This window comes from Drosophila sechellia, chromosome 4, assembly GCF_004382195.2.
Source record: "Drosophila sechellia strain sech25 chromosome 4, ASM438219v1, whole genome shotgun sequence".
Taxonomy (NCBI): Eukaryota; Metazoa; Arthropoda; class Insecta; order Diptera; family Drosophilidae; genus Drosophila; species Drosophila sechellia.
Window position 1 is genome coordinate 304,958 of NC_045953.1, and position 117,324 is coordinate 422,281.

A 117,324-nucleotide genomic window follows, 5' to 3' on the forward strand; every position below is an offset into this window, starting at 1 on the left:
ATATCAATACATTTTTCAAAAGTTTGGGAGTGGCAATTTTGTGCGGTTTGTTAACGCCCACAAACCGCAGTGGGCGTGGCAACGTGGATCAACAAGCTTGAGCTTCGTCGATGTCTCTAGAATCTATATCATCATACAGATCAACCTTCTATATTTTTTAGTTTCTGATATCTCGACTAGTTACCACTAGTTACGCTTATAACAATAACACCAAAATCAAATGCAGTTATTATGTAATTTAGAATCAGATAGCGGCTGGAGCGTGCCGCAGTGAAAAATATTTAATTCTTACACTACACAAAAATAAGTTAAGGCAGTCATACCTTGGAATAATTTCCTGCATAAAAACATAAGGATAGCCCTGCCCTGAATATTAATTAAAATTTAACACGAATCATCACAAACTAATTATTATTTTTCTTCCTTTATTTTTTTATCTTATCTATTATATTTTGATAAGCCAACGCTCTGCCTAAATAATTCTCTCTTCTTAAACATGCTGAAATAAGTATTCTAACGCTTGTAGGGAGAACAAATCTCAATATGCTGTTAGACTTAATTTATACTAAAAAATTTATGATTACGAGAACAGGTAATTCTTTCGCAAAAGGGATCAACCAATTTGGTTACGTCTCTCCACCCTGTTTCCGATATCTTTAATCACGTTTCCTTACAAGAAGAGAATGATTAACAGAGTTAGTTGATTTATTAGGTGCCCCTGCTGATCTCGTAAATTGGATATTAGGTTATCTGAATGGCAGGACGCAACATGGGGAGCCACATTGGTCCGCTAGTTTTTACACAATTTATCAACAACCTTCCATTAGCAATAAATCTCAGACGAAGTTAAATTATGCCTCCAGTATAAGTACAGTTCTTGCCATTGGCGTACAGTCCGATCTAGATAGCTTTTAAATATGGTGCCGAACTAAACTTAAACGGCTCCAAGTATATAGTTATGATGACCTCTCTTCTGGACCCTAATTTTCAGACCATACTTTTGTTGGTGGTGATTATTCTTGGTGGTGGTAAAAGGGTGGTCAAAGTAATTTGATGATAATTGAACATGACCAAAATCATATTCATTTCGCTAGTCCGACCGAATTTTGAGTATGGACCACCTTTTTGGAGACCACAATACGTAGTTCACTCGGACTAAATCAGATTAAATCACTTAAAAAAACTATTTACTGTTTGCCTAGCTGCGCCTAAACTGGAATGCAAACCTTATATTACCTCCATTTTGTAGTAGACTACTTTTAATTCATTTACCTTCCCTAGCTAACCGTGGTGAAGCTTATTCGTGGTGAAGTTGATAGCCCCGACTTGGTAGGTCACCTGAACTTCTCTGTCCCAAGCATATTCACTAGAAACTACATACCCCTAACCCTAAATCATTGTAGATCTAACTATGAGTTGCATGACCCCTACAGAGTATTATGTTCTGACTATAATAGACTTCATCCTAATATCTGTAATCTTGACTCTCTATCGCTCTTAAAGCAATAAATTCTTACTTTTTTAAGTTATCAAACGTATCAATTATATTTATATTTATTATAGTTTACAATTTTACTCTACGAGTAACGGGAATTCCAAGATACCGAATCGCTTGGAAACAAACCATCATTTTATAGCTGAACTAAGTGGCCTCTATGTGAACATCTGTGTTGTTCCAGATAAGTTTTCATCGTAATCGTTTAGTATGGTTCCGTCATTACTTCATCTATTTTGGAACATGGCATTGTCAGGAGTTGCATTGCTCTTCTAATATGGCCCTAACCAATTGAAGGGCATAGTTTTTCGTGTTTTGGGAAAGGTTGCAATTGTTTGGAATGATGTTGTGGTTATCACATGGTAAATGTTATCGCATAATGGACTGCGTCAATTTATAGTACGCTCATGTAAAATATCTAAAACAGTTTGGATTTGGTCGAGGCCAATAAAGTGAACTGTGAGGGACTTGGTATGCCTAATTGGGTTGTTCACGTTAGCCATAAATACTAAGTGGATCCGAATTAAATAATGGTTCGAGTATGATAAAAATCAATTGAGGGAATGATTGAGCTTTCTTTATTAGTATATTGTGTTCGAAAGATTGTTTAGTTTCCGGCGAGCTAGTAAGATGGTCTTTTGTTTTTTCTGTTGGTTAAAAAGTTTTGGGTATTTATATCTTTTTTAATAACCAGGAGCTAGTTTTTTCTTTAGTCTATAGAAATCGTAAAGTTCGAATAAATTATACCAATTAATAAATTATATGTTAAATGTTTCTCAACCAACAGTTACAAGAATTTTAGAATTGAAACCTGCATGTGACTATCGAACTAAAAAGCTCTAGTGTTATGAATTACAAAAAACGATAGTTCAGCTGGAAAACAGCTTATTTGAATGACGAAATAGACTCGTCCAGTGAAACCGGTCAAGGATACATCGATCGGATCGCACAATCTTGACGCAATCCTAAAAAAAAATTTAAAATTATTATCGTAAATTGTTATTTTAATCAATATTATATTTACTTATCCTTCTACTTCCTATGCTTTCATGCTCAACAACAATTTGTTAAGATTGGCTCAAAAAAGGAAAAACAAAAATCAAAAATGTAATCCCAATACTTTTTGAATATTATTCGCGTTGTTCAATAAAATATTTATTTATTATTGCCAAGTCTCCGTTTGTTTACAGTCTATTTAAGTTGGGTGTATATATTGATATTTTATTACAATATTATCTTTTTCATAATAAGCACTTTCGTTTAACCCTAACTTACAAATAGCGGTAGCATAATAATTATATTCACAGCCAAATCTTATAAATAATTGTATATATTTTATGTGTTTGCACATGCTCTTTGCCATCCACCTAATATTATTATTGTACTAACATTTTATATTTGTATTTGCTTTGTTCTGGAACTCACAATTACAATGCAGCGCACATTCGTAAATTTACATTTTTCTTATGGAGTTAAAATCGTTTGAGGGAAAACAAGTTAGCCGTGCTGAAACTTTTAGTTAAGAGGCTTAACTTTTTTGAAATAGTTGTCCACTTATTTTGACCAATTGAGTGGAACCTTGCAAAAATCTATTTCAAAATAAAAATTATGTTGTCTTATAATTATTACTACGGCTTTTAATTTGAATATTTCAATAACATTTTAGGCACTTATTAGAACTGCGTTCTTACGTTCTCAATAATTTTAACTTGCATAACAAAATCAAATTAAATAAATTTTGATGATTTGCGACCAGACCCAAAATGTTATTATCTAAAATTTGTCTTTTTCACTTAAGATTAATAAGCAAGATTAATAAGCAACGACTGGTATCCAGTTTAATTATAGTCATAATATTAGATTCCTTATATATTCTACTTTTTTCAAAAGTTAATTTAATTTAACCTCATCCAAAGCATTAGGTTACAATTAATTTTTTTTATAATAAAATTCCACAGTAACATATTGCTTAATATTTATTATTCCATTCATATTTGAAAATTTATAACTATTCTTTGTTAAATATGTAGCTTACATGCCTTAAACATGATTACAACTTTGGTTGCTTTACGTTTAATTTATTTTTATTTGTATGGCAACACTGGTACTATTCTCATAAAGTGGTTGACAAGGATCCCTAAAAAAAATTCTAGACAAATCGAAAAAGCCACAGAGCATTATATTTAATACTGTTTCATAGTCTGACTGTGGTAGCCTGGGAATTTCAATACGTGTCTATTATTTTTTGTACTTGAATTGAATCATTATCTATTGTTCTAAAAGTACAAATAGGGAGGTAACTAAAAGAATCTTTGATACAAATTGTAAAATGAGTTTAAATTAAAAGCGATTTCGCGCCTGGTTTCATAAGTACAAAATTATTAGTAGCTTTCAGTAGCCCTGTATGTTTCAAATAGCTCCATTCGGCCTCTGGCTTCTAAAAGATTCCTTGTAAACTAACCACCCACTATCTGGAGATTATATGTTATAGCTACGTTATATTAGAGATTATATGTTATAACGTCTTAAAAATTAAATTAAGATCCAAGTCAAATATGACTTCTTGCCTTTAACTTATTTGTTGGTAAAAGGATATGAAATCCTAAATCATTTTGCCGTAAGTATTTATGTTTGGATCTGTATTAAAGATTAGAAAAAAAATGGTGTAATCTTATCAAATCTAAAAAAAGTCTTTAGTATGCTGAGATATCAAAATACGTGGTAGGACACCACATTAGTAATGTTTACCCATATTCTCGATTAAGAAATAGTTTAATACTAATTTAAAGAAAACAATAAAGGACGCTATATTCGAGTTTATCAAGTTCCATGCACAAACAAAATATTTAAAATTTTTGGCAAGTCAATAGAAATTGGGGGAAAAAAAAATTAAAGATATCCCAAGTGAGTGGACGTTGAACTGGGATAGACCAATAATAGTTTTGGGCGGTATATCTGGTTTAAAATTTCTAGCCCCTATAGTTTTTCAGATCTCGATGTTCGGACGGACGGACATGGCCTATACGACTCGGCTATTGGTTCTATTGGTTAAGAATATATATACGTTATAGGGGATATAAAGCAACCGTCTCCTTGTTAAATATTTTCAAACGAATCTAGTATACCCTTTTAATAAAGGATAAACTGGTATAAAAAAGAGATCCCGAAAATTTTTTTGACTTCTTATTTCGACATCTCTGACGCCTGAATAGTTATTTATGGGCTTTAACATATTCTTTTTACCGAGCTTATTATACAGACATACCTAGAGTCCCTTAAATACAATTAAATACATCGATTATTGTCAAACTTAAATTTATGTGCAAAAGGATTTTATATATTTGTTTAAGGTACTCTTATTAGTTACTGAGTCTCTAATCCATATTTTGGCATGCCCAAGCCGAAGAGTTTAATGACTTTTATCTTATTTAGTTTACATCATGACACATAGTCACGATTAGAATACTCATCTATATAACGACCAGTCGCTGAAATAAGTTCCTAAATCAATTAAACAGTAAACACTCCAAACGTAATAAAAAACTTACAGTCTTCCATTAATATAACTTGGGTATTATCCATGTTTGTACTAGATGCAGAATGTGGAATTATATTATGCTCCTCTTCGTTCCATCTAGTCCTGGTACTTGAACGCGATACAGCCATTGGAGCTGAATATAGTGTTAGGTCTGTTGGACTTATAACTCCAGACATTGTAGAAATAGAGCCGGCATATCCCAAAAGCTTAAAATTCATGAAACATATTTGTCAATAGCATTAAATTATTGCCTACAATTGAACTAGTAGCTAGCCGTACTCAGTTGATGGAACTGCGAAAGCAATATGAATGTATATTAATTGCTCAAAACTGTCTGTATAGGCCTTCAAATATTCATTCCTTAAAAACTTTCAAACAGGTAGTGTGGTTTAAAAAATCTTAACGTTTTACAAAAGTGTGGGACTGTGTTTTATCAAATCTAAAATACCCTATCGCTTGCGTGGACATATGAAAAGACATCTTGTCTACCAATAGTACTTACCGATGTGGGCTGCGAATGAAAGTGATTAAAATATTCTCTATTATTTGATGAGGGATACATTTGTGTTGTAATTCTGCCTATGCTTGAGCCAGCTGATAAAAGCTTACATCGCCCAGGATCCAGATAAGATTGGGGACTCGCTAAGGTAGGCGTTTGGGGTTGAGGAGATGCAGTTCCTCTCATTTCGTGTTGTGAAACGACATCTGTGTTATTGGGGCTATTACTGTTGTCTAGGTTACTTGCAAGTCTATTATCCGTTTGCAAGCTCTGTTTCGCTATACAACTATTGTCGTTCAAACTTGTAGATTGGGCTGTCAGTGCCAAAGAAGGAGGTGGGGATTGAACTAAGGTTAGATCACTGCTACTGCGAATTATAGCTACAGGCCGAGCCATTGGTGGCAGCATCGGCGGAAGCATTGTACTGTGATAATGAGTTGATGGTGAAGTCGTCAATTTTGCAGATCGCAGCTGTTGATGAATTTGAAAATGCGGTGAATGACCTTGTGGGAGTGTATGGGAGTGTTGAAATGAATGGTTTTCAGCTGATCCTGTTATAGTTGTCGTATGGCTGGTGTCTTGACAAACATAAGTGACAAAGTCCGAAATATCTTGAGGCTCCGTTGAATATTTATCGGAGCCAGCACGACTTTGTTCCTCAACGGAAGTTGTTTGAGATGGTCTTGTACCATTATGCTGGGGGTAGTATAAGGTATTAGTCGGACTAGTGGAAGACGAATGTAGCAAGGAGCAACTATGTTGTGGTAGAGCTATAATTAAATTAAATATTTTAAAATCTTATTTTACTTTCTTTACTTTTAAAATGCTTTTACGATACCTTGGGTCAGCATCCGACTATTTAAAGATGTATAGCGATGCAAAGAAATGGATGAGTCCGTGGAAGTTTTTGGATCTTCAATAGAGCTATCCGTAGCTCTCACGATCAAAGAAAAACTATTTGTGACATTATCTGATGCAGTGCTCGTAATTGGCGGTGGACTGCTTTGATCGATTTTGTTGGCATCATGGGATTCGCCGTTTGGGCCTTCTGTACGTGGCAATGGACTTTGCGATAATTGTGTAATCCTCTGATCTATAAAATCAACTATACGGAAATCTCGTGAAAATTTTACAAAAAACCAATCTGATAAGCATATCTACGTACTGCTATATCCAAGTGGAATCGGATTAGAGGCCATTGACCCAGATTGAACAAGACTCTGGGCAGCAGGAATTGAAGATTCAGAGTTTATTTGATATGTATTACACTCATAGGTAGCTCCAACGTTCTCCCTCTTTATAAGGCTAGAGTTTAGGTTTAAATCAATTGATTCATCTAAAATTAAATCTAATAATATCGAGAAAAAATTATTTCTGCCTTCCACTTTTTGTGCAGACTAAAATAAATAATTATAATAATGTAGAATGTAAAATAATTATTCCAACTACGTTCATTTTATTCCCAAATCAAGTTTTCATATGACATTTAAAACCAAGACGCACTTTATACCAAAACTGTGTATTCCCATTAAAAAACTTGATAATTTTATTTTACCCGAGTTTTCCAGACCAGAAATATGGCCAACGGTTTCAAAAATACCCAAAATAACAATCGAAATATTTCCAAATTGTTTCACAAATTGTTCACGTTTTCCCTTTCTATCGATGCTCGCTTTTAAGGAAACTTTCATTTATCCGATAAAAACGACTTAAAAAATATTTAAAATATACATATGATATGACATGCTTCTGCAAAAAAACAAACCATTTGGAACTTACATTTAATTAAAAATTATTATTATCATGCTTCTATATAGACTGACAGACGGTCGGAAACCCTTCCTTCTACCTGTGACATACTTTTCACCGAACCTAGTATACTCTTAGGCTCTACGAGTTAAAGGGTTTTTGTAATACACGTACATAAACACAAAAAATAATCAATACTACCATACCAAGTCATTTAAAAGTTTTACTGACAAAATTGGGCTACTACAGAGTGCGTTCTTGATTCTAAGTCACAGCGTTAAATTCTTCTCTCTTGGTAAATATCGTAGTCGAAAGTGTTTCAATTCACTTCGCACTTTCGATTATAACATATAAGTATCTAGTAATTTACACAGTCTGTTGAAAATATTAATATGCAAATTAGGAAAATAGTACCTTTAGATAATGTCCACAGTTCCTGAGAAGAAAACACGCCAGTTGCTAAAATAATATCATTACAAACAACACCATTATAAGGGTTTTGTCTAACGACATCATTTTTCATGTCAGCGACCTCATCTTTCCTGTTTGGATCATTACTTCGATTATACATTGTTAAATGTGGCGATCTTGCGCCCGGAGTAGTTGAGAAAGTCGTATTTGTATTATTTACTGAATTATGAGTATTTATAAAGTTGGCCAAGTACAAGTCCAATTCCCGCACAGAAACGTTAATGTGGTACGGATTTACACATAATCCTGGATGTAAGCACTCTGGATTTTTTTCTAACCGCTCACCATCTGTGCTTTCTAATGGAATCGCCTTGAAGAGTATAACCATGACCAAATCAAGCCGCCATACTTTGTCAGCCTGTCTTAAGCAGTCAATTCGTCTCATTTTTCCCTTTTGATCGGGGTTTGAGAGAACACAAATTGATTTTCTTTTCCCGATTATAGATTGCACAAAATCCTCTCGACTTTCTTGTGTAATGTCTTTTCTGAGTTTTCCAAGAAGACGGGAAGCCCACTTTTGCTTCACCTCAGTCTTTTCATTCTAAAAAAATATAATTTTATACTTTGTAAAAATTGCTTGTATTAATACCTGGAGTTCATCTTTACAATGTCTTTCTTCTTCCAGCGACATACGTTTTTCATGTTTCTTATAATATTTTCGTTTGGCGGCTTGCAAATTAAACCAAGAGTAGGAAAATGATTTGACGTACGGTAAGAGTGCCTCAATAAAAGGGTGAAATTCATCCTATATGTAAAGAAGGCATTAAATTAGTTACTGATCTTAATTAATTTTACATGTCTAAGTGCATATAACTTAATGTACTTTGTGTTTTAACAATAAGCCTAATCCGGATTTATGAACCATAGAACAGAGACTTAAAAATCCCTAATTGCCTCTAACGGTAATAAGTTTTAAATACTTGACAAGACCAGAGAAATGTGAGGTATGGTATGTTTGTAGTTGTAGTTAGAATTCTAAAGTGCAAAACAAGGAATTGTTGAAAAAATCGACAAAAATTTACTATATAAAAAATAACTATAAAACAGCAAATAAAAGTAATTTACACCATCTTATGTACATATACATACATAAAAACAACGTATTCCATCATTCCTGATGGTACAAAAATTTTTTTTTAATATTCTCAACGAAAATTTATAAAAGTATATTTTTGTTAATAAATATATTTCGATTAAAAGAGGGAAATGTGAGCGAAAAGAAGACCTAAGACCTAGTCAAGAATTTATAAATCTAATAAGCTCCAAAACCATTTTTTAACTATTATAGACTCTAGTATAACCTTTTACTCTAATCTGAATTAGTTTACTCTTTAAATAAATCATTTATAGGGAATAAAAACTTAATTCTAACATTTCCACAAAACATTAGTGTGCATGTTTCGTAAAATGAGTCCGTAATTATAGAATAATATTCGTGTTTTACACAAATTAACGTATCTAAATACACCTACATATACTCTACAAGTAACGGGTATAAATATGGGCAGTGATCTTAGTGTGATACTTGTTGCTTGAAGTTGTTTGCCTAAGTTGTTTAAATTTACACCCATAAAAATTGTGAGAGCAAATCGAAGTCTTCCGTTCTATCCGCTTTCAAGCGGCATAGCCCACAAGAAACGTTGCTGACAAACATTTATTAAAATTTTGGAGGTACAAGTGATAGGAAGCTCAGTTGTCACAGGAATGGATCTGTGTATTTTAGCTTTAATTCCGTTAAAGCGATATTTACATTGTTATCAAGAAAAACTTAGAATGACTTAATAAGAGGTATGGAGTCTTGTCAGCTGTTTTTTGCAACGTAGATGCTGATGACAAACAATTCATATATTATACATAAGATTATAGAAAAAAAAAAATATATATATATACTGCGTATTCAATGAGGTACATTTTGAATCGTCAAGACAGTGTTTTCTGGTGCCTTAGAAATTAAAAAATTAAATTAAATTTGCTGATTTAGGTTTGTATTTTTAAAGTGCGTATGACCTTAGTAGAATATTCAAATATTTGTAATTTTAATTTAATTGCATTTTTCTTTTCCATTATATTTTATTTTTTAATTTAATTTTAGTTTAACATCAGGGAACTGCAACTTCGTATTTTATTAATTATGTGCGACTTACTTGTCAAATACAACACTTTAATCCGTCCTTATATTTCTAAAAAAAACTGACGATCTTGGCGTTTCAAAATTGAAAGAGCAACTGAATAGAATAGCAATAAAACAACAAAAATGCTGTGACCTTCTTTGTAAACTTCTATCCCTTGTCATTTACTTTGTCGAAAGTAAAGTTTCTTTAAAATGTGCGATGATATGGCGATCGAAAATATAACGTCAGGAAATGTATGCTAACACAAACGTACACATTCTTTTGAGAAAAAAGTTCATATATACAATAAATGTATATATATGGTTTTGATCATTTTAAAAAATTTCTTGGATGTACGTGCGTACACATACATATGTACATATGTATGTTGGAAAATGTATATTATTATTCATCGTTTTAAAAAGTGTACATTCTAATATTAAAATATAACTGAAAGGGTGAAAAGGTTCTACAGAGTTTGTGTATAAAAAAAGCCCTCCATTCAATGCTTCAAGCAAGATTCATATCTGTGGGAAAAAATGTTTCGTTGTTTTTGGAAAATAAGGCACTCTAAACCACAATACTGCCTTTCCTGGACATGTTAACGAACTTCCGACTGCGTGTGATGTCACACGAATTAGAAAACAAGTATAATGTGTAGATATATATATACGTACATATATGTACAAATAAATGTAAATACTATTCTGTGAATAATTTCCTTATATTTTCACATTTGTATATTTCGTTCTTATGTTGATAAAATCAATGTTTCGAATTTAACCAAAATGTGATGGGATTATTTTTTAATGTACATACACTGCACTCTGTCCGGCTTCAACCCTTTTAGGTCCCGTTTTTGTTATTTATATGTGAGATTTCCATTACTATTTAAAAGACAAACTAAGTATTATATTTTAACTCCAGAAGAAGGTCTAAAGAAGGTCTGATATTGAATAGCATGAGTCTTCTTCCGATTAAGAGAAATCTATATTGATACCCATCGTGATAAATTTGGTCTTGTAAAATTTAAAATATACGTACATATTTGAAAGCATAAGTTAGTCTCTTAAAATTATCTCACTGTTAATCGCATCTATCTTACTAAATAACTTACAGACTTTTTGGTTTAAGCATCACTATTTTTCGTAAAAACTTAAAAAAGGTAATGGCTGCGCTTTACCTGTCCCGATGATGATGTTTGCAAATAAGAAGAAACGTCCGTCTCGATCATACAGCCTCTTAAAGTTTCTGGTATAAACATACCTCAGGTATTGTTATTTTCATTGAATCGTTTTTCTACATTGAACGCAGTCTAAAGTGAATCAAAAAATGTATTAAGTTTCGGTTGTAATACTGTGTATGTAGTTATATAAATATAATTAATATTCCTAGCAACATTTTTAACGCCCGTCCCGCCCACAAATTCGAAAAACCTTGAAAAGATCCGGCGAGTAACGACCAAGCAATTAATTGAATCGCTGGTGCGGATCCCACCCAACTTACATGTCTTGATCTCCGTTAGAGGCCCTTCAGCTGAGTAACGGATATCTGATGGTCGAGGTACTCTATTATTACTGTCGGGCAATCACCAAAAAGTTACCGAGAATCACATAAAAGTACACTTTCTCATGTTTACGCACAATAATGTATATACAAGAAAGTCGTTCGCTCGTCTTTAAAGTTATTTAACTACAACCTGTAATACTTTCTAAAAATGCAACGTTATTTTTTTCTTTAAGTAAACTTGTAATTAATGGTATTCTACCATAATATTTTAATAAAGTCTTTGAGTTCACTAGTATAGCTAAAGCAGTTGTAAGTTCATATTTTTTTGTTAACACTTACATGTATATAAAGGCAATTTCTAGCACACGGAACAATAACTGAGTAGCAGCTGTGTTATGCAAAACTTGTGCTTATAGACTAAATTTAAAATGGGCAAATCACAGATGACTTCTTTGATTTTTGTTCTCGTCAACTGTTATTCTCTTTGAGAGACATACATATGTGCATGAATCCAAATTAATCAACAAATACATAAGCGACCCAAAGGGCCCGAGCGAACCAAACGTTCTAAAAATGGATACTAGTGCTCTGAGAAACTGAACTAAATGAGAGAGCTCATTGAAATTCGAAATGCGCATGTGACACGCAACTACAGTAAAAATCCAGCGTGTCAGAATTATCTACCAAGCCCAATAACTTGATGACAATATTAATTCGCCTAACTTAACACACATTTTATGACAAAAACTATAGATAGATCCAGGTGTGAATGCACCAAATACTAGATTAGTTTAAAATTAAGTAACAGGTAGAATGAACAGGTCCTGACTTAATATTCTTGATCAGGATAAAAAGCTGAATAACTGGCCGTATCCGTATATGATCTAGAAGTTTGATTTTAAGTACTCTTAAGTCCACAAAACCCCAAAAAGGTTTTTAGTTTGTTGAATTTATTCAATAAGCCAAAAAGAATTTGGTCACCGAGGAATATCAATAGAAATTGGGGAATGAAATGAAAACAATCTTTTAAAAGTGTGGGCATGACAGTGTTGGGCGGTTTGTGGGTCTTAGAGTGCCCGTTGAAATCGATGGACGATGTTGCGTAGCAACATTTCGAATCTTCCTTTCTAAGCCCAACTCTACGGACAGACAGACTTCGCCAGATCAACTCGACTATTGATCCTGAACAGAAATATATGTATATAGTATTATGGTAGAAACGCTTTCTTCAACATGTTACATACATTTCAAAGAACTTATTATAAGTCGTGACAATAAAGGGCTTGGTTATTGGATGAAATGAATGTCAACTTCTTGTGAAAAAACCGATTTAACCCTATAAAATACACCCAGTTGTGTAGCCATTTCACTCAGATCGCGATCAAAGCGTTCTTGGTTTGCGAATGACAACAGATAGGCTTTTATTGATTTGGAAAAAAGTTTTTCTCGATTTTGAGATGAAGATATTTTGCTTCGAAATAATTGGATTTCGGAAACCCCAAATACATTTGGGATAGGATAGTTGAGAGACGGCACGATTGAGGACAGGGCAGCAGGAAAACGAAGAACGTGTTCGTGCCCAATTCAAGAAAGCAATGCACTATGGGGCATTTGGCCTGTTTTATTTGCAAAAATGTGTTTTTCACAAGTATGCAAAATTGAAGTATTTTAGTATTAATACATTGGAAATATGTTAAACTATTATGTTTTAGCCGGCAAAAGTAATTTATACAGTGTACTGTTATAATAACAGCTGTTAAAGTCGGCTGTTACGAGCATATACCAGGTGGCTGCAATACGCGCAAAATTTAGCTTAACTTTCAAAGTGTTAAAATTTTAAAAGAAGATCGTAAAAGAGTAAAATTTGAAATGGATAATCAATATTCAGGTTTGTATTATGTATATATATTAATATATTGTTTATTGTATGCGTCTATTTCTAACAATTTGTACATTTAGCATGTGGTGTCAACATGTAGCTGTTAGAAAAAAATTTCAACTTTGAATAGAGCTATAACAATTTGTTCAAATTTGTTCAGTATGTGTTTATATCCATGTTGTAGTGTGTTCAATTCCTAACTCATATCAGGTAGTCTCTATGTGCGTTTTTTGCGGGTTTTTGAGAAATTTCATTTTTTAGGGAACAACATCTCGATTGCCAATGCTGCCCTGCTGGAAGGGTGGCGCAAGCAAAAGGGTGTTCGTCAAAAGGAAAATTCTTTTTGCACTTTTATTAGTGGCCATTTTTCTGATAGCAAGCTAGACTTTAATGAATGATTAACGAATAGTAATAATAACGAATGTTTTCAGTCAATCTTTTGCGAAATTGGAGAAAATGCAATCGAAAAATATATGAACTTTCGAAAGTTTTTTCAAAGTGGTTAGAAGAACACCTAGTCCTGAAGGTAAAAGAGAAAAATAAAAAGGAAAGGAAATTAGCTGGATGCCCGAAAACGTCATATTATTTTAAAAGTTTGAGTGGCCGAAGACAGCAAGTAGAAGAACTCGTATGGGCGCAGAACCACAACGAACGTCTTTTGGGTCAAGCTGCTGCAATGCTAGCTGCACGGAAGCGCGGCCTGCTGGATCTTGCAGACATACTTAAAATTCTTTTTTTGAAACCAGCCAAGGCAAATATAAATAATATCCCATAATATCATCAATAAATATAAAAAGGCGCGTTCGAAAACATAAGCGACTATCTCTTCCACCAGAAGTCATTCAAAATTTGAATTTCAAATGTTAGCTTGCGAATTTGAACCTGACACCGATTCTTCAGACTCTATTGATTGTAAAGACGAAGACGATTATGAATTTGTATACAATATTGAAATTAAAAATTAACTTTAAAAATATAATATTAAAAAAAAAATAAAAATAAAAAATTGGGGCGGAGTTGGGGGCACGCCCACTTTTCCAAAATATTCCTGGGGGCATATGTAACACATAAAAAAAAATTCATCTAAATATCTCCCATAGTTTAGGAGTTATTAATTTTTGTAAAAATAACAGGCCAAATGCCCCATAGTGCAATGGTACAAAGATAGACATTAACCTGCGCAAACGGTAAAACCGGTAAATCTGGAGATTGGAGACGTCGAGGATTAACTGATAAAGGGGATATGTAAGCATTTCGAGGCAGCCATCATTCCGCTCACTTGAAATGCAGAACGCGGATGGGTACAATCGAGACCAAACCGTGGCATTGACCCAGCGAGTCCAATCCTAATATAAACGAGTCCGCGTGCCAGGATTGTGCAGAATGGGCAGATTTTGTACTTACACCGTTTCAAGAAAGAGAATTTCGAATTTGTCGTACAGAGACAGCGCATATCGCAGCCGGCTAAATTAGAAACCATGCAAATGACATTATCTGAATACTATACTGAGGCGGTAAATAATAAAAAGCTCGCAGATATCTGGGCAGATATCGGAAAACCGATCACGCAGAAATATTACCCTAAGAATCCAAAAATTAAAGGGAAACTTGTCTGATTCAATTTTCTGTTCAAGACGGAGTTACCATATAAAGTGCATACCATAGCTGCATCTGACCTTTTCAGTCCGAGTTCATAATCAACCTTCCCATTTTAGATGATTCAGCAACAGCTGTCCCGAATTGGGTATTTTCTTGAAACAAACAAATTCAAGAGACATGATGCAGCGCAAGTTTGTTGACCCATGTTGCCACGCCCACTCTAACGTCCACAAACCACACAAAGCTGCCACGCCCACACTTTAAAAACATTTGTTGATATTTTCTCATATTTTTATTAGTCTTGTTAATTTCTATTGATTTGGGTATCTTTTCATAACGGGTATCTAATAGTCCCAGCTCCAGTTCTTACCCAGCTCACTAGTTCAAGTGCCAACGCGAAATGTCACAATTTTTGTAGCTAATCGATAAGTATTGGGAAAAAAAATTAAAAAAAATTAAAAAGAAAATTTTTAACGTGGGCGTGGGAGTTTTGAGTGGCTTGTGGGCGTAGACAAAATTTTAAAAAAACTTCAAAAGTTGGGGTGCAGGAGTGTTTGACGGGTTGTGGGCGTAGCAAACATTTTAAAATGCTTCATGATTATAGATAGAATTTGACAAGATGAATAATAAAGTGAAACAATATCAAAAGTGTAGGCATAACAGCTTGGGGCGGCTTGTCTGAGTTAGAGTGGGGGTAACCAAAATATTTTTAACAGAAATTTCAAGAAAACCAATAAAATTAACAAAAAGTCTTAGCAATTTTCATAAGTGCGGGTATGATATTTTTGTCAGTAAATGGGTGTTACAGAAGCCGCTTTACAAAAATCTGCATGCTTACTCACAAATTATTTTTTTGTTGTCAAATTCACAGAGTTCATACAGACAGACAGAACCTCTGAAAGGAGTTTTTAAATGGTATTCTTCCACGACTTACCTTATTTAATAAAGAACCATTTAGAATAATGATGAACGCATCTTAACTATTCGATTATTTATAATAGCACCGCTTTGGATATAGAAGGCTAAGTTCAAGATTTTAGACTCAGTAAATAGTAGTATATAATAATTATAATTTCTATAATAGTTTTGAGAAAATTGGAGAAACTACGTCCACTTCAAATGCAATTTAAAGTAAATATGCTATTAACTGTTTTTAATGCTTTATTTGCTGCTATGATTAAATTATTTTAATAATATTTTAACAGGTATATAACAAATATGTAATTTCAAGGTGGGTTGTATTTTCGATTTTTCGTTTTTTAAACTCAGTTTAAGTTATCAATTATGTGTATACTTTTTTAATTCTTTCTTCTCTCTTACTTTCTCATTATTTGTGTTCTCGCAGTTGACGCTTATTCCGGCAATGGTTGGCTAATTTTTTATAGTTACTTTTAAAAATGGTTTATTTTCTGGTTTATTGTGCTAATGCAATCTTTCTCTATTCAAATAACCTACATGTCTATTATACGGCACCGTATGCGAGTAAAGAATATTAATTATTATATTGAACTTTTTTCTGCATTTTTTAAATTTAAAAACAGCGTAACAATCATTTTTCTTGATTTTTGTTTAACTATTTAATGTTACCATTTAACAATTCGATCGTATTATATACATTTTCATAAATTAAATGATTTTCTTTATATTTCTTTATATATTCTTGCGAATATATATCGATAGCCATATACAACTTTCTTATCGCATAAAATGTATAACTCAACACCGGTACCGTTTCCGATTTCCTTTTAGGATACCAAGATCTCATTCAAAAACAAAACTTTTTACGATTTATTAAATACTTTTTTATTAAAAAATAAAACTTTTGCCGAAATCGAATATCAAAATCAATAATTTCAATAAGGCATTACAACTTATAATAGTTAATTAAACATTTGATAAAAATAATCTACCACGTAACTCTTTTTAAACTCATTTATAAAATTTTAAGCAAATGATACTCCGGAAAATACATTTAAAATCATTCCAAAGAAAGTACTTGAAAATTACACTTGGTCATGTTTTTTAATGGTTTGTTCTTATCACCCTTTATGCTTCAATAAAATAAAGTGATGGAAAAGAAAACATGTACTTTTTAACTTTAAGGACTTTTCCATCAAGAAGAGGTACTCCTTTGTGCAACAATGTTTTTAACAGGATTTTTTGAACAAATGTACAATCGTTTATATTATTTTGTATAATAATAATGTCTTTACAAAAAATATATATATTATATATATGTTATAAGTATTATATATATATAATATATATGTATTAAGCACGTACAAAACTATTGCTCTTATCAGAACAAATACTTCATTATAGTTTTATGGCTGTTTCGAAAGTTAAAATTTTTGTAAACAATATAACATTAATTTGTGCAGATTTAAATTATTTTCGTTTTTACATTATTCTGGCATGACATTGCTATAAAAGCATCTATAAATAAACTAATGTACGTATGTATCTACATCCATCAATGTACGGTGTTCTCCGGTATATCTACTGGTGTTAATTAAACGTTATTAAGGAATTCCTATTGAAGTTACTCAGGTTTTAAGCGATGCCATTGTACTACAGTTTGTCTGGGCTTTGAGATCATATCCTGCCAATGTTTTGTTTCCGATGCTCCAGAACCGTTTTTTCCTTTGATTGCATTAAAACAAAAAAATCATTTTATTAAAGGTAAGATTATATTGAACTGTAGAGATGTTATATTTATTTTTACCAGCTAATAATATTCGTCCTATTAACTCGTTCCTTCCAATGTTATCAAAATCCATCACCATAACATCCAAAGAACATTCTCTTATTTTTTCCCATGGTACGTTAAAACTAAACGATTCATTAAATACTGGATTTAATGTACACGTAAATATAGGCGTTTTTCTTTTTTCTACCCTTTTATCGCCAAACTGTAGCCAAACCTTTACGTAGGGATCTACAAGAGAGAAGATATTAAATTTTAATTTCCTGGTGGAAAGTCTTTTAGGTCAAAAACACATTGAAATTGTTTTTAAAACCGTAAGTCTTGTATTGACGGAACAATTGCGACTATAATATAATCAAAACAAAGGGAATGAAAAATATAATGTGATTTTCCTATCATAACCAATCAAACTGTAATACAAAAAAAAAATTGAAGTTGTAAAAATGAACATTTAAGAGAACCACAAAGTGGTGACGCTTTTCCGTCCTTTTGAATTAAATGACACCTTATCTTATGATCTAAAGTCTTTGAATTCGGTATATAAGATTCGGCAAATCGCCCAATACTTATGTATGTAAATCTTGACAAAAATGTATAAAAATAAAATAAAAATATAATGCGACGGAAATAAGTTTGTGAAAAACCACCAAAAAGTATATATTTTTTTTAAAACTGAGCCAAGTCAAGTATTGTGAACAAGTGCTGGACTACAGCTTCCCAATCCTTATATAATTCAGAATGTTTATTATAGTCAGCATTTTGTGTTCTTATCAACGTTTTTATGATTCTGTGTAAACGGCCTTGACAAAACTGATTTCCATCTATATACCCTTGCAGGACATTCAGACGATAATTTTAAGTAAGAAGGAAACATTTTAAAACATAGGGCCGATGACAACAAAACCAAAAAAAAGGCCTTAAAAAATGTATGTCAAGATTTTGGAAAATTTATCAAAATGAAAAATTTTGTTTTTTGCAACAAAACGTTACTATAAAATCATAAATGTTTTTGTTAAGTTTGCATTAACTTTTATGATAATAAATGATATTGAACCATATAAATACAAAATATAAAAGGTTTTGATAGAAAATAGCCCGGCTATTATATGAATAGGAAATATTTTTTAAGCCGTGTCGAATGATTTTATAGAACAAGTGAAGCCACTTTGTGTTTATTATATGTGTATCTTGCTGTAGCTTGCTGATTTATATCGATTAACATGCTGATTTTTGATTCAGAGAAATAGCCGAGATTGGAAGATTTTTTTAAGATGGGAGTAAAAATAACTCAATGAATGAATGAAATGAAAAAATTCAAAACATTTTTCAACCGCTAGGCAGTTTTAGACGCTTTGTTGCGTCTCTGGAATAATATGGTTAAGCTCAACTTTCTAGTTCCAGAGTTCTTGACGTCCATGAGCAATGAGAGGCAGACTGACATAGCCAAATCGACTTAATTGCGATCCTGATCCTCCAACCTGCTACATACATTTCAACGAATCTAGTTACTATTTCTATAGGAGCTACAGGGTTAAATTAAATCCTGATTGGAATATTAAAAAAAAATTTTTCTGATATACACTTGTGTTCCTGCTTACCAGATTTTCCGTTGATATCTTTGGCTTTTAAATTTCTCGCTTTAATTAGTGTTAAAGTCAAAATTGAGTTCGACGGGTGATAGCAAAGGGAAGAGAGAAGTTCTCCGCATTTATCCTTTGCAGGGGGCTTTAAAGCCTTCCAAAAAGATTGTTTTCCAGCAAAGTCAACCTTATTAAATAAACAATTAAATAAACAATATAAATTTTAAGAAATACGTCTTAAATTAATTATTTACCTGACATAAAGGAAGAAATACTTCCCCTATGGAGTCATCTCTTGAAAACCGATCGTAATCAAAAACATGTAAGTGTAAAACCTTCAATTGTCCATATAAAAATACAATAAAATTTAAATTGTAATTTAAATTTAATTTAAAATCTTATAAATATAACTGTATCTTTGTTTATAACTGTCAAGTACACAAAAAGAATCACAATGACGTTACCGAACGAAACTAGATAATCATCGTCGGTCGCTAGACGAAACAAAATAGGTCCGTGCTTAAAATCACCAAGTACTCGATTGAAAAAAGATATCGATAATTCATAAAGAATGTGTCACGAAGGGTATTCTTATACCCCTTAACAACTACATATAGCTTTTCGACCCAAATTGTCCCCTTTCAAACACTGCTTACAATAGAAAGATTTTTAAGCTAAAATACTATTTTATTTCGAATCGGAGCGACAGACACTAATACATACGTATATAGGAAAAGATTCTGACTCTTATTAACACTCTTTAATTATTTAATATCTCACTAAATTAAATTGTGTATTATAATATTATAAATAATTATTTTGCAGTATTTTTAACATTATTATAGTTGTTATGATTATTCGTAAAAAATCACTATATTTTTCAAAGTTTTAAAAACACGCACTTGCAAATATAAGTATTGGTGAAAGAAAATTTGTAATTTAGCTTTAATAAACTTTTGCAGTCTAAGACTCCACGAAATTTTTTTACCACACTTTACTCCAAGATGTGTTTGTAAAAGTAATTCTAACTCATTACTTACACGTGATTGAAGTTTTTGAATTGGAAAACCTTCAAAATAAAATGTTTCATTCCATCGTGGATTTAGGGTTCGCCGTTTTATTTTGGTTTCCAATCTATGCTTTTTATCTGGTAACAGCGTTACACGAACATATGGATCGGAAGTACCACTCAAATCTTTTGCTGGAAGCTCTTTTCCTTGCAGAACTTTTAAAATTAATGTTGTGTTTTGAAAATCATACTCCAAGGAGAAATGTATTTGCCCAACATTTTCACTTGGATCGGTGCTATCCAAATACATGTCTGTCATTGAGATACTTTTGTTCTAGAAAATTAAAAGAAATTAGGAAACAATTAATACATGGAAATAAACTAAATTATTATAAAAGTTAACCACTACCACTCCAAAATGCTTACGGATTCACTATATTACAATGCTCTCGAAGACATATATATATTGATTGAGTCAGAAGTTTGATCAGTGTTAACAGACGAGTAATTTAGCCATGTCCGTCCGTCAGCCCATCTCTCTATGTGTCCCTTCCGTATGAACGAGATCTCAGGAACTATAAAAGCTTAAAGATTCCAGAGACGCAGCTCAAGCGTGTTGCTACGCCTCCTCTAACACCTACAAGCCGCACAAACTTTTAAAATTTTGTTTGGTTTTTCTTCATTGTCTTGTACATTTCTATCGGTATGCCAAAAACACTTTGTCCACCGTTTGTGAGCGTTAGAGTGGGCAACATCAGGAAACAAATTTTAGCAGCGTTTTTGCACATTAAAATTAATTAATTTTAATTCATTGTGCAATTTGCTCGGCAAAACTTTGAATGTTTAGTTTCTAAAAAATAGACAGAAATAGACAGACCTCGTCAAAAACTATCATGCCGATCGCAAACACTGCAAATCGACAGGAATAAAGTAGTAGAATAGTTAACGGGAGTGAACAAGGAAAGTCCAGCCGAGGATAAAAGTCAATAATGCAAGTTACGAGGAAATCTACAAGACGATGAAAAGAACAGCTGGGCACCTAACGAGTGTTCAGCGAATATGTGGTTTTTTGGGAAATTTCATGTCGACCCCGATCGCAAACCTCTGCATAATAAAGTTTTCATAGAAAAGCTCTAAGGCCAGACTCTGTGCTCTGCTAATAAATAAGGTACTGAAATTAAAAACTACAGAGGAAACCATATAACAAAGCCAGCAACTGGGACTTACTGCAGCGAAAACTAACAAACCATATACCATTTACAAAACCAAACACCGGAAGTTTATTTTGCAAAACCATCCAGATCATCATTCGGGCTTAAATTTTACACAAGAAAAACTATAATCGTATGACAGATTAGTTCTGCAGTCAATTTGACATCCACAGTCATGTTAAAACTATGATAATCACTTTGCAAAAACAAATTTTGGGTAAACTCAAGCTCAAGCTATTACAAATCAAATTTTATGGTTGAAATCTTGGTGGCAGAAACGCACGTCAACACCAAATATAGCTTTAAAATACGGCCATCCAGATTGTTGAGCCCCTAATACCCAATCCGCTTGACAATCTCAGTAGACCAATCCATGGACTTCTACATTTAACAGTGCAGCGGGCGACTACAACGCTAAGTACGGGCACTGTGGAGCGATTAGAAGGCAACTTCAAATACGCAATTACCAAAACCAACTTGTAACAAACTGGTTGAAACTATTTGATTGATTTTGCTGTGACAAACAATGTCTCTCGCAATCTTGTGCATGTAAAATCCTTTTGGACCAATCACTCACTTCTCCTGGTACTGTTCTTCAAACATTGAGGAGACCATCAATTGTTATGCCAACTGCACTGAAGAATTTCGTTCCAAGAGAAGACCGAAGTTGACGTCAAGGCCAGTGACGACCGTTACTGGATGTTTTTCTGTTACCGGCTTGCTGGGAGTAGAGGTCCGTAAAGGATTACTTTTATAAAAGAATAAATTAACAACCTTCAAGTCAGAGCTGTTTATGGATGAATAGACGCTTGCTGAATACATCAAATTGGTCACAAGAAGGCGACAACCCAATAATATGCCTTTTGTGATTGGTATCCCGCCGACGTGTCACGGATGATTATCAAACGTGTGGTTTGTTGATGCAACTGCGTTAGAGTTTTTTGTTCACTTTTTCTATTCGTTAACTGAAGCTGTACCCGGCTCAGGGAAGGCTATTTTAAACAATTGTAAAAAAAAATAATAATTGGCAGTTGCTCTACAAATTATTATACCACACTCACACACTAATAACCAGGATATTACCGCAAATTTAAAACGAGTATGCGGTGGTGGTAATTTTTAACGCCAAAGAGCCTACGGAATATTGTCTAACCTCCTCACCCTTCTGAGAAGCTAATGTCTGTTTTAGTATAATAATTATGATTTAATTATTCATTTTTAAAAATGTCAGAGCAATTGAAATTGAATTCGCGTTTAAACCTGCGTTTATGTAGTGTGTTCATATGCTTTAACTTAATTTAACATAAAATTTTATTTTATTTTAAAACATATATGCTAATGCATTGAAGCTGATAAAACAAAATTGTATATTACTACGCACAAATTGCGAATCTGGTAACAACAAAATACCTAGAAATATGACATCGAAATTGCAGAAATACTGCTTGTTAGTCGTTCTTGAATAAACAAATTCTTGGTAAAATTTAACGGGTAAAATTGTTCATGGAAATACAACATCGAAACTCGCTGGGATCTCCTAGAGGAGAACTCCCATCCAAAAGTGAACGCCATGGTGGGTACTCAATCAATGGGCGGAATGTTGTAGATAAATAAAATACCTCAGTTTAACACCCAACACAAGATCACCCACCTGCCGATTTTAATTATGATCAATACAGTTTGAAATTTAAGTAAAATGGAAATTTTATTGTTTTCTCTTTATAGGTTAAAGAAAAAACGCTAATATACTTACTGCAGAATCTTTCGTAGTCCCATCTCCAGGATTTCCAAGCGAAGAAATGATTTGCGGTTTCGTTTGAGAGGCCCCCGACCCGCTTTTAACGTTATAACAGTATATACATATTCATTTGCCTCACTTTCTTAAATACTTACCCAATCAAAGGAGTTCTAAGGCTTAAAAATCCATTTAATTTCCTGTTAATATTATTTTGAAGAGGAGTCGTGATAGCATTTGTCACTGGCACTTGCGGTTTTGTAGGTGGATTACCAGAGTCAACAATATCCTGAGCAGCCCTAAAAAATTTATAATAATTAATTAATAATAACAAATTCGATTATAACAAAAAACAGCTGTGTATATGTATGTATTAGTTCCTTTTGCACATTCTCCTAGTAAATGAATGCGATAACGTACAATCATTTTTGATACCAACTTTTGTGACAAAAAAAATACGGTAGCTTGCGTTTCGATTAGTCGATAACTCTTTAAAAATCGATATTTTACTTTCGTCGTTATCACTACTATATATCTATAGTAGCTGCTGTCTCCCTTTTGGAGCTCTTCCTCCCTACCGACCGCAGTGATTCATGATCAGGTGCACCAGCCGAGCCAAACTGACCTTTTCCCTCTGTCCGTCTGCTCGCCCGTCCTCTTGTATACATTCTAGTCCGTCGGTTTTAAAGTCTTCTGTCGACATTCTTTTTGGCGTACCGATAAAAACTGGAATTAAAAAAAAAATATAACACTCTCCATCGTAGGAACTAAAAATGATAGACAGTTGAGATTAAGCATGTAAATTTCAGAGACACAGGCGCAGCTCAATATTGTTTCCTGATGTTGCCACTCCCACCAACTGGCTAAAACTGTCACGAGTTTCAACGAAGAAAAATAAAAACATTTTTAAAAATTTACGAGACTAATTAAAATATGAACAAGTATTAAAACATTTTTAAGCATGTGGGCGTGGTAGTCTTGTGGGCTTTAGAGTGGACGTGTCATAAAGTTTTTTGGCAAATCGATAGAAATTTACAAAACTCATAAAAGTTTTAAAATACGACACATTTTTCAAAAGTGTCGGCGTGGCAGTTTCGGACAGCTTCTGGGCGGTAGAGTGGGCGTGGAAACATTCCGAAAACTTGGCTGCGTCTATGTCTCTTAATCTTATCTTAACATTCTAGCTTTTATAGTTCCTGAGATTGAGATCGGACAAATGGAATATATATACTTTATATGGTCGGAAACGCTTCCTTCTACCTGTTACTTAATTCTTAAGGGAGCTTTCCAGTGTGGCAGCCCGAAAAATCGCTGTTTTTCGCGATTTTTTTTTAAGAAAAAATAATCTAATCAGTCTGGTTTTTTTTTTTTTGTATATTAATTGGGTATTGAAGAATACAAAACAATTTTTTAAAGATCGATTTATTTATTAATTAATATTTATAAAAATGATGAAACAATTGTTGCAGAAAATGCACTAGGATGTGGTGTCCACGTTGGGGGTCACAATTTTGATGTGAAACAAAAAACACAAAAAGATTATTGATCGGTATATAATTGGCTTTCGTGCAATGGAGACTTTTTTTTTTAATTTTTTTGCTAAAATGGTGCCGGTTTGAAGAAAAAGTATCGATTTTAGCATTTTTTTTTTAGCAGTTTTTTTACAAAAAAAATAGGAAGATGTCAAAAAAAAAAAAAAAGCTTCCATAGCACGATAAACAATGACGTTAAGAATATTGTGTAAAAAACTCGATAGCTTTAAAACTCTGCCCTCCAAGTCCGACACCGTTTTGAAAAATGCTGTTTCGAGAAAAACGCGTTCAAAGTTTCAAGTGAGGAAATTTTAGGTAAATCGTTTACTTACGGTCAATCAGCGATGCCGAAATAATTACCGAAATAATCTACATTTCGGCATGAAAATTTCAGGAAATATTCGGAAGAGTGTATACTATTCGATAAAACAAAAAAAAAAACGATTTTTTTTAAATTTCACACTGGAAAGCTCCCTTAACGAATCTAGTATACCCTTTTAATCTACAAATAACGGGTATAATTACCAATTTCTATCGATTGGCCAATCAAATAATAGTGTAAGTTCATCCGGTAATAAGCTATAAATTATGAAGTTTCATGAAACTGCATAAAACTCAAAAATCATTGTTCATTGTTGTAAAGCACGTTGAATTTTTTTAGCTGAATTATAATTTTTTTTTTATTATATATTACAGAGCACCCATGATATATAAATATTCTAAATGTACTGAAGGTAATACTAATGTATTTATTAAAATGTTTAATAAATAGGACAATTTAAAAATACTGCATACTCAAAATCGTTGAAAATATACAATCTATCGCTTGTTAAGAGTCGGATCTTCATATGTATGTCCCCATGAACATATATAAAGTCACATATTAAACAGGAAATGCAAATACTTACCGAAGACTATAACTACTAGATTCCTCATCTTCATTGGGTTCAATAAACTGTAACTGTGATCTTTTATGCCTCCACCACAAGTATCCTCCAGCCAGAAAAAGAGCGATTGCAATAATTAATCCCAATATAGCCAGGCAAGCTATAAGTACTATGCTTGCCATGTCTGTCATAGTAAGAAGTAAGGGTAATTTTTTACGACAATTCGAATGTTAATTCAAGTAAAAAACAAAGAAATCGATTATGTAAGATATAATATATTCAGGCATACATATTTATTCCATGCAGATAACAAGTTAACTTTCTGTAACTAAGGCGTATAATAAGAGATAATAACAACACCCAACTTTTATATTTAATATTTTTTTTTTACCACAGTCTAAGTCGTACTCTAAAATGTAAAGCATATAATATTGTTATTTAATGGTTTTCTATTTAAAGGAGTAGTACACATTGTTTTATGTTTAACATATGTAAATCTCATAATACTTGGTCCATAACGTTATTTTTTGTTAAGTTTGATGTCACAAAAGATTGCAGGTGCCGGAGATCCCAATTAAGGAATAGGCAGACAAAACTAATACAACATTCAGTATAATAGTTAAAGTACTCTCTGTTTATACACTGTCTTGTTAGGTTGCGTGTTGTTATTACAAATTAGAGTCTTTGAATTTAATAAAAGGCAAAAACTTTATTTTACTTCAAAACTATTTTATTCTTAAAACAATATGTCGCTTAAGTTAATATCGAGCTACTTATGCCAATGAAAACACGTCGAATACATTTTTTTATAAGAGCTCGTCTGCATGAAAAGCTCGACTCTGTGCGCATGTCATTGAAAATACTAGTATATGTATGCATATACATAGGTACGATGTATAATGCGGAGTACTTTGAAACATTAATCGTTTACCAAAATATAATTGTGGCTAAGTACAGTTAATGGAGTTGTGCCAGTCATTAGGAATTTCCAAAAACGGCACATAGGGGGATAATAACTGACGAAATGTTCTGAATGCAGCCATATTATCTCTACCTTGACATGTGCATCGTTTTCTTGGCAATTCACGATATGTCACGTGAAAAAGAAAGCTATGACCAGGATAGGCCAGGAAAACACGAAAATCTGATGCTAACACAAGAATAGAAAATTAATTCACACTAACAGACTTATTATACTAAGTGGATTGCTTAGTGGAAAAAGAATGAGTTCGTGTATTCTTTTATTATTCGTTACAAAATTATTTAGAATTAATATATTTGTCATGTTTGACAAAAAATTCTCGATACTTACTTCTTTTAAAAACCTCGTTGATGATGCAGCAATAGCTATCTTAATTTTTTAAAAACCCCGTTGATGATGCAGCAATAGCTATCTTAATTTCGAATTATTTGTGAATCTCATATTAACTCAAACGGAAAGGATTATAATAATCTCATTGCTGTATATCTTTTGAATTACGATGTTAGTCATTCAACGCCTATGTTGGACTAAAATATTTATAAGGAAATACCGAAAATATTAAAAATTACTACAATAGGACAAAAGTTTATTTGTAACGTTCATTATGACTCTTATTACAAATCTTTACATCTTTATCTTACGTGTAAACGTGTTATAAGGCTTATGCTGCGATTTGGTGTCTTTTAAGCGAGAAGGTATTATTTGCCAGTCGATGTGCGGTCACCCTGATGACAAATCGTTTTTATCAAGCGATTTTTGGAACTAACTTTGAGTTTGCATATGCGTATGCATAGTATATTTAATTAAGTTTGGTTTTGTCTAATACACAAGATGATTATTACAATTAAAAATCTTCAACAGCAAACTTTTACTATAGAGTTTGCCCCGGAAAAAACGGTATGTGTATAAATTGGCATATACAAGTATAATCACATATATGTGTATACAATTATTGCAAATGCATATGTGTGCTTATACAGGTATTTCTTACAATTAATTTCTGATACCACAATAAGCAGTGATTCTTATTACAAAAGGTTTTGGAACTGAAGAAGAAAATATTTGACGAACGCGGTTCAGAGTACGTCGCCGAAAAACAAAAACTGATTTACGCTGGAGTCATATTGACGGATGACCGCACTGTTGGTTCATACAACGTTGATGAAAAAAAGTTCATTGTGGTAATGTTGACACGCGATTCGTCTTATTCAAATCGTAATCAACTAAGTGTAAAAGAAAGTGATAAATTGACTAGCACCGACGATTCCAGGCATTCTATGCCTTGCGAAGAAGCCAACCATAGCAATTCGCCTAGTTGCAGAAATACAGATGATTCAGTTTTATCACGTGAAACCAGACCTTTACCTAGTGACGAATTGATCGGAGAGTTGGCCCAGGCCTCCTTACAATCGCGCGCTGAATCTAATTTGCTTATGGGTGACGAATACAACCAAACAGTCCTATCAATGGTGGAAATGGGTTACCCAAGAGAGCAGGTTGAACGTGCGATGGCTGCTAGCTATAACAACCCGGAAAGAGCCGTTGAATATCTCATTAATGGCATACCTGCAGAGGAAGGTACTTTTTACAATGGGCTGAATGAATCAACGAATCCTAGTCTAATCCCCTCCGGACCGCAAACTGCATCCGCAACCTCTACCGAGCGGCCAGCAGATTCAAATTCAGGTAACTTGAGGGGTTTTCAATTAGCAGTCAATTTATGTATTGTTGTATGAAACGAAAAATACCTTTCCCAGGCAAAAGTACTAAATTTGCACGCATCAAAACACAGTGAAATAAATGACACTATCTTGATCTCGCTCTTTATTAAAATATTCGGCCCTAACATGATTGTGTTAGTTTTCCTGGTTAAGAAATATTCTTGATCAAAACTTATGTTGCACCTTCGTTAGAAAGTTAGAAAGCTGTTAAGGATTCACTAAAATGTTGGAGAGCTCGCTGCCCCGCAATATCATTTGCATATATATAGATATATATATCAACAGCCACTAAAGGAATGATAATCCACGAATGTTGTCTTCAAGGCTTTATGTTTTTAGTTAATTAATTATATATATAATACTTTAAATTATTTATATTTACGTTTCAGACCCCTTTGAATTTTTACGTAGCCAGCCACAGTTTCTTCAAATGCGTTCTTTAATATATCAAAACCCTCACCTTTTACATGCGGTATTGCAGCAGGTTAAGTACACTAATAATAATAATTACATGACACGTATAGAATAACTTTTTTTTACGTATAGATTGGTCAAACAAATCCAGCCCTTTTACAACTTATTTCGGAGAACCAAGATGCGTTTCTGAATATGCTTAATCAACCGATTGAACGCGAATCGGAGTCAGTCGCCACTGTTCCTCACGTTTCGAATGCGCGGACTCCTTCAACTCTGGACAATGTTAGCCTCTTTTCTCCAGATTTAGAAGGAGCTACTTCAGCCCAAAGATCAACCGCTGGTACAAGTGCAGCACAGCAAATCGGTAGCGCAGCGGATAACGAAGATTTGGAACAACCTTTAGGAGTATCAACCATTCGTTTAAATCGCCAAGATAAGGACGCAATAGAACGGGTATATAGGACTGAATAATTATATATTGAATGTCGAGTTACTTAATATATTGTTCTATAGCTAAAAGCTCTTGGATTCCCAGAAGCCCTTGTACTGCAAGCGTACTTCGCTTGTGAAAAGAACGAGGAACAAGCAGCTAATTTTTTGCTATCTTCTAGCTTCGATGATTAGAATGACCAAATGTAAGAAGTTATGCATACAACACCGGAAGCGTTACAACTAAAGTTAGATGTTCTTAAATTAAATGTAAAATGTCGATCATAAAAATGGTTTTATATTCTTTAAATATCGTTGGCGTATATGTATACTTCTTATTTGTTAAAGATTGCAGCCATGGGTAAAATAGAGGCACGATAGCGTTTCTACTAAATATTACACCACGACATTGTCTTCAGCATAAGACTGCAAATGTCTACAAATTCATCTGTGCCAATCCAAGGTTGGAAGGGCTAGGTGTGCTCCAAATTACATGTTGGGGAACTTCACCTAATGGATAGCAAACTATATTTCTAAGACATAGATGTCTCGGATATGCGATACTCACAATTATTTTTCGGAAGGTCGTATTAAACGAAGGAATTCTTATGATTTATCCTTTCCTTATCTTGGTTGATTTTTAACATATATTTTTGATTAGTGGGAGTCCACAATTAAGTCACTTAATACTTAAAGTACTTTTTGTCGTCCCGGATGTTGGCTTTATGACTAAAAAAGTATAAATTAATGTAATACAATTGTAGTACATAAATTTTGTGTTCTTTTTTTGTAAATAATGTCCACAATGATGCCCTAAATCAATTGTGGCGTCTTGTGTGATTCCTTTAAGGATGGGTCTGAGAAATAAGACAATTTCATTATCCGAACCACTAATACAACAGAGAGAATGTTATAGTCGATTATCAGATACCCGTTACTCACGAAAAAACGAATTAAAATTTTTATAAATATTTTTTTATGTTAATTTTGACTGACTGTTCTGCAGTTTTACAGTACTTAGATAATATTGTCAATAATTTACAAATATACAAAACTTTTTTTAAGGGAACTAATTCTATTTATTAAGGTTTCAATAGGAATCGTTCAGTAATTCCTCTGAACATAACCTAATGTGTGATAAAGATAAATGAGACCAAGTGGTAGTCTAGTTATCAATTATTTAAAATGTAATATTTTATATTATCCTCCGGGTAAGGAGATCGCTGGGGTGTACGCTCTTCAGTCTTCGGAGGGAGATGGGATCAGCTAGGATAGTTGCTAGTCGGTTCGGGTGGGCCATAAGCCTGTCGGCATAACGGCTGCTGTGGAAATTAATCTGATCCCCAAGAAGGGTAACTTTCAGATCTCTTTCGATGACCATGTTCGCCACGTACCAGGGGAGCCCAGATGACATTACATATCTACTTCTCGATTCCCGAAAAAAATAACTCAAAATTTCTGTAATTGTAAAAATATGAGCAATCGGCAAGCTTCGGGATTGTATTTTTCTTAACATATTCAAGAGAGTACATCTTAATGCATTGTAGTTGAGAACTTCTTCCATTGAATGCTTCTTAATTGTGGAAATTGTTACGTTGCTCTGTGGAAAGAGAAACACTCTGTAATACTTCTTTCCTCGACACGGCCCCGAACTTCAGACTGGGTACGGTCGAATTACCTTTACAAACACTGTTGTATACCCACAGGACCACAATGACGTTTTTCCAAAGACACTAGAATAACAAGATGCGTAACGCCATACAATTTTTTGGCACACGATTTTTTTGCCGTGGCTTTAGAGGTGGCTCCAGGCTCTCTCGAATTTTTGTTCGAGAGCGAGAGAACGAAGGGCGCAACAGCGAACAGCTCTTTTCTACGCATACAGTGACAGCAGACAACTGTAGGTGTGCACATGTATGGTCATGCATTGTAAATTTGACAAAATATGCCCTTCACCGTAGAAGTTCGTTGACTGTAAATCTATATTATTTTTTATCAATTGGCACCATGCGAAAAAAGTCTTGTTTTGCATTGCCTTAACGTTATTATTATCTAAATAAAGCTTAGAAATAGTAATAGCCAAATCATAATATCACGAAAAAAATTTCAAAAATTACTTTATATTAGAATATTTGTCATTAGAGTATTCAGCTTGCGATGTGAGAAAAATTAATAAGGCAATGATTGTTGAGTGCTTGTGTCCGCAGTTCGTGCCTCAAGATATGACTTTTGCAATAAACAGTTTTCATATTTTAATTTATTTTATAAATTTTTATTTTCTACTATTCTAGTGTCTTTGGTTTGACTGTGTTTATGACAAATCTTTAAGCTCAAATGGTAGCATAAACTCTCGTTGGTCTCCATTGAAACGAATAGGACTGCCGACCACTGACATTTATGTGGAAACGGACAAATCCAAAAGGTAGAACGCGAAAAGCAGAGTTATCTGTCGACCATTAATCAATACTCTAGTCAAAATATTAAGCTATAAGCACTGAAAAAACACGATATTACAAGGCTGGACTTTAAATAACTTTATCAAAATTCAGTCTTTTATAAAAAAAAAAATAAAGAGAAACTGGCGAAAAAAACAATTAAAATTCTTATTAAATACTTGTTAATGCAGAGCCTATTACCAAGATAACAATTTCAGCCGGATAGAGTGGTATTTACACACAAGCTCGCGATTCATGTACACTTTCGGATATTGATACGATGCAGCCTAGTGACTTTTTAAGTATTAGTAAGATGCTACGGGGTTAAAAGATACAAAAATATATATGTAAAAGGCAAGACAATTTATCCTAATTTGAAACAAGCCCATGCTATAAGTAATTGAACATTTTACCATATTCTGTCGATTGTGCCCAAGGAGAAAATGATACTATTTAAACTCTTTCTATACTCTATGGTTGAAAGCGAAGCGAATCGAGATCATGGTTTCGGAATGGTCGTCAAAAAAAAATGGATTAACTTAACGCCTTGGTTTTAAAAAACTGCTTAACCGTACCGCTGATATATCGGTATATGATATTATCGAAAAACTGCAGGCAGCAAAGCTATTTATCGTGGATTTCACGTTCTGGTAGAAGAGAAGTGCCGATAATACACAGCATTTATAGCGAAGGAAGTCCTGTTGGAGTTCACAAACTCGCCAGCTACGTTTATATGATTTACAAACGCCGTTTTCCAAGATCTTGTTGGCTGAGATATGATACATATTTATATCGATGACATTATCATATACGAGATAACGAGATCTTGGAAAAGCTTTAAATAGTCCTGGAGGTAGCCGCTTGTCTTTGATTGATTATAAATTGAAAAAAATCCGTATTCTGAAAAAAAAAAAATTTCCTCGGTAATGCAGTTTAAAACGGTAGGATTTGACCTGCATCTAAATAAACTCGAGCGGTAAAACATTTTCCTATCCCGAAGAATATTAAAGCATTAAAGTCGTTTTAGGGTTGACTGGCTTTTATTGCAGGTTTATAAGAGGATACACACGCATAGCTCGGCCATTACAAACTTGCTAAACTTTGTATTAGTAACTGATTGAGCAGTGTTTACACACACTGTAAGGAAGAAGGATGTTTCACGCAAAGTTGCTCCATGGATTTTGTTTCTGCAGGATTATTTGTTTGCAGGCATAATAACTCTAAGCAATCAACTCAAATGTTCATTCGACCACACAAAAAGAACCATTCGAGTTTGGTACCAAGGTGTTGACTAGAAAAGCTAACTACGAACAAGAATTGAGATGGATTTTGAGACAGAGAGACAAGCAGTTTGAAGTCGGTCGAGAGACAGCGGAAAAAAAGAGCGCGAGAAAAAGATTCCGCAAAGAAGTTGAGCAGAATTAAAGTATAAAAGCCGCCGAAATGTATGGAGAAATGTAGAAAGTCATGTCATAAATAGTTATAGAAATCCGAAATCTAAGCCCGTATTCTAAGGCCGTAAAAGAAGTCATTATCCAGTGAACCAATTGTGACGTTGCCTAGTTGCCTATAAGCCGTCTCTTACTTTATATAACTATTCTGAGAACGTAAACTAATGGAAATAAATACACATTTTTCTAAATTTGCTTGGTTTACTTACATTCTCGTATAAGGCCTCTTAAGTAACTAAACTTTACAGAAAACTGGCAAAAGTTGACGTCGGTGCCAAATTTGACTTTCATGCGACAATTCATTAAAAAATCATTTTGCAAAGCACTTAATGTGAATATATATCCGAGAAATAAAACCCAACATATGTATGTATATTGCATAATATCCCTTAACTTTTAATTCATCTTATTTAAGAAAAATGTGTGTGTGCATTACTGGTGATTATGTCCAAATGTTATAATTAGGGGAAGCAGTGCGCCGCAAATCAGAATTACCAATTCACTATATTTTAATGCTTGTATACTATTACTTCCATTCAAATCATTCGTAGCAACACCTCGAGATTCCTCTAGCAAACAATAATCATGCTGATCGCTCTTCGTTAATCCCCCTTGGGTAAGCTCTGGTAAAACATGAACAGTTGCTACGTACAAAAATGTTCCAGCGGAGAATAGCATAGCTATACCAGTGGCATTTACGGAATTTAACGTGTCCTTCTGCTCCTGTCCGATTCCAAAATACGTTAAAATAGTCATAAGGGGAGCCGACAGGGAAAATAAGACTAGGTGTCTGCGAATTTGATGTCTGTCTACTTTTTCGTGCAGTAGGAATGTGACTAATCCGAATGCTGCTGGTGCCTTATGAAGCATTATAGCTAAAAATACAATTATCTCAACATCTTGATGGCTAGTGGTGGCAGCTGCTCCCAATGCAACTCCATCAGCTGCAAAAGTACGCCAATTTTAAGATATGGTGGGTACACCAATATAATCTTATTTACCTGCAGCATGCACAACCAATCCAAGAGTTAGTGTGGCATTGTTTTTTTTATTACTTCCAACATTAGTCTTCCGCTGAGAGATATCCACCAACATCATGAAAACAAATCCAAGCACAAGAGAAAGTCCAATGGTCTGTGAGTAATCTGGTTGCTCCGGAACCGATGTCCGTTTTTGGGATTGGCCAAACCCCACATACAATGATCGAATGCCCTCCGGAATAATAACAACGAGAGCAGTTCCCACTAACAATCCAGCTCCCAGCACAGTGACACATTTTAGCTTTTCCTTTAATGACATTTATTAAGTAGATCAAATTAATGCACTAGTGGTGCTCCAAATACCTCACATTTATTTTTTTTTGTATTTAAAAATGCCATTGTTTAGTACCGACCTCGCTTAATTTCATCAACATCGGTATGCTCCCTGCCAAATAAGACCCCACAAGCATAACCAACACTAATAAAATGAGAATTATTGTCTCTTCAGCCATGATTGCCCAACTTAATTTTAATGAGCATAATATCATCAAAGTTACATGTTTTTGCCAACTCAATCGCTAGAGATGAGCGTTATTAAGATTTTAAAAACGCATATAGCAGCAACCAACTGTGGAACTTATACCATATTCTACCAAAACACTTCAACCAAATAAACATCTCAACCTATAAAATTTTTACAGACGTACGAAATGTTCCAAGACTATGAACAGTGCCTTTAAGTTATTATATTTCATGTTTTACCCCCTAGTTTTTTATTCAAACTCATTGAAAACGGTTTAGATGGTCCGATATAAATTGATACCTTTAATAATTTTTATATATATTCTATGTACTTTAGATATGGTACAAAGTATTTTCAACCGACTTGGTACAGACGAAATCAGTAATGCACTCTCCGATGTTGAGTAATAGTTTTTAAACATTTTTTTTCCTTGTCTGTGGATAGAACTTTTGTAACTTATTTTTTATTTGCTATCATGTGAAATTTAAAAAATAGAAAAATACCCTAAAATGTTTTTAAGAATAATTGTTCGAATGGAGAGCAAGTGACGCGAATTTTCTTTAAGCTACTGTTCTTCTGAAAATTTAATATGATCGGACACCAGTTAATTTTAATATGGTAAAGTCTGTAAATATAACATGGCGTTCTGTATATAGTATTTTCCTGGTGTCACCGTGTGTTATCCTACTATAATTCTTCTTTTGGCATATATATAGATATCGCTAGAAATCATATGACATAAGCAATTCAAGTTCGTTATATAATATTTATTATATAACTACTTTTAAAAAGTTATTTAGGAATACATCACTGGCGCGTACTGCAAATTCAATGGAGGGCTGTATTCCGTATTATGATTGTATGGCGCACCGTGAGAATGTAATTTATCTCAGTGCACAACGTGTATTAGACCATTTACATAAACAGTTTGGTAACCTAAGGTCATACTATTAATAGCACTGCTGATTTTGGTTTATTTATTGTCAAATAGGTAAATAATCTACGAATATGCAATGAATCAGGCTTTATTAAGTCGAACGCAGTCTAATTTCAAAGAAAGTCACATTTTATAAGTTTTTTAAATCAACTAACTAAGTTCCTTGTTCGAATATTAAGTCTGTTTATTATGAATGTGGTGTATACATCTGTGCATTTTATACACATACATACGTACCGACTTATTCATTTCCGAATTTTTAGGGAATGAATCGTTTTCTTCTTCTAGTTTTCTTCTTTAAGAAACAACAATTTTTTTAAGTAAAGGTGTTTAAATATTAAACCATAACAGTTCTTAGATTTTTTATCATTATACGTGGTACTTGTAGAGTAAAAGGGCTTACTACGTATTACGAAAAGTAACAGGTAAGTTTAAGCCATTAAAGTTTCTGATCCCGTAAACTTTATAGTACGAAGATTTACAACTTATGTCCAGTAACCGCGGAAAACAGTCGTGCCCACAATAAAGAGTATTTTCTATTGTATATTTTTATGCCTTGGCCATTTCTATCGATAAACCGCACATCGCGATTTTGCATATGTGTGTTACCCATCAAACTACAGTGCAAAATATTTACTACTCTTTTACTATACCATTGAAATAGTGATTCGCTAATAGTTTCTATCGGCTCTGATTAGAGCGCGACTGGTATTCTAGATACCCGCTTCCTTGACTTCATTTTGCTCCTTCCGTTCACCGTCTTCTGCCTCTGTATAGTAATTAGCCAGAGCGATTCCCATACGCAAACTTATTTATATATCTTTGGTGAAGGGACGACAACCCGGCTGCGTTGTTTATCGGGGGTAATTCCTTATCTGTCCTTTGCCATCTCGCTTCCTACCCATATCAGCACATTCTTTCTATTTAGCACGTTTTCTTAAAAATTCTCTTTTTCAACGCACTGCCGTCTACGATCTATTTCATCGCGTAAGTGGCAAAGGGGAATACATTCTTCCTAAGTTGATTTCTGCATTTCAGCCAATCTATTAATTTTATCTTTCTTTTTACTTTGTGTTTGTTATGTACAACTTTTAAAACAAGATTACATTGCATTAAAATCTAAAGTTTTACAACTGAACTACAGATAAAACCAGTCTTTATAAATTTTCTTAACGTGTGCATATATTTCAGATAAATCTTCGTAAAACGCATGAAATGGGTAATTGCTTAAAAATTAGCACTTCAGATGACATTTCACTTTTACGCGGCAATGATAGTCAAATAAGCGGGACACAGCCAATGTATCATGTAAGTACCAATCTACTGGTGCGAGTTTTAACGATAATAGTCGACTTAAGCTCTTAAAAGAATATTTACTAATTATTATTTTACTAAATTAAAAATGAATTACTCAATCTTCAACACTTACATTAAAAATGGTTTTAATTAGTTGGCGAAAGATTCTCAGTCAGTAATTATTTTTAAAACAAAGGGTTTGTATAAAACAGCCTTCAAAATCAATATTTTAGATTATTTTTTTTGTATTATTCTTAACGAAGATATTTGCAAAATGATGTAGCTTTTATACTCAAAAAACATACACCCAGGAGTATCCCGCGTGACAATTTCCAAAAACGAAAACGTTTCCAGCAAATAAGAGTGTTTAGAAGAGAATATTTTTAAACTTGTAAGATACTATTAAATGAAGTAAAGTAAATTGATGGATTACGGATTACTTGGCAATCAAAAACAATTGCTAGGATATTATTGGGAATTTTAAAGATTTCTTAAGGATTGGTACTGATCGGTATTGTATTGTTTTAAAGGTTTCATTATTTTGCTTAATTCCGATAAATTTATAAAAAAAAAAGGTTTTTAAAAAAATATTGACCACGAATACTTATACCTTCTACTGACGTTCAGAATTGACAAAAACAGGATTCTTCCAACGTTGAGTTCCGAATCGTAATCAACCAAATACATCCATATAATTTAATGAATGTCTCGTTTAGTAACAATACGTTATTTATTAGTTACTACAATTTGTTGAGTAAAGGTAATAAATAAATGACCAAACGTTGTGTCCTGTATCAGTGTTTATCGCAAAGTTTGAAACGAGCCAAATCGCGTAAGAAATAGTATAATACATCTTTTAACGATAGTATACTTGCAGTATGACGCTTAGCTATGTATTGGTACAAGCGTGTATATAAATATCCTTAGAAGTAAAGTCCAATGTCAATGTACTGCAAAACATACACGGGAAGGATATTCAACAGACTGCAAGTATCTGGACGTCCATCTATAGAAATTTAGAAGACTAATAAAAATATAACATAAGATCACACATTGTTTTTAAAAGAGTGCGCGTGTCAGTTTTGGTAGGTATGTTGTGATCGAAGCAAAATGTTTTTGCCAAATCAATAAAAATTGTAGACGTTTTGCTTGCTTTGAGGCAAGCCAACATTTGAAAACAATCTGGCTATAATCTTCATGCTTTATCTCAACTTTCTAGTTACTGAGATCAGGACGTTCAAATGCACAGATCGGTATGGCCAGATCCACACGGCTATTAATTCTGATAAAGAATTAATATACATTATTGGGTCGAAAACGCTTTCTTCTGCCTGTTACAACTATTAGCTTTCTGTTAAAAAAGCTCCTCCTCCTTAAGCTCTCCTCCTTAACTGCAATAGAAATGAAAAAGGCGAATCCAATAATTTATATAATGGCTTACGAAACCACTCAGAAATGTTCTTTAACTATGCGCGGATGTCTATTTCATAAACCTTAATGAAGGCACAGAATACAACATAAAAATCGTACGCTCTGAGCGAGTTGAAGCAATAAAGCAGGTTGCAAACTGCTCTTTCGCTTTGCTCTCGCTATATCGCTTGAGCTCGCAACTCGCTTCGCTCACTCTGATATTTTTCGAGCGATTGCACTTAAAAATGCATAGAGTTCTTTATCGCTCGTTCTTGGCCAATATTATCATTTTGCTTCTCGCGCGCTTTCTGCCGTCAGCCTAAATGCGTACTTTGTGATTGGCTGAATTAGGTAAGGGTTCCCCCAAATATTCGCTGTTTTCTGCTAGTTTGGTATTCAATGGCGGACTACTGATCTTTACTAATTACTGGAGGAATCACAGACAAGCCAGCAGAAGGTGTGGTCCTCGTCGTTCCTCATTACGTCAACAAAGATCGCCACAAAATCCATTTTGTGAACACAATTTCACTTAAAAATAGAATTTATAATTTGGTATTAACTTAAATATCTAAAAGTTATTTTTAGTGTCTCAACGTTATATTCACAATAATTATAATATAAAAATAATCTAAATTCTGCTATTCACGAATTAGAAATAAAGTACATATCCCTCGGATTTAATGAAACTTTAATTTCAGCAGGGAGAGCATTATCAACGAGAATTGTACTCTTCCACGTCGGCTTCGACAACGCGAACACCATCTTCTAATAATCGTCAACTTTCCGATGAAAATCAAGTGAAAATTGCAAAGCGTATTGGATTAATGCAGTACTTGCCAATAGGAACATACGACGGGAGCTCGAAGAAAGCACGAGAATGTGTTATCTGCATGGCTGAATTTTGTGTTAATGAAGCCGTACGTTATCTACCTTGCATGCATATTTATCATGTTAATTGTATAGATGATTGGTTGTTGAGAAGTCTAACTTGTCCCAGTTGTTTAGAGCCTGTTGATGCTGCTTTACTGACGAGTTATGATTCGACATAGCGTTATAAAAACATTAGCTTATAGTTTTTCTGCTGTAATGTGTTTTGGGATAAAAAAATACTTTTGCTTACCAAGTATAACTTATTATTTTATATATTTCAATTAATTCTTTATTATACAAATTTGTTATTGTTTTATTATCGAAACATGTTATAATATTTAATTCATTTTAGCGATAACCAAAATCATAATTGCAATACTAAGGAGCTCAAGAATTTGAAATCCAAATTAGTTTGTGTATATATATAAATTGTTTTACCAACATTAATAAAATGTGAGATCTATTTAATTCCGGCATTCATTTCATTTCTGTTTAAGTATGGGTCTTGTATGATTCTGGGTAGCCCTTTTGGCTCTCTTCTATGTGATCATTCCATATATGGTGAATTTTCAGAATAATTCTAATAATTTTAAGGTTTACAAAGACAAATACTTAAGTTTTTGACTATATCATGTATTTAAATTTAAAAAAATGAAATAAAATAAGTTAAGTAAAACAGGATAAAGTGTTTTTATCTAGTTCTTATGATCGATTTTTACTAACATACGAAATGTTTGCAGCTTAGCTCATAACTCAATTCGTACGGGCTTAAAATTAACTTCAACGGAGTCGGATTGTTCCTTTATAATCTCAATTACGAAACAATACTCATACTTGATGTCAACGACTATACAAATAGCTATTAACTCTAAGCACGCGTAGATTTTGAGGAATGAACTCGGGCTTTCGATTCACGACAGAGTACCTAAGGATTTTTGCCGAAGTAGCACGAACATTTAAATTAAAAAAATCTTTTGGTCCTCGGCTTTTGCTGTATCTTTTGCACTGTTTGGTCGATTTATTATGCTAATGCCTAAAACCTCTTCCACGTGTAAGTAAATAAAAACATGTTTATTCATTTAATCATTTATTACATTAAATACGATAAAATATTAATTAATGGCTTCAGTGTGCGTGACAAAACCGATCCGCTTACATTTCGAGTTAAAGGTGGTTATAATCAATGTATGTATGCCCTTGCATTACAGTTATATTTCTATTAAGTACTTTTTGTATTTTGTTAGCACACATACTAACAAAAGAAATCGGAAATTTACGTTTTCGTTACGGATTTTTTTTGCTGAATTACAAAATGCTCTTTAACCAATTCACAGCTACATTTGCTGTTATCTTGAACAAAACTTTTTTTATAAAAATTCTAAAGCACTTAAGCTGTGCTAGGGATTTCTTAGAATTGTTATTTCTTAGAATGTGTGCGGTTTGTTTTCATATGGATATGGATTCCACTGAACTTTAAACTGCAGTTTCAGTATGACTGTGGGATGATAGACGTTCGACATCAATTTCGGGTATGGTCAGCTCATCAGGTATATTATCGGCATACTCAATGGAAGACGTTTCCGAAAGGCGTTTGCTCAACGAAGTCTGCTTACGCAATACCTCTGCCAGGGATGTGTTGGTGTGATCACCGTAACGGGCGTCCAGACCCTGGCGGAATGCGTTTACCACTCGTATCTAAGCGTATATTTAGCAAAAAGAAAAGAACAAAACCGAGAACAGTGACAAAAGGGACATAAACATAGTATAAGAAGAACATCTTTAATCAGTCAAGCTAAAGATCCAATTATGCACATTTGAACACACTTTCATTTATGTTTATGTGTAGTTCAAACTAAATACAAATATTATTTTGACAATTCTTACTACGAGCAGATGCGACACATGAATGATAAGTTAGATATTAAGCTAATAATGGGATATCCAAATACCAATTAATTCAGACGGACAAATTTTTTTCTTTTTAATATTTCGCTTATGTTGTTGATAATTCGGACGGCAGTAACTCGGCAATTTACCAACTATTCATGCATTATGCGACAACCTTTTTTTGATTTTATTTAAGTGGTGACGAACAAACACATTAAACAACTAAGTAGATCGTTGTTCTACATGATAGAAGTTTAAAGGAAAAACCAGTGGGCAAGAAAAACCAACTAAATCATAATTAAAAACGAAATACAACCATATATATGTTGGATATATATTGGGATTCTGAACTTTTTTCTTTTATTATCATTAATATGGTATCAGTTCCATTAGGTGGGTTAAAAATTCGGCATATTTAATTAAGCCTGTGCCTTGCCTTTCATTATCTTATTATTACGGACAAACAGACGATTTAAAAAAAATTAAAATTGTGTTCGTAGTGAAAAGACAAACGTACTACAAGTATATTATGGTTAGTTCTTATAGTTACGCTTTAGTCGAGATTGAACTTAATAATGCGTCTTATTTTAAAACTGTAAAAATAACATAAAACAAAATTGTTAAGGCTTACAGCTTGATCAGTGTTGCTCTTGCTATATGGGACCGGAATCAAGCGTTCTTGCAATTCGCCGCCTATTACCTTTAAGAATGAAGAGAAAGAGAGGGAGATAGAAAGTAATACAGAAAAAATAAGTGGGAAAGAGTAAAATAGTCATAAAAAGGTTGAAATTTATATTAATCTTGTCGCTATAAAATGGATCACTACAAACACTTTGGCTTTACTGTACTATTTTTCAATTCTTTAAAAGCAAATAAATATATGTTAAACTAATTAGGATCTTGGTGTTTAAAAGAAAACAAAAATATGTAATTATCATAACAATGTACGTTTTCGTAAAATTTTCAAAATACAATTTTTTATGTAATAGTGGTAGTAAAAGTGGAGGATGTGATTCAGATTTTTACCTAATAATAATTCTGGAAAGGACACACCAGGTCGGTTACGGGAAATTATGACAATTGTTTTATATATGCTGAAGAAAGTAATTATTATATAAAACATTTTCTGATGCACTAACATCCCGTTACCCATTTATTACGTATGCTCACGTACGTAAACGAGCGATTAGAATATCAATAGAAATACAGCATTTTTATTAATTTGTATGTTCTCATTTGTGAAAACAAGATTTTCCCTAGTAGATGGACCAACATATTTGAATATTTAATTATATAAATTTGATTACATCGTACGATAAATCGCGTTTACAGACATTTTCAGTATAAATGTACAAATGTGTAAATATATATATTAGATATAGAAAAAAACGGCATTGGAATTTTGAGAAGAGTAAAATACACATAAGATCTGAAATTGTGTTAGTAATAATACAAATGAGGTAATACATTTTTTTTGCAAAACAAGTTAGTTTTGTAAAATGCATGCTTGCTCACGTTTTTTATATTGAATAGTTAGGCATTATAGTTAGAGAACTATTGGTTAACTTTCTATAGGGTGTTCTTATAAGGTTTTGGAAAAAAAACTAATTTATATAAATAATGTTACATTTTCGAAATCGCTTACTACTATACATGCACATTTGAGTTTATGAGCTTAATAAGTTTAAGTTTGCCTCTTTAGAGTTAAAAGTTTAATCAAAAAAATATGGCGCATTCACCTTTGTTTTAACATACTGTTTCGATAAAAGCAAATATTTTAATAGCCATGTTGAGCTGGGCCATTCATTTGGGATTCCGCTTTAAGAAGCATAACCAGTCTAATTTGGAATTGTTATAGGCTTAACCATATTTGGTGCAAAAACCCACTAAAACCATTTAAATTCGAGTCTCATTCTGTCCATTGGAATGTTTAGTTTCGTTGTTATCACGTATTTTTTGTTGTAAGGTTTGTGCGATTTTAGAAAAGCTTTGACTGGAGGAAGGGGCGTTTGAGTTTGAGGGCATTGATGAGCGCTGGGAAGTTAGTCCGTTGTGTAAAGTACGCTGTTGCTGTTGCGGGTCTTCGTCAATATAAGATATGTCCGGCGACAGCATGCCACTTGACACGTTGTGTTGGGTATGCGGGGGTAGTTTTGGTTCCTGTTGTTGCTGGTGCTTGATGTAATTGGGGTTCAGTAGATTAAAATTGTACAACGGGTGACCACCGCTCACTGCAACTGGGATACCCGTACGGGGACTGCGTAAGCTATGTAAGCTGTGCATCGATCGGCGCTCACTTAGGTCTTCCAATGTCGAGCGGAAAGCACGAATCACACGCAACTGAAACAAACAAAATTAGACAAAAAACGAACAAAAACGGAAACATAAGCATAAAGAAAACAACGAACGAAACAACATTACAGTTACAACATATACATATATATTTTTGCATATATTGTATGTAAATTCCTATAAAAAAAAGCAATTTTAAATGATAAATAAAAAATAAAGCACAAAACATATTATTTTTATCGGGTGTCAGAAAGCGCTTTGTATACAACTATATAGTCTTAAACTAAGCAATATAAATTCTTTGCATTGCCGGTTAGGTAGTTTTTTTATACATACGTGTACTGTAGATATTAAAATACCAAATTCTTAGCATGCATATATAATATTTTATTACATGAGACAGATTCGAATTTAAACAAGGGAGGATGCTATAGTCGAGTTCCCCGACTATCAGATACCCGTTACTCAGCTAGTGTGAATGCGAACGCGAAATTTGAATAAAATGGTGAAAATGATAAAAAATTTAAAAATTGTTCCAAAGTGTGGGCGTCACCGGTTCGGCGGCTTTAGGACGTTAGAGTGAACGTGGCAAAAAGTATTTGGAAAATTGATAATAATTAACAAGACTAATAAAATTATGAAAAATGGTGGTTTGTGGGCGTGGCAACATGGGTCAAAAAACTTGCGCTGCGTCTTTGTCTCTAGAATCTGTTTGCGAATCTCAACCTTCAAGTTTGTATAGTTCCTGAGGACAGACGGACATGGCTATATCGACTCTGTTGTTATTGATCCTGATCAATATATAGTCGGAAACGCTTCCTCTTACATACTTCTCGACGAATCTAGTACACCCACATACTTCTCGACGAATCTAGTACACCCTTTTACTCTACAAGTAACGGGTATAAAACCTATCCAACTAACCGAAGAATAATTTTTCTAGAATTTTTTTTTGTTTGTATTTATAACTTTTTAGGCACATATTATATTGCATGCTGTTATATGTTAGGAGTATTTGTAAATAGTACAGAAACTGGCAAATAGTATCCGGCAATATACATAGTAAAAAAACAAATATGAATACATATATACAATTAACCTTGTAAATAGAAATAGTAAATACAATTAGTGTCTGCTGACTATTACAAAATATGATAATTAAAATAAACAAAAAAAAATTTAAAGCTAAGTACCAAAAGACGGATGTTATAACAAAGATTTATGTAGAAACCAAAGGGTAACACATACCAATTTTTAGTAACAATAAAAGAGAATTTTAAATGATCTGCTCCGATTAAATATTTTTAAAGAAATATAACCCGTTTCAATATCTTGAAATATAAATATCACACTATTTCGATTTTCATGTAAAATCGTCACGTAGGCAAGTCTATTGTCTTACTTAAGAAAAATTGTGATTATTACACAAATATTTTAAAAATCCCACAAAAATATTGTCCACTTTTTTTAACATGCCCTTTAAAAGGGTATTCAATCTTTTTCTTGTAATTCCAACATTACTTTATACATTTACATTTACTTTATAATAATAACGTAAAGAACAAATTAAAACATTCTGGGCTTAAGGGCGAAGTTCGAACAGCATTTGTTATTAGTTCTGTGCTGGTATAGTTGGGCGTAAGGTTCCGCAAACATCAAAGGAAAGCTTAGGTATATATTAGGCGAGCTTCACACTTAGCGGCATATGCACTCATTCATTATTTAACGATTTTTATTGCTAAAGTTTTTATTTTTATCGACGTGCATGGTGAACTTTTTAACAATGTTTTAATTAAAGTAAATTAAATATGAATATTTTAATTACGTACGTTTGAATGCCCATTTAGAAGTTTCGAGTTGGATTAGCTTTTGTTTTGAATATATTGTAGTTGTAGAAAAAAGTTAATAGAAATCAGAGAAAAGGTAGTAAGCATACAGAACATGATGCAGAGCAGAAGACACTTTTAGCCCGATGTTGCTGTTGTAGTTGAATTTTGTAGTTTAAATTAGTAACTGAAGCATCTATTGGAGGTGATCGATTGATTAATTTTTGTTGCAATTATAGTTGTTTTAGCATTTGATTCGTTTCAGTAATATTAAGTATTTATGTTTTTTTTATTAATTGAAGTTGCCGTAAATTATTTGATTTTTTGTTTGAATACAATTATTTTATTCCAATCATTGATTATACTTACACGCAGTTTCAGAGAACAAACATTTAAGAAATTTATATGTAACTAAATATAAAGTTACACATTCTGTCTGCGAGACTATTTTATCGGTGCAAGAGTTTAAGGTCCTATACAATTTTACTATTGCGTTATTTATCATTACGTTCTACTTTGTTGTTGTCTAAATTTAAACATAAAATGAACATAAGAAAATGTAATCAATTTGCTTTTTAAAAAGGTAAAGTAAAACACATATTTCATAGCACTTAGATCAGTGTTCGACCTTGCGAGGATAATTGCTGGTTAGTTTTAATGTTACATTTATGCAGAGCTTGTTGATATTTTATTGCAACTGTCAATTACACCTCAGTCTCTCGTATTGGTTCCGCCAGCTTTAAATTACAAAAATTAATAACAAATATCTCATAATTACTTTTGAAACAAACGATAATCAAAATTTAAAACGGATCAATCAATAATTGTACAATAATAAAAAATGATCAAGTAAAATGTATAGACTGGTATATATGTATATACATAAATATGAATGTATGATGCGAAGAAAAAGAAGATTTGTGTAAAAGATCATAGATTTATTATCTCTATGCCTATTCATAAAACATTTTACTGTTTATTTGTCATTTGGCTAAGAGATAAACTAATTTATAAGACCATTTATATACTCATACACATAGAACTCTTAACAGCGGTAGAATATAACAACGCCTTGTGAAAAATATATGGCAACTGGATACTTTGATTTTCATGTACTTTTTAGGTTAACGCATTTTTTCAAATATAATGCCTATCCTTTAACTATATTTTAAGGATTTTAGTCAATTTTAATATAACTATACATTTTGGTGCTACCTGTAAACCGTTGTTATTGTTCATTAATATAACTTTATTAGCTTATTTCAGAGTTATTTTTATTAAGTTTATAGTAACAATACCGTTATATAAAAAAAATACTGTACATTTGTACTTTGTGAATAAGTAGAGAAGTAGAAACTTGAGTAAGTGTAAGTTGGGATACTCCGTTTGCATGCAAAACTGCATAGTGCACTTAATACAAAAATGATATCAGGAACGCAATGGCAGAAATAAAACTTGTAATCGATATAATTCGATTAGCCACATCTTTTAATGACTAATAAAACCTTACAGCCCGTATATAATATGCAAATAGTCGTGTATTTGTCGATCTGTTGGGATGAATAAATTATTTTTTTTGGTATAACCAAAAATTTTGAAACTGCTAAACTAGCCAAAATTTATATAACTGTTCCAAAAATAACGAATAATCAAACAAATTTTACACGATTTAAGAAATTACTTTTAATATGTGTATTTTTTCAATATGTGCACGAGGACAGTTAAAAAATATCTTAGAGGCATTTTTATTATCGTATTTCATAGTATTACAATGAATAATAGTAAAATCAAGATACAAGATACAAATAAAAAGCTTTAACTTTTTCTTTGTATTCCTTCATACATCCTATAACATAAACCCAGTCAGAAATAAAATTTTCATTTTACATAGTTGATATGTTCATAAATTCCCTTGGATTCACTATAGACTATACTAACTAATCGATTACAAAAGAAAAAAATTGAGAATTCTAACACTGTTAAAAGGGGACATTCACAAAACCAAGGACTAGATTTTTAAGTCTTCTGAAATAAGTGGGTGTATTAAAAAAATGAGTACCATATCGGACAACATTTTTTGTTGGGTTGGCTTGACGTCAGAAAAAGCAACCTTACTAACACTTTGATCTTTAATAATTTAAGATGTAAAAAATATATTATATATATTGGTATTAGCATATTTTAAAAAGGAAAGATTGTTAGACATGAGACCAAAATCACACGCTCGACTTCTTCGGTTTGGAGTGGTTCTAATTTTTTATAAAACAAACCAGACCATTAAACAGAGCACCGACTGATTTTGTAAACGAATCGGGTCCCTTTTTTTAATCGGGTTTGGTTGCAGAAAAAATTAAATACTTTTTTACGGTGACAATGGTTTAATACTTGGGGTGTACGAGTTTGTAAAAACAATAAGCCCATTTCTACATTAAAACGGTCTATGGAATGGCTAATTGAATTTAAACGTCTTATTATAAGAATGAACAAGAAGACGACGGCGAAAATATAAACAAATGTAAAAGAATAATTATAAAAGAAGCTAAATTTAATTTTCTAAATTAATTCGGCCTGACTCGGACGGAAACATCGTTTCGGCTTTGCAAACCCACCGTAAGCCTATCATAAATCGTTAACATTCGAGCAACAAACCGAACTAAAGCCAAACTAATATGGGTTTACAGCCTTGGCAATACCAATATACCAAATACCAATTTGCGATAATACAAACTATTTTAGATAGCACCTCGGTATATCTCATTATTTGTTAGTAACTTTTGCTTTAAGGGGTCAAAAATATTTCGAATTTCATTAAATAGGCAAACGAAATATATGAGAATAACAATTAAAAAAAAAAAAGCAAGTCAATCTGGTCATTATGATCTTTTAGCTCTTATGATCTGATAGCCTCGAAACTATACAGTAAGCTTTGCCCACTTTGAAACTGTGTCCTTTCCAGAATGGTAGATACATGTATACACATCTTTCTTTTCATACTGAGAAAAACAAATTGTGAAAATCCGTTAAAATAAAATTATATAGCACATAAATATGTATTTACAGTAAGAAAAAAATTTAAGAGCCCACAGTTTTCTGAAAGTATATATAAAATCCATGTTTTCAGTGACATGGATGACAATAAATACATATTAACATAATAAGCTCTCATTGATGTCAGGGTGCAATCAAAATAAAAAACAATTTTTAACAAAACTATAATATTTAGAGATGATTTTTGTTTTTGATATAACAAAACACTGTCTAGCTGCCAATACATAAAATCATAGACAATTCTTACCGGTACTGAAATCTGGTCGTTAGTTGAGTTTGCACGTGAGTTTTCAATTGCAATTAATGATGGGAGTGACGATAGTCATACGTACAAAGAAAATAAGTTAATTTTTGCAGGTTTATTAATTTTTTGTTTTTATGTTTAATATAGTTTTCCAATTATTTTTTTTATAATAATTTATGTTGTAGGTTGAATCAATCGGGAATGGATAAGCAATAATTATATTAAAGGGACGAAAAATATTGAAATAATATTAGATGGTTTAGTAACATTTTTTGCATGATGTTTATGGTGATTGTGGTTCTTGTTTTGCAAATATATATGCGCTCATAAACTCTTACATTCGGTATTACAAATACTAACGTTGTGAGGTTGAGTATTCCGATAAACATCAATCATTATATGATTAATAGCGATTAGCGATGAATAATTATTTCCAAGTATTTAGCCACAGTTAAAAAAATTTATCAACACATGAAACCAACAACATACGCCCCGGACGATTAAGTAATATTTAAGCAATTAGCATTAAAGAAATTGTTTTCCACCGTGAGTGAATAAAATAGAAAAGAGGACTATGGAATAAGATTTTTCCACCATGTTCCAATTTCCCCTTCCAAAAGGTTTTCACGAAATTGAATTGGCCTTTGTTTTTTATTATTTTTTCACTTTTTATAATGTTTAATTTGCCTTTAATAAAAAATATTTTTTTAATAAAATATAGCATTTAATATATAGGTATGTTCGCACGTGACCGGAGTCATGGACATTCTTTTTCGACATCGACTGCGATTTAAAACTGTGAAACAAGTATTATATTATATTATAGCAAAAATTAAAAATAAATTCGCAAATAGTTATCTCCAAGTGAATATTGGAACAGGCACCAGTATTTTGCATTTAATTTAAAGTAAAAATCATTGATTTAACGTTTTATTGAACACGCGAAATATCAATAACACGTAGCAGTTAAAGTGATAAACATGGTAAACCAGTTTCCTTAGGGAAACTGTCGGTCTGCTTCACGCCTTGATATTATTTTAAATCATATTTTTAAAATGACGATTTAAAAATTTTTAAACGAAAGAACTGTTGCTAAGTGCTATCATGTCAGCTTTTTATGAAACAAGCAAGAGAGAACGCTTGCGTTTCAACTTTCACGACTATCAGGTACCAATTAATCATTTGTGGGAGTGCGAATTAGAAATTTCAAAATCTGTTGGGTATATTAATAGAATTGGTCATCTTGTCTACTATTAAACATCATAACATAATAACATAATAATCTAATCAAACAAAATCAAAACAGTTTTCAAAAGTGTGGGGATGACAGTTGAGGTGTGTGCCACCTTTCTGAAGCAAGCTTGGACACTGTAGGCGTCACTAGAATCTCCATGCGTAATATTAACTTTTGTAGTTCCTAAGATCACAGCGTTCATACGGAAGAACGGACAGACCAGATCGACTTGGGTTGTGTTTCAGATCAAGATAATAAAAACCTTATATGGTTGGGAACCCATTCTTCTAAAGGGACCCAGTGAGATGTGCAAATTTATCTGCCGCGGGTGCATAAATAAGCAACTTAGCTTCCTACCCATATCACTTTTGGCTTAGCGTTCTGCTGTTTAATAATATGTTCTTAAAATACTTTACATTATAAAACCGTTACATATTTAATAGGCGTTTTACTTAAAAAGCAGCTAAGAAAAAAGGACACTGATAAGGATCTGGAATTTGGTAATAATGTCATAGTCATAGTCCACAGATAGTATACACCCATTACCTAACAAAAGAGAGTGCGAGTGAGATCTAGATATGCAAGCAGAAAAGCGACTGTTTTCCACCCTTATGGCTTTTCACTCTCTTTTACTTTATAGACTGTGACACGCAATAAAATTTAAATTTGTCAAAAACTTAAAGTGGACGAGGACAAAATAGTTTTAAATAAGGAGGGAAGATAATATTTTGGAAAGACAGTTTTGAATAGTCTGTGGGGGTGGCAATCGTTTGAATAAAACCAAAAAAATAAGGCGTTACTGATATGATATATATTTGGTATAAAACCGATATATCGACGTTCACCCGTACGGCTAGTTACCTTTATTACAAATATATGTTCTGACCAAGAATCTGTTCAATAGCCGTTGCCGATATATTTATATAAATTTATTTAATTTTAATTTAAATTTAACTATGCCAAATTAAAAATAATTTTCCACCGACCTATAGAACGAAGTCGTTCATAATAATGTGGACGCGTAAAAACATCTTTATACGCATATATACTTTTATGCAACTATTTTGATTTCCTTATCAATATCCATATCCATCTGCATGTGAAAATATTCGAGTCGGACAATTTATTATATCCATCCCCTTCACACCTCATTTAGCTGAGTAATGGTGTAGAGCAAAATGTTATTCTGGATTCGTTTAAAAGTATTTAACAGGTAGCAAGAAGCGTTATAAAGTATATACATTCCAAGATCACTCCAAGTTGATCCGGCCATGCCCGTCTATTCACTGTGAACTTGGAAACTAAAAACGATTCATCAAGAGAAACCCTGCAGATTTTAGAGGCCAGACGCAGGACAATTAAGTTTCAGAAGACACTCTAAGGCTTGCAAAAACGCTAGTGCAGCACATTTGAAAAAATATTTATATTATTATTTTTTTGTCAATTTCTATCGATATGCCACGCTGAGTAACTGACATGGAAACTGTAGCGTTATTTTACGTCATATACTTTTAAATACAAAATTTACTAAAAAACAAGAAGACAGCTTCGGCAAGCCGAAAGTTATACTTATAGTTATATATACTTATTCCTATCGTTAATTAAACAAAGAAAAAAAACTGGGTTATACCGAATAAGTGAAATGTATAATTATTAACAACAAAACCATGGGTTCTTTTCTAATTATCTGATTTAATTCCTATGGCAGCTACATATGATATAGTTTAGATAAAATTTAAACCGAAAATATAAGCTTGTGTAAAACGAATGCATTAGAATCGAAAACGAAGATAGGATTTCTTCTAAAAATTGAATTTTTTCTGACTATGTCTACGCCATTTTTATAGGGCGCCGATCCAGGCTGATCCTACTAATATACTGCCCGCAATATATAGAAGAATATATAAAGCTAAGACTATTTTGCGATTTAAGAAACGCATTAAAAAAACGGACATGGCATTGACTCGGCTGTTGATATTGATCAAGAATATATATACTTTATATGTCTCCAACGTCTCCATCACTGCCTTCCAAACTTCAAATTAAAATCAATATATTCTCTAAAAGGTTATAAAAATATATAATCATTCCATTGAACCTAATATTAAATTGTATAATCCGAATTATATAATGTCGTAGTTCTCTAATTGGAAGCGATCAGCAGAACCTTTAAATAAGTATTCAAGAGACTTATAGATTAGGGAATATAGTCCCATGAAAGAGAATAGTATTATAAGGAAAGAAAAGAAAGAAACCCATGGCAAAAATATTCCAAATACGGAAAACTAAAGTTAATTTAGAATTCAGTTAATGAGATACTACTTTTTTTTCTAAAATGACATGATTGGTTTTAAGAAACTCAAGAAAATCCAGAACTAAAAATGAAAGGAAATACCAAGTGTTAATAATAAGTATATTTACACAAACATTTAATAGGTCATAGGATATAAAAAGAATTGAAAAGTATTTCATTATGTGGGGGAGCACATCTGGACACATATAATAAGTTACTTTAAATTTAAATTAAGGTATATATGTAGAATATATATATATATATATGCAAGAATATATATATATATATATTTATATTACTATTTCTGGTTTTATACACTTATCAGTTTAAAATGTTCTGAGCATTAATATGGCAGTAAAAAAGCTAATTTACGTAAAAAATATTAAAAGTCGGTAGACGAAAACCAGAAATAGTTTGCTGAAGTAAATATAGTAATTATCAATAAGAAAACATTACAAAAGACTAAAACAGGAGAAAAAATCGACTGATTACAGGGACGCTGTATTCTGGGCTTTTGTGTTTCTTATCCATTTAAAAATCGGAATCAGTTTAAAATGTTCTGAGCATTAATATGGCAGTAAAAAAGCTAATTTACGTAAAAAATATTAAAAGTCGGTAGACGAAAACTAGAAGGACAGATAGAGAGCTAGAAAAATGTGAGGAGCCAAGATAGAGGCATCATTGTAGTCTGTATCTTACACCAACGTTGTTATTATTTTTTAAAATCAGTACGCAACAGTTATCAATCTACAAAAGTTATGTAGGCAGAAGTTTTAAAGAGCCTTTTACTTTGCCTACCTACCTACCTAAAACGATAAATGGGAGCTCGGCTTGCCGAGTATTTTAATTTGTTTAAGGTGTGTGAATCTATACTCCAACGCATTAAATTTCCTAGTTTTCGTGAATGTATGTCAAGTTCGAAAAATATATACATATTGACACGAATACAATGTTACAAGAAAATTATACTATCAAATGACTCATTTAAAGATGACTCATTTATAAAATATATAATTGTTTAGGCCGAAAAATGAATTTTAAGCCCCCATACATGCGATCGAGTTCACGAAATTGGAAAATGTCCGAAATTATTATAAGTCGCACGTATTTTTAATATAAAATAAAATGATTGGTATGAAATCGTTTTATAAGCACATATATTATTATATACGTGAATATATCTTATGTTCTATGTCATACTGAGCTATTTTTTTCATCGTCTAAATAAAACTGTATTATGTATATTTAAAAAAAAAATCTTTATAAATATATATATATAAATATATATAAAAACTATATATAATACATATACCTATTTACATATACATATATAAAATTAATAATATAAAATATATAAAATATAAAATATAATATATATATACTATATAAAAAATAATAAAATATAAAAAATATAAAATATAATATAATATATATAATATATAATATAATATATATAATATAATATAATATAATATAATAAATATAATATAATATAATATAATATAATATATATAATATATAATAAAAAATAAAAAAATATAAAATATAATATATACAATATAAATGTATATATGTACATATATGTATTATATATAGTATAATATAACGTAATATCTATATATATATATATATATTATATATATATATATATATATATATATATAATATATATATATATATATATATTATATATATATATATATATATATATATATATATATATATATATATAATATATATATATATATATATATATATCCTATATATATATACCTACCTGCATATATATTATATATATTATAGGATATATATATATATATATATATATATATATATAATATATATGCAGGTAGGTATATATTTTATTATATTTATATATATTTAATTGTATATTATATATATATATATATAAATAGATATATTTTAATTATCGATTTTATTATAAATATATATGTATTAGGTAGGTATATATATATAATATATTATATATTGAATATATATATTTATTATAATTAAATATTTAAATATATATCTAAGATATCATCATATATCAAAGAAATAAATGTGATTAATGAATAGAAATATGAATTTATGAAAAGATATCACAACATAAAAATGTCATTACTTAAACAAATATGATACATAATTTTTGATCCTTTTAGGTAATTATTGTTTAGTTCTAGTTTTTTAAGACAAGTTAATGTTGTTATTGAATTGACACTTACTTGTGTTTGCAAGCGAGTTAGACCACGAATCCATAGAATTTGACCAGCCCTAGGCTTTTTATCAGAATCAATTGAATCAAAGCGTTCCTCACCCAGATTCATACCATCTGTGTACTCCTCTGGATGTCCGCGACCCCACCTATAATATAAGGATATAAATAAATAAAGAGATTATTTTGAGAAGAGAACGAAGAGAGACTGCTATAGTCGAGTTCATTGACTATCAAATTCCTTATGGCCAGAAAATAATATATTCAAGCGTGTTGGCATGACAGTTTTGAGCGGCTTGTGGGCTTAGGAAGTAGCGCGGCTAAAATGTTTTGGTATACCGATAGATAGGCAAGACAAATAATAAAACGAAAACTATCAAAACATTTTAAGAAGTGTGGGCGTGGCGGCGGTATAGGTGGCAACATGGTAACGTTCTGATACATTCAAAATTAAACCGTTTGTTTTTGAAAAGCTAACGGTACTTTCTAAAAATATAACTAAAGTTGCAAGCTTGTGTTCACAGCAGACAAATTCAAACTTTAAAGGAGTGAATCTCCGGTTATTATTGTTCAAATTGTAAAATTTAAAGTGGTTTGAAAAAGTTGTAGGTATTTACTTTAATCAATTATTTTTGTATTATATTTTCTATTAATGAAACATTTATGATAATACATATATATTGTACATTATGTGAATGTCTTTTTTATGTTTTGTTAAGGTTTTTGTATTTTGTATTATTTGTGTTCCCATATAAGTAACCGAAATACTAGAAATTTTTCATACAAACACTTTATGGCAGACCGATCGCTTTATGGCAGCTATATGATATAGTAGTCCGATCTGACAAATTATACACGTTACGTTACTTTACTCGATTTGTTGAAAAGTATTTAAAAGGCAGAAAAAAGCGTTTCCGACCATATAAAGTATGTATATTTTTGATCAGTAGCAATAGCCGAGTCGATCTGGCCATGTCTGTCTGTCCGTATGAACGAATGATCAGGACCATCATTTTAGAACAGAAACCACTCTTCAGAAACGAGAACTGCACGCATTCAGCAGTCAATTGGACAGCCACAGAGCCATATTAAAATAAAGAAGTGTTTTTAATGTTTAAGTGTTTTTTTTTACAGATAGATATTGGCAAGACAAGTGGGGCTGTGGCAGTTTTGTTCAGAAATCTATATGCTTTATAGTGTCGGAAACGCTTACTTCTACAAGTTACATACTTTTCAACGAATCTAGTCCTTTTACTCTACGTGTAAAAGGTATAATTATCCTATCTGATAAACCTACAGGTTAGAAAACCTTTTACTATTCATAGAAGTACGAATACTTAAAATAAACATACATAACCTTTTACTATTCATAGAAGTACGAATACTTAAAATAAACATACTTCTGGGAATAGAAGGACACATATCCAACCATATATAGTAAATTATATCTTATTGATACCGATCACTAGCCATGTCGATATTTCCATCGCCAAGATGGAAGTGTGTCCGTCCGTTTACTGGTCCCTCAGTTAATAATAATAACTCGGATCTTCGCACCTCAAAAAAATATATATATATAGCTGGCTTAGTTATCATTTTGTTATCATACATTTTTCTAATTCCAAACAAATCAGTTGTTTTTCATATATATATATATATATAATTTTGGGAGATCGTGCACGTCATTTTCTAAAAAAAAACACATGAGGTTAGTAAGACCGAAGGATTGTCAAAATGGATTGTTTTTTGTTTTTTTTTTACTTTCAGGTCAAGTCTGCATCCAAATATTTATTTTGCGGTGATCAAAGATACTCCTATAGAATTAAATATCTGCTATAGTGCAATAGTACATACATAGTATACATAGTACAGGTACCGTGGGACCCGTGCGAAAAAATAAATAAATATCTTTCTTTAAGGGTACTTTGATGACCTTTAATCTCTGCCGCACGGTAATTATCGACCACAGTAGTAAATTCAAAAGAACTGCAACGCATTTTTCAATATGGTGACCGCCACATAGTGGCAGATAGACATTTTATTGCATATAGATAGAAAATTTGGCAAAAAAAAAGATTGTTAAAACTCGCTTATACGTTATCCACACTACACTTGTGGACCGCATATCCTGCTACATGATTCAGCACCTTTAATCTCAAAATCCTGGGACACTTCAAAAAATCTTAAATTCCCACACCCACAAGCCGACAAGTACAGCCGAAAGCCATGTCAAGCGACAATGCAACTTTCTCAAAGCATTTTCATAATACTATTTGCTTTTCCAAAGATTATTATAAAATAGCCTTACACTTCCTTATTCACCAGCTTAAAAATTGAAACTGGAAATAATAGACATATGTAATAAACTTAATATTAGCGCTTACTAGTAAAATCTAGCGTAATAAAAAACCCGCAATTAGAAAATTATTCATTAAGCGCCAACACCAACGATCAAAATACAATATATTCTATATTCTCTCTATCTCTACTGTCAAAATAAACGTCAAATAAATCCGCATAAACTAATATTTATAAAAATAAACATTTTTTAAATTACGTACTTAAAGAACTTTTTTAAAATACGTAACATCACTTTCACTTGTAGATTAACTTAAAGGTAACTTATTGTATCTTACCCTTTAACAATTTCAAATTGTTTTTTTTTATATATTTAAGGGATAATATGCATATATTTGTAAATTCAAAAAAGGAAAACTTATAAACGTTGATTTATTTAACTGAAAGGTATATTTTTAAAAAATACATGCATTTTTTATAAAAGTTGATAATAAGTGTTAAGTCTATAGCAATCCAAAGTAATTAAAGAATACAATAAACATATTTAAATTTAACTTAGCCAGGCACTAGCTTTTAATGTGGAAAATCATTAATTAGTTATTAATTAACCTTAAGCCAATGAACATATATAAGATGGTATATATACATAATCGTAATAACGTTAAACATTTACTCACGATAATATCTTAGGTAATTTTCTTGTAGGTACTGAGGTTATCAGTTGTCCCCAGACAAGTGTACCAATTCCAAAAAATACACACCATAGCCACTGATCTAATGTTAAAGCCTTTGTCGAGAAAGCCATTTTACCATATTGGATGATTAGCACCTTAAATGTTGATAAAATAATTTAAATGTATATATATATTTATATATATATATGTATATGAATAACATTATATAGCATACCTGTGATATCATAGTGAATATCCATATGGTGTAAAATATGGGATTTGTAAGTAGGCCTTCAATGACATTGCGCTGCCCATGGATTTTTCTAGCGTTTATTTCATTAAACAAAGTCATCATGACAAAGGTATTAAAGATAATAGTAAAGTGCTGTGTTGGTCCCGCGTTTAGTTCTTGTCCACGTCCAGATTCAATATCGAGTATAACATCGCCTTTAAGAATAACCATTTTTTATTACAAAGAAAGCATTGATTATGAATATAACTTACCAACAAATAACAGTCCGAATATTATTATTAACTGATACAGCGCCTGACCCAATATGTTCTTCATCATTGTGCGGGAGATTAATGGTTTTGTACGGCCATAGGGTTTACGGAGCAATAGATCTGGTGTAGGAAACTCAGTTGCTAATGCAAGTGATGCCAATGTATCCATTATTAAGTTCACCCACAACATTTGCACTGCCTGAAATTTTGCTGTTTTTAGATTTCTCCTTTTTTCTTTTAGTAACTTACTTTAAGCGGTGAATCTTGCACAGCACACGCACCAATAAATGCAACAATTACAGCGACTACATTTACTGTTAACTGAAACTGCAAAAACTTAGCTATAGAGTCATATACGTTGCGTCCCCACATTACAGCTTTAACAATGCTGCTAAAATTATCGTCAGTTAATATTATATCGGAGGCTTCTTTGGCAACATCTGTTCCGGCTATACCCATAGCAAATCCTACATCGGCTTTTTTTAAAGCTGGACCATCATTTGTACCGTCTCCAGTTACAGCAACAACTTCTCGGTTTTCACTTACAGTGCTGTCAATTATACCTATAAATACGTAAATTTTGTATTAAAATTAAAGTAAATTCAGATCGATTTGCGCTGTTCACTAAATTAAAGAAAGACTTTTACAAAACCTTTACTTCTCAGAGTCCCATTTTCATACCCGTTACTGTAGTGTATCAGTAGATATCTACGATATCGCAGAAATATGACGAAATTTCGCGTTCGAATTTCCATAATCCGAGTAACGGGTATCTGATAGTTAATCAAACACTCTGATAGAACTTTAAAAAATCACATAGCTTTCACATTGAAGTCCATCTTTCAATTTTTAAACGCACGAAAAGTTCCTATGTTTTTTTTAATAGTTTTTAAAGGTTACCAATTAATTAAAATTACTATTTATTTGTTATTTGTTGCAAATGAGTTTGTTTTCTTTTTTACGGTTCACTAAACGAATTTTTTTCCCACATACACATTCAAAATATCCTGATTTCTTTTATATGTTAATGCGGAATAGCAAGTTCTATTAAAAGGAAATTATTACAAACCTTTTACTAAAGTATACTTGTCAGTTGGGGATGAGCGTGCTAAAACCCGCAGTTTGGGCCATACTTTATCAATAAGGTGTTGTTGAATCTGTTCATAAATACAAAATGATAAGATACAGAATGTAAGTATATGTGTCATATTTGTATTCTTAAAACATACATCTCCATTGCTATCACGAATACGCCTATTAAACTCTTTGCCTTCCAGAATAAGAAAGTCATCATTGGGACGCAAAATGCCGCATTTGCTGGCAATTGAACGTGCTGTATTAATATTGTCTCCGGTGACCATCCGAACGGTTATACCAGCGCGTTGACACTTTCGAATTGCGTCTGGTACTTCGGGACGAACAGGATCTTCTATACCAACCACACAGAGGCATGTAAGATTTGTCATAATGTTTTCCTCATCATCCCAGTTAGGTTCGCCATCAATATGCACTTCGTTAATTGCGGCTTTACCAGGCACAAAATCGCGGTATGCTACAGATATGGTCCGCAAACCGTCACATGCCATTGGTTCAATAACTTCACGTATTAAACGCTCCTGCATCTCTCTCGTAAACTTCTCCAAAGTGCCCTCATGTCCATAGATAAAAGCACACCTGCAATGATTTCAAAGCATTGCAATTGTTGTCTTTGTGAGTACACTGCAGGATTTTTAGGAAACTAAAAAGTATGCCCAATTTAGTCTTCAGGGGCGGAAAACATTCATCGAATCTAATGGAAACCCATTTGAGTTTCGATTACTTAGCTCGCGTTTAGCTGCAGTCAGAAAAAAACGACCTTCATCAAAAGCGTCCTTGATGAAGCTTTTTAAAAACGTAGTTGGCATATACAATGACTTCATTACTGCTAAAGAGGCGAAATGAAAATTTAAATTGGTTCACGGGCTGGAGCTAAGTGAACGAAAGGCAAATGGGTTGTTATACCTTCCGTAGCTTAAGTCTTTGTTCCACTGTCTAATAATACGAACTTTTTCATAATAATTTCAGAAGCTCCTTTAGTATACAGTCGATATCCTCCGTTAGGACGGGGTATCACAGTACCCATGCTCTTGCGAACTGAATTAAATGTATATACGCGTGTAAATTTATCCTCTGTAATTTCATCTCGAATAGATTGATACTTCACACCTAACCCTTGGACAAATCCCAAAAGAGCACACTCCGTTTTATTGCCAACTTGAATTGGTAAGTCTCCTGGGTTGTGTCCAGCCTTAAAAAGAAGAAATATTTATAGCTAAATAGGCTTGATATGAAATGTAATTTACCATTATATTTGAGGTGTAAGCCGAGTTGACAGATATTCCCATTGTAATTAAATTTCCAACATGTTGTGGTATATCGCTTAGGGTTGGCAAAACCTTGCACAATTTTTCACATATGTAGGATTGTACAACAGTCATACGATTGGTCGTAAGAGTGCCAGTCTTATCAGAGCATATGGCAGTGGCATTACCCATGGTTTCACATGCATCCAAATGACGAACCAAGTTATTGTCCTTCATCATTTTCTATTAAACAAACGGAATTAATCACATGGTTCCGTTTACATAAATTTAACTAACCTTGACTGAGTATGCTAGGGAAAGGGTTACTGCCAATGGAAGTCCCTCAGGTACGGCCACTACTAATACTGTAACACCAATTATCAAATGCTTCACCAAGTTATTGGCATACGTGTTTTTCCATGGCTTCTCGTCAATAACGAACGTTTTAATACAAAACTGAATGATCAGAATTATAACCGTAAGTACGGCAATAGTCGACCCAGCATATCCAATCTGTATAGCTAATTTTGTTAGTTTAGCTTGAAGCACAGATTTTTCTTTTTTATGCCCTGTCTCAGCCGCTCCTGATGACGATGATTGCGGCAAATGATTTCCTTCAGATTCAGATTTGGTTATCTCACTTGTGACTGTTTCGCGTTGAGATGGCGCTTGGGACCCCTTTATTTGCGATCGACCATCGTTTTCACCTACGTACGACAAGAAATATTTAAAACAATAAACACATACAAGATTACTGGCTGTATTTATTTAAACAAGTTAATCAAATAAAATGAGATACGTTGTGTTTGAGTAGCTTATTTAGATTTGCCGATATTTCAGGCAAAAGTTTTCAAAACTAAATGTATTTGAAATATTGTTATGTCCGTTCGTTCGAATGTCCATTTGTCCCTATGATACAAGATTCATAAAAAAAAAAGAAAAGAAATACATTCCTTTCTGCTCAAGTCGTTTTTAGAACAATGGCACGATCTTTCTAATGCCGACAACCCGACAAAAACTGTTACTCCCACACTATTGAACCCTTATTTTATTTTGTTTTTTCATGCCTATTCTATATATTTGCAAAAAAATAAGTGGCATCTAGCTGAGAAGCGCGTCTATCTTTCAGATGATAGTCAAAAAACCCATTCATTCTTGTTTTAAGTTTATTTTTGCAAGGGTATATGAGGTTTGACTTTCCTAAGCCGGCGTTCTTTCTTTTTAATGTTAATTTTGTTAAATAAGCAACCCAACATTATAATTTTAATTCCCCCTCCGATATTATGACACGTCATTGAAACATTTCCCACCATGTGATAAATAAAATATAATAATTCTAGGTCAACTAATTAAAATAATAAAGAAATAATAATAATTTAAATAGGAAAAAAGCCAATGCAAATTCTAGTTGTTGAAGATTTGATAGCTTTCAACCACACGTTCCACACACACGTTTGTGGGCGTGTCAATGTTTTAAAACAAACTTGCACAACTTATTTAACCGTCATTAGATGCGGAAATCTCGATGTTCATGTAGACATCACAAGATCTAGTTGAGATCAAAAAGATTTTTAAGAAGATCGAAGAATTCATAAAATTTTAGATTGTGCTATTATTTAATAAAATGTAAAGTCAGTATAATAACTTTGTATTACAGACAGACAAAGTCTGAAAAAATGTATTTTAAAAGACCTTAAAAATCTTGTTTGGCAAGATTTGGAATTTAACCAAGTGAGTTACAATTTATATTCTGTTGGGACTCTGAATTTTATTATTATCTGTAATAAGGTTATTTATTTTTGTCAATGAAATAAATATTTAAATTTAATGGCAACTTTATTTGAAGATAGTTTTGGCTTAGCTTAGCTAAGCTGAAAATTAATCTTTTGAGAATTATTCCTATTATGACTGAGAAGTTGTTATCACTATTTGAGAAAAGCCATTCCTAATAAAAAATGATACGGAATTTTAAGAAGAAATGATAGTCATAGTTTTTATTTGGGGCCAACGACAATTTGTACAAAGGATCATTTAAAACCAGTTACTAAAGTCACTTCGGAGATAATATTGAAATAGACTGCATTGATTAAGCTGATCGTTCTCGCAAGGATATCTATCGTATAAAAAACAATTTCGAAAAAACAGCAAAAACTGGTTTCTATTATAATACTGTTATAAAAGTAATAATTGTAATTATTTTTGAAAGAACATCGAAAAAAGATACAAAGCCCTTATATATCAAAATGGAAACATCATCATAGTCCTCTTAAACCTCCTTGTTACTAACAAAACGTCGTGAGTATAAGTGTCTATTGTGTTTTCGCCAGTATACTATTATTTGCGAAAAATATGTGTTTGTTGGTTTGCAAATAATAAAAACAAGTATTACGCAAAAATTCACCTGTCAGATTCTTTTGCTTGTTGGCCCTTTTCGCTTCTGGGATCGACAAAATTTTAAAACCATTAATGGTTTTATTTGTTGAAGACATTTGTTGGTTGTGTTGTGGTTGGTTGCAGGTTATATTTGGTAGGTTGGTTGACAGATTGGTTGATTGATTGGGTTGATGGAAGATGATGGGTCAATCGATTCACATCATGGAATTCACATATGGAATATGTGAACAATTGGAATATGAAAAAATAGCAACAAAAAAGAAAATAAAAAATAAATATATAATATACATCCTAACGACAAATATATGTATCAAAACAACATTGGTAGGATCTTATTTATGTCTTTTACGTGGTTAAAAATCATACAAACTATTATTTTACATTATTTTAATTGTACTAACCTTTTTTCATCTTTTTAATTTCCGCTTCCTGTTCGTCAACTGCCGCACCAAGGAGCGTAAAAATTATACCAGCTTGTGAGTTTACCCCTACGGCTGTAACAACCATTTTGCCGCTTCCTTCCATAACATGCGTGCCGGATAGAACCATGGGATCGACATCTGGCCCCTTTTTGACATGATCAGACTCGCCAGTCAGCGAAGATTCGTCCACCTACAGAATGAAAAATTACCACCAAATACTTTACTGATAAAATAGTCTTTATCTAAGTTTTCACGTAACTAACCTTTAAGTCGTTACTTTGAATAAGACACCCATCAGCCGGCAATAAGTCTCCATATTTAACTTGAGCAATATCGCCAACAAGAATATCACCAACTGATATTTGGCACACCTCTCCTCCTCTAATAACTGAAAACTTGTGCTCACCCTCTATACGATTTTGCAGACCTCGAAACTGTCTTTCTTTAGAGTAATCATTAAATGCTGTCACTATAACTACGACAATAACAGAAATAAGAATGGCCAATCCTTCAATCCAACCATGGTGTTCTTCCTCCTCCTGCAACACAGCTTTAAAATAAAACAATATTAAAATACAATATTGTATTACGGACCACAAAACTAAACCACTTACGCGCATCCTCGTCGGCGGGTTTATAAAATGATAGACCAAGCGATACCAATGCAGCTACCTCTAAAATAATAAGGGTCACGTCTTGAAGAGCCTCCCAGACTAGAGTCAAAAAGGTCTTTGGTGGCTTCGGTGGTATAACATTGGAACCGAATGTTTCACGTCTATGCTCTTCGTCAGCCTTCGATCCACTTAGGCCTTATGGTAATTCAATTAAAGTATTGTAAAAGTAAACTCAATATAAATTAAATATATTAATATTGTACATAGAGAACAACTTACCTTCATTGGGAGATGTGTATAACTTTTTACATAATTCGTGAATGCCACCATTTTCAGCTATCTTCATAACACCCTCACGACCACGATGCTCCATGAGCTCACGCAGCTGTTTAAGTGAAATACCATATTGCGCCGGTCTTCCATCTATAGTGGCCATTTGTTATGGTCTTATCTGTATTTAAAAATGTATAAATTCAACAGTAGCCTAACATCTTAATAGGCCAAATAATTTATAAATTTTTTAAAGTACTTCTCACGGAATATTTTCGTTAGTTTACGCGCAAGGGTGTGAGAGGGAGATATGCAAATGGACCATTTATGTATGTAAGTATATATTTTTTCGAATGGTAAATATACCATTTACCATGCCATTTTTGTGTGTGCTAAAGGGTAATGAAAATAATGTGTATTTAGTAGAACACGAAGACAAAAGAAAGTAGAACTGTGTTCCCATTGCAGGGAATCTCTGCTACAGTGAATTTGTTTGTGACCATGCTCACAATATGAGTACAATATGAATCGCACTGATCTTAAATTGCGTACTAAATGGAAAGTTATTTTATTTATCTACTGACAATTAATCCGTTGACTATAAAATTCATTCGAACCGTAACTGTATATGTAACCTAAGTACGTAACAATTTGAAGGACCTTCGGGAGCAAATTCCAGCCGCAGATAGGGTATAAAACATATAAATTTCGGTCGTTTTTTTTTTAATGTAGATCAGTTGTCTAAATATAAAAGAATGTCGTGCAATTTTCTGTGAATAGCTTCTCAGATCTGCGCATAGACTGATATATTTATGTAATCTTTATTCAAATTGACTTATTTTAGAAGCCGGACATGACAATTTTTGACATGTAATTCTTGGTAGTAAAATTGCACTTAGTTATTGATCATTTACAAATAATAATAATAGATTTCGTTTTTAAAGAGGTTTAGGCTAGTCATACAAACAAGGAACGTGTTCAAGATAATGCAATAAATATCTAGCTAAAAGTGGATCGATTCGATTCCATTTTGGCCAGGAAATTGTTATTAAATAATCGTTTTTGTCAACGATAAGCTTGCAATCTGATTAAGACAATCCCCTAATACTATTAAAAATCAATTTTTACCGAATTCTGTAAAAGCTTTTGTAGAGCATAGTTGTGCTCACACAGATATCCTAAGAAATTGTTGTATCTATGATTCATATTTGTATATCATACTCTACCCAGAAATGTATACATTGGTTTGATTTAGTAGTCAACCCTGACTACACAGTCAAGCTATGTAGACCAACCAAACTAGATCTGTGCGTTTCCAACCATTTAAAGTATATATTTTCTTGATCAGGATTAATAAAAGAGAAACTGGCCATGGCCGTCTGTCTGTCCGTCCGTATAAGTAAGTTTAAGCTTTCAATTCTTAATCCGATACTCGGTTCAAAAGATTGCGGCGTTTTCAGAGTTCTTTAGTGGAACAAGTTTAGCTGATTCGGAGATTTCACCTTCACGTAACAAACCCATTTTAAAGTTCCTAATATCCTTGCAAGTAAAATTCCAAAGGGATTTATTTTAACAAATTTTGTATAATCCTTTAAATTTCTAATTCACTTCTTAAAAAAGACAGAATCCTATACTCAGCTAGCGAAAATGCGAGCCCTAAATTTGGTGTCGATAGATAGTGTGAAATAAAATAATAAAAAATTAAAAATATAAACATGAGTCAACCAACTTCTCTGCGTCTTTAGAATCTGTATACTTAACCTCAACCATCTAGCTTTTATAGTTCCTGAGATCTGGACGCTCATACGGACGGACAGGACCAGATCGACTCGGCTATTGATGCTGATCAAGAATCAATATACTTTATATGGTCGGATGTGCTTTCTTCTGCCTGTTACATACCTTCAATGAATCCCTTTTACTCTACGAGTAAAAAGGGAGTACTAGTACTAGTACTAGTACTAAACTAAAATTTTTAATATTGAAGAGGTGTGAACGTTTTCCATAAATAGAATAGAATCACGCATATGTGTGTACGTCAGGAAAATCATTTTACATGTATCTATTTTAGTTCTATTTGACAAATATTCCGAGCCATTGGCCAAAATTCTTGCAACAAATACAAGCTAGTCGGTAACTGGGCCTCACTCTATTTTTTGCACATGTTAAAATTACATATATAGTACATGCATTGTACGTACACATGAATTATTTGATATGATCACACAGGAAATTAACAGGTGCACAGGAAATGTATCCTATACCATTGGATTCTATATTTCCTTATAAAAACATAAACATACTTAGTGTATGGATAAGGATAATGAACACATCAATTCAAATTCGTGACTTGTTTAAACGAAGTGCACCCCACCCACTCTTCGCCATCAGGAATCTTACGTCATATGTCACGACAAGAACTACATACATACATACATATGTATGTATGGTGTTGTTGGCCATATTGGCCATGGAGTAAAATATGCATACACACGTACTTGTGATGAACCTTCAAGCAAATGAAAATTGTATACATTAGTACTATATGGATTTGATTCTGGGTTACTCTATCAGTAATTTTCAGCTTTCATTTCATTTCGAAGACTGTGTATGTTCGGAAAACATACAATATAATATGATATCATGTTTATTTCCTGGCCACAAAACATTCTTTTGCGTACCCATTGCTTTAACTCTTAAAAAACTGTATATTTTGGAATACGTACACAATTAGGAGGCGAATTAATTGTACACGACTCAAGTTAATCGCCGCAATATATAACGAAATATTTAATATAAATTACTGACACTGTGACGCCTTTCTTTTCAGCAGTATTTATTTCTCCACAGGGAAATATATATCGATATATCAAACTTTTACCATCGAAGTATTCACAAAACTGTAAGACTCTATATCGATGTATTTTCACATGTAGTCTCTCAATAAATTATTTGATTACGCGGCGCTAGCAAAAATGTTCGTGTGTTTTCGTAGTAAATTCTCTTCACCTTTATTTTTAGTTAAAAAGGTAGAAAATCCGTAATGCCTACATATAACTTTACACTGAACTGCGGCAAAAACTCAGTGCCACAGTTATTTAAAGAAAAGTATTTGAAAGATAGCTGTCCAGCTGTTTGTCTTGATTGTCGCATCAGCTTATCTTTTGCTTGCCTATCTACGTTAGTACTGCGGCGATCACCTACCTGTGAGATAAGAACATAAACGTTTTCTTACACTCGGAGAATATATATGTAATTGTGTTAAAAAGATATTGATTGTCACTACCACAAAAACAAAACCATTTTAAAAGTCAATATATAATATATAAATTTTTAAAAAAGTCCATACTTCTGAAACGAAGATCGTTTCGATCTAATAAATTAGAACGAGTTCACACACATTTCATAGGGATATTGTTTAAGCGCTTACATATGTACATTTAACATTTTAAACCTATTGTGAAACACACAAACATTATGCATAATGCATAAAACGCTAATATAGCAGGTATAACTAATGAAATCCTGTTGTTAGATAATAGTAGTTAGTGGTTAGTCCTAAAGAGAAAAACCCACTCACTATACCCCTATATCGTGACTACTCGTTGAGAAGTATGTAACCTTTTACTTGTGGGGTAAAAGGGTGCACAAAATTCTTTGAAAAGTATAAAACCTATATACTTTTGAATACTCTACGAGCATAATTTTTTTCTGCAGTGGGAACGCTTAGCTATTTTGTAAAATGATCTTATATACTGTTTCCGCTGTTTAGTTAAAGTAAGTGGGCAATATTCAGATTTTATCCTAAGCAATCGATGTATCGATATTTTTCTTGTGTAAGTTCACCCCTAATAAGTACTTGCGTGTGTAGGTCTCAGTTCGGCTTTTAATTTTGTTAATTTTTAATAGTGTCTGTCTTTTTGAACATTAAAACGGAAACTTGTTGTATAGCATTTAAATATAAACTTCATATGAAAAAAATCGCAAATACCAAACATTTGGATGATCTGTTAAAGTTTTGCGCGTAGACCTATAGGGAAGCGTCTAGTTCCAGCATTGCCAGGCCAAAACAAATTGTGAATTATATAGAGAATGCCTTTGGGTTTTTAGTATTTTACAATTAAAGGAAACACATAAGCACAAAACCGTTCGGTATATTAATACTTCTTCAAGTGTCAGCATACCAGCTTTTTTTATTTATTCTTATTTGGTATATGGTATTCATTTTTAGACATATTTCCTCAAACTTTATTAATTCGACTCAAACTGTATTTTGAGGCCATTCAGTGCTTTGATCGCAGAAGTTAAACTACAAGTTATAGTTGTTGGTTTTAAAATCATGTCTGGATGCTTTGTTATTGTTTTGAAAGGTTTTGCATTTAAGAAGCTAAGTACTAAATAAGTGTTTTTAAATCGTAATAATATATTTAAATTTTTATTTTCCAGATGGACTACACTCCGTGAAAGGAAATGCAAACCTAATTTGTAACTGTCTACAATATCCAAGTTATATATATTATCAAAACAATAAATTTCTGGCCATAATATGGAAGGCTCAGACTTTGTGGGTCCAGCATTTTCTTCAGGAGAACGAATATCGGCATCTGATTTAAATTCGGAGCATATTATTCAGGCCGAGAATCACAGTTTTGCAAATCGAATTTCTATGGATATAGATGTCCCTGATGGGCACCAGCTGGACAGCAATTTAACCGGATTTCGATGGAAGCGAGTTCTTAACCCAACCGGACCGCAGCCCCGCCCGAGACATGGACACCGTGCGATAAACATCAAAGAGCTCATGGTCGTTTTCGGCGGCGGAAACGAAGGGATTGTTGACGAGTTGCACGTTTATAATACTGGTAATTATATTGGGACTGTAGCTGTCTTGCCATATAACGGTATTCGGTTAACCGAAGAAGAACAAAAAAGGATATCAACAAAGTTTGCTTTGTAAGAATAGGATGTGAGGATGCACTCGCTCGATCGACTCGAATTAAAACATCGGTTTATCAAATAGTTGTGTTAATAGAATTTTAAAGTGATAATGATGACGATTAAAGTGAACATTTTTCAATAAATGAACATAATTAAGAAAAATGAAACGACATAAAAGTAATAACATTTCTAAATAAAACGTCACATTTATTTTAATATAAAACCTACACCTTATTTTCTATAGAAGTTTTTGCATTATAATTTAATGACAAGCGATTGCCCGACAAAAAAATATAATAGAAAAGTTATGGTGTTTAAATTGGTAATGAAATTTTGGTAGCTAGCATAGAAAATCTCCAATTTAACAAGAGAGAATGCTACAGTCGAGTTCCCCGACTATCAGATACCAGTTACTCAGTTAGTGTGAATGCGAACGCGAAATTTCGTAATTTTCAAATTGTTTAAATTTTTAAAAGTGTGGGCGTGACCGGCTTTAGGGCGTTAGAGTGACAAAAAGTTTTTTGACCAATTAAATTATGAAAAAACATCGAAAAAATGTTCAAAAATGTGGGCGTGGCAGTGTTGGGCTGGTTTAGAGTAGGCGTGGTAAATTTTCTTTTTTGCAAATCGATAGAAATTTACATAACTAATAAAAATGTGAAAAAAATATGAACACATTTTTTTAAAAGTGCGGCTATTGATCCTGATCAAAAATATATATACTTTATGTGGTCGGAAACACTTTCTTCTGCCTCTTACATACTTTTTACGAATCCATTCCACACTTTTACTCTACGAGTAACAGGTATAAAAAGACATGTAAAAGTTGTTATTATCAATCTGGCTGTCACAACTGTGCATTCAAAAATCTGATCTGACCATTACGGCCAGTCAGTATGAACGTCCAGTTCTTTCTATTCTTAAGAAATTAGACATATTAGGCATTTTTAAATGCCTATTAAATATATTTGTTCATATATTTCCGTTTTTAATTTCAGTTACTAATCAGTGGTACGTCCCAGTACTAAAAGGAGATGTACCGAACGGATGCGCTGCTTATGGATTTGTTGTGGAGGGTACACGTATGTTTGTTTTTGGGGGAATGATCGAATACGGAAAATATTCAAACGAGCTCTATGAGCTACAGGCAACTAAATGGGAATGGAGAAAAATGTATCCAGAGTCACCAGACAGTGGGGTGTCACCGTGTCCTCGCTTGGGTCACAGCTTTACAATGGTTGGTGAAAAAATATTTCTTTTTGGCGGACTAGCAAATGAATCGGACGACCCAAAAAATAATATTCCTAAGTAAGTTACATGTTTTCGAAAGAAGAATTTTAATGACTGTTTAAAAATGTTCCCTAGATACTTAAACGACTTGTACATACTGGATACACGAGGAGTTCACAGTCATAACGGAAAGTGGATAGTACCTAAAACATATGGGGATAGTCCTCCACCACGAGAGTCACACACAGGCATTTCGTTTGCTACTAAAAGCAACGGAAATTTAAATCTTTTGATTTATGGTGGAATGAGCGGCTGCCGCTTGGGAGATTTGTGGTTGCTAGAAACAGGTAACTCGATATCTCGATTTCTTTTTTAATATTTTTTATTGTATGGACTTACATTATTTAAAGACTCAATGACTTGGTCGAAGCCCAAAACTTCAGGGGAGGCGCCTTTACCACGCTCGTTGCACAGTTCTACAATGATTGGGAACAAAATGTATGTCTTTGGTGGCTGGGTTCCCTTAGTGATCAATGATTCTAAATCGACAACAGAGCGTGAATGGAAATGTACAAACACTCTTGCTGTCCTTGACCTAGGTAAGAATATTTGTTATACCATAACCATTTACTTGCGAAGTAGTAACAATAGAGGTATTTGACTAAGTGCCCCCCATAAAGTTTTTGGTTCTGACCCAAAGTATCTATATTTCCCTATTCTATGGCCATGGACGACAAATTTTGTCTCATTTTATTGACGATCGAAAGTGCATAAACTAAAATAGGTGGCAGATGATGTTTGATTAAGGAAGGTTTTCCTTAATTACTGTAATAATTGTAAGTGTTTTGATTAGCTAAATCGTGAGTAGTTTTCTGATAGGGCGGGATGACAAATCAGACACTTGCATGTAAGCTTATGCATTCAATTCAATTATTTTAAACTGAACTAACTAATCTGAATGATTATTTTCAGAAACAATGACATGGGACAATGTCACATTGGACACTGTAGAGGAAAATGTTCCACGCGCTCGTGCTGGCCACTGTGCAGTTGGTATTCAAAGTCGTCTCTATGTGTGGTCAGGTCGTGATGGTTACCGCAAAGCATGGAACAACCAGGTTAGGGTGAGCCATTTTATTTATGAACACACTTTTACCCATAGTTATTACATAAGAAATTTTCGATTATCTATCTAAATATTGTCTCTTCCCACAACTTAAATTAAAAATTGTATTTTTGTATTTCTAACTTAGAAATAGCCTTTAAGTTTCTTTCTATTCTACAAGTAGTTCTTCCACATAACCTGTACGCGTTTTTATCGTATACATTATATACAATATAAATATAATACCTTCACAGGTTTGCTGCAAAGACCTGTGGTACTTAGAGGTCTCCAAGCCCCTGTATGCAGTAAAAGTTGCGCTAGTTCGCGCTTCTACTCACGCCTTGGAGCTCTCGTGGACGGCGACCACTTTTGCAACAGCCTACGTTTTGCAAATACAAAAAATTGAGCAGGCACTAAATACAAGCTTGAAACCGTTAAGCAACAACATTGTTCAACAAGGAACCACGACATCTGCTGAAACTTCTGGAATTAATGTTTCAACAAATAGATCTGGGAGTGCTTTGGGTCTTGGTGTCGAAGCCACATCTACAGTCTTAAAACTAGAAAAGGAATCTTTGCAACTGACTGGATGTCAACCGGAAACAAATGCTCAACCATCTGTAAATGACTTGTTGCAATCAATGTCGCCGCCTTCTTCCCCAGCGTCTCGTGCTGATAAAGACCCACTTTCGTCAGGGGGTGGAACTACCTTTAACTTATCAACATCCGTCGCTTCAGTGCATCCTCAAATATCTGTAATCAGTAGTACCGCCGTAGTAACGGGCAACGACACAGCGTCCACAAGTGGCGCCATTAATAGTATATTGCAAAAGTTTCGACCAGTTGTTACCGCTGTAAGAACGTCCACAACTACTGCGGTATCTATTGCTACCAGCACGGTTGATCCTTTGTCTGTGCGAGTACCAAGTACGATGTCGGCAAACGTTGTTCTTAGCTCTTCAAGTAGTACATTGCGTATTGTCCCAAGCGTAACATCGCAGTCACTACGTATAGCTTCTTCTCAAGCGAGTGGCAGCAACTGCCGGAGTAGTTCTGCAATAAATATATTAAAAACAGCTCTTCCAAACGTCGCCGTGCAATCTCAGCCTACATCATCGGTCACCACCTCCATTGGTGGAAAACAGTACTTCATTCAAAAGCCACTTACCCTTGCTCCAAATGTTCAGCTTCAATTTGTTAAGACCAGTGGTGGGATGACTGTTCAAACTCTTCCAAAGGTCAACTTTACGGCTTCAAAAGGAACGCCCCCACATGGCATTTCAATTGCAAACCCACATTTGGCGTCTGGTATTACTCAAATTCAGGTAAGCATGATAAGTATACACATAAATAAAAACGGAACTACATATAAAATTCAATGGATTATTTAAAGGCTGTGTAATCGAGTGAGCTACACTTTAATTATATGTAAATCTTTGAATAGCGAACTAACAGACATGTTTGGCTAAATCAGATCCGGTATGACTACAAAATAAAAGATCGCGATCCTCGACTACAACTCATCTATTAGGAGTGCGAGAGAAAAATGTAAACATGCATTTTGTACCTCGATATCGATTCAGCAATATATGTTCATCCGGTTTAGAGCCTTAACGCAAATAAGGAGTTATTAAATGCGTATTTTTGAAAAAGTATTTGTTTCTTCGGTCCCAGCGCTCCCAGTGTTTCATGGCTGCTCGAGTCAATTTTCTGTAATATGTCCGAATTATACTCTATCTTCTTATATTCTCCCGAAAATTGGTTCAGTGCTTCATTTAGCACGCGAATCTTGTTTTATCTCGCAAGTCGATGGTGTACCAATACTTATAGACAAATCTTTCAAGAACGTCAGTTATCTTCGGTGCTTAGTCGAAATGTTAAAAAAAAATTCTATTTGTGTTCAAGCGACATTTTTCGAAGTATAGTTTTTCTTTGATTTCACTGTAATTTGATTGCCTATAAAACAACGAAGAATAATATTTACCAAGTTTTAATTTCTAAATTTCTAGGGATCGACATTGCCCGGAAGTCAGCTCCAAAAGCCCATTGTGTCCGGCAACGTTTTAAAGCTTGTATCGCCGCATACGATGGCCGGTGGAAAATTGATTATGAAGAATTCAAACATCTTACAGATGGGCAAGGTAACTCCAAACGTAATGGGTGGAAAACCAGCTTTTGTCATAACTAATAAACAGGGTACGCCATTGGGAAATCAGCAGATCATTATTGTAACCACTGGTGGCAATGTGCGATCTGTGCCAACTAGCACAGTTATGACAAGTGCTGGTGGCTCTGCATCAGGGACAAATATTGTAAGTATAGTTAGCTCAACGTCGACCACGCCTAGCCCGCTCCAGGCATTAAGTGGACAAAAAACTTTAATATCCAACCAAAGTGGAGTTAAGATGCTGCGAAATATATCATCAGTACAAGCATCATCTTCAATGACATTTGGGCAAAAACAAAGTGGCACTCCCATTCATCAAAAAACGGCATTGTATATAGGAGGCAAAGCTGTTACCGTTATGAGCACCAATACAAGTATGGCTGCATCCGGAAATAAAGTTATGGTACTACCAGGAACAAGCTCAAATAGTTCTCCTGCTACTACAACGGCGCTGAGTGCCAGAAAAAGCTTTGTTTTCAATTCCGGAGGTAGCCCTCGGGCCGTCACTTTAGCGACCAAAAACATTAATGCAAAATCTATAACACAAGCGCAATCAGTGACGGAAACTAATAATCATTCAGTCGCTACTATTAAAGACACAGATCCAATAGATGATATTATAGAGCAGTTGGATGGAGCCGGAGATCTGCTAAAGCTTTCTGAAAGTGAAGCTCAGCGTGGATCGGAGGAGAATGAAGATAATGTTGAAAATGCAACGTCTTCATCTGCCTCTTCCATGTATACCGGAGGTGATACGGCAGGGCCATCGAGAGCTCAAAACCCTATAGTAACGGAACATCCGGTTGATATTATTGAAGATGTCTCCGGCGTGAGCAGCACAACTGACGTTAACGAAACTGCAATAGTAGGTGGTGATACAATAGAATCGCTTAAGATATCGGTGAAGGAAAACGATGATGTGAAATCTATGGTAAGTGCATATGTATTTTTAACACGAGAGATTATTCATTGTTGGTTTTATTCGCTGATAAACCTTTATTCTTAAACTTTAAATTAATTGGAAGCGTTTCCGACCATATAAAATATATATATTCTTATTCTAATTCGTTTGAACGCCGAGATCTCAGAAACAATAAAAGCTAGAAGGTTGAGATTAAGCATGCCGATTCTAGGAACATATGTGCAGCCATGCTGCCACGACCACACTAACGCCCAAAACTGACACGCCCACGCTTTTGAAAAATGTTTTGAAATTTTTTGATATTTGTATTAGTTTTGTAAACTATATAAGAACAAAATATATTTATAAGCTGAATCGTTATAAAATTCCGCGTTGTCATTTGCACTAGCACTCTAGCATTCTAGCGTTTTTTTTTTTACTCCAACAGTCCCTTACCTACCATTTTTTTTTTTGACAAAATTGCTGAAGTTGGTAAGCTGGAATAAGCTTTCCACATTGAGTTTTACTGGTTGATGTAGCTAACTAGCAACTGGTCTATATTGCCTCGTCGGTCGTTTATGTCTTAACATTGTTTCCTCGGTCGCTCTTTCTAATAGATTTGGTGTTAGGTTTCAGCTCGACTTTGAAGAGTGATTGTGGTTGTCTGTTTATGCTTAGGATGCTAAAAACAGTTTTGGTCTCTAAACTCGTATTATTTATCGCCTGCGTAATCTCACTAGGTGTTAATTCAGACTCCATACCCTTAAAAACGACTTGGGGCCCTTGCTACTTTTCAGTTGGTAGTAATATTTGTTATTTTTATTTAAATATTTATCAAGAGTCTCTTTGGTTTTTACTTGGACCTTAGCTCGGCTCTTTTGTCCCGTTTGTCAGTGCTGTTGTGCCCATTGCCTCATAGTTATCTGCCAATATTGGAACTCTGTTCTTATACTCTTCGCTGGCATAGATAGTTCCAGTTGATCTTTGCTTTGTTCCTGAGGCAGCCATAGAGCGGATAACTCTAGAGCAGCAGCTCCCCTTCAATACTAAAATTCCTCGACCGGAGTTTTCCTCGCGAGTGTTCGAAAAATTAAAAACAAATCTCATATGCTTATAGCAAAGTAGCAAAGTTTCGTACACAGAAGTCAAGTCGACTTCTGTCGTGGATCTGCCGCGGCCTATGCTCGCAGTTCATATTTGTTGTTATTTTAAAGTAGTTCAGAGCAGTGCACTATGGGAAATTTGACCGTTTTTTGTGGCCTAAATTAGTAAATTAATTAATTATTATTTTTATAATTAATTTTTTGGATAAAAATATTAAGAATATTTTTTTGGTATTTACAAAATCAGAGTCAAGTAAAATGAGCTAGGTATAGACTTCCGAATACACCGTATAGACTTACGAATTAATCGCTATTGAGGTATATTGATATAAAAATGAAAACAATTTGATTTTATTCGGTTCACTTGAGGGTAATGTGAGAAAACCAGTTGGAAATGCTGTATGCTGGTAGTGGGCTCTACGGACATCTTCAAAAATAACTAAAAATATCATAAAATATTCATTAAAAATAATAATCATAACAATTTAATAATGCGAAACACTACTTACTGGTTTTGTATATTCCGCTTTAACGAAATTAGCATAGCAATAGAAAAAGCCGAATCTATGTACATAAAATCACTTAAAAAATTTCATAAATAACTTTTTATTGGATTAATTTTCATAAGAGTCAGTTTTCGACGAGTGAAAAATTAGAGAAGAAAACGTACATGGGTGTTCATGTCCTCACGTCGTGACCCCAAAAAATCAATATTGCAGTAAACAGGTCTCACATTTTTATTTATTTTTTGGGTTTTTTTGAATTTATTAGTTATGGTACCGCTGCACTAATTGTTGTTGTTGCGAATGCAACTCATGTTGCTCGCCACGAAGAAATGAATTTATAAATCCTTCATATATTATTGACCGTCTGCTATAACTAATTGTTGTTATAAGTAACAGGTGTATGGAATCGTTTTCAATTTTATAAAGTGTTCACCTTCATCTGCTACATTATCGGCAAATCGTAGTAAATCGTTAACATTGTTTTTGAAATAATTATTTATCTTTTAAATATATTTTTCTATAGGGTGAAAAATCAATAGTATCCGATGATTGTCATCAGCCGACAACTTCCGAGACGGAAGCGGCCACCATCCTAACCACAATTAAGTCTGCTGAGGCTTTAGTTTTGGAAACTACAGAAATAAGGAAAGATCATAGAGGATGTGCTATAGACAGTTCCAAAGAAAATCAAGATGAAAATAAAAAGTTTAAACAACGGCAAGAATCTTCACCATCTCAAAATATTCACCAATTCCAAAATGGTTTGTTAATTTTTGGAAAACGCTTTATAAGTTCAGAAAATTGTATATATTTTATATATTCATATAGTAGATGGCTCACAATTAGAGGCTCTTGCTTCCGCTGCATTACTACAAGCTGCAACATCAGACGCCACAGCATTGGCGTTGAAAGAATTGATAGAACGACAGGAAAGTGATACAAATACCAGAAGTAGCAACATTGCCGAGATTCAACAAAATAATGTATGTTCAAGTATATACATATTACCAAAGACACTAGAATAACCAGATGCGTAACTTTATACGATTTTTGTTCACAAATTTGACAAATTAAGCCCTTTACTTTATAAGTTTTTGGTCTTTAAATCTATTTTATTTGTTATAAATTAAAATAGTTTTTCAATCATTTGTTTTACATTGTTTAACATTGTTTAACGTTAAGGTTATAATTATTTCAATATTGTATAGAAATAGTAAAAGCCGAATCCTATGTACATAATATTCCAAAGTTAATTTCAAAAATGGCTATATTAGCATAATTTCCATTGGAATATTCAGTTTGCGACGTGTGAAAAGTTAGAGTAGACACTTTCTAGTAAACATCGATTCTTAAGTGCTTATGATCGCACGTCGTCCCTCAAGAAATCAAATTTGCATTTGCATGTTTGTATTATTTTTATGAAATATATTTTTTAAAATGTATTTCCTTTTTTTGGAAAATTTAAGTTATAACTTACAAAAGCTATAACTATTCCAGATCGCAACTTTAACAAAAAAGTGGCTGCAAAGTGCAAAACCAATGTATGGCCGTTACGCATCTTGTTTTCCTAATGTCTTTGATTAGCAGAGATAAGCTTTGCTTTGTATAAAAACAGTTTTTTTTAAGTTACACTTTGTTTTTTTTTATATGTTACAGGTTCAATCCACCTTAGCGGTCGTAGTATCAAACACCTCCCAAAACGAAAACCAAAAATGGCACACAGTAGGTGTGTTTAAGGATCTTTCGCACACAGTCACTAGCTACATTGATTCGAATTGTATTAGTGATTCCCTTTTTGACGATATAGATGTGGATAATCTTCCAGATTTCAGCAAGTTTCCACGCACCAATTTGGATCCTGGAACGGCATACCGTTTTCGACTGAGTGCTATCAATTCTTGCGGACGAGGAGAATGGGGAGAGGTTTGTGATGCACTTATTTTATTCAAGATATTTAAAACATATACTTATTTTTATTGCTTTATACATTTATACACATCCATTACTGGTGGTGTATATTAAAGTAACTTAAATGTATGTAAAATGTTTAAGGAATTTTCTATCATATGAAGGAAATGTCTGGCCATACTCCAAAAAACATCTTAAAATTTTTCGGGAACTCAAATACACCGTTCTGTCTGATCCCTTTTTAGCCACGACACAGTAAATTTAAACGTAGAAGCCGTATCCTGGGCAGGCCCGCTTGTCCGCAAAAACTTTGTAGTTTTGGAAATTGTACAGTGAATAATTAAAAGATTGTTAACGTCCACAACCTGAAACAAGATGTCACTCGGCTCTGTGATTCGGATGCGTGGGGCCTCGTTTTCACTTCTCGCTCACAAGCGTTCTTCTCGCACTTTTGGTTGTCCATTTTTGGACTCATATGGACAGGTTCTTCTTCACTGGTAGGTTTCGCTGACTGCCAGACGCTCGATTCTCCTTGTGCACTTATTTCCATTATAACCCTTAATATACATTCACCGCTTCTACGTCAGTGGCAAGACACTTAAGAAAATGTTAGAAAGTACAGGGGTGATGCAGTGTAGTGAAAAAGTTTTAAAAAGTCAAAAGAAACTTGTAAGAAAAATAATTAAATCAAAAAGCGTGGGCGTAACGCCCACTATTTTGTAAGGTTTGCGGATGGACAGCGACCTTGCTAGAGACTTCAGAAGATATATCTACTTTATAGAGTTGGAGTCTTAATTCTACCTGTCTCATACTTTTCAACTAATCTTACGAGTATCTAGTATAAAAGTGTTCTATATATTGCATATGTTTCCAGATATCCAGTTTTAAAACCTGTTTACCAGGCTTTCCGGGTGCCCCCTCAGCTATTAAAATTTCCAAGGATGTCAAGGAGGGCGCTCACTTAACATGGGAACCACCACCAGCTCAAAAAACTAAGGAGATAATTGAATATTCAGTATACCTTGCAGTTAAGCCTACTGCCAAGGATAAGGCGTTGTCCACTCCACAATTAGCTTTTGTGCGGGTTTATGTCGGTGCGGCAAATCAATGCACAGTGCCGAATGCTTCACTATCTAATGCACATGTGGATTGCTCAAATAAACCAGCTATTATATTCCGGATAGCTGCTCGCAATCAAAAGGGCTATGGACCTGCCACTCAAGTTAGATGGCTGCAGGGTAGGCTTTTGAATTGCTTTAATGAAATTTAATTGTTTAGTTTGTTAATGATTTTCGAAATCGATTTTGCAGATCCCGCGGCAGCGAAACAGCATACACCCACAGTTACGCCAAATCTAAAACGTGGACAAGAAAAATCAACTATTGGAAGCAGCAACATAGCAAACACCTTCTGTTCACCACACAAGCGTGGACGCAACGGATTGCATGATTGACATACTGAATAGTAGCATAATCACTCATATGTGGGCATATAAATGATGGGTTAAATGTAAAGTATGCTATTAGCTTTGCCGTTTTTACAGCTTCCAATAGACTCTACGCTGAATTCAAAATGATTACAACGAAACTTGAATATAATTGCTATTAATGCAGTTTTCTAAGAGACTGCTAATTATGATTCATGTACATTAAGCCAGTGTGGTTTGCTTTAATGCTGAAAATAATAAATTGACATCGACAATTTTTAGCAAACATTTTACTTCAAAACATTTATAAATTATGTTGTAGCAGTGTAAAATATGATGTAATCTACCATGTGGAAAACGCCACTGCTTTCTAGTAAATAATAATATATAATATTTTCCTTATCATGAACTTTACGACACCCATTTTTAAAAATACCACTCTACTGTATATGTATGCTAATCATGCTAATCTTCGGTAAAATGAAAGTAAATTTAAAAAATGTAAAATTATTTACAATAGTAATACTTTTGAAATAAAAATAAGAGTGAATCTTGAGAGATCATAAGTTTGTTCGGACGAGCACTGTTTGACGACTACACTGATTCAGATCAAGTATATATTTGCAATTTGTATGACTTGTATGACATGAAAATGTCTTATTGAAAAGCATAGATAGCGTTTGGAAATTTCCTTTCTACAACATACATACGAGTATCTAGCTTCAGGTATTCAGAAGTTATTGAAGTCTGAAAGTCAGCTATTTACATCTGTTTTCGCGCAAGACTACCTGGTCTTTCAAAAAGTCGTAGAACAAAGGGTTCTAATGTGAAGTTTTCAAGGGAGAAAAATGATTATGATTTTAAAATATCGTTTTGTTGCAGATAGGCAAACCAACAAAAATTTTAGTTTTAAAAATTTTTTTTGCACAAATAAGGTTGTCATTCGACAAGATTTTCTTAAATATATTTGTGGTTGATTTTACACGTCATCAGACTTAATTATTAAAATCTTTACTGCTATAATTTCCCTGCCTTATCTCCTACCTTATAACTTTCACATAGTTTGTTTGAATTGTTTTCGTTTGATGTAATGACATGATCGGGCAGCTAAAGCAGATTTTAATTTCTTCGTGTATATATACTCACTCGCATAAGTCTGCATACACCCCCAAATTAATTTGAAAATCCAATTAATTTGAAACAACAAAAATGGGCGCATAACTCACAAAACCATTTGAGTTTAAAATTCATTTTTAAATTTTTGTGCGAGTAAATGTATAGTGTATATTCTTGATCAGTATGAACAGCCGAGCCGATCTGGCCCTGTCCGTCCGTATGAAACTATAAAAGCTGTATGGCTGAAAGCATACAGATTTTGATAATATAGACGCAGTGCAAGTTTGTTGACAGATGTTGTCACGCCCACAAGCCGCTCAAAACAAAATGTTTAGATTTTTCTTCGTTTTATTGTTTATCTTGCCAATTTATATCGGTATACCAAAAACACTTTGGTCACGCCCCTTCATACACCTAGAAAACGGTCACGCCCACACTTGAAAAATGTTCAAATGTTTCCCACTTAATTCCCCAATATCTATCGATATCCCAAAAAAATAATGAAATTTCGCGTTCGCATTTCCACAAGCTGTGTAACGGGTACCTGTAGTCGGATAATTCGCCTATAGCATTCGCTCGTGTTTATGTATAGATTCAAATGTGTCATTGTTCTATAATAACAAAATATATTTCTTAAAGTAAAAGAAAACGGATCCTTGTACAATAAGAAAATTAAAATTGATGAATTTGAATATAATTAGGCTGCTGATACCTACACCGATATGCCTAAAACATTAAATGCTTATAAACTGATATTCCAAAACCGGAAAACCAAAAATTTGCATTATTTTATCAAATCCTAGTTTGAAATATGCAAAATTCTTGTTTATAATTTTAAGATCTACATAACATAAAAATCCATATCAAACGCAAATGACAATGTTAACACACAAGCTTTGACGCAACGGATTGCATGATTGTCATACCATAGCATAGCATACCATAGCATAGCATATTCACTCATGTATTCATATAGATTGTGGGTTAAATGTAAAGTATGCTATCAGCTTTGCCGTTTTACAGCTTCTAATAGACTCTAATACTAAAATCCATGTCAGAATCAAATGACAATGTCATTTATATAATCTCAAAAACTAGTGTTACTGTAAACACCCCTTTTTGTTGAATTTTCCAGTCAAACTACTACGTAAAGCGACCAACAAGAAAAACTCATGATATTTTCGTCTCGAACGGATTAAAGAAAAGAAACGGTAAACAGCTGTTTCCGATGTCTTTTCAGATAATTTTGTTTGACAACATAAATAAACCGATCCCATTTCGTTTTTTTCATATAATTCATATTTAAACACCAAATTATATGACTATCACATATCCGGTAATAACATTAAGAGTGCAAGAGAGATTTCCCGCGATCTCGCTCATATGGACAGATGGACGGACAAACGAAACGACTAGTAATGCTGATAAAAAATATACTTTAAAGACTTTGGAAACGCTTCCTTCTAATTGTTGCATATTTTATAACCAAGTACGCTTTTAAGGTTTCATAGTGTTTGTAGGTTTTTTTTTATTGGTTGGATATGCTTGCTCTAGAACCCTTTGATGTTCCAAAGTCCAAATAAAATTGCGTTTGATAATTTTCGAGCATTTATCTCTAAACGTAAACATAACACAAAAGTTTTTACATTTATTTTTTGCCGAAATTGACGGTAGATGATATTGCACAATGAATGGGGGGGTCGTTTTCTAACTTAGGGCATGACTGCCTATTTAAACTTAGATACATAATCTCATTTACATTAATTACCATAAATGTATTAATATATGAAGCTTTACTCATTCACATGCATTGAATCCTATTGTATCAATTGCAATCGACGCAATAGAAAGATCGTTGTACTTGATTCTGTATCTGTATCAATCCTCAGTCCACATCCCTAGAGGAATGAATCGCCGAGCTTCATGAGTCCGATGGTCGTTGATTCTCTTGTTGATTCGAATTCGCATGGAATCGATGATGTTGGCTGCTGCCTCCACTATTGCCACCTGCATTGCCGTTACTATTCAGCTGGTTCTGATCAGCCTCGCATTTTACTCCGGTGTCAGGACCAGATCCAGTTGCCAGTCGGAACGCTGCTTCGGTATGCGAGCGTAAGATCGCTTCAGCCTGGTGCATTCGGAGCGCCGTTTCTGGACTCGTATGGTGGTGGGCGGTTTGGTGTGTTTGGGGGTGTGGGTGAGTATGTTGGTTGGTAGGAGTTACGGCGTGCTGCGGAAAGTTTGACGTGTGGTGGTGATGATGGTGGTGGTGCTGCTGCTGGTGTTGGTGGAGAACTTCGATTCCATGTATTCCTCCTAAACTCGGGTCCGGCTCGAGGGAACCGCGCATCATATGCACGTTCATGTTCATAGCGATCGAGGCGGCAGTAGATTCGTTCTGTAAGCTTGGCACATTTATGTTTGGTGAACTTTGAGAACGGGAGTTGCTATTGCTGGGGTGAGTATGGACTAGCAAATGGGACAACTGTTGCTGTTGGTGCTGCGGAGCCTGCTGCTGTTGATGGTGATGTGGGTGTGCATGTTGAAGGATGTGTGTCTGGTGTGCCTGTGTGTGATCGGCGTGCTGAAACATGCAACGCATTTAAATTATTGATCAAATTTTTATAACGAAAGTAAGTTAAAGACTGCTATACCAATAAAGAAAAATTGGTTTTTCTTACGAAATTTAAAACGTAAGCTTAATACAAGACCAGTTGGACATTTATAAAAACTTTAAGTTTTGTCTGTTTTTATGTTTCGTGATAGATGGGCTAGAAACCAATTGCAAATCGTGCTTAATTTCACTTGTTACATATTTTTTAACGAGTTCTGAATACCATTTACTCTACCAGTAAACAAATAATAGAACCAATCGGAACAATCGAATTGCATAAATATGGCTTCGGATATAAAACCATCGCTGCGTTGCAATCTTTTGACCAGATGTACATAGAATCTAACTGGGCGCCTTGTAAGAAGTGTTATTTTCAAATTTTGTTTAATTTAATATAATTAGGTACATTTTGCATTCGTTAAAATAATGTAAGAATTGGAAAAACAGCGGTTTGAATATGTCCGGCAGTTTAACAGCTTTTTTCAAGCAACGAAATGAGATTGCCAATTATGTATTTCTCCTCCGCCCTTTCTATCTTCTTTCCAAAATGGTTTTCTCTGCTAAGTCTGGTATATTATTCTTACATGTTGTTGGTAGGGGGAAGCACCGTTGCTGGAATTGTTCATTCGCATTGCAGCTGCCAGATTGACCACAGCGGCCTGAACCGCCGCGCTCGGGACTGCTGAAGTGTCCACTCCATCTGGTGGTCGTGACGCAGCAACTGCTGCAGCAGCAGCCGCCATTAGTGACATCCGGTTGGCGACATGCAGTTCCGCGTCCATGGTATATTGGCCGGATCCCGGAAGTCGAATCTCAGCCATTTTGTGAGAGCTAGTGTTGTTGTTACTCGTGCAATTATTGTTGTTATTCGTGGAACTGCCTATGTTGTTCTGGTTGCTGTTCTCATTTTCACTTAAGCCGTGGTCAATGTCTTGGTCTTGATCTGATGTTGTCGATGACGATAGGCGTCCGTTTGAAGAGCATTCTGAGTTAACCGAAGGGGAAGGGCATTTCGAGTTGGATCCTTCCGAGTTGTGAGCTCCGGTAGGCAAAACTTTTCCGGCATCCGCAATTCCGATTCTTGTACCAGTGCCACTGCTGGCGGCTAAGGTTACCGCTAGAATAGATTCTCGTTCTCGCTGCTCTGCAGCTGCCCGGGACTAGAAGTAAATAATAATAATTATTTCTTTGTTAATATCAAGCGTTATATGTGGTTTTATTTTTATTTTTATTTTTGTGAAATACTAACTAGTACGTATTGAGCCGCGAACTGATGTTTCGGATCCATGCGCATTGACTCCATATGGGTAAGAAGGCCTGGATAACAAAATGAATGAAGTCAATGACTTGTTAGGATCAATTTTATTGAGAAGTACCGTTTTCATGTGTGAAGACGGCCTGGCAAACGCTACATGGCCACATTCGCAGGCTGTTTGTAAGTTGGGAGGTCTCAGCGTGGCAAGCCAGATGTTTCCTTAGGGAACCCTCGTTGACATAATGTTTACCGCAAACTGGGCAAGGATGGTTGGCAGTTCTTCGCTTGCCCAAAAAACTGTCGATTAAGCTAGAGCCAACAGTGGCCTGATGCGAGTTCGATTCAGTTGTGCATTGGGTAGCAATATTTTCATTGGTAGATCCAGTTCCGTTTCCGTTCCCATTGCCCGTAACTATCTGATTGAGCTCGCTGAACTGGGATGAGGCTGAGCAGAAAAGGACAAGACAAAACGAAATGGTTGGATAATTGTGAGAGTATGATGTCTATTGATATATCTATTGAATGATAGCGTAAAAGCTAACGCGGTAAAAGACTGCTACTACATATGTACATGACAAAATTTAAATATTCTTTAAGTTCAGTTCAGTTAAATACGTTGAAATCAGCAGGAATTTTCTTACCTGAGCCACCAGGTGGGGGACTCTTTTCCTTATGAACATGTTTCATGTGGTCCACAAGGGCCTCAGTGCCAAGGAAAAGTTTATGACACACCGGACAGGACGTAGCGTTTGGACCACCTATTAGTGCGGCATGCTGCTGCAAGACACCAAGATGCAGCTGTAGCTCCTGTTCGCAATGTGCGGTGTTTTACGGTTGCGAGAAAATTTTTTATAGGTGGAGAAGGCAAATGGGATAGATACAAAGATCAGGTTCGAGGTTCAGGGCGATATCAATGGAAGTTATATAGAAGGCAACGAAAAAAGCATGATGGGAAGCTTGTAACGCTTACTAACCTTCGATGTATGTGTACGCAGGCTAGATTCAGTGGCGAAACCCTTTCCACATATGTTGCAGTGAAAGGGTCGATTTTTAGCACGTTCCACTTGAGCGTCATGGTTTCGTAGATGCTGTTGTAGATTTGAAAGCTGTATAAAGGCTCGACCGCAGTCTGGCAGATGACATTTATAGGGTCGTTCTCCTAAAAATTCAAAAGGAGTAAAAAAATAAAATGAGGATAAATTTAAAAAAGATTTTTGGCAAATCGATAGAAATTTACAAGACTAAAATTATGAAAAACTATCAATACGTTTTTCAAAACTGTACGCGTGGAAGTTTTGGGTGGCTTGTGGGCGTAAGAGTGGGCGTGGGAACATTGGTCAACAAACTTGAGTTGCGTCTTTGTGTCTACTTTATATGGTCGGAAACGCTTCTTTCTGCTTGTTACATACTTTTCAATGAATCTAGTATGCCTTTTATGGGTTTGTTTTAAAATAGATTCTTAATAACGAAATTAATTGACCCCTCAGAAATTTCAAGAGATATTAAAAACAAGATTTTCGAATCGAACTTTATTTACTTATTGACTACTAAGGGTACGTCAAAAACGAAAATCATCCTGAAGAATTGGAACAGATCTATTTTAAGGCTAAAAAAAACCGAAATTAGGAAAAACAGACCCCAAAGCTGCTGCTTACGACATGGGTAAATAGTCACAGCGCCTAATTGACTGACTACATCACTTTAAAAGACTACAAGCAAGGGCTCAAAAATATTACAGACGATTACTTTGAGACACTTTTGATACAAGTTGATGCAACAGCAAATTCAAGAGAAGTGCAAAAGAGACAGCGGCGAATTTCAGCTTTAAAGGCAAATTAATTTCATTTAATCGCGCAATTAATTAAAATGTGGAAGGTCAGCAACAACATCGAAGGCAAAAGGATCTGGCGACTAAAACGTTTAGGCTACTTAGTGTCACTTCGTCTTTGAGTAAAACTAAATACAAATAAATATTCGCAAAGTGCAGTCGTGTATACGAAACTGCGGTCGAGTCTTACCCTTGGGCCAGAGAAAAGACCACGTCCGCGGCCCAAGAGCAACCCTTCGCCAAGTCGTCGGCTAAGAAATCCGAAATAAGTGCGGGCTTACACCTCAAAGGCACGTAGTCGATGTCTAAACGACACTTCATTTGATCTGTCGCTTTAAGCACCTTTAAGACTGCACTGATTGGACTGCAGCTCCTAAGTGCCCAGCCCTTCCTCGTCTAATGGTCTTTGCTATCCATTATCTATCTACCCGCAACGCGCCGTCAGCGTTTAAGAAACCGGCCGGGCCAGTACACTGTATGGTATAATTACCCAATTCTGCTTCGCGGCGACGGGAAACCCGTCCGTAAAAAAAGGTAGAATTCCGTCGCTGCCAAAAGTACTATATTAAGGGGGAAGGGACCAAACTGGTTTTCAATTAAAGCGTTTTTGATTTCTTTCTGACGGTGTCTCAAGCAGTGGAAAGGCGCCGAAGTCATAAATGGCAATTGTAAGGTTGCAATCAGGTGTGAACAAGAAATGGTTAAGGTAAGCGGAAAGGAATTGGGACTGCGCGTAAAGAAACATGAAATGACATTGAATGCAGCTAATGACGTCGAATATTTTCTTATGGCGCCAGATATTCATCCCCTCCAGCTGTCCTGATTCAACAAACTTTGGGAATCCCAGCTAGGAGGGTGAAACGGGAACGGCTACTGGCTCAAAAAGCTCTTGAAGTTTATTTAATTATCTTTGTCATTTCCATTTGCAATGCCGACCCAGCTGCAAAGATGTGTTGAATGTGCAAAAAGACAAGCCCTTATTATAATACGGGCGTACATGAGATTTGTAGAAAGAAGACGAAGTCCAAGGTCAGTCAAGGCACTTTTTTAACCCAATACAGCCGTGAAAGTAGTGCTGGACTGAGGACAGTGTCCATTTTTTAATTATTTAAGGACAAGCACTCGGTTTTTTTAATCATCTTGGTAATTAAATCTAATACAATTAGTAATAAAATATAATTTGTCAAGTCGGGACCAAAAATATCCAACAATTTTTGAGTTCGGCCACTTATTAAAATCTACTATATCGTACATATACGGTATACCGATAGAAATTGGCAAGACAAACAATAAAACTAAGAAATTCAAAACATTTTACAAACGTGTGGGCGTGGCAGTTATAGGCGGTTTGAGGGCGTCAGAGTGAGCGTGAAAAAATCAGAAATTTAATCCTTTCAAAATATTTAATAGTTAAAAAATTTTACCGTGCTTAATGCTCGGTTTTACAGAAACTATTAACACCATTGTAAGTTCCAGTCCGCACAGGATCCGAAACGATTTTATAATTTCGGTAACACTAAGACCATTCCATTATTTTTTGAAAACACCTCGGTAACATCGGATCAGGCAATAGCCAATCTATTTGCCAAGTTTTTTCGAACAACATATTCTACGTTACCTCATTCCGAACATCCTTACTCTTACGCGGTATCAAAGTCGAATTTAATATTTTGACCTACTATAATCAAAAGCTCGTAAAAGCGGTACAGAGAAATCTTTAAATTGTCGGTTATCCCTAAGTTTTTGAACATGTTATCACGCCTCATTTTCAGCACCTTTGTAGGTCAAGTAGGTCAAAAAATTTACATGTGTATCACCATGTCAGCACGGTTTTATGGAACGCAGATCAACAACCACTTTACCTTCCACTAACTTCCTTCGTAATAGAGGGCATTAAAAATAATCTTCAAACATATGTCATCTACACTGATTTTTAGCATATGACTTTTAGCATGACGCTTGTTAATCATTCTCTTCTAGTAAGGTCACTTGATTTATTAGGTTTCCCTGAAATCGGAAATGGCTAGATCGACTAGGCAAGTAATCCTAATCAAAAATTTGTATACATATGTATAAGGTTACATGTACAACAGGTTGGAAACGCTTCCTTTTACCTATTACTTACAGTTCAACAAGTCTAGTATAGTTGTACTAGTACCCTTTTAATCTACGAGTAATGAATATAATTATAATTAAAATATCGATAGCTTGGGGATTTTTTTTAATGAAATTATGTATATTATGTTAGGTTGTGACAAGATTGTAAGTTAAAAAGTTTCACATCGTTTCTAGGTAATTTATATAACATATACAAGTTTAACAGTAAAGGGTCTTGTTCCGCCTAATATGTGTACTATTTTTATATGGTAAAAAGTACATTTTCAACTTTTGGCCTCTGTGGCTCTTGTTTGTGCAGTTCGATTACTTACCTGTGTGCAGGCGCGTGTGCTGCTGGACGTGCGACAACTGCTTAAATCTACGATCACAGTAGGAACACTTGTATGGCTTCTCTCCAGTGTGTACCCTGATGTGTTGCACGAGCTGGTGGTTACTGGAAAAGCTCTTCATACATTGCTGGCACTGATGCGGCTTGGTATCCGAGCTAGGCGTAATACTGCCACCTAAGTTGGCCGAGCCGGTCACGCCCTGGGTGCCCAGGCCAACGCGGGGAATCTGCTGCTGTATTTGCTGCATCGCGCTTTTGTGCATAAATAGCTGCAAGTGCAAACAACACATTCAAAAGATGCCGATTAGTTAAACAAACCAATTTTCAATATGGTCTTGGCAGAAGGCGGTGTACACCTCAACCTCAAGACCGAAGTATATCTTTCAGTACCGAGCTTACTGTCAGCGTGTCTGTCATAACCAGGTATATTTATAGACTTCTCTTCTTGCCGGTTTTATGTGTTGTTTCGATAAAAATGTGTACCGTCGCATGTCGGACATGTGAAAAACATGTCAGCAAAATCTTAAGCTCTTGTGGAAAGTCGAAATCAAAATTATGAATTGTAAATAAACATATATGATTATGTTAAGGTAACGGTTTTGGTTTCACATTGTGAGGTCATCATGCGTTTTGCTGATTTTTAATATTTTATCATTGGGGCCAATAACAAGCCAATAAGTACACTTAAAAACCATACAATGCTCGTTCTTGATTAATAAATAATATGACAACAATAGGAAGTGAAGACTAATTAGTCATTAAAATATAAAAAATATAAAGAAAATCACGTTACTCGCTCAGGTACAGGGTTTACTAGATTCGTTGAACAGTATTTAACAGGTGGAAAGAAGCGTTTCTGATCAGGATATACAGCCGAGTCGATTTGGCCATCCGTCCCTCTGTCCGTATAAACGCTACTATTTCAGGAACTACAAAGGCTAAAGAGTTGAGATTGAACATGCAGCTTCCAGAGACCTAGACGCAGAGCAAGTTTGTTTCCAAACGTTACCACGCCCCCTCTAACGGTCGCAAACCGCCCAAAACTATCACGCCCACACTTTTGGAAAATGTTTTGAAATTGTTTTCATATTTTTATTAGTCTTGTAAATTTGTATCGATATGTAAAACAATTTTTAGTCACTCCCAATTGTCACTACGCTTAATATTTTTGTCTTGCCAATTTCTACAGGTATACCAAAAACTTTGGCCACGCCACTTCTAACTCCTTCAAACTTCGAATTTCTATTTTCTTAATGATTCTGATTTATTATGTCGGACCAATAAATGAACCATCTAGTTCATCACAGTCTATAGAAAATCAGTTTTTTGAAAGATTTGGCTATCATACTAGCCCTCTTCAGTCTCTTTATTTCTGCAAATTTAACACGAGCCGCTCGACCACATTTAAAAGACGAGAGAACGCCATAGTCGAGATTCTCGATCACATACGCTCATGATAAGAGAATATATACTTTCTAGAGTCGGATATGCTACCTTCTACCTAACATATATCTTTTGCTCTACATCAATGCACCAAAAGTGGGACAAGCCCATTTTAATGCCGGCAATTGCACATCATTGTAGATATATTCTATTACCTTGGAGAAGGTAGTTTCGAGTCTATAAAAGTGTGCACATTTTGTCATTATTAATATGGAGAGAACGGTGTTATATTATTTATATTATTATTTTGTATTAATTTCTTAAACAGCTAAGCTATATAGCTTAGATAGCCTAAAAGTGTGTTACCCATTAAGTATACTTGGAATTAATTTTCTTATACAAATGCCTAATTATTTAGTTTAATCGATTATATATATAGTACTTATGTTTTGGAAGCTACTATTTATGATCTTAACATTTTATTGTACTTATTTTCTTTTTTGACGCATTGGCCTTCTGTTCAAATTTTTGTGTTCCTTAAAATTTAGAATAAAACGTGCATAGTGCAAGACAATTAACAGCTTGATACATTTTTATCTGTATTTTTTGTGCGGTAAAATGAAAAAAGAAAATAGATCGTTATGATATAAAAAAGAAATGGCATGTCGTCACTTTCCTATGACGCATATTTTTTCCAAGAAGTAGTTCGGGAGTAAAGCATTATAATCAGCACTCACAAAGGAGAATAGAATTAGGTGCAGTGTGGTGACGAGAAAAAAGGAGAGGCTGATTTCGTGTGGCTCTCTGGTTGGTTGGCGGCCAAGCGGTGGTTTGTTTCCACTGGTAGCGGCATTAGCAACCTTCCATCGTATCACGGCTACTCGGGTTTGGTTCGAAACAGAGTGCACTTTTTATACACTTAATTTTGGTGGGTATATGGATGGTAGAGGCAAGCACGACTAAGGCGGTCTGTCTTCGTTTTTCTTCACAAGTGTTATGACCAACAGTAATTGCGCATTGTCGGCAAACGGAATTTCTATAAAATAACAGGACCAGGACAGACAATTTAGGGTCAGTACAAGGTAGTTCCGTACCTATGGCGATATTTTAGCAGTGCGGCGCATATAAAAAAACCTACAACTTGTTTTAAAGAAAGCTACTCTAATCATTTAGGCCAAGAGATGGTGTTTTTTAATCACAAAAAGCTATGCATAGGGGATACGTTTTAAAGTGGGCCAAATGGTACCAATTCTATAAGTAATGAAGCTTGGAATTTAAAAAGAAAATACAAAATCGTAACAAGAGAGGCAGCTAAGGAAAAGAGGAGAAAGGGAAAGAGAGCGCATTTATTTCCATGCATGCATTTTCCCTACTCTGGTTCCCCCTCGCTCGATTGCTTTTTATTTTCAACTCCTTCACCCCTCCACTCTCTTCCGCAAGCACTCGACCCCTCCGTGCCAGTGGCAGGGACGCAAACTCAAAGAGGGATGGACTTATGTCCGCCGGACCTCTTTCGCTCTATCTTAGGGGTAGCAGGAGGCGGTAACCATCGCTTCTTTTCGCTTCGCTCGCCGTGTGGTCGAGGTGAGTGAAATAAAAATGGTTGAAAAAACGTGAGGGGTGGACAAATGAGTTCGAACGGGTGTGAGTTCGTTTGTTCATGTGTGAGCGGCACACATACATGCAAAGTATATATTCATGCACACAGAGACAGACCACGCAAGAGTGTTTACGTTTGCTCCTCCTAAGTCGCATAAGACAAAACATTTGAGGGAAGGTCAAACGATTGGGTTGGGGTGTCCTTAAATGTACGGAAAAGCCGTTGATGCTCTGATTACTGTACAATTTAGTTCTGCTAAATATGTACGCAGAGCCGTGTCCAAGACGTGATGCCGAAGAACTAACAAACTTAAAAAAAAAGTGAGATCTATTAGTTTGTCCTACAAATAAAGTATTGATAAATTTAATCTTTTCGCCAAACTGTTATATTTGTACAGGCTAGCCTGAGTTTGTAATTTCACACTTATTCTATCCGAGCCAATCAGATTGCGATATATTTCAAATGTAATGCAAACTAAATTTAAAAAAATATATGTCTTAGCCGAACGATTAAAGTCTGATAGTCAATTTTGTTTACCGGGTATAAGTTACATTTCCCGCAAAAATATTGCAAAATAACTTAAATAAAATAAAACAGTGAATTATTTGAGCTATGTATATTTAATTAGTAAGTCCTTGTAGTTATTTACAGTTAAAATAAATTAAAATAACAATTATTTGTAAATGTGAAATACACAATATACGTGATAGATTCAGGAACGGGCTTTAATTCGTCAAATTATAAATGAAGATGGAAGAATTCGGCATTTAATTTTTTTTATGTATGTTGATAAGTTTTTAAGACTGTCGCTGACTAAAAAATTAAAGGTAAAAAGAATAAAACTAAAGTTCAGTTAACTTGAAATAACCCAGCCGAAAAATAGTTTAAATCTTTAAAGCGGTTTTAAATATACGTAAATATAAAGTTGTGCGTTAGTGTTCGGTGAGGAGCTGTGCTGCAGCTGTGTACATGTGTCTTTGACGAGGAAGAGTACTATACACAACGGAACAGATGCCAACTCACTCGTTGTAGGGTTGACCAACATTCTTCGAGGGTGCGTTCACTGATCGCCGCTGCGCTGCTCGACCGGGATAGCTGAAGCTGAAAAGCAAACAAAAAATACATCATTTTCTTTCATGCGGGGAGAATAATAGCGGTGCTCAGGCTCACACATCTATTCACCCAAGAAGTGATAAGCTATCCCATATCTATCTGCCTTTTGACCACTATTAGGTGAAGCTGAGAAGAATTTTAAAATGCAAATAACGGCTGCAAGAATTATACCTGTTCCCTTGCTGAAAATGGTTTCTCCTCTCCAAACTTCGTTTTTGCCATTTTTTTGTAACACTATGATATAGTCAATTGATTTCTACAGCGTGAAGCCCTCTTTTAATCAAGTTTTAATTTATATATGTAGAAATAGTTATATTTTTTATACTAAATTCGTCTTTCTACCTGAAGAAGTAATTATCTCAATCTGGATAACTAGTCGGAAACTTAAAGCTTGAAGATTACGATAAGCGTGAAGATTCTATTAACGCCCGAAATTTTCACGCCTTTCGTTTTCATTATTTGTTTTGCCAATTTCAATTGATACACCCATTCTAACGCCCACAAGATGCAAAATGCTGTTACGCCCACAAAATTTGTCAATTTTCAGATTTTTTGTAATATCCCTGCCAATTTCTATCGCCATGCTATTTCGCACATATGTACGTATGCTTCTGATACAATGTATTTCTTTGATGAAACTGACTTAAAGTAAAGTACAAAAAGTTCAATAGAAACTATTTGTTTTGTATTATAATACAATATTTGGCCCCTGTTGTAATGGTTATGGCAAATTGAGTCACGTTAATGAATATTTAATGAGTAAAGAACAATTACATCGTGCTCCTTTTCACAGTCAAGGGTCATTGTATATATGATAACGATCTGGATAGCCGATCGTGAATCGAAGCAAAATGGAACGAATACAACACAGTTCCCTTCCAGTAAGTATATTTTTAATTTTATTTGAAGATTTATTTTGGTGAACTGTTTTTTCCGAGTTATAGACTTGCGAAATCTGCGGCACTTTTTATAATTTACATCATGTCAGGCGAATTTGAACATCCGTTAGTTACACGGGCCACGAAATAACCTCAGCTCCAACAGCACAAAACCATTTTTTGGGAAGGGGAGGATTCTCTTGGAAAAACTTATTTGATGGACAGGCTTTTGACCACGGCTGCACGATTAGTAAAATAACAGCAAATGCAACAAAATTACTTGTGCCCGCGACCTCGGAAAGTGCTAGCGCCCGAACGAACTTGCTTTAGATATGTTGGGATATTTAGATATTTAGCTACGCGAAGCAGACCGGAGCACACAACCTTACGGTCTGATGTCCTTTGAACTTCTGCCGGCTCGGCGAATTATCATCACCAAACGGGACACTGCGTGACTGCCAGGGGGTTCTTCTTAAACTATCCTGTTGTTGCGTCGTTCCTCTGCCGCTGCCGTAGCCGAGCTTCTAATTCGGCATCTCTTTCTCTATGCGTTAATATTATTTTCTTTAAGAAATAAGCACGGACGGCGCTATAAAAAAAGACGGAAAGGAAAAGCTCCCGAAAGAATGTCATCTTGCGCTCTCATTTATCTCTCCCCACGCACGGAGTGGGCGAAAGGGAGACAAGTGGAGGGAAATAAAAATTATGGCAGCGGCAGAGTAAACGTCTCGACTAGAAAAAGTGAACTGACTTCTATATCCTTTTATATAAGTGTGCGCGTGTGTGTGAGTGAGTTCCATTAAGCTGAGCCCGAACTTGCATCCCCGTTATGGCCCCCGTAACTTATTGAACAAGTACACGAAGGTGAAGACTCACAGACTTTCCCACACATAGGAGGAACAACAAGCTACTGTTCGACAACGGGGGTTACTTCAGTGCTTTAAGAAAAGGTACATGAATACTAAGCAGGACTGCTCTCTGTCCTTCTTCCTTATTCTCTCTTATCCTCTCTGTCTCTCGGTCATCGCTCTCCATCGCTTTCACTCCCTAATAATAGTTTCCAACACTTCCAACACCCCATTTTCACTACCCCTTACTAATAACGGTAGATGATAGGAGAAGAGAAACGACAAAGCTAACTCAGCACCTAAGAAAACCTTTGCACAGATGGCTCCCAAGACTGCGACCAAGGAAAAGTTGAAGGAAATATACCCCTTTTTAGATGCTTTCCAGGGAGCTTTTAAAATTTCCCTCGACAGGGGTGTTTTGATCTACTCTTATAACTTAAGTTTAATAGATTAGGGGCGGTAAAAGAGAAGCCGTGAATTAAGAGAAAAATTATTTAATAAAGGGAAAATTCTTTGAATGGTGGAGACGTACGAAACGCAAATAACGCACACTCTTACTCAAAAATAGCAGTGGTCAAAAACGAGTTCACTTAAAACTTTTGTGAAATGATGAACATCACTAAACTTTCAAGGTCGTTTGTTTTAATACATACAAACCCTTAAATCACTTTAGGTGCAGCAGTACGAATAGATATCATTCAATTATTACTTTAAATGTGATTATAAAATTGTTTTTTGTTATGCCCGTTACGCATACAGTAAAAGGGTGTACTACAGCCGAGTCAATCCGGCAATGTCCGTCTTTCCGTCCGTTTGTCAATCTAAATAAGCGCTGTGATCTCGGGAACTGTAAAATCTAGAATGTTAAGATGAGGCATTTAAATGTTAGATGTTTATACATTTCGACAATTTGTATTGATATGCCGGAAAGATATTGTCACGCCCCCCAAATCGCTCAAAATCTTACACGCTCACACGCACAAATGTTTTTTATTTGGTTGTAAATTTGTATTCCCCATCAAACACAAAACACTTTCACGCCTTCAACTTTCCAAAATGTGTTGATGCGTTTTGATTTTATTCTATTTTTATACTTGTTACTCGTAGAGTGATAAGGTATACTAGAGTCTTTTAAAAGTATGTAACAGGTAGAATGAATCGTTTTCGACCATATAAACATATAAATAATTCCGTCTGTCTGTCTGTATGAACGTCGAGATTTCAGGAACTATAAAAGCTAGAAAGTTGAGATTAAGCATACAGATTCTAGAGACATAGTCGCAGCGCAAGTTGGTTGCCACTCATACTCTAACGCCCATAAGCCGTCCAGAACTACCATAATATTATTAGTCTTTTGATTTTTCTTCGTTGTACGTTTTGTCTTGCCAATTTCTATCGACATCCAAAACAGTCACACAATTTAGAAATTTCATTGTTCCACTCCTAAAAGCTAAATATCGGGTGTGTGATAGTCTAGAAGCTCGAATAGCGTTTTCTGTTGTTTTTTTTACTAATCTCGTTTAAACTGCATTGAATATTCGATTAATAGGTTCCCTAAAAATATATAGATCTCAATATTCTCACCCAGAAAAATATGGGGAAGCAGAAAAAATCTTCAAAATAATACCTGAATTTCATTGGCCATTTTGTCGTTATTGTATTTGATGTCGGGCGTCGTGCTGCCGCCGGATGGCGTTGTAGAGTGCTGAGGGGACTGCTGACCCTGCGAAAAGGTCTTGCTTATTGTTGTGGGTGCGGATCTTCGTCCTGCGCCCGAATTAGAGCTACCAACTGTTCCGGGGGACATTGGCTTGCACTGATGAGTCTGAAATGCTCGGCCACTCCCCGCCAGCTGATGAGACGGCAAACTGGACTGTGCATCGTCGGTGGACACCGTACTGGGTGCTCCGAGTCCGATGATCAGTGCTCGACCTTCCGAGACTTCTCTAGGCTGTGGGTCTGCCACGTCGTAGAAGTCTCCGCCGTACTGGGTCTGGGCCTGCGCCTGAACTAGAGGATGCGGACACTCGTCCAGCGGCTGTAGGTGCGTCTTCGCATCCATCTCCTGCTTGGGCTTGATCCCACATAAGGCGTTTAAGGATCCTTGTCCGTAGTTGCGAAGGTTATTTTGCGCCTGATCGCCTATTGGCGAGAGGTTATTCTGCATCGCCGTGGATTTGAGGTGGACCGCCGCAGCAGCGGCTGCAGCGGCGTTAAACAACAGGTGGTGGCTACTCAGCTGGGGCGACTGCGTGCCTCGGAAGGAGTCGCTTCCATATGACTGCTGCTCTGAGTGCTGCTGCAGAATGTGACTGGACTCGGCCTTGCTGCCCACAGTTGAATTGGTGCCGGAAATTGCCATGGAACTGTTGTTTCCCACTACGCCCGATCCTGCTGCTGGACCTTCTGGGTGGGCTTCGGCTAACTGCTCGTTCTCCTGCGGAAGGGAGTGGTGCAGGGCGTGGTGGGATATTGGCTGTTGATTCGGGGGGGAAGAGTATTGGTGAAGCGCAGTTTGCAGACCAAACGGAGCACGCGACTGCTGCCAGAAGTCTGCGGAGTCCATTTTAAACATTCGAAGATAATTTGTTAGGAGATGGCCAATACAGATTTGCCAGCTCGTTGGGCTTGGCCGTTTTTTTCGATCGGGAGGACAACTGCTTACGATCCTGAACACGGATCTGGGGTGCCAACTGTGCGAAGTTTGGGCCTGGTTAAAGCATCGTAATTTCATATCATTTTATTGCCTGAAAATAAAAAAAAATTGTTAAATGTAAAAGGGTTCATGTAACTGGTTTTTTTAATTTTCCCCGAACGTACTCAGAAACATAGTTTCAGAAAGTGGGATAGATTTGGGCGGTTTTTAGTGGTCAGAGTGGGCGTGGCCAAATTGTTTTCGGTATATAGATTGAAATAGGAAAAACAACAAAATTGAATCATTTCTCAAAAGTGTGGGTGTGGCAGTTTGTGGCGGTTTGTGGGCGTTATACTGGGCGTGCTAAAAGTTGTTTGGCAATTCGATAGAAAATTACAAGACTAATAAAAATATAAAGAGATATCAAAACATTTTTCAAAAATGTGGGCAGTTTTTGGCGGATTTCGGTTCATTAGAGTGGGCAAAAAACTTTTGGCAAATCGATAGAAATTTACAAGACAAGACAATTAAAAATATGAAGAATAACAAAAATAACAAAAATTCAAAAGGGCAGGTGGCAGGTTAAGGCTGTGAGTCAACTGTGCTGTGTGGAAACATGAGTCAACAAACTTGCGATGCGTCTATGTATCCAGAATCTGAATTCTTATCCCCAACCTTTAAGAATATATATGTTATATACATAACATGAGTAAAAATTTAAATTTTATTCTAAATTTTTATTGTCGATGAGCTGAAATGTTTGCAAAATTCGAAAAGTAACCCTGTCGATTCGATTACTGCCAACAAAATTTTTGTTTAAAATCTTTAGTCCATATAGAACCATTTTAATGCTAGATGATGAAAATTGGTTCACTAGTTTGTTTATTATAACTTATACAATTTCGAAAATCATGGTTTCGAGAAAATGAAAAGGAAAGTCTGCTTTGGCGGCAGTCACTTCCGGAAGGCATTCCCACAATTTCTTTAGCTTTTTTGAAACTTTGAGACGATATTAACAATAAACCTATTTATTAAATCAATAACAAATAACCAAATTTTTCTAGTGTCTCATGGTAGTTATCTAAAGTAATGGATATAAAATGGGAGTGCTTGTTTTTAAATGGTAAATCGTGAAAGTAAAACCATAAAGTAAAAAAGTGTATGATGAACTAACCCCTTTTTTACACATATCCTTTGTATTGGGACTGGTTCTCTTCTTTTAAAATAACAATTATTAAATTCCTTCCTTATTTTGTATATATAAAAAAAGGCAAATAAGTAAGATACGCATACGTCTCTTAAAATATATATATAAACACCATAGCCAAATATATCGGTCATTCTGTTAAAAAAATCTGCCGACCAAAATTTATGTTCTCCCAGATGTTAACGTTTCAGATTCAATTCATAGACAATTGGATTCAAAAGCAATCAAAGGTAGAGACTTAATATCTAAAAACACGGTTTCTTGTATATTTTTGTATACGAATGCATTAACCGCTTAACTCAAAAAAAGCGCAGCTGGTGGGGAAGTAAGCCAGTTTCTGGACTGGCACCAACATGCCACATATATGTTGGCATCGGTTAGAAAATATATCATATAAAAAAAAACATGCTCATCGGTACTATTATTTCCTCGAAGACGTAGTTGCGGGAAATTAATAAAACACACAGTTCAATTAGGAAACTTATTCTTCAATATCCTAGCTTCGCACTACTTTCTTAAATACACGGACACTTATAAATTGTTTGTTATTATTGGGGACATAGTCACCAAACTGTTTTAATCACAATTTGTTTATGGAATCGTTCGTTGTTAAAGAAAAAGAAATTCTCGAAAAAAAACAAAAGTTCAAAAGCATAAATAAATCAAAATGTGTGAATAAAACCAATAATAAGCAATGTGTCGCGTATACAATAGTTCAAAAAGTAGCGAAATGTCTTGCTTCCATTTGAATAATTGGTGATTTGGTGCGTTTTTCGGTTGCCTTTACCTCTTTACGAGGTTTTTTTGTTGGAAAAATACAGTGACTGTCTGCATGCACGGCCTCGATTACGGTTAAGATTACGGTTGAGACTTGGAAGTCGCTCCCAGCAAACAACTACAGATAACCTGGCGGCCCGCGAGTCATAGAAAAACTAATTTGGCCTCCGCCTCGGCCAAGTATAAATATGACTGTTGCTGGGGGTTCAGACACGTCTCGTTTAGAAATAGAACTTGCATGCAAAGTGGAGTCGGCCTGAAGTCGAGTCATCGCTGTCGCCATCGTCGCTGGCGCAAAGTAAGCCAAACGTCTTCGTTTCAGGACTCAGCTCTAAGGCCTTCGGCAAAATATCTTCGTCCCGTCTTCGGGTTTACCAAGAACAGCATCTTTGCTCAGCGGATAATAATGCTCTCTTTGGAATGGCTCTTAGTTGCCAAATCGTGCCACCTCGGAATAACGGTCAAGCCGGAAAACCGAAACCTTGTTCTTGTTACACGTATATACATATATGGATGCATATGTTTATACATGTGTATATATAAGGTATGATCGCCATTGTGCCTGTGTGGATTCGATATTAACATAGAATTTAGAATCAATAATTACCTTGAAAACAAACATATTCTCAGGCGATTACAGCACGATGACGGTGACGTCGCAGGTGATGGGCGGCATACCAATCAGGTGGCTAATGGTCCTATATCAGAAAATTCTATATCCTATTGACTTTTTACGTACGACGATTTTGCAGTTAGAATGTCCGTGAGCTTAATATATACTTGAATTAGGTTTTTGATGTATTATTAAAAGTCATTTAAACTTAAGGCCGGAATAAGGCACACGTTACGGTGTCGCGATATATTGGTTATAAAATTCATTGATCGCCTATTTATCCCCAAACATGGAGTTAGATTGATGCAGTTTATATTTGAATTTATTTACATATAAATTTTAAAATTTTGTAAACGTTTGAATCACAATTTGTTACCCGATACGAACTACTATTTTGATGCCCAGATTTGTATTGTTCGAAAATACCTACATATATACGCATTGTGACGTCTCATTATTTAATATATATAAAAATATAATATGATATATTCAAATTTTAAAAAATATCGAGGTTCACATTTGTAACTTAAACAAATATTTAGTTTAAAACATCGTCCATTATATTACCGAAGAATGATATTAATGTGGTGTTTTGATTATTTATAGTAGCAATATCTTTAATTTTATATACTATTTTACTTACTATTTACTACAATAACCACTATCTCTTCACGCTTGATCATACATCTATACTATTATTTTTTTAATATTGCTCTTATCATTAATAAATAATAAGCGACTTGGTGTATAGTTACGTATGGTTATGCTAGGGCTAGCTGTAGGGTATGTGATAGTTCAAACTGTCTGTTCCGGTGTCAGTGTGTCTTCGGTAATCATTCAGGGAGTGTATTTTGTAGCTGTAGAAAATCTAAATGTATTATTATATACTGTTTAAATAAGTATTAAGAGACTATATATGCAATTTAAATGACTATATGGTTATATACACAAATAAATCATATTTTCGATCAGTAGCCTATCAAATCTTCACGTAATCGTTACTCAAACATACAGTTTTATATTGTATTAAATTTATAATTCTTTTGCGCATTCATTAATGTCGTTTTGTACTTTTGATTTCAATTTTGTTGTAAATTATATTTTTCATTTGTCTAAGAACAAATGTTTAAATGGGTTTTCTCGTTGGTTTGTTTTTATGTTGGGTTATATTGGTTTGGATGTTTTTTCGGATTGGTGATGAAGGTAATGTTGATAGTGTTCTTCTGTTTTGGTAATAGGTGTAGAAAACTTAGATAATTAATGCATCTGTTCTATTGCGTTTAAAACTGAAAGATGGCTGGATTGAATTAAGTTTGTCGATTTGATCGTTTAGTTACGGATTCTTCTTTATTGTTAAAAACGATTTTTGGTCTATTGTGTTTGTTAAAATTATGATGATCTGAAATTAAATTAAAAGAAATTTTTTTCATATTTTCATCTGAATTCAGTAAAACACAAATGCAATTGTCTAAGTAAGCATTGCGAAGCAATTCATTTGTGCTTTTTTTTATCAAACAACTCTATTATTTGGTTAGTTTTTTTAGCACAGTCCACAATCATTTTATATCTTTTTTATGCACATTTGATAAAATAAAAATGCTCCGCGAGGTCAGGACGATCCGCAGTCGGTTGTTCTACTCCATGGAATATTGCGTTTCTGAATGCCGCATCCAAAATAATTGAGAATAAAAATCATCGCCTCGGCATACGTTTGCTTCGCAAGCTGGAGACTGGGATGGAGACAGCCGGGTGCCGAATTGGGGAAATAGCTTGCAGCAGCGGTGTGCTTATTATAAGATAAAAATTGTGTGTTAAACAAAAAGTGACAGCAGCGGCAGCGACAACAACAACGAAAGCGGCGGATGTGGATTCAGATCCTTGCACTCGGGCAGGGAACCTGAGCCAGCGCCGGCGCTGTTGGTAACTGCAGTTGCAGTGGCAGTTGTTTCAGCATTTGCAGTTGCAGCTCTACACTCAGAAAAATTGAATTGATGAAGCTAGATAATCCCACTTTCAAGAAAGCACCAATTCCTGAATTGCAATTCCCCTATATATATGTAAATATTCGTAAGATTTTCGATTTCTGATATGCTCTCCGAGGGCTTATTGCTATTCTTATTGCTCCTCGATTACACCTTGTATGGATGACCTGATGAGGCTTCCAGTCCATGTCTATCCCTGCCCGTTCCCTTCTCCGTGTAAGGCGCGAGATATGGCTTTCTGGTCTTTTTTTCAAGTGCATTAAGCTGCATGCTATTGATGCCCAGTGCCCATTCACACCACGTGAGTGTGTGTGCGTACAGTGTACAACATATATGTATGTCTGGCCCATGCCGCCTTTCATATGCGTTTTCGTTGCATCATCCCTTACGCCGCCCTCTCCAACTGATAACTCTCAAACAAACATGCGGAGGGGGGCTGTTGCACTCGTCGTTGGTCGTCGGCTCCCGTCAGCGCTGCACTTCCGCAGTAACATCCCTTATGGCGGCGTTGCAGCGTGATGACCACTGCAACCACCCAGCGAACCGCCCTCCTCCCTGCTGTCTTGCTGCAACCACAGCACAGTCCGTTCTGGTCGGTGGAATGCAAATTTGTGCATGATTTAATGTCTACTTCAAGGCCTCTCTGGCACCTCCTGGCCCTGCTACTGCCCCTGCCCAGCTCCTGTTCCTGTCCACGTTCAGCCATCTCCCTTTCGCCGCCGGACTGCCAACTGTTTCTGTCTAGCTCGAGTTGTGCGCTGCACTTGTGCATGTATGTGCGATATGGCTGCATTTCTGGTCTTCGTCACGGTGCGGCAGTATGCATTTTAATGCTTATGTGAAGTTCCTATATACAAACACGTACACAATCAAGTGGGCGGCTCGCAAAGCACATAGGCATCCGGAAAACACTATTGAACCCTACCTTTTCAAAATGAATGTACAGCCGTGTATGCTGCAGCATATATGTACATATTTAGGTAATGTTAGCCGCCACCTCTGCTGCGCAATCGATTTTGGTCTGAGCTTTGGTCTGTGGGAATCGACCTCTATCGATTTTCTTTAATATTATACGTATTTATGTACCCACATGAAATCTTAACAATCCGAACAATCCGCGTTGAAAAAAAGCGGATACCAATGGTATATGTATGTACATTAATATCATCATGCAAATTGGAAAATATATACACTCTTAGTATAAAAAAAAAAAAAAAAAAAAACGGGAAAACCACTACTTTTTGTTGTTGAAAATTATGGTCTATTCCCATGCATATATGTATTAACAGGATTACAGCAGTCGTACATGATTGATAAAGACTTTATAGTATAGTATACAAATATATATATATAATATACAATATTATTATTATCAAAACCCGAAATTCTATCAGTCCGGTCTAAATACAACTAGTCAATGCGCATACATATCTACATAATCTAAAGTTCAATCAGTCGACAGTTACGCATGGCTTGTCACTTCAGGCCCAAACTAGGGTTCCGCGGTCTTACAAATGGGCGCACAGTGTAGAGCTAAATACAAGGACAGACCGAGCATACCAAATGTTCAAACTCACTTGACTAAATTGGTTATACTGAGAACTTGTGCTCAGAAAACGTGTTGTTAGGTTGGTTCAATTACGCGCGTCAAGCCCGGCAAGCATAACTCAAACTGTCCTTATAGTGCGGAAACACTTTTAGCTTTCTCTTTCTCACTCTCAAGCAAATATAAAAATGATGGCTAGTTTGTCCAGATGTCCAGCAGTGCAATGAAAAGATATAAGCCCGACGATCCGACCACTAATACTTTTCTTTCTTGGCTTATGATTGTCATAGTCTAACTTAGTACAGTCAATCTTAATAAAAGAAGCGGTCTCGAGCCGACAGTTTTTAGGGCTAACATAATGCAGGACTATGTAAAACAATACAAAGCCATTCATATTTCGATTCCAACTTCTAATTATGTACACAAAAAAGCCCATCGCTTTACTTTGGAAACTGTATACGATGTGTACCAAATGCACTTTAGCATATGTATGTGTTGCATGTTGAGTGTGTTTTTGTTTGCACATTGCATGGTAAATATAATAATTGGTGCGGGTATTTGTGGTATTTGTGTGCGAACGGTCATGAGGAGGCAGCACTCCATGAGTATGGCGAGCCTGCACGAATTAATACTTATAAATTAATAAGCATATTCACATTGCGCGCATCCTTCTCATCTCTATGCTTGCCTATGTACCTGTGCCTATTAGGGTTTACATGTGTATAGGGTACAAATATAGATGCGAATGGTCTTAAACTTAGGATTTGGACAAGAATAGGCAAACAAATTATAGATTATAAAATTTCTTCTCAAATCTCCTGCAATCTTTTAAACGAAATCCATTCACTGATCAAGCAGACAAAATGTCCATGTCTGCCTGTCTACTAGTTTTTTTCCCCCTTGGTAGTGCTAGTGACGTGGCATCAATAGAACACGAAGGGTAAGAGCTAAGCAGCACCATTCCCATCGATAGGAGTCACTTTGGTGTTTGTGGTTGTGAAGCAGAAAAATTGGCGGTTGGTCAATTCGAAAATTTTAAGAAAATAATATAGAAGTGTAACATATTATATAAACATGGTTATAACTTATTCGTTAAAAAGAAATCCCCTTCACCGGACGGTAAGTACTCATTACTTATTAACAATTACTGTTTTCTCATTAAGAAAAGTCCCCCCACATAGCATTTTAAGCCATGGCAAAGAAAATTCCAATACACCACTTTCTCGTTGAAAGTACAAGCATATGTAATCAAATCGGATAATATCACGCAATTGGACGGTGCAGCGCTGCCAGCAGCCGTGCAATACGTAAATGATATTTGTTTTGTCATAAATAATTGCTAAGTACGAAGAATGCAGCTCCGCATCTGTTTTTGGTGTGCATATACTCATGCGCCTACTTATGTGTATACATTAAATAAGTTATACGAATATTGTACTCGCGTACATTATGTATGGCGGCTATATATGGCCCCACATTCCCAACTGCAGGACCGTTTTTTGTTTGCTATGTGACAAGTGTAGCGATTATTTATGTACATGTGCATCAGCTTCGGCTGCTTTTATTTTTGATGAAAGTAATTTAAAGTAGGTTTTAAAATAATATAAATCTATTAGTGTAATTTAATGATCTTATGGCTCAAAATGTAATTTTTTCATTTCAATTATGACTTTTAAGATGAATCATAAATTTATTTTTCTTTGAATTTATTTTTAATTAACATAGTACATATATACATCTTTTTATAGAAGTCTTGAAAACTCGGACTGTCCAAAACCTTTTGAACTGTTTACGGTAGTTTACGTAGCGATGGTGAGTGCTGTGATATATGTATATATGTATGTACAACGCGTAAATTTGAGATTTTCTTTAATAGTCGAAATCGATGGAAATATCAATAATAGGCTATTTTGAAAACTACATTTTTGCAGACCACGGTATGAAGGAGACGTAGAATTGAAGATCTGACACGATATTTTGATCAGATTCATTTACATCGTTGTCTGCAACTGCATACTAAAATTGTTCCAAAATATTAAAAAAAAAACAAGATTTTACCAGGGTTTTCGATATGCATCTGTTGGTCTGTGCATGAAGCCTTCGTTTTAGTGTCCTGGGCCTAATTTTATTAAGCTGCTCTGCTTAACATTAAAAATATTTTTTTAAAGCAGTAATAATCTAAGACAAGAAATCGATTTGAAATCGAATAAGGACATCGCGTTGCTATAAGAAAACCTCAAATTTATAAGTTATTAAGTTCTTATTTTTTTTGTCCAGAAAGAAGGGCATTCTTGGAACGTGTACATACGAATAAATTACCGTATGTATACAGGTATTTGTATTTGAGGGCTGACAGTTTAGAAATAGTAAATATATGTACCTTATATGTATGTATGTAAAGGCATACCTATACATACATACATTCCGTGGGCATATTTTAAATAGAATGCTTTGGCAATAGTTGTGCATGCTGCATGCGTATTATTATATAAATTCAATCATACTATTGCATTTAAATTGAATTGTGTATATGTTCCATGATTAAAACATGTTTGTAGTGAAATTAATGGAAAATTAAGCACTACTGCAAATTTAAACTTAAAATTATATTTATAATTGCAGAACACATTATTTTATTATAAAAACAGCGTAAAATATGCTATTTACATAGTTCAATGGTTATTACGTTAAGTTTTACTCCCTATAAGCACGGGGCAAGTAAAAGGCCAACGGGAATGTTTTTTGCATATTTGGACACTGTTTAATAACTATAAAAACTGTATGGCGGCATTGAAGTCAGCAATCGCGATCACGATTTGCGGTCAAAAGCAGATGGTGGTATACTGACCCACGAAGAGGATCACATGAATAAAAGAAAAATGAGTGGAGCAGGGTACATGGTAAAATGACCTGTATCAATAAATTGCGTTTGTATATATATGTACGTGCATCGGCAAATACACAGCTGTTTCCGCGGCATTAATGTAACCAAAAAATGTTATGGGAAAAATGGAAGGATACATGTTCATAAAATATTTTTAAGTGTTTCGGACTCAAATGCCAAAGAATCTTTTTATATTGTTATATTTATACCCATTATGTATGTATATTCGTCTGTCCTTGTCAGGGCGGTTTCTGTACCAAACCACACCGTAATCTTTCTTCATTCCGACTATAAGTTCTTCACCGGTGGTTTGCGTTTGGATATCATCACCCGAGCCCTAGTGGTATAGGGGCAGATGCAATCAGGCGACCACCACAGGTATAGCAATGAGGAATAGTTTCTGATATGGCACATTCATCATTTGCATACACTGTAGAAAAACTTAAGGCCCTTTGATATTGAATTTCAAAGGCCCCTTGGCGGTAAATATTCTTGATCGTCTTGATCGTTTGCGGACACAAACACTTACTATCTGGTATGAATATTGCGAAGAGTTATGGAAAGGAACTTTAGAAATGGATATATTCCGGCAAGAACATAACTTGCAGATCGAATCAGTCTGGATTTCCTAAGGCTGGGAACGATTTTTCTGCGTGTAGGCGCTGCTAGGTACACGCATGTGTAGGGCAACGCACGCGCAAGCGCAGCCAATTGGCAGTAGTACCAACCCCTGAAGGGTCAGGTCACCCAGCCCCAATCTAGTCCAGTCCCTCGTTCAAGTTTCAAGGGGACAAAGAACCAGATGGCACCGGCGCCGTTGTGAACGCGGCTCCAGTGCGTAACGGTACCTTCAGCGGTATCGGTACCAGTACCGGTATCAGCGATCAGTGTCAGTGGTGTCCCGTTTGCGCCTAGGGTCGCTGCTACTCAGTAATTTATGCATAATGCGGACAGTTAAATGCAAAAGGGTCAGAGCGCGTTATTCAGGACAAAGGAAAAGTAATCACTCTGACAGACATATGTAGGTAGATGGGTCAGGCAAACGCAAGACCTCGACGTGTTAAAGGGTTGATACTCGGACACTGATTTGCACACAGCTTTGCATCCCTTGGACTTGTATCATTTACATATTCTACGTTTAAATTCATTTTGAGTTTTGTACCTTTCGAACAAGCCCGGAGCTCAAAACTCATCGTAAGCATAAATATACCTTTCCTTTGTGGAATTGAACGCTGATGTCGCGTTGTCGGATTTCCGCTCTAGTTGCGCAGTACCGACAGTTAAGACTAGCTTTTGTAGATCGGCGACTGTTTCCTTAACCCCAAAATCTACTTTATAAAATAAAAAATACTTTGACAATAATCTAAAAGTTGTGGTCCAAAAAAAACTATAAATATTCCTATTCCAGCCATATCCGTTCGAATGCATACCGTTCAACTTGGCAACTTGGCTAGAGGGACTACTAAAAATATATACATATAACAGTTATCCGGGCATCGCGATGTATTAAAATCCAGCTAAAAAACTTATTTTTGGTAAAATATAAAAAAATGTTTGCTCAGACTTAATGGAAATAATAAAAACTTGGCACTGACACACTGCCATTTTGTTTTCCTGGTATAGTAGAAGCAGCCCCTTGACACGACCTTTCAACTGCCCACCACCCACCCGCGTCCGCAGAACGTACCATCCAAAAATCTATACGCACCCACCCACCGTCCGGTGAACCGACCGCCAGGCCCGTCGACTACCCTTTTTGTTCACGAGATCCAAGTCATCGTTAGTTGTAGTTGCCCTTTTTGTTGTTTCTCTTTTATATTCTTTCTTTTTCTTTATTTTTTATACTTTAGGTTGTGAATAAATGTTGGCATGGCGCGCTTCCACCCACAAGGAAAGCAGCGAGCGCTGCAAAGGCCGGCTTGATGGATGACGATAGCAATGCCATGGCAATGGAGCCCCCTTGCCTCAAGTTCAAGTTGAGTTGAGTTCAGCAAAGTGAAGCGGAGTTTGAACGGGGTAGGGAGACAGCTTCGCGCAAATAAAATGTAATTGAGGGGAGAATAAGCCTAAGACGATGCTGCCACTGACAAAACTTGTGATTGTCGACCGGCCTTTTACTGGGATAGGAGGGTAGGGTTACTTGGGATGCCGCATTCGTCCTGGGGAATGGGGTTGGTAACACTCTGATAATATTAAACCGGACGCGGCCCAGTTCTAGGCCTGCTAAAAACAATTTAAAATTTAATTTCAGCGAAGAACAGAAAAATCAACAGAAAAATGAATGTGGGAAAAGAAAGAGGAATAAGAATGTTCTGAATTCGCCCCACTTTCATTTTTGTAGGAAACCCTACACCATGGAAGGGGTATTTTAGTTCCAACCAAGAAAGAACGCCATAATCGATTTTATCAACTAGATTTTTGGTTTTTCGGTGTTAAAGTAAGGGTGACTACATTTTTAGCGCAAATAGATAGAATTTCGTACTTAAATAATAAAATGAAAACACATTAAAACATTTTTCAAAAGTGTGGCAACAGCACAGCGAAGTCGTTCATAGAATATTTCTGGCGCTTTTAGTTTCTGAGAGGACACACGGACTGGTATGATCGACTCGACCCATTTAGCGATGCTAATAAAAAATATATATACTTTATAGGGGCTATCTTATGTTAGTAACATACTTTTGAACAAATACAGTATACACATTTACTTTAGGAGTAACGAGTAACTCATAACAAGAGAGAATGCTAAATTCGAGTTCCCCGATTATCAGATACCCGTTACTCAGCTAGTGTGAATGCGAACGCTAAATTTCATCATAGATATTGGGGAATAAAATGATATAAAATTTTTAAATTGTTCATTACTCGTAAAGTGAAAGTATGTAACAGGTATATACATAATATTGATCAGGATCAATAGCCAAATGCCAGGGATGGCACACCCCGTCTAACGCTCACAAAACGCACAAAACTGTCCCCCCCCCCCCCCCCCACACTTTTCAAAAATGATTTAAGCTTGTTTGATTTTATTATTTGCTTTTTAAAAATTGTTAACCACTCCTACTGTAACGCACAAGCCGATGTACTGTAACTACAAGCCGATCGAGTTTTGGGCGAGACTTTTTATTTCTCTTGCCAATTCCTATCGTTCGTACTCCCACTAGTATCTGATAGCCGAGAAAATCGACTATAGCTTTCTGTCTTGTTTCTGTGCCGGCTTATTGCTATTTGTTCTTTTTAGCATTTTAATTTATACAGAAGTCTATATATGTATAACAAGTCCCAGATCTAAATTTACCTGAAGATCATATATCAGATACTAAAACAACTATTTCCCAGATTGCATTCGATCTCGGGCAGCGGGGAGGCTTAGCCATGCCTTTAAAGCTGGTTCATTTAGACAATTTAAGTTGGGGTAGCCTGGCAAAAAAATTTAAAAAGCCTTTGAAACACAAATATAGCTTAAGTTGCTTGGCAACTGTGGATGTGCAGCAAGCTAAATTTTGCAATAATCGATGGTTGGTTTCCAGGACCTGGGAACTGGAAGAAATTTGGTTGAATGAACTATAAAACATTAAAGTTTAATCAAACATATTTGTGGAGACAAAAGATATTGTTATCTCCTAGCTGGTGTTGCACTGGCTATGATCGGACTACCACAGCATATATACATAAACATAACGTCGTCACTACGCGTGTACCAGCAAAAGTAAGAGCGCTGCCTCTTATACAAAAACTAAAGAGTCCGCAGTTCCTCAATAAAAAAGAAAAGACAGAGACACCTAGCGGTTGGTAGGTATACTCAATTTCATTCTGACCCTTCACTACATACTGAGTAAGTAACGGGCACTTTTTATTTTTAACTAATGCTTTAAATTTTATATATATTTATTTTATTTTAAGGTCATTTAAAATAATTTAATTTATTAAAAGTAGGCACAATTATGCCAAATCGTATCTTCCCCAGTACAGGTGAAAAGGCAAAATGCTTTAGCATAGCTTTTTCAAACTTACCTCATACGAAACAGGTTGTGTGTACATACTTTTATTTGTATGTTAGCATGTATATAAATACGTATTAGCGCACTTACGCCAACGCCATTGTCATTTTGTAGCCTGAGTGTTTGTAGTTCGGCCCGTTCCACGCAATCTTGGTTCTCAGTTTAAAGTTCATCACGTAAATGTTTTAACAGTATATTTTAGGTTTCAGGTAGTAAATACGAATGAGCTGGCGACGAAATGGCAGTAGTCGCATTTTTTCGATATGTCTACTGCATAGGGAGCAGCTTTGTTTTTCTATTCCTGACTGTTTCACGATTATATGGTTCACTTTTTATCCTTAAAACTAATTACATGAATTATTTCCTACTACTCAGTAGCATTACTGTTTCAGCATTCTTTTCAGCAGCTTCGTTTTCTTTGACAGCCTGGAGGAGAATGTAAAGATGCGGCAGATTTAGTTAGTTTAGCCGCTTGAGCTTGGAAAACGACAGTTGACTACTCCGCAGGCCGTTTGCCACTGACGCTAATGGTCCGAATATGGGAGTACATATTCCTGTGAACTCTTTACAGCTTACCAAGTTAGTCCGCGAACCTCCATTTAAAAATTAACATAAGTCGACGACATCACTGAACTGATAGACACTTATGATTCAAGCTTTCAGATACTCTGGCCTAGGACCATTATCAATTGGCGTGCACGACATTTCATCAGCTTTTTACGTGTACGACTTTCCCATGGAGGTGCCCCAACCTAGAATCAGATCCAAAGTGCAAACGTTCTGACCAGGGGGGTGAATCAACAGGCGGCTGGCTCAATAAAGACCCTTCCAGAGAAACGCAGATACTGGAGATGGGGTACTTTTTTATTCATAGCTGTTTTTTCAATACTGTTTTTATGTTCATTCCCTTCTCATATATTTCGTATACATTTTTTTTCGGTGTCCGATTTTTTTTATGTATGGGCTGTCCAGTATTAACACGTCTAAAACAGAGTACAATTCTGACCCCAATTATGGTATAATAAACTTGCAGATTTGGGGTGCGTTAAGAGTCGAAATTCGTGGTAAAAATCGAACGCAATAATGGAATTTTTTATATAATTTTTATTAATATTATATTATATTTAATGCGGACGATTTTAGTTTATTTTTCTATTTTTGGTTTAACATCAAATCCTCCCTAAATGCTTTTACTAAATGGAAATAAACATAAAATATATGTGTGTAAGAATTTTTGACTAAGCACGGGATTGTGTTTAAATTTTTTTCAGGAAATGATAATTTGTGATATGTTTAGTTACGCGAAAACTAAACGTGGTAACGAGGAAGTAATATTGCAGTTACTTTATTCAGAAGTTTCCAGACAGGAATAGTCCAATAAAATCTTTTTCAACACAAATTGAATAACAGGCACTTATATAATGCGCTTCGCACAAATGACCAAAACCGCGTTCAATTATTCGATGTGCTGAAAAAACTCGAAACAAGGTCCGTCGCAATTGTAGTTGGGGCAGAGTTGGGTTACTTGCTCGACAGTAAAACGCGATGCAGTGGTTTGTCTATGGGGTCCAACGAGTTTTTTGTGCCAAAACATTTTCACACTTGCGATTTTAAGTGGCAGCTGAAGCAACAGGAGATCCCTATTCACAGCAGCATTTTTTCGAATCCCTTCACTCTGTTTTGTTTGGACCGACCTTTCGCTTACCCTTACCTGCGGACTGCCTCCGTCTCATCTCCATTTTCACTGGCCTTGGCCGCATGTTAATTAACGTGAATTGCGGCACTCCTGAGGCACTGGCCAGTCCGGAGTTCGTGGCTGGTGCGGCGCACAATATTTGTCCAACAACATAATGTGTTTGTTTAACTGGCACAGTAAGGGTATAGGTAGTGGTCCACTCGGTCGGTCTCAGTTCAGTAATTGTCCAATGGGTGTGCATTAAAAAAGTGCTGAAAAAGTCAACCATACATTAAAATGCGGAAAATCGCGGCAATTACTTCTCTTGAGCCCCCGCGAATTGCGTGTCGAATTCCGTCCACTAATTTCCCTTATTACTCATTTCCCGAATCGTTTTTTAGGCACAGCTCTCTGGAAGTAAATTGGATTCATTTAACACACTTAAACAGGTCAGAGGTAAATGAATTGTTTAGCGACTCTGCCACATTTTAATCAATTCGGCGATTGCGCTGAAAAAATGTTATCAACTTTAGAAAAATTGCTTCAGTAGACACTTTCGTATCCTCCCCATTACAGAAAATATAAAAAGAAATCACAGATGTCGCTTTTATATTGGGGCATGTGCATTTTCTAAAATTGTTTTCATTTCCCATAGAGGGCGCCTGTAGTGGATTAATTTATAAAAATAATACCAAAAGATTAGTCAACTTTTAGGCTGCAGACAATTTATTCTTCATTTTTTTTTTCTTTTTCCTTTTTTAAAAAACTGCGACGATTGCTTTTTTTAAAATGTGTTCAATATACGCGTTACTTGTAGAGTAAACAGGTATACTAGATTCGTTGAAAAGTGTGTTAAATTCAGAAGAAAACATTGCCGTTACCCCACATTACAACTAATTCTTGATCAGGATATCTATGTGTATAGCGTTCTCTCTGGTTTCTTAAATTTTAAAATTAAATCTTGTTTATTTTTATCTCTACCCACTCTAAAACGCAAACAAGCCGGAAAAAGCTATAACGCTAACAGTTTACATTTTTGTTAATCTTTCTTGTCAATTTATTTTGATATGTCAAAAACGGAGTATTTGATAACCGAGGAACTCTCTTTTATTTTTTACCTCATCAAGAGGTGTTTTTCTTTAATATACTATTAATGGTCGCAAACGTCTCCTTAAGCCTGTTGCTAACTTTTGACTGAAATCTTAGCATGGGTATGAAATTTGAACACATCACATTGACAGCTTTTAAACTGAGCTCTTGTAACTCGATAGATAGTATTTTGAGTTTTATCAAACAACAAGCATATCCATATATACCCATGTATATGAAACAAGAAAGAATGCTATAGTCCGGTTTCCTGACTATCAGGTACCCGTTACTCAGCTAGTAGAAGTGCGAACGAGAAATTTTAATAATTTTTGTGACATATCAATTAGAGAATGAAATTTAAAATTAAAAAACTTTTGAAGTGTGGGGTAGCAGTTTTGGGCGTATTGTTAGGCGTTAGAAAGGACGTGAAAAAATCAAAAAATGTTCTAAAATTGTGGCCGTTAGAGTGCTCGTGGCGTCTATGTCTCTGGAATCTGCATGCCTAATCTCAACTTTCCAACTTTTCTATTTCCTGAGATCTCGACTCTACGAGTAACGGATATAAAACTGTTTTTTCTAAAAGATGTATTATAGGCTGAAATACAACAATGTGACTGTGATTGTTGTCGACATCAAAAGTTCTTATTACTATTAGGGGTTGAAGGATAAAGAATATCTCGTAAGATATGTTTAGAAAGGACACGGAGCTGAATTACTTGACCAGTTGACCACCACCGTTATGAAACCAAGCTGGAATACAAGAAAAATCGAATTGATATGTAATTCTTGTGCCTAAAACCAACTGGTTTTCAATTTTCCACTGCTGGGAAATTAAACCCGTTTTTGGACATTGCCAGCTGGACTTGCCAAAATACAAAGCAAAATCTCAATTCTGACACAACCAGAAATGAATTTGCAGCCGGCTCCGAGTGCTCGACAACATTTTAAAAGCTGCTGCCCCTTTTTCTGTGTTTTTCAACCCTTTCTCATTATATTAAAATAGTGGGTTTTATAGATTTTATGGACTCCTTTTGAAGGTATCACCTTATTAGCATAAATTTTTTCAATAGAACGAAACTGGACACCAGCTTGACCCGTTCCTCGATTCAGGCAACATCTGCCAGTACCGAACTCACAATTCAATGTTAAGCCGAGCGATTTGTGAATTTTCTTTTGGTGTGGGCAGAAAGTACACTGATTCTTTTAAAAGTGGTACTGGTAGAGCATAGTGTTTCCGACCCTATAAAGTATATATATTCTTGATCAGGATCAGTAGCCTAATCTATCTGGCCATACCCGATTGTCCGTATGTCCATGAGAACTATACAATCAAGAAAGTTTTGACTAAGCGTGTAGATTTCAGAGGAGAAGTTTCGTTATGTTTGTTTTCTAACGTTGACACGCCCAATCTAACACACGCAAAGGTGCTAAAATGTGTATTGTCTCTCCAATAAGCCAAAACGCATTTGAACTTTCTCGTTTGCATTCGCATTAGATGAGTAACTGGTATCTGAAAGCCGGGAAGATGAACTATAAGTTTAAATGTATGTTTTTTTGTTGATGGTAAGCGAAATCAACTGTTTGGCCAAAACCCGAATTCTAAATATGAGGACCTAGGCCCAGTGGTTTAACTTTACGCATCATTTATACACTTGCAGATGGTATACTGATTCAGTCAGATCTTTGCAACGAATTGAATGATTCATTCCTTCATTTGCGAACATAGAACCTTTCTGTCCTAAAGGACGGTCTAAAGACCGTTATAATTTTCTGAATCAACATGCTTCTAATACAATGGTCGGCCAAACAAATATTTTAGAACATTGATTTTTTTTTTTATAGATTTTTGATTTCTTGCAAGGTATGCAACAAATAAAACAGCGTTTCCGACCTAATAAAGTATTTTGCTGTTTATCAAAATCAAACACCCCACTAATTTTTTGATTATTCTTATGTAGTGGTCTGATTCGGCCAGTTCCGACTTACATACATATGTATATAATACCTGAAATAAGAAGATTACCTTTTATGTATTAAAAATGACCAAATTTTTAGCGTAGAAACGGAACGACTTTTGACACTGAGGATGAATATATCTTCTGACTTAAATCGATTTACCCTCTGCAAAGGAAGCAAATCAGAATGCCGTTTGAATGGTATATAATTTGCATACGCGTTGCTCGCAAAGTAAAAGGGTCTACTAGACTCGTTGAACAGTATGTGACAGGCAAAATGCGTTTCCGACTATATAAAGTATATAGTAGTAGTAGTGTATATCTTGATCAGGATCAATAGCCACGTCGATCTAGCCATGTCCGTCTGTCCGTATGGACGTCGAGATTTTAGGAACTATACAAGCTAGATTCTAGAGACAAGTACGAAGCGCAAGTTTGTTGTTTTATGTTGTCACGACGACGCTAACGCCCTAAAACCAACCAAAACTCCCACGACCAAATTTTTGAAAAACTTTTCGAAATTTTTTATAGTTTTATTGTAAATTTCTATACTAACTTTTTGCCACACCGGCTCTAACGCTCTAAAGCCGCCAAGCCGGTCCCGCCCACACTTTTGAACACTTTTTAACTGTTTTCTCATTTTATTCACCAATATCTATCGATATCCCAGAAAATTATGAAATTTCCCGTTCGCATTTACACTAGCTGATAGTCGGGGAACTCGACTCTTGTTTCTATTGTTTAGGTTGCCGTGTTTCGGTAAAATTTGTTACTATTTGTACTACCGCCCACAGAGAAATTGCATTAAATATTATGCTTTGGTTTAATAATTGTCGTCTAATATATTTTTATTAAATTTAATTATAATTGAAATGAATATAGTTAAATAGTTATCAGTGTTGATAAAATTAGATCAATTTTCATCAAATACTTACCCAGTAAGGGGTGAAAGATACAAATTTTAATTCCATTGTGATTTCCTCATCTGCTTAACGGTACTAAATAAAACTACCCTATGTGTAGTTCTCTTTCATAGCGAAGGTCGCCATTTTTAACCTACCAACCAAACCCATTCACCACCTTTCTGATAATCGGAAAAAAAAATCAAATTTGCTTTATTAAATAATATTTTATACTTAATAAAGCATTTACCAAAAAATAAATTTGTCACTGTTTGAATCCTTAAATATAACTTCTCCTTAAGGAATGACGCTTCTATAAGCTAAGTATTACAAAGTGTTAGGTCTTTATCTTACATGAAAACATATATTTAAAATGTGAAAGAAATTCTCCTCAAAACGTTGCACTTATCTTATGCAATATTGGAAACAAAAAATTTAGCAACCAGTAAGATAAGATACAGGCATACATATATAGACTGTAACCTGTCAACCAGACAAATAGCTGAACAAATCATACAAGCTCAGACAGCTGAGTGGCAATTCTTATTCATTTTAATACCCGTTACTCTTAGAGTAAAGGGGTATACTAGGTTCGTTGAAGAGTACGTAACAGGTAAAAGGAAGTGTTTCCGACCATATAAAGTATATATATTATTAATCAGGAACAATATCCAAGTCGTTCTGGCCATTTCCGTCTGTCTGTATGAACGTCTCATCTCACATCTCAGGAACTATAAAAGCTAGAATGTTGAGATTAAGATTGCAATTTCCGGAGACAAAGGCGCAGCGCAAGTTTATTTCCAAATGTTCCCACGTCTATCTAACGCCCACAAACTGACTAAAACTAGCTTCCGGTTATTTTTTCATATTTTTATTAAATTGTAAATTTCAATCTATTTGCCACGCCCACTGTTTATTGTTTGGCTTGCCTACAAAACAGACAAGCCCACACTTTTGAAAATTTTTAATTTATTCTCATTTAATTCTCCAATATTTAACGATATTCTAGTGGCGTCAGGTGCCATCTCTTACTGCGTATTAGTTGACATGAAATTTGATTCTACAAGTAGCTTCTATAAGCACCAATTACCCGGATTCACCAATTTCTGAGCCAGTATGAAGGAGGACGAGCTCAGAGATGTGGAGTCTTTAAAAATGCCATTATTGAGGCATGCAATCAAGCTATTATCAAACCATTTAAAGTCCCCTCGCGATTCCTTGCCCGACCTTATCTTAGCGATACAAAAATGTAAAATTCCAATCTATCCAATTGACTGATAAAAATATGTACTTTAATATGGCTAACTGATTTCAAATACGCCTTTTACACACTTTTCAACGAAATACGGAGAATTGCGTAAATACACATATATTTACAGATCACTAATAAAACAGGTACATATCTAGTAACAGTACTGTAAAATTAAAAGGATTTTATTTTGTAACCATGTGCCTGCAACTATTATTGCATTGGAAATAAAAAGTCATAGTTGAGGGTGTTCACTAAGTATCTTAAAATGGGTTTTCAATGTATTTAATAGGAGTTTACTGATCTGAGAAAATAATATCAAATTCTACCGAGTTAACAATACTATTTCATTGAAAAAGATACAGGAGAGTCTTAGATAATACGATTTATAAATACACTATTGAGTCCATAATCCCACAGGTTAAGCAATATAAAAGCCCTTATTTTTGGATTGAAAAAGCGTTTATTAATTCACCGAACTTCCACCCTTTTTTTAAAATAAATAAGGTAGAATGGAAGTCCGTGTATCTTTATGTACAAGCAAGCACTGTAAGTTCTCTTCTGTTCTTAGATAAAATGAAAAGAAACACATGGGTACATGTACATACATACATACTTAAAGGCGCGACGTTGCAAATATCTTAATGCCTGATTGGAAATTTGCTGGAACGGTCGAAGTATTTGTGGGCATGACAAAACTTATCTTTTTATTGGTAGAACAGTGAACAAACTTGTATAAATTATATAATAATTATTATTTAATAATAAACTATACACCGAAGTGTTTATGGCGCCATTAAACCTATATAATTTTCGTCCCTATTATTTTCTCTTTCACTTCTTAGTGGCGATTTAATAGTCGAGACACTTGCCTCAACCGCGGTCTGTTATTTTATTTTTAGAATTTCAAAAATGAAACCCAGCA

At 34.7% G+C, this 117,324-nt stretch overlaps 8 protein-coding genes and 2 long non-coding RNA genes across 42 annotated transcripts; 4 read left to right on the forward strand and 6 right to left on the reverse strand.

Moving 5' to 3' along the window:
* Positions 1-2,623: 2,623 nt before the first annotated feature.
* On the reverse strand, positions 2,624-11,831 carry LOC6619449 (nuclear factor 1 A-type). Of its 6 annotated transcripts, none has more exons than XM_032723885.1 (9): positions 11,712-11,831; positions 11,047-11,178; positions 8,342-8,497; positions 7,696-8,293; positions 6,698-6,880; positions 6,371-6,637; positions 5,536-6,302; positions 5,044-5,239; positions 2,624-4,983 (listed from the first exon to the last, which is right to left on the reverse strand). In XM_032723885.1, the coding sequence occupies exons 2-9, from the start codon at positions 11,125-11,127 to the stop codon at positions 4,934-4,936; spliced, it is 2,298 nt and encodes a 765-aa protein (XP_032579776.1). In that variant the 5' UTR covers positions 11,128-11,178; positions 11,712-11,831; the 3' UTR covers positions 2,624-4,933. The 6 variants fall into 6 exon arrangements, with proteins under 6 accessions (XP_032579776.1, XP_032579775.1, XP_032579774.1 ...); XM_032723884.1 differs by having other exon boundaries at positions 11,047-11,440; XM_032723883.1 differs by having other exon boundaries at positions 11,047-11,574.
* A 4,162-nt stretch (positions 11,832-15,993) lies between these two features.
* On the reverse strand, positions 15,994-26,319 carry LOC6619450 (synaptotagmin-7). Of its 3 annotated transcripts, none has more exons than XM_032723812.1 (9): positions 26,230-26,319; positions 25,533-25,695; positions 23,251-23,391; positions 23,111-23,192; positions 20,178-20,480; positions 19,392-19,472; positions 19,156-19,324; positions 17,576-17,788; positions 15,994-17,493 (listed from the first exon to the last, which is right to left on the reverse strand). In XM_032723812.1, the coding sequence occupies exons 2-9, from the start codon at positions 25,691-25,693 to the stop codon at positions 17,393-17,395; spliced, it is 1,251 nt and encodes a 416-aa protein (XP_032579703.1). In that variant the 5' UTR covers positions 25,694-25,695; positions 26,230-26,319; the 3' UTR covers positions 15,994-17,392. The 3 variants fall into 3 exon arrangements, with proteins under 3 accessions (XP_032579703.1, XP_002043665.2, XP_032579705.1); XM_002043629.2 differs by having other exon boundaries at positions 25,801-26,275; XM_032723814.1 differs by lacking the exons at positions 17,576-17,788; positions 26,230-26,319.
* Positions 26,320-27,205: 886 nt separating this feature from the next.
* On the forward strand, positions 27,206-29,370 carry LOC6619451 (UV excision repair protein RAD23 homolog A). Its single transcript, XM_002043630.2, has 5 exons — positions 27,206-27,390; positions 27,531-28,179; positions 28,604-28,698; positions 28,761-29,084; positions 29,145-29,370. Exons 1-5 carry the CDS (start codon positions 27,325-27,327, stop codon positions 29,253-29,255), a joined length of 1,245 nt encoding a protein of 414 aa, XP_002043666.1. The 5' UTR covers positions 27,206-27,324; the 3' UTR covers positions 29,256-29,370.
* Positions 29,200-30,174, reverse strand: LOC116801913. Its single transcript, XR_004362274.1, has 2 exons — positions 29,629-30,174; positions 29,200-29,570 (listed from the first exon to the last, which is right to left on the reverse strand). It is a non-coding gene; the product is annotated as an uncharacterized LOC116801913 (long non-coding RNA).
* Positions 30,175-33,311: 3,137 nt separating this feature from the next.
* On the reverse strand, positions 33,312-34,509 carry LOC6619452 (zinc transporter ZIP9-B). 2 transcript variants are annotated; one of them, XM_002043631.2, is made up of 3 exons: positions 34,340-34,509; positions 33,948-34,233; positions 33,312-33,890 (listed from the first exon to the last, which is right to left on the reverse strand). In XM_002043631.2, exons 1-3 carry the CDS (start codon positions 34,472-34,474, stop codon positions 33,379-33,381), a joined length of 933 nt encoding a protein of 310 aa, XP_002043667.1. In that variant the 5' UTR covers positions 34,475-34,509; the 3' UTR covers positions 33,312-33,378. The 2 variants fall into 2 exon arrangements, with proteins under 2 accessions (XP_002043667.1, XP_032579951.1); XM_032724060.1 differs by having other exon boundaries at positions 34,290-34,433.
* An 845-nt stretch (positions 34,510-35,354) lies between these two features.
* Positions 35,355-39,641, forward strand: LOC6619453 (RING finger protein 11). Of its 4 annotated transcripts, XM_032724061.1 has the most exons (4): positions 35,424-35,440; positions 35,738-35,811; positions 36,578-36,694; positions 38,791-39,641. In XM_032724061.1, exons 3-4 carry the CDS (start codon positions 36,602-36,604, stop codon positions 39,139-39,141), a joined length of 444 nt encoding a protein of 147 aa, XP_032579952.1. In that variant the 5' UTR covers positions 35,424-35,440; positions 35,738-35,811; positions 36,578-36,601; the 3' UTR covers positions 39,142-39,641. The 4 variants fall into 4 exon arrangements, with proteins under 4 accessions (XP_032579953.1, XP_032579952.1, XP_032579954.1 ...); XM_032724062.1 differs by lacking the exon at positions 35,738-35,811 and having other exon boundaries at positions 35,355-35,440; XM_032724063.1 differs by lacking the exon at positions 35,424-35,440 and having other exon boundaries at positions 35,450-35,811; positions 38,794-39,641.
* Positions 39,642-40,032: 391 nt separating this feature from the next.
* On the reverse strand, positions 40,033-66,570 carry LOC6619454 (plasma membrane calcium-transporting ATPase 3). 9 transcript variants are annotated; one of them, XM_032724046.1, is made up of 19 exons: positions 66,246-66,367; positions 63,529-63,700; positions 63,250-63,444; positions 62,899-63,185; positions 62,615-62,825; positions 62,221-62,256; positions 60,117-60,526; positions 59,820-60,062; positions 59,523-59,764; positions 58,707-59,151; positions 58,547-58,634; positions 57,727-58,040; positions 57,478-57,676; positions 57,209-57,420; positions 56,977-57,128; positions 54,012-54,150; positions 48,263-48,274; positions 41,481-41,549; positions 40,033-40,657 (listed from the first exon to the last, which is right to left on the reverse strand). In XM_032724046.1, the coding sequence occupies exons 2-19, from the start codon at positions 63,683-63,685 to the stop codon at positions 40,436-40,438; spliced, it is 3,633 nt and encodes a 1,210-aa protein (XP_032579937.1). In that variant the 5' UTR covers positions 63,686-63,700; positions 66,246-66,367; the 3' UTR covers positions 40,033-40,435. The 9 variants fall into 9 exon arrangements, 8 of the variants coding, with proteins under 8 accessions (XP_032579937.1, XP_032579938.1, XP_032579940.1 ...); XM_032724047.1 differs by lacking the exon at positions 48,263-48,274; XR_004362315.1 differs by lacking the exons at positions 40,033-40,657; positions 48,263-48,274 and adding an exon at positions 42,589-43,189 and having other exon boundaries at positions 66,246-66,368.
* A 1,172-nt stretch (positions 66,571-67,742) lies between these two features.
* Positions 67,743-79,430, forward strand: LOC6619455 (host cell factor). Of its 3 annotated transcripts, none has more exons than XM_032724041.1 (12): positions 67,743-68,381; positions 69,456-69,765; positions 69,823-70,034; positions 70,098-70,286; positions 70,660-70,811; positions 71,047-72,117; positions 72,802-73,890; positions 75,993-76,230; positions 76,298-76,452; positions 77,126-77,392; positions 78,252-78,615; positions 78,688-79,430. In XM_032724041.1, exons 1-12 carry the CDS (start codon positions 68,066-68,068, stop codon positions 78,828-78,830), a joined length of 4,506 nt encoding a protein of 1,501 aa, XP_032579932.1. In that variant the 5' UTR covers positions 67,743-68,065; the 3' UTR covers positions 78,831-79,430. The 3 variants fall into 3 exon arrangements, with proteins under 3 accessions (XP_032579932.1, XP_032579933.1, XP_002043670.2); XM_032724042.1 differs by having other exon boundaries at positions 67,761-68,381; positions 76,301-76,452; XM_002043634.2 differs by having other exon boundaries at positions 67,763-68,381; positions 70,660-70,805.
* A 1,997-nt stretch (positions 79,431-81,427) lies between these two features.
* On the reverse strand, positions 81,428-99,575 carry LOC6619457 (probable serine/threonine-protein kinase DDB_G0282963). 9 transcript variants are annotated; one of them, XM_032724053.1, is made up of 10 exons: positions 99,111-99,575; positions 95,512-96,631; positions 92,069-92,146; positions 88,046-88,331; positions 84,763-84,947; positions 84,430-84,565; positions 83,910-84,233; positions 83,783-83,850; positions 83,118-83,693; positions 81,428-82,503 (listed from the first exon to the last, which is right to left on the reverse strand). In XM_032724053.1, the coding sequence occupies exons 2-10, from the start codon at positions 96,616-96,618 to the stop codon at positions 81,841-81,843; spliced, it is 3,423 nt and encodes a 1,140-aa protein (XP_032579944.1). In that variant the 5' UTR covers positions 96,619-96,631; positions 99,111-99,575; the 3' UTR covers positions 81,428-81,840. The 9 variants fall into 9 exon arrangements, with proteins under 9 accessions (XP_032579944.1, XP_002043672.2, XP_032579945.1 ...); XM_002043636.2 differs by having other exon boundaries at positions 84,430-84,595; positions 99,111-99,574; XM_032724054.1 differs by having other exon boundaries at positions 84,430-84,562; positions 99,111-99,572.
* A 9,000-nt stretch (positions 99,576-108,575) lies between these two features.
* On the forward strand, positions 108,576-110,748 carry LOC116801930. 4 transcript variants are annotated; one of them, XR_004362298.1, is made up of 3 exons: positions 109,607-109,705; positions 109,905-110,108; positions 110,186-110,748. It is a non-coding gene; the product is annotated as an uncharacterized LOC116801930 (long non-coding RNA). The 4 variants fall into 4 exon arrangements; XR_004362300.1 differs by having other exon boundaries at positions 109,610-109,705; positions 109,922-110,108; XR_004362299.1 differs by having other exon boundaries at positions 108,576-110,108; positions 110,170-110,748.
* The last annotated feature ends 6,576 nt before the right edge of the window (positions 110,749-117,324 follow it).

Coding starts and splice junctions, on each gene's coding strand:
- LOC6619455 (XM_032724041.1), top strand. CDS start 68,066: ATGGAAGGCTCAGACTTTGTGGGTCCAGCATTTTCTTCAGGAGAACGA. Junction 70,287..70,659: donor TCTTGCTGTCCTTGACCTAG/GTAAGAATATTT, acceptor GATTATTTTCAG/AAACAATGACATGGGACAAT. Junction 76,231..76,297: donor TATTCACCAATTCCAAAATG/GTTTGTTAATTT, acceptor ATATTCATATAG/TAGATGGCTCACAATTAGAG.
- LOC6619451 (XM_002043630.2), top strand. CDS start 27,325: ATGATTATTACAATTAAAAATCTTCAACAGCAAACTTTTACTATAGAG. Junction 28,180..28,603: donor GCCAGCAGATTCAAATTCAG/GTAACTTGAGGG, acceptor TTTACGTTTCAG/ACCCCTTTGAATTTTTACGT. Junction 28,699..28,760: donor TACATGCGGTATTGCAGCAG/GTTAAGTACACT, acceptor TTTTACGTATAG/ATTGGTCAAACAAATCCAGC.
- LOC6619457 (XM_002043636.2), bottom strand. CDS start 96,618: ATGAAATTACGATGCTTTAACCAGGCCCAAACTTCGCACAGTTGGCAC. Junction 83,851..83,909: donor CGTCTTCACACATGAAAACG/GTACTTCTCAAT, acceptor TTTGTTATCCAG/GCCTTCTTACCCATATGGAG. Junction 82,504..83,117: donor CTTCCCCCTACCAACAACAT/GTAAGAATAATA, acceptor TGCATGTTTCAG/CACGCCGATCACACACAGGC.
- LOC6619449 (XM_032723885.1), bottom strand. CDS start 11,127: ATGTTTATACCAGAAACTTTAAGAGGCTGTATGATCGAGACGGACGTT. Junction 6,881..7,695: donor ACTGTGGACATTATCTAAAG/GTACTATTTTCC, acceptor CGATATTATTAG/ATTTAATTTTAGATGAATCA. Junction 6,638..6,697: donor GATTCCACTTGGATATAGCA/GTACGTAGATAT, acceptor ATTTCCGTATAG/TTGATTTTATAGATCAGAGG.
- LOC6619450 (XM_032723812.1), bottom strand. CDS start 25,693: ATGGCAAGCATAGTACTTATAGCTTGCCTGGCTATATTGGGATTAATT. Junction 20,481..23,110: donor GGACTACGAAAGATTCTGCA/GTAAGTATATTA, acceptor TTAATTTTCTAG/AACAAAAGTATCTCAATGAC. Junction 19,473..20,177: donor TTCAAAAACTTCAATCACGT/GTAAGTAATGAG, acceptor GGACAATTGAAG/GTTTTACACTTACATGTTTT.
- LOC6619452 (XM_002043631.2), bottom strand. CDS start 34,474: ATGATATTATGCTCATTAAAATTAAGTTGGGCAATCATGGCTGAAGAG. Junction 34,234..34,339: donor TGTTGATGAAATTAAGCGAG/GTCGGTACTAAA, acceptor ATGTCATTAAAG/GAAAAGCTAAAATGTGTCAC. Junction 33,891..33,947: donor ATTGGTTGTGCATGCTGCAG/GTAAATAAGATT, acceptor GTACTTTTGCAG/CTGATGGAGTTGCATTGGGA.
- LOC6619454 (XM_032724044.1), bottom strand. CDS start 63,685: ATGGCCACTATAGATGGAAGACCGGCGCAATATGGTATTTCACTTAAA. Junction 59,765..59,819: donor CTTACACCTCAAATATAATG/GTAAATTACATT, acceptor CTTCTTTTTAAG/GCTGGACACAACCCAGGAGA. Junction 58,635..58,706: donor TTCGTGATAGCAATGGAGAT/GTATGTTTTAAG, acceptor ATTTATGAACAG/ATTCAACAACACCTTATTGA.
- LOC6619453 (XM_032724062.1), top strand. CDS start 36,602: ATGGGTAATTGCTTAAAAATTAGCACTTCAGATGACATTTCACTTTTA. Junction 36,695..38,790: donor GGACACAGCCAATGTATCAT/GTAAGTACCAAT, acceptor CTTTAATTTCAG/CAGGGAGAGCATTATCAACG.